This window comes from Sorex fumeus, unplaced genomic scaffold (assembly GCF_029834395.1).
Source record: "Sorex fumeus unplaced genomic scaffold, SorFum_2.1 ptg000098l, whole genome shotgun sequence".
NCBI lineage: Eukaryota > Metazoa > Chordata > Mammalia > Eulipotyphla > Soricidae > Sorex > Sorex fumeus.
In genome coordinates, this window is record NW_026606155.1 from 43692626 (window position 1) to 43814521 (window position 121896).

General features: G+C 42.1%; 2 protein-coding genes across 2 annotated transcripts; one reads left to right on the forward strand and one right to left on the reverse strand.

The window, feature by feature from the left end:
- Positions 1-30345: 30345 nt before the first annotated feature.
- On the forward strand, positions 30346-103925 carry NID2 (nidogen 2). The gene is made up of 21 exons (XM_056133609.1): positions 30346-30611; positions 31215-31523; positions 42556-42785; positions 49552-49853; positions 59071-59220; positions 59573-59818; positions 63312-63512; positions 65149-65379; positions 71661-71804; positions 73863-73991; positions 76118-76261; positions 84294-84413; positions 85172-85390; positions 88601-88822; positions 95399-95556; positions 98580-98709; positions 99373-99544; positions 100356-100513; positions 101778-101901; positions 102918-103030; positions 103311-103925. Exons 1-21 carry the CDS (start codon positions 30381-30383, stop codon positions 103328-103330), a joined length of 3753 nt encoding a protein of 1250 aa, XP_055989584.1. The 5' UTR covers positions 30346-30380; the 3' UTR covers positions 103331-103925.
- Positions 103926-104037: 112 nt separating this feature from the next.
- On the reverse strand, positions 104038-121314 carry RTRAF (RNA transcription, translation and transport factor). Its single transcript, XM_056133608.1, has 8 exons — positions 121153-121314; positions 117557-117681; positions 116964-117063; positions 111610-111696; positions 110819-110907; positions 107842-107910; positions 105077-105125; positions 104038-104371 (listed from the first exon to the last, which is right to left on the reverse strand). The coding sequence occupies exons 1-8, from the start codon at positions 121211-121213 to the stop codon at positions 104217-104219; spliced, it is 735 nt and encodes a 244-aa protein (XP_055989583.1). The 5' UTR covers positions 121214-121314; the 3' UTR covers positions 104038-104216.
- Between the last annotated feature and the right edge of the window lie 582 nt (positions 121315-121896).

Here is a 121896-nt window from a genome sequence, read left to right on the forward strand (position 1 = left end):
TTTTTTTTTAAAGTGCCATATCAACGCTCATTCAGGGTTAGGAGAATGAGACCCATTATTGTTACTGGTATTTGGCATATATATTGGTTATGCTGCGGGGAGTTTGCCAGACTCTGCCGTGTGGGCAGGTTACATTCAGTAGCCTACCAGTTTGTCCAAAGTAAGAATGAGATAATAAGATGTCATTATCTCATTCTCATATAAAACCCGGGAGCTGGGTTTTATAGTCTCTGGGTCTTGGCCGTTGATGTGATTACATGGCGCCAGGGGCCCAGTTGGTGGGTGTGACCCCAGCCTACTGGAATATGGAGGATCTGGGTGGAGGATGCTCAGCCCCGATCCGAGCAGGCTTGGAGATCTCAGCCCTGGGACCCGCATGCTTTTGTTCCTCTGCCAGTACCTTCATGCGTGTGGAGAGTGGTCTCAGCATGGTGGTGGCTGGTTCTGGAGGTCTTCAGCTGCCAGAGCCCTGGTTGGGGCGGGGAAGGAAACTCAACCTGCTCCCCTCCAAGGGGCCCCAGCAAGGACAGGTAGGCGTGGGGGCAGGAGACTCTGTCTTTTTCATAGTAGTTGAGAAATATTTATCTGGAGTGGTTCCATTTAAAAACCTTAGATATTTCCCACAGATAGTGGCACAACTCTGTGATGGGAGGATGTGGGTCATGATGTCTTTGTGGATCTGTGAAGAGATGCAGTGTGGGCAGTAGCCATGCACAAGACACTTAAGCTGTGTGTGGACTGGAACCACATGTCTGTGGGCCAAGGGCACCATTTCACTCTTATGGTTAGACCATGAGCACAACTGGTCTTAAGACCTTGGGTCAGGGACCAGATTTTACACTTGGGCCACTTGGGGTCTCAAATTAAGGGATAATACACTGGTGTACATTGCTTAGAGGCTGTTAGAAACAAACAAACAAACAAACAAACAAACAAAAAGCAAGAAGTCTCAGGAAATAGCTTAGAAGTCTTGGGAAATAGCTCAAAATCAGATTCTGTAACAATGATAGACTTGTCTACTTAGTTTTGGTGAAGGTGGTAGGCACAAATAGTAGTGCTTAGGGGACTATGAGGTAACAGGGAGTAAACCCAGGGCCCCAGAGTGAAAAACTCCTTGAACTATTGTTTTGGTTCTAGGGTTGTCCACATTCTTAGAAAATTCCAAGAAGAGGACTAGTGAAATAGCTCAACGGACTGAGGGCATGCTTTGCATGCAAGAGACCTGGACTTGATCCCTGGCACCACATGGTCTCGCAAGTTGTGCTAGAATAATTCCTGTGCACAGAGCTGGAAATCCCTAAGTGGCAAGGGGTGCATTGCCCCGCCCCCCTCCCCGCAAAAAAAAAAAAGTAGCACTGCATTGTAGCAGTGTCCTCCTGTTGTTGTTGTTCATCAATTTGCTCGACTGGGCCCAGTAACGTTTCCATTGTGAGACTTGTTACTGTGTGCAAGCGAGATACTCTCAGTAGCTTTTCCGGCCTCTCTGAGAGGAGCAAAGGAATTGAACCCGGATTGGCTGTGTGCAAGGCAAACGCCCTACCCACTGTGCTATCGCTCCAGCCCAAAAAACTAAGAAAAGAAAATGATGAAGGAAGGAATAGAAAGGAAGGGGAGGGAAAGAAATCCAAGATGCATCCACTCTAATATTCTGCCATCCTTGTGGCAAATTGAATTACAAGATTTTTTTTGGGGGGGGGGGTGAGGGCTGCAATAAATGAGTTTCTATTTCTACCACTTTCTTTCCTTGTCCCATGCCTCTCAAAGAAGATGCTAGCTGATTGAAGTTGATAATTTGTTCCTTCTTTCCTGTTTCATAATTGACTTTGTTTGGGCAGGCCAATTCTAAGATTTCATGATAGGGAATCGATGATTGTATAAGGGGTGGGATGTGGTGAGGGCAGGGCAGGACAAGTTGGAAATTTTACTTGGGAATTAGGAATTGAGAAACCATAAATTATAGAGTGTGATGATTGCTTTCTGGTGGCATTTTATTCTGGTAGGTTTGTTCATTTTTATAATTTCATTAAAATATAGTGAACATACACAGTAACAACAAAATCTTCAATGGAGACCTTACTGGGCCCGCTCAAGCAGATCGATGAACAACGGCAGGGCCTTTACCTTTACCTTATAGTGAACATACAATAAGCTACACAAGATTAGAGAATACTATATGCTGTTTGTTTATTTAACTTTTTAATTTGGGATTTTTTGTTTGTTTGTTTTTTAAGCCACACCTGGCAGTGCTTTGTTCTGCTCTGAGTTCTGTGCTTATGGGTTACTTCCAGTGGATACTTGGGGTACCATGTGATGGTGAAAATCAAAGTGAGTTCTACTGCATACAAGGCAAATTCCACTGACATCTGCAATCTGAAAAGCTTTGTTATATGCAGACATCAATGAAATCATTGCCCCAGTCAAGATGATGAATTTACAGGTGGAGTTTTAAGAAAACTTGCTGTGAACCATGTGTTGTTTTTGTTTTAAGACTCACAAGAGATTGCATTATTTTGAAATCATTTTGTTTCCTAGACAATATTGTTTAACTCAAACTCTAGGTCACTGCTTCAGAAGGGTTACATATAACACAGACTCTAAATGGCTGTTCCTTTGATATACTTTAATTGAAAATATAACTTTGAAATGTAATTTTGTGTCTAGCTATGATTTAGGAGAGGGAATGGGCATAACATGGCACAACCATGCTAGCTGAACCTCAGCTGGAGCCCAAGGCAAAATTTCTCCTTTCTAGGAGGATGATGGATTATGTACCTTTTTGAAAGTTCCCTTCTTGTAGCTGAGTATTGGGTCACAGAGAGTTTGAATCACACAGAGGATTAGTTTTGGATCACAGAGAGTTGAGAGTTGTCATATTTAGAAAAATCTTGGAGTGGGGATATTCAGTGTTGCTAATTAAAACCAGATCCAAGTGCCTTGGTAATCAGTGGAACTAAGGGTAAGATAATAGTCCTCTTACTGGAACTAAGGGGTTCTATCAGGACAGTTGTCTGGACAGAACCAATTTCAGAAACAATTTAAGGACTACTCTAATTTATGAATGAGAAGTCAAGACCCCATACCTTGGAAGATATGTGTCTTTTTTAATCAGACAGAAAACTTATAGGACCCAGAAGTGCTGGGTAGTCCACATCATTCACAGTGATTCCTGGGGACCTATGCAATGCTAGGATTAAACTCAGGACCTCAAACAGATGACTGGATAAATACGGTACATCTACACAATGGAATACTACACCGTCATTAGGAAACATGAAATAATGAAATTTTCTTATAGATGGATGGAAATGGAGAGTATCATGTTGAATGAAATAAGTCAGAAGAAGTAGGACAGATATAGAATGACTGCATTCATTTGTATGATATAAAAATATATATCTAGGGGCTAGAGTGATAGCACAGAGGGTAGGGCATTTGCCTTGCATGCGACCCAACCCGGGTTCAATTCCCAGCATCCCATATGGTCCCCCAAGTATGACCAAAGTAATTCCTAAGTGCATGAACCAGGATTAATCCCTGTGCATCGCTGGGTGTGACCCAAAAAGAATATATATATATATATATATATATATATATATATATACATAAAGGTAAAGGCCTTCCCGTTGTTCATCGATTTGCTCGAGCGGGCCCAGTAACGTCTCCATTGGAGACTTTGTTGTTACTGTGTTTGGCATATCGAATACATCACAGGGAGCTTGCCAGGCTCTGCCGTGCGGGCGAGATACTCTCGGTAGCTTACCAGGCTCTCGGAGAGGGGCGGAGGAATCGAACTCGGGTCGGCCATGTTGGCTGCGTGCAAGGCAAATGCCCTACCGCTGTGCTATCACTCCATATATATATATATATATATATATATATATATTTTATGAGACTAATATCCAAGACCAGGGAAAATAGGGGCCAGGAGGACTGGCCTATGACTGGAAGCATGCCACAAGAGTGTCGGGGGGCGAGGGGCGGGGGGGCAAACAAAGGGCATTTAGGATAGAGAAGGGAGTAGTATGACAATAATAGTTGGAAATGATCATTTTGGATGGGAACTGAAAGTAAGTAAAGGGATATATCTGATAACATTTTGGCATAAGTTTTGCAAACTGTAAGACCCAAAAGGAGAGAGAGAGAGAGAGAGAGAGAGAGAGAGAGAGAGAGAGAGAGAGAGAGAGAGAGACAGAGAGGAGAAAAGTGCCTGCCATAGAAGCAGGTGGCAGAGAGTTGTGGTGGGAGGAGAGTGATAACTGGGGACATTGGTGGTGGAAAATGTACACTGGTAAATAGATGGGTGTTGGAACATTACATGATTGAAACCCAATCATGAACAATTTGTCAATGGTGCATCTCACTGTGATTCAATAAAAAAAAATAAAGTAACTCAGGGCCTTAAGCATGTTAGCCATATGCTTTATAACTTTAAACCTGGGACTCTAACTTTTTTAAAGAAGCTAATATTAACTACCCACCAAAGTTGTAGAAAAAAGTAAAACATAATTCCCTAAGAACTTCTGATTTTAAGCAGTGCAACTTTGTGTTTTATTTCCAAAATAAATGCTTTGTAAACTATAGCCCTGAGCCAGATAAATCACTTCAATTGTCTTAATGTATAAAGATTCTTTCAACAGCAAGTGGCAGACTCAACTGGTCCAAACAATTTAAGATTCATTTTCTCACATAACAAGGTCACAGGTGAAGTCTGGAAGTTTAGTTAGAATATAATCATTCAATATTCAGCATGTTTTCTTCTTTTTTTGGGGGGGGGTGTTGGGGTGAGCATGCCTGGCAATGCTCAGGGTTACTCCTGGCTCTGTCCTCAGGGATCACTCTTGGAAAGGATTGGGGAACCATATGGAATGACAGGGATTAAACCTGGGTCAGCCTCATGCAAGACAATCACCTTACCCACTGTACTATCTCTCTGGCACCGGCACCAAGAATTCAGCATCTTGACCTGAGAATACTGCTCAGTGGTATACAATTATACAATTATGGATATAATCTAATTGAGTCTTGGTAACATACTAAAGCTAGGGATTTTTTCAAGGTTCTTTTTTATATCATTCTTTATGGTAAAATTTATTAGCAAGATTCTAACAACAATCAAGTTCATTGCAGTAAAACTGTATTCTTTCATAGAGAATATACTTCAACTCAGTAATAGCAGGTATTTAACAATAAAACTCAAGTTCTGGAGAATGAGGCGCAACCAGCTCTTTTTGCAGTGCTACAAAGGGAAATCTGGACAGTTACATCACTGTCATCAATCCTGACCTTGGAGACTTCATGTCAAGATATAAATTCTGTATGCATGTGATTTTTTTGGAGGCTCAGTGTTAAGGTCATTCAACTTAGTCCTAAACCAGAAGTAAAACAAAACAGAATAAAACAAAACAAAAACCATAGTCAATAGCAGTTCAAAAAATTTTAGTCACTCCTGTCTTCGGAGGTAAACTGAAAGCATATTAGATGTCAATATATTTGTATCAGGTCTCACATGTCCAAGTCCTGGTGTGAGGACAAATACAGTAAAGTGTTGAAGAAGGTAGGTGGGTGTAGTGGATTTTGAAGGGTGGGAGTCAATGAGGAACCAGAGAGACAGTACAGGAATTAAGCACTTGCCTTGGATGAGGTTGACCCTGGTTTGCATCCCAGCTCCACATATTGTCAGTCCCCTGAACACTTCCAGGAATGATCCCTAAGGGCAGAGCCAGGAGTAAGCCCTGAACACTACCAAGTGTAGTGCAGCCCCCAAACAAAACTGAAAATAGAGGAGAAAGTCTTCACATTTAAATTTGCCTATCTTCTCCAGGAACTTGAACAAATCACACTATCAAATCTTTACTGCTTGATCTCTAATGCACATATTCTACCTACCCGAAGGAAAGGGGCAGGTTGAGGAACTTGAAGTGCTCATTAATTTCTGAACCTCAGTGATCTGAATTCCTTCTCTTCAGAATGAGAGTAGTTAGTGATAGAATCTTTGATGCATCTAGTTGTTAGTGTTGCTGTGGAGTGTGATAAATGCTTTGTATCACATAGGAAATTTTTGACAAGCTGTGAAGCTATCACCAGTGAGCTTGAAATAGTCTAAGAGAGGAGCTGGAGAGAGTAGAGTGAGTCAGGGGCTTGCTTTACATGCAGCAGACCTGGCACCACATATGATATCTCAACCACAGGTAGGAGTTATCCCTGAGCACAGAGCTAGGAGTAATCCCTGAGCACTGCCAGGTAGTGCCCTAAAATAAAAAATATAAGAAGAAATGTGCTTAGATATTAGGTAAGTTTCCACCACAGAAGAGAATTTTGATTTTTTTTAAATTTTATTTTATTGAATCACCGCGATAGTACAGCGGTAGGGCGTTTGCCTTACAAGCGGCCAACATGGCTAACCTGAGTTCGATTCCTCCGCCCCTCTCAGAGAGCCTGGCAAGCCACCCGTGACGTATTTGATATGCCAAACACAGTAACAAGTCTCATGATGGAGACGTTACTGGGCCCGCTCGAGCAAATCGATGAACAACGGGAGGACCGGGACTGTGACCGTGAATCACCGTGAGATACAGTTACAAGCTTTCATGTTTGAGTTACAATTATACAATGTTCAAACACTCATCCTTCTACCAGTGCACATTCCCCACCACCAATCTTCCCAGTATACCCCATCTTTCCCACCCTCCCCCTGCCTCCATGGCAGACAATTTCCCCGTACTCTCTCTCTACTTTTGGGCATTATGGTTTGTAACATTATGGTTTGCCATCACTTTTGTTCCTCTATCCACTTTCAGCACACATCTCCCATCCCCACTGATCCTTCCAATCATCACTTTCTTAATGATCCCTTCATTATTCCAGCTGCCTTCTCCCCCCACTCATGATGCAGGCTTCAAACTATGGAGCAATCTTCCTGGTCCTTGGGTGTCAGTCTCATGTTATGTTATTTTATACTCCACAAATGAGTGCAGTTCAGAAGAGAAATTTGAGTTACGATCTGAAGGATGGATGGTATCAATAGGAGTAAGGAGTAAGTATAAGAAGTAAGGGTGGAAAAGGAAGGGGAGACTGATGCAATCTGAGAAATGGTGTGCAGAGACCCTGGGAAGGGCAAGGGCACAGGGTATCCAAGGCCCTGAAGGAATACCAGAGTGGCTGACAGCAGAGAGCAAACAGCAATGGCAGAATGGCCTGAGATAAGATGGGGAAGGTATTGGGAAAGACTCTTAGCCTCTCTAGAGAAATGCAAATTTTCTGAGCAGGGGACTAAGGTGATAAGATTTGCACTTGGTGTGGATTTACTTGTTCTTGATGTTCCAGGACTCAGCTCCTAAGGCTTTTTGGAGAAATGATAGGAGGGTGAGGATGATGCTTCAAAGGGGCTGGGATCAGTGAGAATAGCTCAGCCTGGTCTCTGTAACATGCAGATGGATAAGAGGGATAGCCAGGCTGTTAGAACTATCTAGTTCCTATGAACCGACCCAGGCCTGGAAACCTGACTTCTGTTTGCATGGGAGAATGCTGGAGGACTCGAAGGGCCTTTGCACAGGGAGACCCTAATGGGTACAGCCTCTGCAAGGGGGAGGTGGGCACCTATAGGAAAGAGAAGGGCAGGGTATCCTGTGTGGGATGCTAGTTCGAGGTCAGTGCTAAGGGGTGAGCTTCAAAAGACCAATTCGGCGGAGATGAGATTTAAGGTCTCAGAGGTGGAAAGTTGCTGCCACTATGTGGATTCAGAAAATTGCATTTGGAAAGAGAGAAAACTATCTGAGTCCTAGTCACAGAGTTGATAAGCTGGTAAACTTGAAAAGGGATTTCTTGGAGCCCAGGAAGTGGAATCAAGTGCTGTTTAGAGATCTTGAAGCTCTTGAAGTCTTACAGAATAGCTTCCCCCTGCTGTTGTGCCAGGGAAGTTGTGTAAGAATAAAGATGCTATGGAGATGGAGAGATAGTACATTGCCTTGCACATGGCTAACACTGGTTTGATCCTCTGCATCCGATATGGTCCCCAGAACCTCACCAGAAGTGATCTCTGAGTGCAGAGCCAGAAGTAAGCTCTGAGGGTTGCCAGGTGTGACTCAAAATCAAAATCAAAAAGCCTAAAAATATAGAACCATGGGCAGGTCATTTGCCTTGCACATGGCCAACCTGGGTTTGATCCTCAGCAGCACATATGATCCACCGAGCCCTGCCAACACAACCAGATGTGGCCTAGACATCAAACAAAAATAAACATGTTTCTGTCCACAGAAATTCTTGATTATGACCCTGCTCTGGGGTACACCATGTCCACTGTGTGCTCCTGCTGTCCCTCAGCAGGAGGCTGCAGATGGAGAGGTAAGGAGGAAGTGAGAATACTGTGTCAGGAGGGCACATCCTTCCACATCCTTCCTTCTGCTGTTCACGGGTGTGGCTCCCAGTCTCATCCAGTTTGTTTCCCCTGCATTCCCTGACAGTAGGGGTACCCTTTACCCCATTGCCCCCTGTACTACCAGGAGCAATTGCAGTGTGCTCTGCCAAGGTCACCAACAGGAGAGTGACCAGCTTCTTCCTAATGAGGGCACTGAGGCAAAGAGAGTAGAAAGATAATTGACTGTATGTTTGCCTGGGCACTCTTACTGTAGACCAGGGGTGCCACATAGTTCCTTCATGCAAAGCTTGGAAGCACAGATTATTGGAGGAGGACTCCACATTTCACTGCTTATGGCTTGTTCTTGGCTCTGTACACATCAATTATTTCTGGTGGTGTTTGTGGAGCTATGTGAGATGCCAGGGATTGAACCAGGGTCAGCCACGTGCAAGGCACAGATCTTTCTATTTTACATATTTCTTTCTTTAGATTCTGTGTGTGAGTATTTAGGAGACTGTTAAATTCCAAGTTTCTAGCTTCTTTTGGGAGGTGAAATGAGATGAGAGGGCCAAGAGATGGTTCTGTGGTTAGAGTTCCTGTCTAGCACATACGGTGCTCCTGAGTTGTGTTTCCCATGTCTCCAGTGTGCTGAGTATCATCCTGGCTGCTCTGTTTACAATTGCCCAAAGCAGCAAGCAATTTCCTGCCACACTGCAACTGAGTGTGTGCAAGCAGGCGCGAGCACATGTGGGAGTTCCACAAATAAAATGTGCACCCCCCAGTGAGTCATGTAGCATATATGAGCACCAGGAATAAGCAATTATGTGTGTACAATTGGTCATTTCCACAGCAGCAGAGGAAGGGAAACAGGGACATCCTCAGAGGCTGCAGAAGAAGATTCCATGGCTGTACTATATCAGAAGTGCCTCTCTGAGGGAGACTTCTCTGAAGCAAGGTGTAGATTCAAAGATGGTTGAACATACCCTGGCTTTCAGCCCAATACTGGTGAAAAATGCTCTGCAGAGACTCTGAGTGCTTGGATTTTAAAACTTCTCTTTGTTTGGATATTCAGATTTGTTTAGATATTTTCTCAAACAGAAACAAAAGAAACGCTTGAGTAGAATTTTTTTCCACGAAAAAAATTCTTTCTCTCCATACACTGACAAGTTCAATTGAAAATCACTATCATGTCTTTATGAGGAGTCCAGCAGGACTGAGAATGTGCCTTAATGGTCCAGCATTTGCCTCACATATGTCCAGGCCTGATTCCTTGCCCTGCCAAAATAATTTAAAAATATAAATAAAAAGGAAACAGTGGCCAGGGAGAAAGCTCAAAGGGCTAAGTGAATGCTTTGCCTAAGAGGGGCATGGGGTTTAATACCCAGGGTTGGATCCCTGATACTGAGAACTGCCAAGAGCAAATCACCAAGCACCGAGCTGGGAGTGGTCTCTAGTACCACCACTGGGAGTGGCCAAGAAATATTAAAAAATAAAATAATAAAAGAATGAAAATACACAGGACCAAGAAGATTTTAAAAACATTCCAGAGTGGAACCAGAGAGAGTATAGCAGATGAGGCACTTGCCTTGTGCACAACTGACCCAGAACTACATATGGTCCCCTAAGCACTGTTAGGAGTGACCCCTGGACACAGAGACAGGAGTAAACCCTGAGCATGGCCAGGTGTGGCTCAACATCAAAAAGTATGCCAGACCTTTTTTTCTAAATTGGAATTAATTTTACCGGTTATTATAACACTATGTTTTGCAAAGTTGTTCATGATGTATTTATTAGCAGGCATTCAATATTCCAACACCAATGTTATCATCAGTGTGACCCTTCCTCCACTATTGTTCCCATTTTCCCAACTATACCCCAAGTCTGTCCCCTTAGCAAGCACAAAATCATTTTATATTGGTTGTTACAGCTAAATGGCTAATGCAACTATCAAGAGATACTTTAGAAAAAGAAAAATTGTGAAAATTGTTATATCTCATTATGGGAACATTAAATCCTTGACTCCAGACTATTTTTAACAATGATAACAATCACTATCATTTACTATTTGATGTAAGTCTGGTTTCCAAAGGGCCATATCTCCATCTTCAGGGTGAAAAACCAGAAACAGATGGCTCATTGAACTTGCCTAGGGCATATTGGCAAGTGCCGGAGTATTCGCTCATTTCACTTAGATTTGTTTGGCTTCTAAGTCTAGTTTCTATCAGTGTATATTGGTCAAACTTCTACAACTGACTCTGGGGTAGGGGAGGGGAGCCCTGCTTTATAGTGTCAGCCAGTATCCTGCAGTTTCCCACCATAGCAGATTTCAAACTACCAACCTGACCTCACTGATAGAACCAGGAAGAAGTGTACCAAATTGATATTATAGTATTGACATCTAACATGCCACAGTTTACCAGTATGTCTTATTATCATCACATTCATTTTGAAACCGGGAGCAAATGTGTGTCACTACCTTGCACCATTTAGTGCCCAAGTCTAGGTCTCTCTATTCTTCCTATTCCCTCACATATATTCATGTAGGAGGCCTTCTGGAACACTTTACTAAGTACTGCCTCTGGCCAGTCATTTCCCTACTGGCTTCACATGCATTTTCTCACTTGATTTTCTCTGCAATTCTTTGGAGAGACTGTTCTTGTTTTCCTGGTATAACACAATGAGGAAACAGACTCAGAGAGTCTAAGTAATTTTGTGCAGGTCACATATCTTGCAAGCAAGTGAGGTGTGGTCAGACTAATCTAAGTAATTTTGTGCAGGTCACATATCTTGCAAGCAAGTGAGGTGTGGTCAGACTAAAGCTAAACTTAAATCTATAAGCCCCATAGTTATGAACTTTGGGGAACTAGGAAAGATTTATTAGGGAGAGAAGTAATGTTAGTTAAATATGTTTTATCTATGTAATGCAAAATAAAGGTGGTTGTATATATCTGGGTGATAGATAGGAAACATCAGGATGAGGAGAACGATTTTGTCTGTTATGAATTTTCGCAGTCTAGATAATCTGGGAAAAGCAATTATGGCACAGTATAAAAAATGTGGAGGAATAAAAGGGCCTGGTTGAAACCACCTTAACCAATGGATCTCTAAATGATCCCTGCTGTGATATTTAGAGATCCTGGCCATTCCTAGCTTTCATTCGCTTCTATAAAGTATGATATTAATTATCCAATTGTATATATTAATTTGGGAAAATTAATAAATTAATAAAGGAAAATTCCTGTTGGTCACAGTGTTTGTGATTTTCAGGTGAAATGTGAAAACCTAAGGATTATATCAATTATTGAACATTTTAGGGTTTGATAAAGTGATATTTTAAAAAAATTCTCCAAAAGCTTTAAAAAGTATGTTCAGAATAAACATCTTTTCATGGAGATCTACTTCCAGCTTTCACCCAAGGGGTCACTCCTGGTGGTGCTCCAGTTGTGGTGTTGGGGATCAAACCCAGGGCCTCCCACATGCAAAAGATGTGCTTAGTCCAATGAGTTGTTTCTGCAGCTCCAAAATTTTTGAATTTGTGAATGAATATCTAGAATAAGACTCCTACAGCTAGACTCCTACAGCTAGACCAGGACTGGAGCAATAGCACAGCAGGTAGGGCATTTGCCTTGCATGCGGCTGACCTGGCCAACCCAAGTTCGATTCCTCCGCCCCTCTTGGAGAGGCCGGCAAGTTACTGAGAGTATCTCACCCTCATGGCAAAGCCTGGCAAGCTACCCGTGTGACGTATTCAATATGCCAAACATAGTAACACATGTCACAGTGGAGACGTTACTGGGCCCGCTCAAGCAAAGCAATGAACACCAGGAGGACAGTGACAGCTAGACCAGTTGTTTTATTCTGTTTCTTACTTGATTTGTTGTTCTTGTTGATTTTCATGTTAGGCTAGAAAATGACCTGAAATCTAGATTGACTCAACTGTTATATTAGGTTCCTTTTTAGGACTTTCATTCTAAATTCACTCATGGAAATAATAGGTGCCTTTAAACACAGGATTATGAGAGCTAATCTTAATCTTCATCATTCATACGTGGAGATCACAGGCAGTATCGAGAGGATCAGAGAGATAGCTCAGTATGCTTTGCATGATGGAGCCCTGGATTCAATTCCTGGCACTGAATGGTCCTCTGGGCACAATCAGAGCAACTCCTAAGCACAGAGCTGCAAGAAGGCTCTAAGCACCTCCAGGTGCTCAAACAAGACCCTCTAATAAACAACCCTTTCCCCAGCCCCCTCCCACCTCACCCCCAAGATTTAATGCATAAGGAATTCAATCCTTTAAGTAAGAATCCAATCCTCTACATTCTCTTTTGACCAGAAGGAATGTTGAGAAAGAAAAAAGCTCTGTTTCCCCTGGGAAGGATGTGATAAAGACAGAGACTTGCAAAAGATCTTAAGTAGTACAACTTGTGTAAGAATTCTTTGGGTGCAGTTAGGATAAACAATAGGTACTTGGCATAAACAGAGATCTAAGCAGCTGCAAGAGATTTGCTTAGAAAACCAAAAGATTACAGAGAGAGAGTGAGAGAGAAAGAGAGGGAGAATGGGAGAGGAGAGGAGAGGAGAGGGGAGGGGAGGGGAGGGGAGGGGAGGGGAGGGGAGGGGAGGGGAGGGGAGGGGAGGAGAGGAGAGGAGAGGAGAGGAGAGGAGAGGAGAGGAGAGGAGAGGAGAGGAGAGGAGAGGAGAGGAGAGGAGAGGAGAGGAGAGGGAGAGGGAGCACTCAAATGGTCACTAGTCACTAAGGTCTCCAAGAGTTCCTTCTAGCCCACTTCTGCATAGCCTTCTAGGATTAAATATAAGCTTGTTTGTGGCTAAAATGACCAAAAGAATCCACTACTTAAGAACTACCAGAACTACAATCAATATTGCCCTTTATTTATCCAAAATTTAATCAAGCATGTGGGGTGAGGGTAACTAAGGTTAAGTCACAAGAAATCATTTTTTTACATTCTTTTGACAATATTTTTATTCTCTATGAAGTGTTCTCCAGCATTTCCATAACTTCACACCAGCACCACTCTGGACTGGTGGTTGAAGAATGCTGAATTATGACATAATCAATATAGGGATATGGTGTTAATTTAACCCCCCATGAGAATATTAAAAGTCGATAGGAGTATTGAATTACTTTTAAATGATAAAATTAAAAGTCTGTACCAGACTTACTTGGTTTATTATGAAAAATACTGGCAAATAGTGCTGTGTAATTAATTTATTTGTAGTCTTTCCCTTCCTTATGCTATAGCATTTATCTATATACCAAGTTTCTTAAGACAGATATGTGAAAGAAACTGGACCATGTTTCATATTCTTATATAATCTAAGTATTCATATCTGTCTAAAATAATTCTCATTGCTGCAACATAATTCTTAATTCAAAGCTGGGAAATGTTTAATGTTTAACTTTATCAAAAAAAGTTAATGTAAAGTTTACGTAAAAGTTTACACAAAGTTTACATAAAAGTTGACTTAAAGTTTACAACTTTAAATCTTACTACAATACATTACAGATACAACTACTATTGCATTGAAACATAGCAGAAATGTTTATGATTTGCATGCATGAGATCTGGATTCCATCCTTCACACTGCAACAAGAGCAACAAAAAGAAATTGCCAGTGATGAGGGTGGAGGGGTATGAGCGTAACAAGCTGAGCACATACTTTGTATGCAAGAACCCAGGTTCATTTTCTGGTGTTGCATGGTCCCCTGAGTACCACCTGGAGTGACCCGCATAATGTGCCGGGTAACATTAGCCCCTGAACACCACTGAGTGAGGCCCAAAATACAAAAAGAAACAGTGTTAATTGTTCAAGGGCCAGGAATGTGGTTCAGTGGAATAGCACTTGCTTGCATGTATGAGATCTTGGGTTCAATCCATGGTATTGAAGTGAAAAAAAAGAGAAAGAAAAAACGGAAGAAAAATAAAATCAGAAAGAAAGAAATTGCTCATACTTGACTTTTTGACCTAAAAAATAGAAAATTTCTATTTTATTAGAAAATGACAATTGAACATTATAAAATTCACTGTCACTGTCATCCCATTGTTCGTCGATTTGCTAGAGCGGGCCCAGTAATGTCTCCATTGTGACACTTGTTACTGTGTTTGGCATATCGAATACGTCACTGGTAGCTTGCCAGGCTTGCCATGTACGCGATATACTCTCGGTAGCTTGCTGGGCCCTCAAGGGGTGAAGGAATCGAACTTGGGTTAGTCATGTTGGCCGCTTGTAAGGCAAATGCCCTTCCCGCTGTGCTATCTCTCCAGCCCATCATAAAATTGAATACATTATATGACAGACTATTCAATACTGTTGTGATAAGAGAAAGTTTTCAAATAGTATGTACTAAATGTGGCATACTATCAAAATATGCACACTGTAAATAATAGTTATATTGTCATGCATAAGAAAGTTATAGAGCAAAATAAACTACACTGACAAAAGAAGCAGTAGAGGGTAAAATTATCAAATAAAAATTGTATCCAACATATAATATATTTATAACCTTTGAATATTTGTCACTGTCACTGTCCTCCCATTGTTCATCGATTTGCTCGGGTGGGCCCAGTAACGTCTCCATCATGAGACTTGTTGTTACTGTGTTTGGCATATCGAATATATATATCGCACAGCGGGTAGGGCGTTTGCCTTGCACTTGGCTGACCCAGCTGACCTGGGTTTAATTCCTCCACCCCTCTCTGAGAGCCCGGCAATCTATCAAGAGTATCTCGCCCGCACGGCAAAGTCTGGCAAGCTCCCCTTGATGTATTCGATATGCCAAACACAGTAACAACAAGTCTCACAATGGAGATGTTACTGGGCCCGCTCGAGCAAATCGATGAACAACGGGAGGACAGTGGTATGGTGCTTGAATGTTTGTAATAAACATGTATTATATTTGAAATAAGACAGACCATCTAAAATTTTATACAAATTTCAGGTATAGAAAATACGTTTAATACTATTAATAGAGAGGTACAAATTAAATTTTCTTTCAGCTACTATTACACATCTAATATAAAAGTTAATGTAAAAAGTAGTGACAATATCAGATGTTGGAGAGAATGTAGAAAAATCAGGTCCTTCCCCAAATGGCCAATGCAGTCCCCCAGGTTTTATACAGCCTTGTGTGCAACTGGGGAACCCTTGTAGCTTTGAGTGCAATAGGAGGACCCTTTCTGTTTATCACTTAAAGAAGGTCAGTTTCCAAAGGGTTGCTGAGTAATTTTTTTTCTGAAAATGGAAAAAGGCTAACTAAGTTTGGGAACCTCTGATCTAGACTTTGTTGGTGGGAATGTAAATGCTCCAACCATACTGGAAAGCAGTTTTGGTAGAGTTTTATAAAATTAAACACATGCATAGCATATGCCAAGTCTAAGAAAAATAGAGAAAAACTTGTGTTCATACAAATACCTAAGCAGCTTTCCAGCTGTTTTATTGATTTATCAACATCTGGAACCAACTTAAGTTTCTTTAACTACTGAATGAATAAACTGTGCAACACCCTTAGAAATCTCAGCAACAGTAAAAAGAAATAATGAATATATGCAACAATAGACAATAGAGATGAACTTCTGACACCATGTTGATAGAAAGATTGGAGCTCAAAAAAGGTATATGCTTCCATTTATGTGACATTCTGGAAGACACACAAATGTAGGATTGAAGAAGAGATTTGTGGCATCCAGGAATTAAAGGTGGAGTTTAAAAAAGGGAACTAATAAAACTACAAAATATTTTAGGGTGATGAAACTGTTCTGAAATTTGAAAGTAGTGGAAGTTACACAATTCTAGGCATTTGACCACTCATATAGAATTGTACATTAAAGAATGTGAATTTCACTGCAGGTGATTTTTTTTAGTGGTACTATGTTTTTTATTTATTTATTTTTAATAGTGAGACATATGAGGTACAGTTGTAAACTTACAAATTTTTGTGCTTGGGTTTCAATTATACAATGATCAAATGCCCATTCCTCCACAGTGCCCATTTCCCACCACCACTGATCCCAGTATCCCTCCCATCCCCCCATCCCCCCCATCCCACCCTGCTTCTGTGGCAGGGCATTCCCTTTTGTTCTCTCTTATTGGGTGTTGTGGTTTGCAAAAGAGGCAATGGGTGACAATCATGTTTGGTCTATAGTCTACTTTCAGCATGTTTTTTCCATACTGCAGGTGATCTTTAAAAATCTTTTTAAAATAAACATGCTATTGAAACAAAGGCTCTAGTGTTTTATTTTTTAAGAAATATTAGGACAGAGCAGAGAAATAGTAGTACAGAAAGTGAAATACTTGCTTTGTATATAGCTAAACCAGTTTGATCACCAGCATGTTGAATGGTCCTCTGATGGTCCTCTGAGCATTGCCAGGGGTCACTTCTGCCATAGAAATCTCAGGGTCCAGATGGTTATTCAGTGCAAAGTTGTGAGTTCAAACATAAGGACTGTTTCTGAGTTTCTGAGCTCAATCCCCAGTACCCAGAATGCAGAGATGAGCCCAGTTATTCTACAGTCTGGAGTGTCTGGTGGAGGAAAAGAAATGTAAATTCTCTCTCCAAATCTTGATTTATTCTGTAAATTTTCTTGGTATAATTAAAAAAAAATATGTGTAATTGACTATTATAGTTACCATGTGTAAATTAACTCTGATATTCTTTATGGGGGATTGTCAGCTGTGCTCAGGGATTATTCCTGGTGGAGTTTGGCTTGGAGGACCATATGTGGTGCTGGGAAATGATCCTGGGTCAGCTGCCTGTAAGGCAAGCACCTTTCCTGCTCTACAATCTCTCCAGGCCCATACTGTAATATTCTTGTCATATGAGAAATAACATTGGGAGTTCAGAACCATAGCTTGCAAATTCTTTGTAAACACAAGTCATATGAGGTGTAGGTCAACACTCTGTGATTCAGGAGTGGACTCCATAGGCCATGGATATGTCCATTAGGACTTTAACCCCAGGTCACTTCCCTTTCACACCTGAGGATGTCTTTCCCACCCATCAATTGGTCAGATGCAAGCAAAGATTCACTCGTGCTTCTCTAAATTTTCAATGCTCCTTCTTTCTTCTATTAAAACCTTGAGCAAAGAAGGTACTTGAGGTTCTCTCTGACGGCTCAGGACTCCAAACTGCCTGTGTCTGGGGCAGAGAAGTATTACCATGGGCAGGAAGTCTAGAGAACACTGAGTTTGGCCCCAAAATAACATCAAAAACAGCAAGCAAGCAAACAAACAAAAAACTGCCTTTATCTACTTTGGCTTCAAAATGTGAAATACTAACTCTTAAGTGGACAGCATGAGAATAATCTCTCCAGCAATTAGCCAGTACTTGGCAAAATGAAAGCACTATTTCCAATCATAATTTTTCCTTAATTTCTTTAAGGAAGGGCAAAGATTGGGAAGATGGGGATTAGCCTAGTTGTTGCAGTGCCTTCCTACAGGTCTGTGGCAGAAAGCACACAGTGCTGGGCTGCTCCAGGAGGTGCTGAAAACAGAACCTGGGCCTCCCTCATGGAAAGCATGAGCTTGGCCTGCTGAACTCTCTCCAGCCCTGAGGCTGTGAGATTGATCCCCAGCACTGTGCCATGTGCCTTTTGTGATCCCAGAATGCAACAAGTGTCAACGGATGGTGCGACCCCTGGCAAGCATGCAACCAAGCGTGTGTGCGACCCCTAGTGATAAATGCAAGAACAACGACAACAATGGAAAGGAAGAGGGAAAATAAAATTAATATGCTAGGAAAGATCATTTATGACCCACTGTAACTTTCTTTTACCCCAACATTATTTCTCTATTACCCAGCTGCATAAGAAGTAATTCACAGCAAAGAATCCCATTATATTAGAAAAGACTTTTTATTCCGATTTGAATTGTTAAATGCATAGGTGAGTGGCATAGAAGTATTAGTTTTGGATTAGAAAGATCAGACATTGAATTCTGGCGCTGCCATTTAAATGTCATTTTCTGCAAGTTACTTGACTTATTGAAGCTCAGATTCTCTTTATATAATGGAATTATCCGTAGGATGGCAGTAAAACGTGAGATAATGCTAGGCAATATTTTTTACACACTGAACTTAATGTTAATTGCCTACAGTTGTCACTTATAATTCACAGTATTCTTCAGAGCATGACATAACATTTACCACTACTCAAAGGCTTTCCCTAAATTGAACTTTTTTTCCCCTTGCCTTCTCCCCTCTGTCATTGCCTTGTCTCCGTTGAGGTGGTGGTGGCTGCTCCATTGTGGTGCTGCCCTGAAGCTCTGGGAGTTCCTGGACAGCAGAGTTGGTGGGCTAGGTGCAGGTTGGTGGCATCAGAGATTGAACTAGGGGCTTCATGCTTTCAGGGCATTCCCTTTGAGCCAGCTAGCAATCTATCACCTGGGGCGACCTGAGTTCTCTCCTTATCCTCTGTTTAGCATCACTTAGTTTTTGAGTTGTTCTGTGTAGTGTTACATGTTTGTAATATAGTGTAGTTTATGTAGCTGCTCCCCATTTGATGTACAGTTGTGTTTTTCTTTTTGGGGAATGATGATGTTATCACGGTAGAGTCTGGCAAACTCCCCGTGTTGTACCCAATATGCCAAATACCAGTAACAATGATGGGTTTCATTCTCCTAAAGAGCCTTGAATATAGCACTTTCTTAAAAATCTCAGGGCTAGGATGAAGGAGACGTTACTGGGGCCTGCTCGAGGCAGTCGACGGATAACAGGATGGTCGTGAATAATTTAAAACTTGAATAAAAGGAGGGGGAGGGAGAAAGAGGAAACAACAGCACTGCAAGTTCTGCTGGCCAGGGGCCAGAGGCTAAGTTTTCCTTAGTCACGTCCATTTTCCAGCTCAGTCTAGAAATGAGACTGGCCCCAATCACATGGTTTGTTAATGAGTCAAGCTTCACAAATTTGGGTTCGTAAATAGAAGGGACTGAAATGGGTTTTTCTATGTCAACATGTCTTTAAGGTACACCCTAAGCAATGGTTATGTTGACCTGGAGGTTCTAAAGACAGTGACCAAATAATAGCAGATTCAAGAGTTAAAAATAGATACACTTTCCTCACAAAGAAGTGCCCTCCCTTCCAAAGTCCTCCCCAATCATTTAATTTTTATTATTTTTTGCAATAGAACATCTTTTCCCTCCTGTCAGAAAGTAGTCATAGTAATCTAGTTTGCTGCTTATTTGATTCTATTAGTCTGTTTCCTATGGCTACTTCAAGCAGAAAATCTTTTCGACCTAAATTAGTTAATACTCACACGTATAAGACAAATAAAGAAGAGTGTATTAAGTCTTAACTATTATTTCCGAGACACAGCAGCAAATCCCCGGAGACAGCAGCTCGCCAGAGATCTCTCCGGACCCAATGCTGAGTCAATTTCACCAGGGGTCCTCGGATGGTGTTCCCTCTCTGCCCACTCTAGATGAACCCCTGGTGGTCATAAACTTTCAGAAGAAAAACCCAGGTAACTGGGAACAGACTCTGAAGACACCAGGCCACATGGCCGCGTAGATGGTTGTCCCTTCCAGTCTCCCCCCCCACTCCGGGGTCCTGGCTGTCCCGTCCACAGACTGCCTCCCCATCATATTTAAGCACCACCAAGCTTGAGCCAGAGACTCACAAATGAATCCCAAAGTGGATTAGCTCTCTACAGAGATGTCTTTGACCCCAATCATTGCATATTTAGAATTCCAGGAGCATGTGGCCACAAAAGTGCACAACCTCTCATGATATTCATCATAAGCAATAGAAAATATATGATCTAGAATCTGCTTGTGGCAGGCAGGCTTGAATGGTGGTGGGGAAATTCGAAATAATGGTGGTGGAAAGTGTAATGGTGGTGGGATTGGTGTTGATATATTGAATGTAATCAATTAATGTGAAAAACCTCATGAAAACAAAATTTAAAAAAGTAAATAGAAGTATTACTTCCAAGAGACAGTAGCTATGAAGCTCAAGAAAGTACGTCCCCAGTTACATTGTATATCAGGACATTTGTACTCACACACCACTGAATTGAAGCAACAGAAGATCTGTAGGCTTGGTATTCCCATGTTCCCTTGTTCAGCACTTCTAGTTGTAATTCTGCTATAGGTCGCTTCTAGTCTTTCATCTATCAGCAGTACCCAAAGCAGGCTAACAACATCCTCTGTAGTTCCCTTGCTCCCTTTCCATCCATATGTCAGGATGTGAAGTCCTATGTGGGAGAGAACAGGACATTAAGCAGCCATGAACACTGTGTCCTCTGGGCAAGAAGTTTAGGTGAATCTGACTTTTAAAAAACAAACAGACAACAAAACAGTCATCCTGAATGTTAGGGCTAGGGAAGCCTTTGAGCAAGGAAGAAACAGACTCAGTTATTTGGGAGTTTCCTAAGCAGCAGTTGAACTCTGATAGGTTGACATATAAAGACTGAAATTGGGATAGATTAGAGCATCATTTCTCAACTGGGGAGGAGTCATATGAAAATGACCCTGCTGAAAATAAGAATACATCCAAGGGTGAAAATTGTGTAAATGGGAGGCCATGGCATGAAACTATGGGGACAACCAGTAGGACACAGGACACAGAAAGGAAACAAAGTTGGAAGGAACTACAATGAGAAAAAAATTGAGAAACACCGAATAAGTATGTTATTAAATGGTAAGAAAGAAGCCAAGAACCACTACTTGAGCAATGAATGGCAGGGAGGCTGCAAAGGAGGTAAGGAATTAAGTCAGTAGAACAATGACTTCCATCACGTATTGTAGAAACACATCAATCTGTAAAGAAGACAAATACATGTTGTTTTGATCTCAATTTTGTGGTATATATACTTATCAAGAAATTAGATTTTGATGAGGGAAAAGAGAATTTGTATAAACTGAGGTTTACAACTTGCTAGCATAAGTTATTTGTATAGTATCTGTAAAACAGTTGATTTTCAACCTAGGTTGTTTCAAATTACCTTGAAAACTTAAAAAAAAATGACTAATACTTGAATCCAAGCCTAGAAGTTCTGATTCCATTGGTCTTTGTGAGCTACAGTGATGTCCCAGGTGACTCTGATGTGCTTCATTGCCAAGAACCACAAATGTAGAACATCTGACTTGGAGTAAAGTCATGTGCCATAAACTCTCAGCAACGTAAGGTAGCTGAAAAATTAAATTCCCAAATAAACTGACCTGCTGCTCTATTGGCTCTGACTGCTGGCTAACACCTGCACTCTGATCATGGCACACCTCCTGTCTAGGATCAGTTTCACACAGCTATTTCTGAGGTCTGTTCTGGCTTTACGGTTTCTGAAACCATGCCATCAGCATAGAAGGGTCCCTTTTCCACTTTCCTCTGACAGTGGAAAGGCACTAGCTATTTCACTGCACTACACTTACTAGGTTATATTTCCATGGTTTAAAATGAAAAAGGCAGCCAAGAGACATAGCCCACTTTGCATCCTTTAGAATTTGAGAGCTTGTTCTTAACTCAGGCTCATCAAAATATGAAGACACATGTGTGGTATCCACAGTGAGCTTTCTGATACTTGGGGATCTGTCAATGGAATCAGAGACATTTTGGGGGCCTTCATGTCTTTGTCTTTTCCTCATTTGTTTGTTATTTTTGTTTTAACCTCATGTTTATGCTCAGAGGATTTTGGGATTATTTGGGAATCATTCTGGAGGGCTTGTGAACGTTGTCTCTGTTAACAGATGAATGCAGCACAACTCTATTTATGTTTGATGTTGCCCCTGGGAATGTCAGGTCAAGTTCAACTGCTACTGGCAGTTGTATCCGGCTTAAATTCTCAGAATCTCATTTTTCTTTTTATAAAGTTGTTGTAAAGATTATAAATAGCTTATGTCTACTGCATAATAAATGCTCAATAAATTAAATTTATTATCATTTCAAATCTAGATTACAAACTCTTTAAGGATCTGGGGTCATGTGTTTCTACCAAGTTTAGATATTAATAATTATCTAAGCATGCATAAGGTGGTTCTCAGTAAAGGCCTAACTTTATATATGACTGAGAAAATTATAAATAATTGCCTTCAGTAGACTTACTTAATTAGAGGTTCAGTCTATGATTTCCCATTGAGAAAATAATTGGTCTTCTGGTGAGAAAGATATTCACAGTTTTAGTTCTTAGAAGCCTAATTCTTAGAGTCAAACTGTTTGGGTTTAAAAGATGGTTTCAAGTCTTATTTGGTCAAGTTGCATAATCTTTCTTAGCTCATTTTACTTATCTATACAGAGAACATGTTCAATGGGTAATTAATATAATGCAAATACCATATTTAAATAAAACTGGTTCATAATAAGGTTTGATTAAGGCTTGTTGTTGTAGATATTATTATTAGCTTTATTAACACCATTCTGACTCATGTACCAACTTTTAGAGGAAGTGACAGTGGCCAGCAGGTCACTGCAAAAAAAAATGAGTTGACTCAAGTAGGTAAAAAAGCATAGGATTCTATGAAAAAAGCAAAGAGGAAGCCAAGGATAACAGCCTTTTAAAACATAGCCAGTCTCTACCCAGTGGAGACAGCATGCTCTGAGGTAGCTCTTAGGCAGTCACTTAACTCATTAGAAGCCAACCAGACATTATTTATTCAACACTGCGTTGGATGGGATGGTATGGGAGTCATAAAGGAGGAATAGAGTAGAACCTATGAGAAACCTGAGTCTGGATGAGGCATGAAGTCATGTGAAGAAGATGGATGCTGATATTGTATAGTTGACTACTAACTTGTATGGCTTGCAATAGCAGTTACAAAAGAAGAAAGAGTATTACTGGTTTATAACATTCTTTTTAGAATAATGCCATTAGCAATAATACCTTCAAATATAGCAGTAACAATATGTTGAGTCTAGACCACAGATATACACTAACAGAATACACAGGCTACTGGGAAAATTTAGAAGCTGAAACTTAGGGAGGCCACAAATATGCTGCGTCTGAATTGTGTACTAACAGGAATAAGAGGTCATGAGGAGAGGAGAATGGTGTTCCAGACAAGGGACAGCATAAACAGAAGCACACTGGGGTCAAGCTGCTTGTGTGGCTGAAGAACTATAAACAGTTGAGCATTGCAAAAAGGGATAAATAGGACAGGGTAGGAGATGACAGAAGTCAAGTCACCAGAACCTTTCTAAGTTTAATAGACAGCTTAAAGTTCATTGTAAAAGTCAGAAAGATTTACCATCAAAGTGTCTAAAACATGTGAGTCAGATTTGTGTTTCAGATCCACATTAAAAATTTATTAAACTACCGGTTAGGATTGAGTAAGGCTTTGTGGAACAGTCTTTGGGTCATTAGGAGTCTGTTTTGTACCATAACAACTTATCTAGAGGTCATGAGTTACTCATGGGCTCAGTCACTCATCTCCTCTTTTTGCTCTACCATCCTTTTGTTCTAATAGTTGTTCGCTCATTGTCAGAAGGTGGTTTTCAATAGAAAGTATCAAACAATGGCAAACACTTGGACTTGTATTATAAAACTCAGATTAGAATAAGTGGGAGAAATTGAAAGGTAAATTAAGGTGTCATAGAAATAGAGGTGGAGGGTCTTGAACACATTGGTATTGGGCTGCAGTAGCTTTTTACACCAATTCCATATATGTTTAACACTATTGTAATCATGTTACCTAAAATAGAATAACAACTTGTCCAAGCTCAAAAATTACATTCATGCTTGGCCGAGATTAATACCAGGAATTTTGCTCCATTGCTTAGAGGCCAGCCATACATGCTAGGGGAAAAGGGAGTTCAGATAGAGAAGGGAGCACCAAATAAAGGGTGTTGGGAGGATCCTCCCAGGATAGGAGAAGCATGCTGAAAGTAGACTATAGACCAAACATGATTGCCACTCAATGCCTCTTTTGCAAACCACAGCACCCAAAAGGAGAGAGAGAACAAAAGGAAATGCCCTGCCACAGAGGCAGGGTGGGATGAGGGGGATGGGGGGTGGGAGGGATACTGGGATCCATGGTGGTGGGAAATGGGCACTGGTGAAGGGATGGGTATTTGATAATTGTATAATTGAAACCCAAGCACAAAAATTTGTAAGTCTACAACTGTACCTCATGGTGTCTCACTAATAAAAATTAAAAAATTTTTAAAAATTACATTCATGCTTAAAGTAGCAGTAATGGGGAAAGAAGCTATTATTCCCTTTAACAAATGTCCTCCATATACTCTTTCAGCCCCAAAGTCCTCCCAGAAACCTCCAGACTTTCAGCAAACTTCTGGTGGTTGGGTAGAATTAATATAGATATATAATTCTAACTGCAAAAGAAGCAGATATAGCAATCACCTTAATTTCCAGTAAATTTGTACAAGGGAGAAGAAAGCTGGGAATAAGTATTGGGTCGCTAACCTGTAATCTCTGCCACAATGATGGCAACCTGAAACAAGTCAATATTAAAAAAGGAAGGAGTGAATATTGTTGCCATTCAATGAAATTAACAACTCAGAAATTCTGATTCCTTTCTCCAATTCTCTTAGATGTGAGTTTGAGGTATCACCCCAGTAGGAATATTTATCAGGAAATGAGATATAAAGTAAAAACTCAAGTGAAGGGTTACGGCTTTGGGGTATATTTTGTGGTTGTTAAAACTCTAATGGCCTCTAAATATACTTCAAGCACTGCTGAGAATGTCTGAGTAGTACACAGCTTTCCTTAGGCCTAACAATTTCAATTAAGCATGCTCTTTTGCATAACTCTATTTTTTCTACATGTTACTACATCCACCCAGGAATTTAATGGATTGTAAAGTTATGCAAAGAATCACTGTGTGGAATGAAAACCAGGACATTTTCTGCCAAGCCCACCTCCAGTGCAAATATACACACACCAGTCATTACTATTCATAGGACTTGTTCTGGAATACCAATTCTATATTTGCCATACTAGAGGAAGTGTGCTTTCACTCTCTTGATTAAAATAACAGGAAGTGGCATCAGTACTGAATTCTTGGTATTTATACCAAAAGTTAAGACATAGGAAAACAACTGGGGAGAGTCTTATGGAGGTCTATTGGTCTATTGGTAAGGCATGTTAATCTATCCATGCTATGAGGTAGAAAATCTTGTCCCTAAACAAACCTATTTTTCAAGAGATGCTCAGATTTCCTGCGAATACTCAATGTAAGAGGGCTAAGAACTGCAGAAGACCTTTAGAACTTCCAGCTTCAATGGGGCCTCTGCCTCTTGAGCCAGTCTGGCAGGCCATGGAAGTTCTACACTGGAGTAGTGGCTATGAGAGAACTATTTCTTTATTTACTCTGCCCAGTGAAATAACTGCGACAGATTTTTGTTTTTCCTCTTCCCCCCACCCCAGACATAAAGTGACATTTTAAAGAAGAAACCATTCTTTTGGTGCCATAGAGTCTTTTAAAAATAAAATTAAAAAAATAAAATTAGAGTAAGAGCTCAAAGAAAGGTCTGCTCAAGCACAGCTACCAGAGTGTCATGTTTTAAGGAGAATCGGCTATTCTACATAGAAAGGAGCCAGTATGGTCATTTTGGATCTGGTTATTTCTTTGTACTCAGATAGTATCTGATTCATAATAGTGGCATCCTCTTGAGTTAAGGATTTCTCTGCCTTAAACAAACAAACAAACAAAAACAGCTCTTAAAAACATGCTACATTGCAACATTGCTCATTTTTTTTCATATATATGTTTTGTTTTCCCCACATGATCAAGAGCTTAAGTTACAGATCACATCTAGCATTCTTTTAATCCTTGCAAAGTTGGATCTGTTATGGCAAACTTGAAGGAAAGGGTTATTGAATGAATGAATGACAAACTTTAGTCGGTGAGTCGCTAGTAGTCTGCTAAAGAGGATTACAAACTCAGGTGCGATTAGCAGGAACTGTGGTATAAGGGAAAGAATGTTCCATTTGAACCAACTGACATGCATGGTCCCTAGCCCCAGCTTGGCTTGCTCAGCTTTAACCATTTAACAAACACTTCTTTAAAGTTTTTCCAGCAAACCAGATAGTAGTACTATAGCCCTGTATAAAACAAATCTCCTGTTTTTAAGGTGGAATTGTGGTGAAATGCAAACTGGGGGTAGGGATTATGGAGATAACCTCATGGCAAGCGCAGCACACATGATCATGGGAGGAAATTTTAAACCCAAACTGTGGTTCAGGATGATCTCACTTATCTGTGATATATAGAATAACTGGACAAGGAAATGTAATAAAGGGGGATGCCGAGATCACTCTTGACCTGAGTCTAAACAGAGAGAAGGACAAAGAAAACAAATTGAAGGGGGAGGGAAGAAGACGAGAAATAGAAGTAATGGGCTAAGACGGTCACGGTCCAGTCACGGTCCGGTCACGGTCCTGCCGTTGTTCATCGATTTGCTCTAGCGGGCCCAGTAACGTCTCCGTCATGAGACTCGTTGTTACTGTGTCTGGTATATCGAATACGTCACGGGTAGCTTGCCAGGCTCTGCTGTGTGGGCGAGATACTCTTGGTAGCTGGCCGGGCTCTCCAAGAGGGGCGGAGGAATTGAACTTGGGTCGGCCATGTTGGCCGCTTGTAAGGCAAACGCCCTATCGCTGTGCTATCGCTCCAGCTCAATAGGGGTCAGGAACCTCGGGTGCACTGGTGATTTGGGAGACCTGTATAGCTCTATATCTAAAGCATAGACTCAACAACATGAAACATGAGAACCAAGCTACAACCACTGAACTTTAAATGTGACTGTCAAGTTGGGGGAGTTCAGGGGGGAGGTGGGAAGGAACATGGGAACACTGGCAGAGGGAAGTTGACACTGGTGGTGGGATTGGTGCTGGAATACCTAAATGCCTAAAATTCAACTATCAATAACTATCTTTAATTAAATAAAAAAATTTTTTTTTCAAAAATAAAAACTTTATTTTCTTCTGTATATTTTATTTTTTTTTAAATTTTTATTAGTGACAAACCAAGAGGTCCGGTTGTAGACTTACAAATTTTTGTGCTTGGGTTTCAATTATACAATGATTAAGTACCCTTCCCTCCACCAGTGCCCATTTTCCACCACCACGGATCCCAGTACCCCTCCCACCCCCCATCCCCCCCATCCCCCCCTGCCTCTGTGGCAGGGCATTCCTTTTTGTTCTCTCTCTCCTTTTGGGTGCTGTGGTTTTCAAAAGAGGCATTGAGTGGCAATCATGTTCGGTCTATAGTCTACTTTCAGCATGCATCTCCCATCCTAGGTGGGTCCTCCCAACACCCTTTATTTGGTGCTATCTTCTCTATCTGAGCTGCCTTTTCCCCTCGCATGTGTGACTGGCCTCCAAACAATGGAGCAAACCTCCTGGTACTTATCTCAGCTATTCTTGGGTGTTAGTCTCCTATTTTGTTACTTTATGTTCCCCAGATGAATACAATCTTTCTATATCTTTCCCTCTCTTTCTGACTCATTTCGCTTAGCATGATGCTTTCCATGTAGTACCACTTGTATGTAAATTCCATGACTTCATCTTTTCTAACAGCTACATAGTACTCCATTGTGTAGATGTACCAAAGTTTCTTTAACCAGTCATCTGTTCTCAGGCATTCAGGTTTTTTCCAGATTCTGGCTACAAAAATAAAAACTTTTAAGTTTCCAGAAAAACTTTCTGATGAAGAAAGGTTTTGATTCAAGTATCAAAAAATGAGTCAGGGCTGGCTAGATGACACTGGGGTAAACAGTACAGACAGAGGGGCTGGCATGGGAAAACTGTGCCAAACCATCATATAGAATGCTGCACTAGAGAAGTCAAGTCTCAGCTGAAGGACGGCATTGGCCAGAGCTGAAGTTATAGGAATAGAGCTACTTTGTGAACGGCTTTGTAGTGGTATGGGCTTTAGTGCTTCAGGGGAGCAGTTTAGAAACCAGACAGACCTGAGTTCAAGTACCAGCTCTGGTACATACCAGTCTTGAAACAATAACTTGATTTTTTTAAATCCCTCTGACCTTTTGTTTCCTTAGCACAGTTTCTAGCTGTGCTTTTATGTATATATGGCTGCATAATGAATGCTCCCTAGCTGCAACAGTTTCTTTTTTTTTTAATTTTTATTAGTGAAACACCATGAGGTACAGTTGTAGACTTAGAAATTTTTGTGCTTGTATTTCAATTACACAATGATCAAATACCCATCCCTCCACCAGTGCCCATTTTCCACCACCACGGGTCCCAGTATCCCTCCCACCCCCCATCGCCCCCATCCCACCCTGCCTCTGTGTAACAGTTTCTAACAACCCACACTTCATAAATCCTCACTGTTCCTATGGGCAAGTAATATGAGAAGATGAGATAGAACTCTTAGAAAACCTAGTATCAGCCAGGGGCTAAGGGGTCATCTCAAGATGACTGGGAAGGAGCCACTTTCCAGCTCACTTACAGGGACTGGGGTAGAAATTCAGTTCTGCACCAGCTGTTGGCTACTGGCCAAAGGTTGCCCTCAGTTCCCTGCCTTGTGGGCCTCCCCCGCAGACTGCATAGATTGTTTCATCAAAGTCACAGGGGCTGCCAAGACAGATGCAGCCTTTCACTGAGCCCATAGAAGTCACATGGTGGAATTGTCAAGGGGGGGCGAGCACCCGGATATGATGATCCTTGGGGACCATCATGGGGCCTGTCTGGCCCACTTAGCTATAGCTAATACTAACCATGAATATAGCAATGGTTATTATTAATGGCCATAAAAGCACAAGGAGGGCTTGGGGGATCTATAGTGAGTCAGTGAAGGAGAAACACTAAAGAGTGACTTTGGGAAAGACAGACCACCTTACTATCCTTGAGCCTTTGTTTCTTCCTCAGGAAAACAGAAATATTTGTCCTCCAAAAAAGTAAGAAGTGTTGTAGCACCAAACACACAACTCTCCATAGTCTAAAGAAGCTAACTGCCTTGGAACAATATCCCATTCATTCATTGTGGACTTTTCGATTCTCAGTCCGAGCATATGAGAGATTCTAGGGGGTTGACAGAGCCCCCACCCCAGTCTACATGGATTTGTTTAACTGGAATAAACACTCTCCTTTAAGGCTCAGGATTTATTTTTTCTTTTAAAGTAACTTTGCTTCCATGGACCACGTGAACTAGGGAGGTGTCCCTCTAGAGAGAAAACAGTCCTCCTGGAAAATTTCGAGCTTTTGATCACAAAAGGAAAATAAAACCTCACCCAGGCCTCTCGCCTTCACAGAGCCATGGTGATGGTGGGTGAGGTCCCCCACAGCCCCGGAGGCTGATTTCCAGGTTTGACAGTCACTCGGGGTTCCCCCACTCGTCTGCATCCGAGGTGTCCAAGCTGGGTGCCCCAACCCATGACCTCAAGTCGAATCCATCACTCACACTCCCCTGTCACGATCTTCCCTCGAGCGGTTTCCAGAGGGGGGAGAGTGAACACACACACACTTCGCACAAAGGCGTGCTTCTCAGTACGGAGTCTCCGGGTGGAGCCAAGTGGCAGAGCCGACTGCGACAATGCCTCTTTGCTTCTCCTCTCTAGGAGCAAGTCGCGGGGGTGCACATTACACCCCACCCTAGTCTAACGAGCCAGCAGCTGCACCCGCCGCCGCGAAGTCCCCTCCTGTGGCCACTGAGATCATCTCCTGCGGCGCCGCCTCCGAGCGACTTTGCAGAGCGTTTGGTCCTTTGGGAACGGAGGGGGCGGGGCTGGTCGAGACCTCAAAACTGCCCGGACGGGAGGGCGGCGGAGGTGAGTCCTTCAGCTCCCAGACTCAGGAGCACGGGAGAAGGAGAAGCTACAGCCGCGGGCTTTTACCTCCCCAGCCCCGTCACTCCCGGGACTGCAGCCCCAAAGACCTTTAACAAGAACCAGATGCGGCCGCCGAGGTCTAACTTTCTCAGAGCCGCCGATTGGTCCCCGGCAGAGAGCGGCAGCCAATCAGAGCTCTCGGGGAACCGGGAATCCCGCCCCTGCCTGGCGCCCGCGGGGATCCAGGTTGCGGGCTGGCTGAGCGCTCAGAGCTGGCCGGCGGGCCGGGCGGGGACGCGCGCTGCTGTCTGGCAGTCCACGAGCCGAGCGAGCATGCGGGGGTACCGGGCGGCCAGGCTCCCGGCTGTGCGGTGGCTGCTGCGGGCGCTGCCGCTGCTGCTGCTGCGGCTGTCGTCCAAAGCGGCAGCGGTGCCCATAGTGGAGCTTTTCCCCCATGGGGAATCGCTGGGGGACCAGCTACTGCCGGAAGGCGACGACGAAAGCGCAGGGGTGACTTTGACGCATCCTCTGCACTTCTATGAAGCCCAGTTTAGTAAACTCTACGTAAGTTCGTCCCCCTCCTGGTGTGGGACTCTGCAGACTTTTCTCCACTTCTGTAGAGGTCAGCGTGGAGTGGATCACACCGAACGGCTCTGCCTATGGAGGGGGAGGAAATGGGCTGCTGACTCCGCGGTCCCCGAGCGCCCCTGGGCGTGGGACCCGGCTTTGCAGCAAAGCTGCTTTTCCTTTACTTCCAAGGAGGAAGAGCAAGAGTTGTTCGTCCTAAGCAGGAAAGAAAGCGGGAAAGTTGAGGAGAGAGAAGGCGGTGCGCGCCTGCAAAGCTAGGGGTTCCTTCCTTGAACCTGGTTTATTTTTGTCCAGCCTTGTGCTACAAGTGAGGTGTGAGTTTTAGGCTCCTGAAGCGATTGCCCACCGGCGTGCGCGAGGGGTGGCGGGTGGAACACTGGAGAAATTGCTCCGGTAGTCCTGAGCGAGGCTAGGGAACGCCTAGTCAAATGGACCGAGCGCTTCTTGACCTGGGCAGTTGGTATCTTTTCTTTTCCAACACGTCAGGGTGGGAAGAACGTCTGGGAGGAACAGTTTTGAGTTTTTTAGCAGCTTTTGCGACGGTCTTTTTCCCTCCCTTTGCTCCCTTTCCTCCCCTAGGTGGGCACCAATGGCATCATCTCTACCCAAGATTTCCCCAGGGAGACCCAGTATGTGGACGATTCTTTCCCCACCGACTTCCCTGCCATAGCCCCATTCCTGGCCGATCTGGACACCAGCGGGGGACGGGGGAAGATTCTGTACCGCGAGGACATGTCCCCAGCTATCCTGGACCTGGCCGCCAAGTTCGTACACTCCAGTTTCCCTCACAACGCCATGCAGTTCACTCCCATCCACACTTTCCTGGTCACCTGGAAGCAAGTGGGCGCCTACCAGGAAGTCAAGCCCGGGATGACCAAGTCGACAGCTGTGAGTGAATCTCCGATGCTTGCTAAACTAATGGCAGGTTGGGCTGGGCTTAGGGCTGGAACCCAGACACTGGCTTAGAACTCCTTCTGATGTCTTCTTTGGTGGCGCTAAGGCTAAAGTGGTGCCCAGTGCTGCTTTTTGAAGTGAAGAGGGCTGTTGACTCCAGGCTTTCTGAGTGGGTGGTTATTAGTCTAGCAAGGAGAACTATTTTGGGGATTTGAGCCCCTGCCGCAGCCCAACCCTGGTACAGAGGCAAGAAGCGCTTAGAACACAAGGCCATTTACCGTTTGGAGGTTTGTTTTTAGAATCACCCCTTATGCAAGAATTATTTCTAATGATATGTCCATTGAAGGAAAAACATCAGAAAATATAGGCAATTTGACAGAGAGTAACCGCTTATTTTCCTGCCATGCAGAGGTAACTACTCTTAAACAGTTTCATGTGTCTCCTTCAGTTTTGCTCCGTATCTATAGTTGTCACTGATGGTTAGAGTGAATTCGTTCTGCACATACTGCTTTGTAACCTCCTCCCCTGTCCTCACTAAGTCCCACTAAATAGTATATTGGAATGTTTCATTGTCATTGAATATATTTCTGTGACATCATTTATAATGTCTGTATACTATTCCATCCAATGGGTTTACTGTTGTTCCTCGTGATCATTAAGATTTTTTCAGTTTTCAGCACTATAAATAATTTTGTGAATCACATTTTTAAAGTGAAATCTTCGCACATTTTTTAAACTGACAATCCAGAAAGTGGACTTGGTATACCAAAGAGAATGCCTTTTTTATAAGGCTCTTGCTAGATCTTGTAGAATTATTCTCTAAGTACCAGGTTCTTCTGTCTCTCTCTGTGTCCTAGTCTTCTCCTGTCTCTTTCTGTCTTTCTGAGGTTACGTGGCCCACCCACCACAGTATTCTGGGCTTACTTCTGGCTCTGTGCCCAGAGATCCTGTATAGTGCTGCGAATTGAACTGGCATTGATCACAGGCAAAGTAGTACCTTAACCCCTGTGTTGTCTCTCTGGCCCCAGGTATCAAGTATTTTTTTTGCAGGGGAGGCCTGAGGGAGCTCCTGGACAGTGCTCAGGCCAATCCTGGGTATACTTTACCAATATCTAACAATTGAGCTATCTCCACAGCCTGTGCTCAAGGTGCTACATGTGGTGCCAGAATTGAGCCTAGTTTGGCCGTAAGCATGGCAAGCACCTTATTTGCTGGAGTAGTTCTCTGGTTTTGAATAATTTTTTTTTGCGATTTTTATACATTTTATTTTCATAAAGTAGTTCACAATAGTTCATTACAGATAATATTCAAACACCCACCCCACCAGCGAGCATCTTCCCACCACAATAAGAGGGAAGTGTGTGAAGGCTGTTGTATTTCATTATGGAGGCCATTAAGTCTGTACATAAGAGAATACAAGCAAGTATGTTAAAAACTAAATAAGATAGCACAGCGGGTAGGGCGTTCGCCTTACACGCGGCCAACATGGCCGACCCGAGTTCGATTCCTCCGCCCCTCTCAGAGAGCCCGGCAAGCTACCGAGAGTATTCGATATGCCAGACACAGTAACAACAAAGTCTCCAATGGAGACGTTACTGGGCCCGCTCGAGCAAATCGACGATCAACGGGAGGGCCTTTACCTAAATGTGTTCTACTTTAGGAGCATCAGTGGGCTAGAGTATGAGAGGTCTTGCGGCTGCAAATGCGGTCGCATACTACAGGAAATACTGCACCATTCTGTTCCGGGAGCTTTATTTTATAGTCTTTGGATCTTGGCCGTTGATGAGATTACATGGCACCAGGGGCAGTTTGTGGGTGAGACTGCCACGCTACTGGAAAACTGGGGAGCTGGTGGAGGAGGCCCAGTCCTGGCTCTGAATGTTTTTTTTTCCTTTTTTGGGTCACACCCAGCAATGCTCAGGGGTTATTCCTGGCTCTGCACTCAGGAATTTCTCCTGGCAGTGCTCAGGGGGACCGTATGGGATGCTGGGAATCAAACCTGGGTTGGCCATGTGCAAGGCAAATGCTCTACCTGCTGTGCTATCACTCCAGTCCCTATGAATAATTTTTTAATGCATGGGTTTGACATTTCAGATATTCAATTCAGCAACATAATTTAATGCAAGTAGTATATTATCTTCTTTATAAATGTAGAGGGTTGGGAAAAGATATTCAAGGTCCATTATATTGTATTCATTCATGTATAAGTTAAAAATGTATTTAAAATTAAACATCATACCTATATTATATCAATGATACATGTGGCATCTAAATACTTAGAAAACATAGAAAATTAGAAAAGAAACATTATTTTGAGTTCCACTAGTCAGTCATGGAAATCTCAACTGCTATTTTCTTTTTCCCCCCTAAATATATTCCTTACATGTTGTATGTTTAGTGCACCTATAAACATAATTGGATTTTATCCCCTTTTTTTGTGAACTATATGTTAGGATTAGCAGAGGTACCATGGAATAACCAAATTTTCTCCCCAGGATCTTTTAGTTGTAGGGACATTAGTTATTATAAGTATGATAAGTGTAGTAGCTTCTTGGCTTAAGAAAACTGACTCTCCCTTTTTCAGGGCTTGGTCTGAGGAGGTTTTGGTAAGGAAGCTTTTTGGTAAGGAGGCTTTTGGTAAGGAATAGCCCCCGTGTGCTATAGGGTGTTTTGTTGGGGGCATTGTGTGTAGGTACATGAATTTAGAAAGGTCATGTAGGTGCAGATGGGATTACTGGAATTCAGACTTGAGTCTTTGGCAGGGGGTGGCCCAAAGGATTTCTAAGCAGGAGATTGATTTTTGCTATTGTTTAGAGAGTGCTTTTTGACTATATTGAGAAGGTTAAAGCTTAAGAAAAATTTGACCACCTAGCTATTATGTGTTTTTACTCAAGTCTCTTGTTTATATTTATCATAGGGTAATATAACAGTTATAATTTAACAGGATTCCACAATTATCAGTATTTTTCATTACTTGTAATGAAAAATAGAAATTAGATGGAATACAGTTCTGTTCAGTGAGACAAAGGCAGGTTTAGAATACAAATTATTTTTTAAAAATATCTTAGCAGTTCTTGTTGTTACCTAGAGTTTCACAAAGGACTCATTTCCTTGGCACAAGTGATTTAGGTCGGTACAACAATTGCATCTTTTGTTTTTGCTTTTTGGCTCACACCTGATGATGCTCAGGGGTTACTCCTGTCTCTGTACTCAGGAATTATTCCTGGACCATATGGGATGCTGGGAATTGAACCCAGGTTGGCCATATGCAAGGCAAATGCCCTATCCACTGTGTTATTGCTCCAGCCCCAACAATTGCATCCTTTACACAGATTTTTAGTAACTACAGGATTAGAGGTTTTGGTTTGTTATGTTGTTGTCTTTTGACTCTGTGTGATCTTTGTATCCGAAAAGTCCTTGAAATCACATTTAATGGAATTATGGACTTGGTATGGAATCTGCTGCCAACGACACCGTTAATGTCTTATTATTGCCAGATTAAATATTCCAATACTCATAAGAGAAGTCAGCCACTCTTACTTTTCAACACAGAAATGAGACAACAGTAGGTTAAGTAAGATGAATGAGTGATGAACAATTGAAGAGAAATTCTTGGGTGATGAAATCATATAGGAGCTTTAAGATTCTGTATCTATCAAGGACATTTGAAACCCAAAATAATAATATAGGACTTTGTTGTTTTTCTCAGTTTCATCTACAGCATGGAAATAATGCTGCTCTTTCTCAACTTCCAAATTAGTTGGAAAGACTTTGATAGGAGAGCAATATTTTGAAAGATGTGACTTTGGCAATAATGGCCCTGCCACAGTCCAAATTTCCTCATCTATAAAATGAGGTAGCAGTGACCCAGGGCCCTCTGCCAACAGGTTTTCTCAGGGACCCATGAGGTGTTGGGGACTGAATTAGGGTTGGTCACATGTAAAGCAGTACTTAATCCTGTACTATCTCTACTGCTCTAAAGTGACATTTTTAAGCATGCAGTATACTCTCTTAGACCAGGGTTTCTTAAGCTATTTTCATTCATGACCCCTTTCCACAGGAAAAATTTTTAGTGCTCCTCTTTTATGTAGAAAAGAGGTATACATATCAACCATTTACTGATAATAAATTAAAAAATTGCCATAATTTTTATACATCCCACATTCAGTTGCATGATCCCCATATCTGGTTCTTCTCTCTCTCTGTCTCTGTCTCTGTCTCTGTCTCTCTCTCTCTCTCTCTGAGATGGGGAGTGAGGGACATACCTGGCAAGGCTCAGGACCACTCCTCGTGCCTGAGGGACCACCTGTAATATCATGAATTGATCCTGTGTCTGCTTCATGTGAGATAAGCACCTTAACCTGCTGTATCATGTCTCCTGCCTGCTTGTTTCATTTCTTTACATTATAAGGTCCCCAACCCAAGGGACCCAGTCCCGGCAGCTGACCTCCACTGCCCAACCACCGCCACACTCCAGGCTGCTTTCCGGACACATTATAAGACATCTCATACCTATTTATGCTTCTCAGAGAACTCGACAAGCTACCAAGAGCATCCCACCTACATGGGCAGAGCCTGGCAAGCTACCCGTGGCATACTTGATATGCCAAATACAGTAACAACAATAGATCTCATTCCCTTGACCCTGAAAGAGCCTCCAGTCATTGGGAAAAGATGAGTAAGAAGAGGCTGATAAAATCTCAGGGCTGGGAGGAATAGAGATGTTACTGGCGCCTGCTCGAATAAATTGAAGATCATTCGGATAACAGTGATACAGTGATACAGTGATGTTATAAGGTGAGGGGAGGAGGTAGGTTCCTGGCACAGACCCTTTAAATACAAGGGTCACTGAATTGTGATTTTTATCTGAGATTTTTATTGTTGAAAGAAGTGTGGGAAGATTTGTAGATTTTTCTCTTTTACTTTACTAATCAGAATCATTCTTCAGACATTGACATATGTTGAGTTGACTTCAGAATATGTGTAAAGTAGAAATAAGATGTGGATTCTGTTTAGAAATAGGATGTTCTTCTAATTACCCACATTGACGTTTCTTCTGAATATTTTGAAAGGGACCTATGATTTGAGTTCTTGTTTTAATAATTCTCTAGAGAAAGATTTTGGCAAACAGAAATCTGCTTTGCTTGAAAGACAGCATGAATTCAGCATGGCTTTCTCAAGGCTTGGCATTACTAAACTTATGTTGCAAAGTTACTGGAAACTCAAAGATATCAGAGGAATGGCATCTTACCATTTAAAGCAGTCTAACTTGTCTTTTCTCTTTGTGGATATTCTTTTTTAGTGTGACTAGATGGTGCACATGATATTGCAAGGTGCATGTTCATCTAAAAACATCTGAACAAATTGTGTTTATTCAGTCAATCAGTTTTATACTCCTTGAAATGTAATTTCACAGAGCAAAGAAGTCATAGCATTAACCTTTGAGGCCAGAGAGATAATATGACAGGTAGGGTGCTTGCTTGGCATGTAACCAACCTGGTTTGATCCCCAGAACTCTACAGGGTCCCCCAATCCCCACCAGGAGTGATCCCTGAGCACAAAGCTAGGAGTAAGCCCTGATTGCCTTCAGGTGTGGCCTGAAAACCATACTAATATTAATACTAATAATAATAGTAATATAAAAAATAGCCTTCAAAAACCTTACTGACAGGATTCCCTCCCCAGCATCCCATATTGTCACCAAGAGTGATTCCAGGAGTAAACACTGAGTACACCTGGGTGTGGCCCCCAGATCAACTATCCATTGAACCAACCAAGAAACAAACAAACCAAAACCAAAACAATCTGTACAGACAGGAGATATAAAAAGGACTAGTGATTATTTAAGTTGGGGGGCTGGGGTGGTGGTAGAGAAATTTTATTTTGTTTTTGCTTAGTTGAGGAGTTGGGCATAGAGACAAGTGAACTTCACAGACATGCATGATTTCGGGCATGTTTTATTCACTGGAATTCAAGTTGAACTGAAAAAAACAGACTTTAGGAATGAGGCAACAGGAGAAATTGTTCTGAATGAGGGTGTGTCCTGAGCTCAAGAAATGGATAAAGGGAGTGAGAGGAGTGGAAGGCCCATGACAGGCCTCAGTGTGGGGACAGAAGCTTCTGATTTGTTTCAAAGGTATGTGTCACTGGTGGAGGGGGTTGAATTCACAAAGAATAGGAATGGCCAAACAAGACACTGGTATGACCTTTTGTCATTGAGAGCTAAGGTTCAGAAAAGGAGAAGTCTTTGGTCTGTGTGAAGAATTTATTTTGGTGTTTTGTTTTGTTTTGCTTAGTTTTTTGCCACACTCAGCAGTGCTCAGGGCTTCCTACTTCTGGCTCTGTGATGAGGGATTACTTCTGGATGGGTTCAGGGGATCCTCTGGGGAACTAGGGATCCAAACTTGGGTCAGATGCATGCTTACCTGGTGTACTGTCTCTTCAGCTCATCTAAAAGAATGTGACCCCAATCTGAGATGTAACAATGAAGACAGAATAGAGACATATATGGAATTAGTGAAAGAAATGCTGATGTTTTGCTAATAACTTTCAAAAAGGATATAATATTAGGGATGCAATAGCATTGAGCTATTATATCTTTTGTTTGGATTTAGGGCAGAAAAATGAAGTCAAGGAAAATCAGGGCTGTGACAATGTTTATGGGAAATGGAGATTAAAAAAATTTTATTGCAGTACTGTGATTTATAATATTCATAATGATGGTTTGTGCATATATCAATCCAACATCACTTGTACCACCGGAATGTGGGAAATGGAGATTTTCCCAAAGACTAGGGTTTGTGCTCATTCCAAACACTGGAGCCTGCAGTCTATCACACTGTAGCTGTCGAGAATTCGCGTCCCTGAGGGAAACAGAGGAACCCTTTGTGCCCTTCTGGGAGTTTCTCTACCTTTTAGTCTTTTATTGTGATTTGTGTGGGAAAACTCCTTTGGAATAGAAATCATATAGCTATATTTGGTTTGATTTGGTTTGGGGGGCCATACCTAGAAGGTCTCAGGAGTTATTCCTGACACTGTGCTCAGGAGTGATCCCGATGGCAAGCAGGGAACTACATGTAGTACTGAGAATTTGAAGGAATGTCATCCATTGACCACGCGTAAGGCAAGAGTCTTAACCCCTGTACTCTCTCCCATCCACAGTTCTCATTTTTGTTGTTTTGTTACTTGCCAGATGGCTGATACTGATTTTAAGAAGGGGGCCATGTTTTGTACCCATGAGCCTGACTCAGTGGGTGCCCTGATTGATGACATGCTGGAAAGGGATGCCAGAATCCTGCTGTGTCTCTGCTGAGGGCTCTGGCTTTTCTCTTTCTGATAAGAGGTTAGCAGAGGCGTCAGCTCCATGCCCCTGGCCCTGATGCTCTCTGTGCTGGCTCTCTTCCTGCAGAGGCCCCTCTTTTCTGGGATCCTGGGGGCTGGAGGTTTGAGCTGTGGCCCTTTTATAGGGTTCGGCATTTCCTCTCAGGGTTTCCCTCCAGACAGCTGGCGGGGGTGGGGGGCGGGTGGGGAGAGGGATGGGCCATTTTTGCAAAGGCTGTCTTGAAGACTGCAAATTCCTTTCTGGCCTGGAAGACAGTCAGAATGTACTTTGCCAGGAGGAGCCCTCCAGTGCTCTTTGGCGATTCAATGTAGAATTTTGTAGAACCAAGAAAGAATTTTTAAGTGATGATTTGGTATGTGGACTGTTTTGGAATACCCAAACTTTCTTGGCTGGTACTTTGGAATCATAAAATCTATTTTAAAACTATTGTGGGCCAGAGAGATAGTACAGGGTGTTTCCCTTGCATGCAACTTACTTGCACTTCCATCCCTAGCTCTGCCTGGTGCCCTGAGCTCCTCTAGGAGTACCTCAGGTACAGAGCTAAGAGAGCCCTTGAGCACCACTGGGTATAACCCCCAAGTTCCAAATATAATTATTCTAGATAGCTGGGAGGATGTCTCAATGGTTGCTAAAAGTGCCTGCCTTGCAAGTTGTATGGTCATGAGTTGGGTCTCTGCTGCCACCCCCATGTGCTGAGCTTGATCCTGGTGATTCTGCTGTCTGGGTCTCCACATATGTGCACCACAGTCATCTATGGGCAACCTTAGTCGTCACATAAGATTAACATAGAAGGGCACCTGGCTTGCATGCATCTGACTTGGGTTTGATTCCATGCACCTGTCAGGAGGGACTGAGCAGAGCCAGGAGTCAGCTCTGAAGCACCACCAGGTATGATCCCCAAACAAAGCAAAACAAAACAAAAAAGATTACCAAAGAGAAAGAAAGAGGGAAAATGATTCTTCCCTTCCGCTTGCCTATTGCAGTGGAGCCGAGTTGACGAAATGATAGCCACTTGATTGTGACAAGTGCTTTCCTCAAGGATGGTATATAAGAGGTATTGAGTGCATTTTGAAATGAATCTGTAGCTACAGAGAGAGTACAGCGGCTAGGGCACCTTTCCTTGCACACAGCTAACCCTAGTTCCACACCAGTATGAATATCCTGCACCACATATGGTCCCCTGACCACGTCCAGGAGTAATGCCAGAGCACAGAGCCAGAAGTAAGCCCTGAACACAACCAGGTGTGCCACATCAAACAAGAAAAATAAAGAATTTGTAGACTGGGTTGAGATGATGAATGAAGTAAAGTGCTAAATACCCATCCTCCTGGTAAATGGCCGCTTACCCTCACAACTCTATTTGCTTCCTCCCTCACTTCCTGACAATTCCTTCATAGTCTATAGGCCTCCTTATCTTATAGATTTTCCTTTAATTTATAGTTTGGATTTTCTCCTATCTTACCTTTACTGTGGGCCTTAGGTGCCAGCTTTGAAAGCTCTGCTTGTAAGAACAGGTTCTTTCTCCCTCAGTAACTGTTCTTTCACTGATTCAGTGGTCCACATTGTGACAGAAGTAAAACTCCAAGACTGTTAAGTCAACATGAATGGCTAACGTAGTCTCTGTTACCCAGAGACACGAGGCAGAACAGCCTTTGTTTACATTTGGCAAAAGTGATGGCTCCCTGGTTTTGAGACATTCTAGAAAACATTCCTGACTTTTGTATCTGGGAAAGTTCAGCTTTGTGGGTGAAACACTCAACAACTCCAACACTGACAGATATCTGAGGCCCTTTCCTGTGTGTGTGTGTGTGTGCATGTGTGTTTGTGTGTGTGTTTGTAAAGAAAATAAGCAAAGGAGAGAGAATTTATATATTAGAAAACTAAAAGAAGAGCGTAGAGTATTTTGGATGCTTTCCCTGAAAAATATTTGAACACCTGAATTCTTTGTCTTGTAAGCAAGAGCCCAAAAGTATGCTTTGGAATTAAATAGTGAAAGGATGATTTCACACTAGAAGGGATTTGAACTGTCCTAGGAAAGATCTTGGACAAAATTCAATGCAGGGCACAATCCTCTTGCTTGCTATTTTATTTTGTGAAATGCAGTGCTCTTTTCTGGGCTTATTTTGTCTGGCAACATGAAGAAATCATGCAACCTATTGGCAAATAAAGTTTCTAAGAGTCATGTTATTTAGGAAGTGCTAGAATGTCTCAAATACCACCCAAGTTACCCACTCAATTAGTCAAGGAGGGGGATTTGGAGAGGGGTGAGTGGGATTTAGTGAGAGAGGGGTTCTTAGAGTCCTAAATATTTACAACATCTTTTCAAGATAATTGAACACTGTTAATAGATCATGGAAGGGGGGCTACAAATAGCTGGATGAAGGGCAAGACAAATTAATAGTGTCTTGATGGTAAGATGTGTGTAAATTGAACTTGAAGGAATGGATTCTGGGAGGCCTTGGGTGTGGAGGCTGTCGTGTCTCTCTGGTCTGCTCTGGCTCCTGTTGTGTTTATTCACATTCACAGGCTTCCTCTGCAGAGCCTCCCCAGTCCAGCCCTGAGGTCTCACACACACATCCTTCTTTGTGGCCTCTGTCCCGTGCTAAATTCTCACTCACCATCCCATATGTGGCCACTCCCCTGTCCTCAGTCCCGAGGCTTTCCAGGCAAAGTCTCCTGTTCTTGGTCTCTTGGTTTCATCAGCACTGAGCATTGTTATCTAGAGCCTCCATGACACTTGGTTGTTTGAATTTAGGTACAAAGGCAATGACAAACCCCGGTGTTTGTACACACTGAAACCAGGCAAAATGAGGAGCATGCAAATGAGAAATACCCACACAGGCATTGTGGAGGGTCAGAAGCAGAAACAAATCTGCATGGAATCAGAAGACACCCACAGCCAATCACAGGCCTTGGCACAGTGACAGGTTTTCTAGGAGGATTGCAGGAAACAGAGGAGCTGGCAGTGACATCCAAGCTCTAGCACCATGGGGAATGTGAAAGCATCTAAGGATGGTGCCAGGGACTTGTACTCCAGAGGAGGGTTGGGAGCAGCTTGAATGGCATGCTAAGGGTAGGATGGCCTAGGGGTGCTGGATAGGGACCCTGGAGCTGCCTGGCTGGACACCAGCCACCAACCGTTGGCAGAGCTGTTACTCCTGCATGTGTATTCCCTCTCTTGGGAGATGAAGGCAGGGCATTGGTTGGTGCTGGTGCCAGAGTGTGGCTGTCCTCACCTCCAGAAGGGGACTTCTGATGAAACTCTGTCTCACATCATACCTGCCGCAATGCTGAATGAATTAGTGACTGACCCAGATGAGTGCCAGGGCAGGAATCTCAGGCCAAGACTGTGAAGACACAACTTAGCTTTGCTACTTACACTCACCCCCCACAGAGAGATCTGAAAAAGTGAAGTCTGAATCCTTACCAATGTAATTTGTCATGTTTTTTTCACCTGTGTTGCTTAAGCTGTGGTCATTTATTACACTGATAAGAGATGATCGTCCTAAGATAGCGTATGGAATAAAAATTTGAAAGAGACATGTGAAAGAGTATTGTGTATAAAAAATTTGGAAAAATCCGAAGAGAGGGAAAATCCTCCCTCCCTTTTTTAAACAGTGCCGAGTTTGCATTTTTTTTCTCTTTTGTTTTCACTAAGCCTGTCTCCTCTTTCTCTTTTTACAGCTGAATACTTTCCAGGCAGTCTTGGTGTCTAATGAAACCGATTCCTACGCCTTCTTTCTTTATCCTATCAATGGCGTTCAGTTCTTTGGAACACACTCCAAGGAAGCTTACGGTGCCCAGCTCATGCTTACTGCTCGGGTGGGCTTCTGCCGAGGGGAGCTTGACGAGAAGACCGATGGACCCTACCTCAGCTTGACTAGCACAAAACAGACTCTGCAAATTCTCTCCCAGTAAGTATATACAAGTCTTAGCCCTTTGCTGTTTGAACATAAGCACACTGAGGTGTTCCCCAAACTTGAGAGGCTTACAAGGTCATTGAGTGATAACTCAGTGGCTTTCAAGGGGGGCATCAGGTCAAAACTAGAGGCTAAGGGTGGGAGAAACTGATGGAAAGGCCCTGGCCTTGCATGCAGCAGACCTGGGTTTAAATTCTAATACTAAATACTAATTCTAAATACTATCTAAGGTGCCACGAGCACCATCAGGGGTCATTCCTGAGCACAGAGCCAGGAAAAGCCCCACTGCACTGCTGGGTGTGCCCCCAGAGCTCCCTAATCAAACAAAATCCAGGGTTAGATTTGACTCTGGGAGGAGAAAATTTCCCAAACTTCATAAGGTATTTAATCTTCTGCCCTGGTGGGCAGACATAAACAGGACTGTATGTGTACACACACTTAACTACTGAGACTTGCTATGGAAAACTTTGCTCTTGAAGCCACATAAAAATATCCAGTAATAGAACGTCCCAGAGGGAAGTTTTTCCAGGTTAATCATTTCACAGAAGGAGACATTGTTTTTTATAGATAGGTGTTGAAAGTTAAAACAGATCAGTAGTTATTTATTTTCTGATGTATCATGGTTTACAATAGTAGCACAGTAGCACTGTCCTCCCATTGTTCATCGATTTGCTTGACTGGGCACCAGTAACGTCTCCACTGTGAGACTTGTTGTTACTCTTTTTGGCATATTGAATATGTCATGGGTAGCTTACCAGGCTTTGCCGTGTGGGCGAAATACTCTCAGTAGCTTGCCGGGCTCTCCAAGAGGAGTGTAGGAATCGAACCCGGGTCGGCCACGTGCAAGGCAAATGCCCTATCTGCTATGCTATCGTTCCGGCCCATTTACAGTAGTGTTAATATTAAGTTTTTTAGGCTTACCAGGCTACTGCACTCCACCAGATTTTAGATTTTCAGATGGCTCAGGATTTTTCTATGCCTTCATCATCTGAAATCCTGATGATTGGTTTTGCAAAGAAGCTGGAACTGAGCACCACCCTTAGTCCTAGTGTCAGTAATAAGCCTTTTAGCACTTTGTCTAATGAAGTAGTATGGATTAATTTCAGGGATTTTAGAAAGTATCTTTGCATTTATTTTTTTGTGAATAAGGCTTGAGAGTCCACACAGAGCACTTTGGTTGCTTAGTCTCCCTTACCTACTTCTAGGTGTCATTGCATTATTTCTGAGGAGAGAGCATTTATTTGCTTGCCAAAATACCAACGTTAGTTTTTATGAAGTACACATAGCTTACTATTGACTAAACTAAAAAGGATTATAGTTTAACTTTTTTTGCCCATTTCCTAGATTAATCTGATAGCAGCAATAGCAATAACAATAACCGACAATAACACACAAGTGACGGGGAGAAGAAATGAAGTGAAAGGGGAGAGGGTGGAGAAAGAAGAGTAGGAGATACATATTCTTATAATTTTAGTGGAAAATGTCCTTGCCATTGAAATGAATGTGATAAGGGCCTATACAACTGACTGAAGACGTCCTATTTTTTTTTTTTTGCTTTCTGGGTCATACCCGGTGATACACAGGGGCTACTCCTGGCTCTGAGCTCAGGAATTACCCATGGCAGTGCTCAGGGGACCATATGGGATGCTGGGAATCAAGCCTGGGTCGGTCGCATGCAAGGCAGATTCCCTACCCACTGTGCTATTGCTCCAGCCTCGACATCCTATTCTTATAATTCAATAATAAGTATAAATTACTAATATGTTTGATAAATTTATTAATATCTTACAGTTATTAACTCAGATATCTCAGTTAATATTTGAAATTAAAATATTTTCAACTAAAATTGAAAAATAGAAAAAAATTGGAGTGATAATACAGTGGGTAGGGTGCTTGCCTTGCACAGCTGACCCACCTTTGATTCCTGGCACTACATTTGGCCCCCTGAGCCTGCCAGGAGTGATCCCGGAGCACAGAGCCAGGAGTATGCCCTGAGCAGCACCGTTATGGCCCCCAAACAAAAAGTATATATTGAAATATAAATAGCATATTTGTTTTGGGTGTACACAGATTTGGGGCTGGAGCAATAGCACAGCGGGTAGGGTATTTGCCTTGCACATGGCCAACCTAGGTTCGATTCCTCCATCCCTCTTGGAGAGCCTGACAAGCTACCAAGAGTATCCCGCCCACATGGCAGAGCCTGGCAAGCTTCCTGTGGCATATTCGATATGCCATAAACAGTAACAACAAGTCTCACAATGGAGACGTTACTGGTGCCCACTCAAGCAAATCGATGAACAATGGGATGACAGTGCTACAGTAAACAGACTGATTCAACATTTATATGTGTTGTGAAATGATCATCACTACTCCTGACAACATGTGTTGTTATATTGTAGTCCATTGCATAACTGGCAACATTTGATGCCAAAATTTTATTTCACAAAATAGTGGGGTGTGACTATTATATGAAGCTTTTTATGAAGCCAATTTTTGGGGGGGTAGGAAGCATATAGCAATTATGTGATGGTGACGATTATGTGAATGGTGGTATAGAGTGAAAACATTTTTTTTGATAAGAACTTTCAACATCTATGCTCCTAGAAAATTTCAAGTTCACAGTACAGAATTTCAACCTATGGTCACCATGCTGTATATTACAGCCTTCCAAAGTTAGCACCTTTCCATCTCTCCTCACCCAATCCCATCTTTGGCACCCACCTCTCTGTTCACTAGCTATGAGCTAGTATCCTTTTGTAGATTTCACATATAAATGATATCATACAGTATTTACTTTTCTTTAGCTGGCTTATCACATCATATAATGTCCTCAAGGAGCATTCATGTTGCTGCAAATGGCAAGCTTTTCTCTTTTTTTTAAATGGTTGAATACTGTTCCACGGTTCACATGTATATATTACATCTTTGTTATCCAGTAGTCCATCAGAGAAGACTCCTATTGCTTCTAGATCTTGACAACTGTAAATAACTGCGTGCACCAAGACCACAAATGTCAACATTATTGCAAAAAACATGACCTTAACTATATTAAATTTTAAAAATAATAATGCTGCCATGAGCACAGGGATTCACATATATTTTTGAGTTAGTATTTTCTTCTCCCATCCCTTACCTTTATTGTTTGTGGTATTGTGTAGTTACCAGTTACCACGCATGCTTGGTTGTGGTACCTACTGGCGAGGTAGAGGGGTATCACATAATTTAGCTGCAATGCTTGATAATGTCCACTAGGGGTCACACTTTTAGTTGTGCCCTTGCGCATCTGCTCACAGATGTTGCTCTTCTGGCGGTTTAAAAAAAAAGTTGGTGCTCATCAGAAATCATGCACTTTAATTGCAGTACCTGTATGCACCTGGCGGTGATACACTGGAGGTGTATGGCAGTACTAAGACTGCCAAAGATCAGAGTCGCCATTACTGTTCTTTACAAATGATTGAATTCTTCGTCACCCAGGATTGAATTCTTGGTCTCACACCAGCAAGGCAGGAGCTATTTGCCATTGAGCCCCTGTATACTAGTATTTTTATTTTCTTTAGATAAAGATCCAGAAGTAGAATTGCTGAGTCCTATGCTAGGTCTGTTTTGAGTTTTTTTGAGTGCCCTCCTTACTGTATTCTATAATGACTACACCAAATTACCTCCCCATCAACTCTGTAGGAAGTTCTTCTCTCCACATGTTCTCCAATGTTGTTTTTTGTCTTTCTCTCCATGTACTGTCCGTGTTGTTTCTTGTCTTTCTGACAGTAGCTGTACCAAGAGGGGTGAGTTCATTGTGGTTTTGATTGGTGTTTTTTTGATGATTAGTGAACATTAGATGATGTGTTGAGCACCTTTCCAATGTATCTGTTGACCACCTGTATATCTTCTTTAGAAGTATGCTTATTCATATTGTCTCCATTTTTCAGTTAGACACTCTTTTCTATTGAGTCATAAACCTTTTTTGTTAATCTATTTTAAGTCTTAGTCCTTTATCAGATATGTGCTTTGTAAATATTTTTTCCTGTTCCATAGGTTGTCTTCATTGACAAAATGGTCAATTTTATTGACCATTTCTTTTTTTTATTGAATCACTGTGAGATACAGTTACAAAGCTTTCACATTTGAGTTTCAGTCATACAGTGATTGAACATCCATCCCTCCACCAGTGCACATTCTCCACCACCAATGTCCCAGTATACCCCCCCTTTGCCAGCCCTCCCCCTGCCTCTATAGCAGACAATTTCCCCCATTCTTTCTCTCTACTTTTGGTATTACAAATTGACCATTTCTTTAGCTGTATAAAAATTATTTTGTTTGATATTGCCCACTTATTTAATTTTGCATTTTTTGCATGTGTTCTGAATTCAAATGTAAAGAATCATGCCAAATCAGCTTGCTTACGACCCATGTTTTCTTGTAGGAGTTTATGGCTTCAGGTCATATGCTCAAGTCTCTTTTTAAATTAATTTTTGTTTATTTATTTATTGGCCATACATGGATACTCCTCCCTGCTCAGTCTTCAAAGGTGACTGGAGTGGTGCTCAGGGGACCATGTGGTGTTAGGAATCAAATACAGGGAATCCTCCATGCAAAATACGTGCTTCAGTCCTTTGCCAAATTTTGCCAAATATTTAAAATATTTAATTCATTTAAGTTTAAATTTTGTGTAAGGTGTGAGGTAATGATCTGGTTTCAATTTTGTGTGTGTGGCTAATCAGTATTCTGTTTCATTTATTAAAAAGAATTCTTTCCCTATTTATATTCTTGGCTTCCTTGTTGTAAATTTATTAAGTACATATGTATTTATTTTAGCGTTGTCTCTTCTCTGATGACTTATGTGTCTATTTCTAGGTTTACCATATTTTTCTGATTACAGTAGCTTTATAATACAGTTTGAAATCAGGCAGCATGAGTAGTACAACTTGGTTTATCTTTCTCAGGATTGTTTTGGCTATTTAGGGTCTTTTGTGGGTTCCATATAAATTTGCCTCATTGAGTGGCTTTTTTGTTTTGTGACCACATGCACAGAGTTTCTTAAGTCTTACTCCTGGCTTTGCACTCAGAGGTCACTCCTGGTGGATTTGGATAAACTTATGGATCCTCACGAATGAACCCAAGTTAGCAGTGTGTAAGGCAAGCACCCTACCCACTGCACTGTCACTCTGGTCCCCAGTTCTCTTTTAAGGAGAACTTAAATCATGTGAGACTCCAAGTCTGGTAATCTGACACAAATCATAGAACATAAAGTGATATATTTAAACTAGCCAAGGGGCCAAAGACATAGTGCAGCAGGTAGAGAGCTTGCCTTGCTCATGTTTGACCTGTGTTTGATCCCTGGCACGTATGGGCCCCTGATGTGAGACCTGTGTTTTATCCCTGCACCACATATGGGCACCAGGAGTAAACCCTGAACATCACTGGGTGTGGCCCAAAAAACAAACAAAAAACTAGTAGAGTCTTGTTTTTCTAGTTTTTTCTTATTTTAGATATTTTATATGTAGCTGTTCTCTTAAAAATTATGGCACATTGGAATATTTTGAAGATTGAATGGAATTCATGTTCTTTTCTAATGGAGAAAACAAGTGAGCTCTCTGATTCCAGATGTTCCTAAATACCACTCACTGCTTTGCTTTTTTTTAGACAAGCAGCTATATTTTTTTTATTTTTACATGGAATCACCATTTCCTGTGAATTAAATAATTCATATGACTAAAGAGCAAAAAGTCTCTAATATTATTAAACCTGGCTTAAGTCTTATGCTGACAATAGTGAATTGTTTTGTTTTGTGTTTGTTTGTTTGATGTTATATAATGTAGATGTTTTGAGCTTGGGTTTTGTTGTTATTACTGCATTCAGATTCAAGCTCTGCCTTTCTAGTTGTGTACCCTTAAGGTTAGTGATAAAGACATTATAATGGAGGGGCTTGGGTACTTGGTGGTGGTGAGGAGCAGTGACTACATCAAAACCATAAACATGTACACTATTTTAGCATGTGACCTAAGTGACAATAATGATGATGATGGTTAGAAAAAAAATTAGATCTTCTCTTTCAAATTTGGCATGGTGACTGTCCTGTCTTGCAAATTGTATTGAAGAACTGTAATTACTCATTGAAGGGGTTATCAGAAGGGCACCAGGTCATTATTATTTAAGTATAAGATGCCCCACCCCCAATTCAAGCATACATTTTTCTGGAGTGTATTTAAAGATTTTAGATAAAGTGGAAATGTAGAGCTGATACTGACTTGCTGGACTGGTCTAATGTTTTGTGGGTGCGTAAGATGTGAACTCTGTACATAAGATGCATATTTGGTGGGATTGGTATTAGAAGACTGTATGCTTGAAACTTTACTCTGATTAACTCTGTGAATCATGGTACCTTATAAAAAAATAAATGAAAAGTAAAAGAAAGAGGTAGTATACAACAACATTTTGGTATAGCCCTTCTGGCAACTGTGTAAGTCTAGTTTTATTTGGTTTTCTATACCGGTGAACATTTAGTTTGGGGGTTATGGGTTCCAGTGCACTCAGTTGTGCCCAGGGGCCACTCCTGGCTCTGTACTCAGTGGTTGCTCCTGATGGTGTTCTGAGGACCATCCAGTACTGAAGACTGAAATTATGGCTGACCTTGTGCAAGGCAAGAAGCCCCTTAACTTCTGCCCTATCTCCAGCCCCAGTAATTTTTCTGTTGTAGAGTAAATTTCTTCACTTCGGAGGGGAATGGACACTGGTTACAATCTACGGTTTCCTTTTTATTTAGATATAGCAACCTCGAGGTCGATGGAGTATGGGCTTTTCATATTGGCAGCACATCCCCCATGTATAATATCGAGCCAGCAATATATGGGGGCGAATTCGCCAAAGCCTACCCTGCAGCTCCCCAGGAGAATTCCTCCAGCCAAGAAGCCTCCCTGGAAAGTGACAAGAATGGAGACCATCTGGCTTATCCTGAGAAAGAGGATCAGATGGCGCACCCCTCGACTCATCCAGAGGTATCATCCTTTACCCAAGACAGAACCCGGACTTCCTTCCATTCTGAAGATCATTTAACACTGGAAAAAGGTAGGATTGGCTCCCCAACATACTTATCTGATGCCCATCCCCCCACCCCTGCCCCACATACTGCATCCCACACCTAGTTACCTGCCATTCTACTCTAAATCAGAATCTGCCATCTTGAACATTAAACTCAAGAGTGATCCCAGAAAATAAATGCCTCTGATTCCAAAGGCCCAGTTGAGTCTTCTGAACAGCCAAGGACCCATGGCTCAGGTTCATAGAACCCTCCCCAGCAACCCTCACCACTTTATGCTAAAAGCAGACGGCTCTAGGCCTACCCAGATAAAGGGGCACTGTTTTTGGACACAGAGGTGTCCATCCCAGCAGACAGAAGAATCTTCCAAACTACCCCATATCAAACTCCCATCCACCATGGTGTGGTCAGGGACTTCTATGAAGGGCAGAAGACAACACTCAGGGTAAATGGGTTAGAAGCTGTGTGCATGAAAACCTAAGATTTTGTGTTTTTCAGAGAGTGGAGATTTTTTTTCTCTCAGGCAAGTAAGCGAAATATTTAGCCAAGAAAAGACTGGAACTGATTTTTAAAGCCCATGTTTTAAGAGATAGAGCATCTTTTGTTTGCCAAATAAATCTTGGCAGGCAAATTTTGTTTGGAATCCCTTGGCCGTTAATAACGTTCCTTTGAAAATGGACCTCATAAAGTGAGAGGCGAAGAACAGAGTTGTTCGTGCCAGACACGCTCTCAAGTGTAATGAAATATTTCGGTTTGAAAGTTCAGCAAAGGTAAAATGGTTTGAGGCGTCACATGCATTCTAGTGCAGGAGAGCTGAAGCTTTGAGTTTGAGGAGGCCAGTTGGGCCACTTCAACAAGAATTCCAGATTATTCCTTAATGCCAGGACAGCCCTTGAGCTCCCCTGGGTTAGACAGATCAGTGGTGTGGGGGAGAGGATGATCCATGGGGAAAGAAAACTTCTAACCACCTGTGTCTCGTCATCGCTGGTTCACGGCTGTGCAGCTGTGGTATTCACCTCCCTGGAGTCTTGTCCTCATTTCATGATTCACTGACCAAAGGGAGAGGCCAGGAGAGCAGTGCTGAGAGGAAGTAGCGGTTAATCAGTATAGACTCAGAACCCCTGTCCCCTTCTCTTCCGTAGCGGAGACTTGCCACTTTAGATCTTCCTGTCCAGGGGCACACAGATGTGAATGAGAAACTGAGCACACATTTCTTCCATTTGTTTCCGGGACTGCTTCTCTGACTGGTACTAGGAGGAGAGGAGTCAGGGGTGAAAATGTTCCTCAGGCCTTCCCTTCCTCCTTTTCTCCAGCTCCCATCCCCTGTGCGGTTGAAAACATGTTGACTGGGCAACGAAGGTCTTGTAGGTTCTTCTGCTGACTGACAAGAACTTATTTAATGCTGATTACATAAGCAGGGAAGAGGCTGTTTTGTTCCTCTCTGGCAGTGTGTCATGGTTAGAGAGAGAGGTTGGTGTCAAACTTGGATTTGAATCCTAAGCCACCATACTAGCCCAGTAACCCCAGACAACTTATGTAACCTCCAAACCTTCAGTTTCCTCCACATTTCTCAAGAGGATTAAATGAGATCATCCATGTAACTAACATCTACGCTAGATGGTTCTTTATAAATGATTGCCTCTGCTAACTATAAAAGGTTTAGTATAGTGGCAATGGGGCTGGGAGAGGGTAGAGAGTGAAGGCTTGTTAAAGGAATGTACCCTAATCAGTGCTTAGGGACCAGTTTTCTGTAAAAGAGAGAATGAAAATCATATTGGAAGACTCTAGACCCTTCTAACAATTTTGTGAATTTTCAGCATAAGTTTCTGGTATCCAACTAAAATGTAAAAGCAAGAATTTTTAGACTCAAAAAGTCTAAAACAGTTTGAGGTGAAGATGGACTCCTGAGTGGACTGTGTTCATTGGGGGAGGGGGGGGCGTGGCAATTTCCTGCCCTGGAAAGAGCATAGAATATTGCAGAGCATCCAGAGATTGTGTTCATGAGGAGTTAAGAAGGTCCTGTGTCACCTCCTTTGCCATCATGTGTGCTGGGAGCTGCAGGGCAGGAGGTGAATGAAACACCATGGAGAACAAAGCTAGCAGTCCTTGCCCAGCTCTGATATCTGTCAGCTGCTGGAATGCATTATTCCTGTCATTTGAAGATGCTGTCAAAAGACAGATCCCCCCAACACACAAAAGATGTTACTAGAAGGTTATTCATCTTAAGGGGGATTTCAGCCATCCCACAAGTAAAGAAAAAGTAGAAAAGGAAAATAGAGGAGCTTCTCTTTCTAATTCAGGCTTTAAGAAATCTATATGGTACAGAGAAACCGTACAGTTGTTAAAGACTTGGTTTTATTTTGGTAATGAACTTTGAATCTTTTGTTTGTTTTGTTGTTTGGGGATGCTCCCAGGTGGTACTCAGGAGGCCTGAGGGCCTATTGGCAATTCTCCAATAACCCAGCTGATGGTTCCATGCTAAAGTCAGAGGATGTGGTGCTGCTGGGACCATGTGGTACTAGGGATTAGCTGCATTTAAGATCAGTACCTTCACCCCTGTACTATCTCTCTTGGCCACAAACTGAATATTTTGGTTTGTTTTGTTTTCTGAATTATACTCATCAGTGTTGAACACTCTCTCTCTCTCTCTCTCTCTCTCTCTCTCTCTCTCTCTCTCTCTCTCTCTCCTCTCTTATATCAGAGATTGGGTCCAGGTCAGTGAGCATACAAGGTCCTAACTCTTGTACTATCTCTCTATCCCAAATTTGAATTTTTGAAGTAAAACCTTGGTAGCCAGAGATTTTATCAGGCCAAAGTGAATGCCCGCTGAGATGGCTGGTGAGCATAGCAGAGGCTCAACATAGTACATACTACCTGTCTGCCCATGAGCCATGCTGCCTGGTTTTTCTGCTGAGACAGTAGATTGTGGTGTTAGGCAGATAGAAGCTTGATTCCCAGCTCTGCTATGTTGTATGGGGAAAGGCCTATGCTCATTTTACCCCTGTTTTCTTCATTAACTAGCTATGAGAATTAAACTATATAGCCTGGGTATAGGGACCACCAAGCACAGTTCAGTTTAGTTTCCCCTTTAAACTTCACAGTAATCTTACTTAGGCAAGAAATTAAGATTTAGTCTAAAGCACCCCAACATCTCTCCTCCTTTTTAAAATATCCCCTTGGGGAGTCTTTTTTAGAGATCCTTATTTTTGTTCAGGTGATTATCTTTTTTGCTCAGGTCTACCCCAGTCAAGAATGTCATAATCTCCTGTCCCCGAGTATTTTATTGCTTTATTCTGCTTCCACAGGCTACAGGATCCGTTGTGAAATGTCTGAAGGCTCTCATTTCTCTAGGGAGTACCAGTGGTTTTGTTGTCAGTTTTCATGGAAAATATTGCCCGAGTACCAAGTGCCTTTCTGTGTCCTGGCACTAGTGGGAATTTTTACTCCCATTTTTGAGTGCCCACTAAAACTCAGAGGGGGAACTTTACTTCCAAATCTGTCATCTGGGTTAGTCCTTAAAATCGAACCGGAGGTACATGCTGTCATCATTCTTACCTTACAGAGAAGGAATCTGAACCTTGGACATCCTGAGTGGCATCTCTGACTACCGAGACAGTGAGGGAGCCCTTGAGAGGAAGAGAGGAAAATGACAGTTATGCATTTGTATCACAGCAGTCTGATTTGTCTCAGATGTGCACTCAGATTGCAACTAGGTGACACCCTGCATTGGTGCAGTTAGATGGGACAACTGTGCATTATTGAGGTCAGGTAGCACAGGTGTGCATCACTGTATTCAGGTGTGTTCCTGTGGTTTGGTAGCACAGGTGTGTGCAGTCAGGTGGGACAGATGTGTGATACTCCAGACAGTAGCACAGGTATGGATTTGGACTAGGGATCCTAGAAGGAGCCTCGTTTACCATTGACAGGGAGGAAACTATTGTGGCAGTTTCCTGGAAGGCAGAACATGTGTTTTTGTTCATCCTGTTTTGTATTTTCACATACACTGTGAGTTTTTATACAACACCACAAGATATAATGAGAATAAAGGGTAGAAAGAGGGTAAAGGGTGGAAATAAAGGTTTGAGGTGGTGGGCCTGCGGGTGGATGCTCACCTCCCCAGACTCTTCCGGACGAAGGGAAAAGGATAGGTGATGAGCAGATTCCCTGATGTCATCCAATTTCTCCCTTTACAGTGTAGTAATAGTCATCATTTTGGCCATAGTACCAGTCATCAGAGTTCCATCATCCAAGTCTCCTTTCAGACCTCAAAGTCTCCAAAGTCTCAGTTCTCCTTGTCTTCAGAGTCTCATTGTCGACCTTCTTATCCTCAACATCTAGTCTTCAGCATCTGGTCTTCACTCTTAAGTCTTTTCTCAGTGTCTTCTCTATCCCAAGTCTTTGTCTTCCCCTTCAGTCTCCTGCCTCTATCTTCCTCAGTCTCTGTCTCTCTCTGTCTCCTGGTTTCTAGTCTGCTGCCATGATTTTCCTTTTATCCATCGTCTTTTTCTTTTTAGTCTCTTGCCTCTGTCTTCTGTCCTACTCCATCCTCTTCAGACTCCTCCGGTCTTCAGTCTCTTTCTCCCTCTGCAGCTCTCTCTCTATGCTGTGAGTTGTCTTCTCCCAGTTTTTAGTCTCTCCCAACAACCCTTTACAGCACATTATATAGGAATCATGCAGTGTGGGGTGTTTTTTGCACAAATCAACAAAGAGAGGTGAAGGCCACTTCTCAAGGACAAAATCTCATCTAGAAAGATTACTCAAGTTTACTAGGAGATCCGCCCAAGGGCAGGATTCCGTCTAGGCTGTATTGCTTTCTCCTCAGCTAGTAATCCACTTAAACAGTCATAGTTAATTTATTTCTTATAGTATTTGTAGACTGGAGTGATAGCACAGCGGGTAGGGCATTTGCCTTGCATGTGGCTGACTCTTTTGTCTCTCTCGGAGAGCCCAGCAAGCTACTGAGAGTATCCCACCGCAGGAAGAGCCTGGCAAGATCCCTCTGGCGTATTTGATATGCCAAAAACTGTAACAAGTTTCACAATGGAGACATTACTGGTGCCCACTTGAGCAAATCAATGAATAACGGGAGGACAGTGCTACAGTGCTACAGTGCTAATATTTCTAGAAATGCCATTTTGTATGAGCACAGTAAGAGATATATTAAGCTTAAAGTTTGGTTCTTCTTGGGGACATCTCATTGTATATTCCAGACCACAGTCCTCAGGCCAGGTCAGTCTTCCTAACTCCAGCAGGGTCCTTATTCAGTTACCTCTTTTTTGGGTTTGCCCATGAGTTTGTCCATGACTGGGCTCTTAACTTATAGATAAGTATCATGGAGCTTTGCCTGGCCCATTTCAATGCCAGGGTAGCTCACAGCTTGCTTTGGGTCCATCTGTCCCTTGTTGGGACCCTACTCTTGGAGAAACTAAGGACAACTGAGGCTTAAGTCAAGTAAAATAAGGATGCCCAGGAGTAATTGTTATTCTGGAGTCTATTTACTCCCATGTTACATAGTATAGCATCAGTTGTCATCAAAGTACATTGCTAAACAGACCATACAAATGATATGGAAGAAAGAGAAAAGCAGCATAGGATTATTAGTTGTGCCTCAGTTGCACTGTTAGCTCAATAAAACTTAAGCTCCCTGCGGGAGCAGCAAAGACAATCCAGTGTTATCCAACAATACACTTGTTTAAAAACCATCACTAGACCAGTTTGCCAGTAACTTATTCAGCCCATTATAATTATCATTTTGGGTTCATGGTCTCTCATGGGATCTAAGGCAAGGTTTTGTTAGAAAAATGCAATCTGGAATGTAGTCAACTCACACTTTAGTCCATTTGTGTTGTAAGTTGCTGGCTGCATTGCTGTAGTTTTTTGTTATTCCTATAAACTAACACTTAGTTTAGTTAGATCAGCTTAATTCTCCTATCTGTAGTCACCTACCCCCAACTTTCTCTCTATTCCACCAATCCATATTTGGAATAGGCAATGGAACAAACAAAGAATCAAATCAAACACAGAGGGCATTACAGGACACACCCATGCTTTTAGAGAGAGCAGCATTAGAGTTTGGTTTTATTTTGTATCTGAATTTCCTGAAAATAACTGCTTTCTACACCTGCAGTAGATTTTTCACTTTGGTGCTGAAAAGTACATTGGGGAAAACATATGCTTGGCAATGGAAGCATGAGACGGGGTGGGCGGGGAAGTGAGGGGAAAAGGAGGGTATCTGCCTGATTTCAGGGCCGAGGACACTGGGGAGACATAGCACATTTCTGTGGTTTCCCAAGAGCTTCCTGAGCTGCTGAGTCATGATCATGGTTGTGTTCTTAGAACTTGGGACCCTCTGTGCCCCCCCCAAGTCCTTGTGTTCAGGGGAATGAGTCTGATGGTGTCGAAGCCACAAGCATCCATACAAGCATGTTGGTCCCTCCACAGACACTGTCACTCTTAGTTGGGACCATCTGTGCTGGAGGAACCCAAGAATTAATAAGTTACATAGATAGAGTCATTTCTTTGTTCAAATGGGTTCCCCTACCTCTATGAACCCAATGTAGCAAAATTCAGCTTTCCTCACAGCTCCTCACCTTTACTTAAAAATATGTGTGTATATGTAAATAATATTACATTCTGTATTTTTCTACCAGGAGTTTTCTGTTATGATACTATTTTTAAAATTTGGATTTACTATTTTTAAAATTTGGATTATGGGCTGGAGAGATAGCACAGGGATAAGGCCTTTGCCTTGTATGCAGCCAATCCACTTTCAAACCCTGGTAGTCCATAATGATCCCCTAGGCCCCACCAGGAATGATCTCTAAGCACAGAGCCAGGAGTAAGCCCTGAGAACCCTTGAGAATGATCCTAAAAACTGAAAAGATAAATAAAACTCTTTAAAAGATGAAATTAAAATTTAGATTATATCTAATACTCTGCCTTGTCAAATTGTCATTTCTCAAGCAAATCATCCAGGCCTCTTCCCAATCTTGTCACATGCTTTGTCCTTCCTCTGTTCCCAAATATTCCACCTGACCTTCGTGATCTGTCTCGCCAGACCCAAGGCTTGCTGCTTTCTCAAGCTCTATGAAGAGCCGTCAAATCATGTGGAAAGGCTCGTACTGCTGCCACCACTCATTTCTTGCCAGCGCTTTCTCTGGTGTGCTGGGAAATCTGTCTGGATGATCTTGGCTTTCTTCTGCCATTTAACCTGGTTTAGATAGCATGACTCCAGCCTGACTCGCTGAAGTCTTTGTAGCTCAGCCCCAAATATAGGATCAGATCTGTAACTAGCTTTGGTGATGTTTGCACATAGCTTGCACTATAGAGTCATAAGGTGCACCCCTCCAGACTCTGGAGCCAGACTTCAGGATTTAAATCTCAGCCTTGCCACCTATTGCCTGTCTGGCTTCAGGAAAGCCACTTTAATCTGTGTCTCGCCTGGCTTATCTGTGAAATCGTGATTTAAAAAAAACCCACAGTTCCTGCTCTTAAGCAAAGAGTTTGTGGAATAGTATCTGGCAAATATTAAACACTATTCAAATGTTAACTTGGTTCTAATTGACTTCCTGATACTAGTCTTTGTGCTGGCTGTATTGTTGGGACATTACTTCTCCTGACCTCACCGTTGGACTTTCTGTTTTCTCTTCTCCCAGGCATACTGGGAAAATATTGATCTTTCAGTATCTTCTCCCACCATTATTCTGCTTCCTGACTTTCAGACTGAGATCTAGAACACAATTCATTTTTCCTGCTGGGAAGGAAGGACTCTGTCATTCTCAGAGGCTGCCACTTCTGAGCATGTAGCCCTGGAGGGCTGGACCACCCCTGCTTTGTTCACAGGAATGTTCCCCACCAGTCCCTTACCCCCCTGCCCCCTCCCCAGCCAAGGAGGTGAAGGCAGAGGTGCATGTGGCCCCTCACTCTCCTGCGACTGTGGCATCATCCTCAGTGTAAGGAAGAAAACTCTCATCAATCAGCACTCCTGGTTGTACCTCACCCCCTTGGTCAATTCTTTACATCATCTGTTCTTCCTTGGTTCCTTGTAGCACACATGACCCACTTTTTCTTTTCTTATTTTTTAGTTTCGTTAATTTTTAGTGTTTGGGCCACACCCAATGATGTTCAGGACTTATTCCTGGCTCTTTGCTCAGGAGCTATTCCCGGCAGTGCTTAGAGAACCACATGGGGTGCTGGGGATGGAACCTGGGCTAGCTGTATCCAACACAAGTACCCTATCCACTCTACAAAGGCTCTGGTCTTCTCTTTTTTTACGGGGAAGACTAGGTAGGAGAGGGAAGTAGAAAATACCCACTGGAGCCCTGAGGTTATCTGGCAACCACTGTGGCATCCCAGTAGCATTGTACCTCAGCCAACCTCTCTTCTAGGGCTAGATTCCTGCCTGGGCCTTGCCCTTTGTAAGAATCCCTACAATGGCAAAGAATATTTTAATCACTAGCTTCCCTTCTCCCTCCCTTCCCTCTCTACTTCTCTTTATAGACTTTTTATGTTCTTTATGGGATTTTTTAGGAGGAAAAAATTTTTTCTGGGTAGTAAGACAAACTTTGCTTAAAGTTCTGGATCACCTAAAAGGAGACAAATGCTTAGGCTCTGGTTAGTCTCTGGTCTTGTTAGGAGGTCATTAATAAGAGGTTGAACCTGCAAAATTGCTGAAATTTGGTCCTTTTTGGTGGTGGTGGAGCGATAGCACAGCGGGTAGGGCGTTTGCCTTACAAGCGGCCAACATGGCCGACCCGAGTTCGATTCCTCCGCCCCTCTCGGAGAGCCCGGCAAGCTACCGAGAGTATTCGATATGCCAGACACAGTAACAACAAAGTCTCCAATGGAGATGTTACTGGGCCCGCTCGAGCAAATCGACGATCAACGGGAGGGCCTTTACCTTACCTTACCTTTGGTGGTGGTGAGGTGTTGTACAATATAAACATATGGTTACCAGTTGGGCTTTGTGTTTCTGCAGCCAAATCATTGTGGCCCCATTTCCTCCTATTTCCCCAGCTTTGCAGTGAGACAAGAAGGGAGCTGTCAGTAAGATCTCATGCCAGGAGGAAAAACAAGTTGATTCCCCTGGATTAAATGTTATTCCTATCGCTTAAATATCAAAAACTCATTTGTTGACTACAACCTAGACTGATTGCAGTGGGCAGACTCAGTGTCTGAGATAACACTTGGCAGCCATCAGGCTGAACTCACTCAGCCCTTCTCATGCGATTCTGCTTTTCTTTCCAGCTACCACCTTCAGTGCTTCCAGCAAGGAAACCTGTGAACAGAACCACATGCAGTGCTCACAACATGCCTTCTGTACAAACTATCCCACTGGTTTCTGCTGCCACTGTCACTCCAAGTACTATGGAAACGGGATACACTGTCTGCCCGAAGGTGAGGGAAACGGATGCAACTGGCATGGCTTCATACACCCATCTCTGCTTCCAGCTGCTGTTGCTGTGACATCAGCTTCTGGTTGTTGTGACTCCACTGTCTGAAGGAAAGCATTGTCAGCTTACAGATGCTCAGTACCTCGAACAGGAACACCTGCGATCTGGTTTCCCTTCTGGTTTCCCTTCCTCCTCCTGAGAATCAAGTGGGCAGGGGAGGGGGCAGATGGGAGACGCAAAAGGGAAGACGTGTCTGTTGCATGGAGGGTTAACGGGTCAGTCAGGAAATCACAGAGCTGTGAGCCCCTTCTCAGCCAGAACAGTGGGCCAGGCTGACTGGATTTACTATCTTACAGGGGCACCAAACCGAGTCATTGGAAAAGTGAGCGGCCACCTCCGCGTGGGCCAGGACTCCATGGACTTCTCTGACTTGGACCTGCATAGTTACATGGTGGGCAATGACGGCAGAGCATACACATCCATCAGCTCCTTCCCAGTGCCCGCTGCCAGGGCCTTACTACCTCTCATCCCCATCGGGGGCCTATTTGGCTGGCTCTTTGCTTTAGAAAAACCAGGCTGGGAGAATGGCTTCCGACTCACAGGTGAGTTGAGTTTCCGAGAGAGTGGGTGGATAGTCACCTTTACTGAGATGGCATTACTCCTTGTGGATGAGTGTTGAGGTTTGTTTAATTTGGGGTTTTGTGCTCACTCAGTGGTGCTCAGGGCTTACTTTTTGCTCTGTGCTTAGGGATCACTCACTGCTGGTGATACTCAGGGTATCATATGCTGTTTTGGGGACAGAACTGGATTCACTAGAATCAAGGCAAGAGCCTTACACCCCACTGTGGTCTCTCACCCATGTGCTAGATTTTTAGTTAATGAAGAAGATTTACTTCTTACAATGATCCAGGGGTGCACATATGTGGTTTTCTGTCTGGAGGTAGTTGGGGGTGATTTGGCCTTGAAGAACTGCTTTTATTGATTGACTGATTGATTGATTTGTTTTGATGTCATACTCATTGGTATCCAGGAACTATTTCTGGCTCTGTGCTCAGGAGTTGCTCCTGGTGGTGCTCAAGCATCCCTAAACAGTGCTGGGGATTGAACCTGGTCCTCCTGCGTGCAAAGCATGCACATAACTGCTTTTAGAAGACAGTGGTTGGGAGTTGGAACTATAGTACAGTGGATAGGGCGCTTGCCTTGCACACAGCTGACCCGGGTTCGATCCCCAACATCCCATATAGTCCCCTGAGCACCAACAGGAGTAATTCCTGAATTCAGAGCCAGGAGTAATACCTGAGCATTGCCGGGTGTGGCCCAAAAAGCAAAAAAAAAAAGTGATTTCTTTCAGGTAAATTATATGAGGTCTGAGTAATACAATGACTCTTTTTGAAGGATTTGTGTCCTTGCCTTTGCTGCAACTTATTTGTTAGCTTTGTTTAATTGACTCATCAATCACAAGTCTATCAAATAGAGATTGATGCATCTAGACAATCAGAAGGCTTTTGAAGATGATTCTACCAGAGGGGCAGGCAGGGAGGTGGGGGGCTTTCCTCTTCTCCCACCCCCACATCTATGACCTGTTATAGTATCATTGTCTCTCACTACTGCACACTAGAGCCAACTCAGTCTGTCACCCTGAACAAACCTAAAAATCCTGGAGCATGGAAGCCAGAGCAGTAGTACAGCAGGTAGAGCACTTGCCTTGCATGTGGCCAACCTGAGCTTGACATGCAGTCCCTGTGCCCTTCCTAGAGTGATCCCTGGGCATAGCTCTGGGAGTGAACCCTGAGCACAGCTGGGTGTGGCAGAAAAAAATACATAAAAATTAAAAATCTTGACTCCATAAAACAAAAACTCCTGAAATGTGGTTTCACCTTCTCAGAAATTGCCCTGATGTCTTTATCACGGCTGCAGTCTGGCCCTCAACCAAGTTATTAAAAAGATTGGAGAGATGATGGAAGTTGGTTTTTTTTATTATTCCCCATTGTGTGTGTTGAGGGGGTGTCGGGTTATACCCAGCTGTACTCAGGGTTTACTCCTGACTCTGTGCTCAAGGGATCATGTGTGGTGACAGGAATAAAGTCCAAATTATCTGCATACAAGACAAGTACCTTACCTAATATACCATCTCCAACCCCGGAACTTTGGGAGTTTTTAAGTTCTCCAGATTAATTCATCTAAGGAACGTGTGGAGTCCTGCTGACATAAATCATTTTGTTGGCTTGAGCCTATATGCAGATCAGCTGGGACCTTGCAAAAACACAAACTCTGATTCAGGAGGGCCAGGTGGACTCTGTGATCTGTTTCTCTGAACAGTCTTTGAGATGCTCATGCTAGTCCACCAGTGAATAGCATGGAGACTTCTCATATCCTCCCATTACCACCTAAAAGATGTTTCCTAGTGGAACTATTTTTATTGCACACAATGAAGTGTTTCCAGAACCTCCAGCCACAGAATTCAGTAGTTTCTTGTTAGTGCCCAAGTTAGTGTGTGTTAACATGTTAGTGCAATTGTGTTATGCTACATCCAAGTGTGAGCCATTTGTGCCACATGCCAGCGTCAATGTGTTGATCAAGGCTTGAGTAAAAACTTGAGTCAAATAGTAGATTAATGAAACATAGTACTTTTGGTTTGAATTTTAGATTTTCAATGAATAATTTGAGTAAGTTAGCTTAGGCATGCCCAAATATCACATGGAGCATTCGTATACTAAAAGTTTTTTTTTTAAATCTAAAATTCAAATTTCAGTTGGTTGGGGGAGGGGGTCTTAGTTTCATTTGTTTCTGATAAATCTAGTAGTCTTAGAAAGGTCAAGTTTGTTGCCAGGCATTGATTTTTAAGAAAATTTTAAAAATAGTGACAGACGATGCTTCACTTCATGCATTTATGCAGTCTGAGTATCTAAATACTTAAATCTCCAATAACACTATTTACATTTCATTTGTTTAGTTATGATATTGTCTATAATTTTGGAAAAGTTTATTGTTTGTGAACAGATGACAGAAATACATTTGGAAATTTGGGCTAGAATATAGCTCAGAAGAACATTTGTCTTGCATGTTTGAGGTGTTAGATTTGATCTTGACAGCACCAAGGACATTTGGAGAAGGGTGGGTTTTGGAGGCCACACCCAGCACTGATCGGGGGTACTCTTAACTCTTTGCTCTGGGGACACTCCCAGTGGTACCAATGGACTATACAGTGTTGGGAATCAAATCTGGGTGAGCCACATGCAAGGCAAATGCCTTAACTTTGTATTCTTTCTCCAACCCCAACCCCAAATATTACTTTGGTTTTTTTTTTAATGTAGCTTACAAACCACCTGTGAATTTACTTCTAATCAGTCTTAGACATTCATGATCCTATTTTCAGAAAGTTTTTATTACTCTGGATTTCAGGGTTTTGTTTGTTTTTATTTTTCACATGTAAAATGCTAACTTAATGAAAACCAAAAATTTAAATGGAGTTAGGATCACAAATATAAGGTAGAAAAAAAGGTAAAATTATCATGAAGGAGAACTTATTTGGCATATTTCTGGAAGGCCAGTATGTTGGTGAGCAAAGAGAAAATGGGAGAATGGAATGAAAGGAAGTAAGAGGTGATATAACATAGGCATCATTAAGTATTTTCACTAAGAAAGGCTGCTTCTGTGGTGCTCATATCACTCTTGCAGAACAACTCTAAACTGTACAAAATATAAAGTCTTAAACTACACCGACCAGAAGCCATTGGAGTGATCAGAGATGCAGGCCAATTTGAGAAGGATGTCAAGAGTTGGCACAGTGCGACTTTCCATTTAGTTTCTGGCCAAGGGCAGGACACATTTAGAACAGAGTGGTTAAACCTTCAGTTGAACAGTTTATTTCACACAGAAAACAAATTTCTCCCAAGAGAAATGGCATGACACGAGAATAAAGAAACCATACTCTAATAGAAGGAAGAAAAGGAAGTCCTAAGTGTTGGATTTCAGTTCAACTCCTTGAATGCCAACATTGATAGAAATTGGGAGAAGGTTGCAATAATACTGGAAATTATTACTGGGAGAAGCTAAGCCTTTCTTATCCCCATGTTGAAATTTCTCCCCCTGCAGGTGCAACCTTTATCCAGGATATGGAAATTACTTTCAACCCAGGAGGGGAGAGGGTTCACATCACTCAAAGAGCAGAGACGTTTGACTCTGAGAACAATATGTATGTTAATACCCACATCCAAGGCCAGCTACCTTCCATTCTGGAAAAATCCACTGTCGACATAGAGCCCTACAAGGAGCTTTACCATTACTCAGACTCAGGTATGTGTGACCAATTTTCACATCTGTAACTTTCGGGAATAAAGCATCTCTCTCAAGGTATTTGTAAAGACGCAGTGAGTTACTACATGGAATGCTCTTAGAACAATGTGTAACATGTGTAATGAGCTCAACATCATTGTTGCTATTGCTGTTAACTATTAAATATATCCTTAGAAGATTGACAATTTCTTTACATAAGAAGCTTGGAGTGATAGCAGAGCGGGTAGGGTGTTTGCCTTACACGCTGCCAACTGGGCTGACTTGGGTTCAATTCTTCCGCCCCTCTCGGAGAGCCCGGCAAGCTACCGGGAGTATCTTGCTCAAACAGCAAAGCCTGGGAAGCTCCCCATGACGTATTCGATATGCCAAACACAGTAACAGCAAGTCTCACAATGGAGACATTACTGGGCCGCTTGAGCAAATCGATGAACAACGGAAGGACAGTGCTACAGTGCTCTAGTGCTACTATCATCAGTATCAGCCTTGTTTGGAAGGGGTTGTCAGGGATGGGAGAATTATATCATTTTTAATCATCCTGCTTTCTGAAACAGGGAAAAGTATTAGAGTCTTTACTTGTAACCTAATTTTAGCCTTCTTTAAAATCACAGATCAATCTGTTTCACAGCATTGCAACTCAGATGCTGGATTTGGCAATAATGCAGGAAGCCAGGCAAACTAAATCTTAAAATAGGGGGGAAGTTGAGAGTCTGAGAGCCTCTTTCCTCATGTATAGGGGAAGCTCTCTTCTGTCTCCTTGGAATGACTAATGTGGTCAGTGTGATGTGTTCTGTGAAATGTGCCTGAAGGAAATGCGTGCCTCAATCCCATGTGCCTTTCTGCAGCTCCAGGCTTTGGTTTGAGTTGCATGATAATACCTTCTGGCCTTTGCTTTTCTATATTTTGAGAACCAAAAGCCAGAGCAGAGATGGGGGAGAGTGGGCCAGTGAGGACTTGGACTTGTGTAGAAGAGTTTAGGACCAGATTGTGGGTCTGTGCTCCCCATGAAGGGGGAGAAAAGTGGGCCTTTACTTTCCCAGGAAACCTCTAGACTTAACTCAAGCAGAAGGTGTCACATTGGTGTCAGGCAGAGGACAAACTGGACAAAAATCAGGTATAGAGTCAGAAGGACTTGAGCCCAGTCCTACCCCTACCACACGCAGCCTTGTGTCTCTGGCCATACCTTCACTCTGGAAGGCTCTGTACTCTAAACAGCAGGGCCGCCCTCTTGGCTGCTGTGGGAAAGGGCTCAGGAACTTCCCCCCAGCACCGAGAGGGGGTGACTCTGCTAACAGTGGCAGCATTGATTGTACCCCCTTCCTTCAACACTAGTTTTCAGTCCATTCAGATTTTTTTCTTGCTTTTTGTGGTTAACACCCAGCGATGCTCAGGGGTTACTCCTGGCTCTACACTAAGGAGTCACTCCTGGTGGTGCTTGGGGAACCATATGGGATGACAGGGATTGAACCCAGGTCGGCCGTGTGCAAGGCAAACGTGCTACCCGCTATACTGTCGCTCTCTGGCCCCACCATTCAGGTTCTTGAAATGGTTTTGTCTGTGTCTTGTATATAAATTCAGGAATATTCCAAGGGAACATGTTCCAATTCAGTGAAAAACTGAAAAAGTCTATCTGTTGCAGCTGTGACCTCCACAAGTACCAGAAACTACACTCTCAGAGGTGGCGCTGTCAGGGAGAGCAGGTCCTACCAAGTCCACCAGAACATCACTTACCAGACGTGCAAACATGCCCCCAGGCACGGGGCCCTCCACCTCACCCAGCAGCTCACCGTGGACCGGGTCTTCGTCTCATACCTTGAAGGCGAAAATATGCTTACGTATGCTGTGAGCAATCATATAGGCCCTGTTGAAGGTATGGTTTCCCTTTCCATTTAATTTGTTTTGATTTGGTTTTTGGACTAGACCTGGTTGTACTCAGGGGCTACTCCTGGCTCTGCGCTTGGGAGTTGCTCCTGAAAGTGTTTGTGTGGAGACAGGAATCAAACCTGAGCCTCCTACATGCAGACCATGTGTACTTTGAGTTATCTCTCTGACTTTTTTTATGTTTTAAACTTGAAAATTAAAAAAAATCATTAGCTTACAATGGGCATCCCCTCACCTTTCCCTTCTCATTGTTGTGGTCATGCTATCCAGGGATTATACACTTGTGGTGTTCACTGGGGGTCAAAGAGGCAATATCAGGGATCAGACTTAGCAGTGTCAGGGGTCAAACTGAGGGTATCACCCAAGGCAGGTGTTCTACCATTGAGTCTAAGCTAGGAACTCGACTTTTTTACTGTTGTTGGACAAAAATTCCATCTAACCTTCTTTATGCCTTTTAGTCGTCTCAGAATGATTCACAGAGGTTCCTTGGGTGGGTGGGTGGGGGGGGGGGGGGTCTGAGTGCCGGTCTCTGTGTTAGGGGCAGATAGAAATGTGGGTGCTATCCTGGGTGGAGGTAGAGGCAAGAACAGAGATAGATCTTTCAGAAACCATCCTGCCAAGATCAGGAATGGTGTAGGTAAGGAGAGGCTGGTTTGTAGCAACTCTCCACTGTATGTGCCAGTCTGTAGGGTGGATTTAAGAGGAACAATGTTGCTGAAAAGTATTCCTTGCAACTATGGGGAAGGCAGATTATAAGAAGCCATGCCAAGGCTAGGTGGAGAGGTTCCTGCAGGAGTCACAATTTAGCTGAAATTTGAATACTGAGGATTTCACCAAAGGAAGGTGGGCAGAAGTGCCTAGAAAAAGCACAACAAAACAGAACTGAATGTAGGAAAACCACAGGCATAAATATATACAGAAAGACTGGGTGCTTTCTCTCTGAAATTAGATATGGATGTCTACTTTCCACTTCTACTTAACACTGTCCTAGAATTTCTGGCCAAGCAATGAAGCTAGACTACTAAAATATATTGGAAGGGATTAAGCAAAATTATCTTTATTATCACATGAGATGGCCTTGTGTTTAGAAAATTTAGAAATTTATTAGAACGCTATTAAGAGCTAAAAAATTTGCCAAGATTGTAAGATGATATCAGTATACCAAAAAAGTATTTTTATATAGTAGCAATGAACAAACTGAAAAAAAAAATCCATTTCAAAACTAAAATGTTTAGGAATACATATGTAAGAAGTATGATTCTTTTACTTCAAAACACCTTTTTTTAAAAAAGAAAGACTTAAATAAATGGGGCAGAATTTGTTCATGGTTCAGAAGACTTAATATTATTTTCTTGTTAATACTTCCTAAATTGGTCCTTAGGAAGATCACACAGTTATCTTGGCTAGTTTTTTCCCCCCTAAGTGAAAAAAAAGTGTAAGTGTAATTTAAGAAGCCTAGATATAATCTTGGAAATATTATTATTTCAACATAATCTTGAAAAGGAACAAAGTTAAGATGTGCATATTTTCCTGATTTCAAGACTTAGCATAATTAAGGCATAGGAGAGAATTAAAGATCAATGGAATGGAAGCAATAGTACAGTGGGTAGGGCATTTGTCTTGCACGAGCTGACCCGGTTCCACCCCCAGAATCCTACATGTAAGGTTTGCTTGGATCAAATGATGATTGCTAACTGGTTGATGAGATAGCAACATTCCTGGAATCAGTTATCACTCTGCTCCAGCACGGAAGACAGGACTTAAGGCCTACCTGGAGCCAGGAAGCTGTCAGGCTATATTCCAGGCTTCCTCACATCAACCCTCTACAGACAACAGAAGACCAGACCAAATGCACTGTCCCACTAATCTCTGTTTTTTTTTCCTGCCCAAGACAACTTAAAATCCTGCTTAGTCTTTCCCAGGGTGTTGCTCTACTCCAGCTTTGCCAGGGTCCTGTAGGTCCACTCAGAAGCACACCCCAATAAACTTTTCCTATTCCTTCATTTTACTTGTCTCTGTCCCCTCTGTGCGCTGGATGAGGTATCTGACCCATCACTATATGGTCCCCTGAACAATGCCAGAAGTAATTCCTGAGGTCAGAGCCAGGGGTAACCCCTGAGCACTGCTGGGTGTGGCCCAATAAGGCAATAGATAGATAGATAGATAGATAGATATAGACATCACTGGGACAGAAGTGAGAATTCAGAAATAAGCACCCACAGTATAGTTTATCTGTTTTTTGGTAGAAGTTCCAAATCAATTCATTGAGGAGAATGACTAGCTTTTTTAATAAAATTGGATGTCTACGTGTGAAAGAATGAAGATGGATTTTCTACCTCAAACATGGGACTGGAGTGATAGTATAGTGGGTAGATTACTTGTTTTGCAGGAGGCTGACCCCAGGTTTGATCCCTAGTGCCTTGTATGCCACCCCCCCCCCCCCCAAGCTCTTCCAGGAGTAAGCCCTGAGAGCAGAGCCAGGGTAACCTCTGAGTATTGCTGGGTGTGACCCAGAAACCAAAACCAAAACAAAAAATAACAAAAGTGGACTTCTGGGTCAAAGACCTTTGCACATTTCATTTTATAATTTTTTGGTAATTTTAAATATTTTTATATACAAAACTTTAGAAATAGCTTAAATTTTAGAAAAGCATAGGAGTAGGTATTGGTTACCTTGAATTTGGCAATGACTTCTTAGATATAACCTTAAAAGCATAAGGAATTTAAAAAAAAAGAGAAAAGGATTTCATAAAAATTCAAAACTTGTGCTTCAGAGAACCTTACTAATAAAGTAAACATACAACCCACAGAATGGAAGGAAGTATTTAACAAGAGACTAGTGTTTAGGACATATGAAGATCTATTACAACTCAATAACAAAGAAAGCCTAATGAAAATATAGGCAAGAAATTTGTATCACTCAGTAATCAGAGCAGATGAGCACATGAAAAATGAGTGAGTTCATGGGTGCAGATGGCTGTGTCAGCCTCCTTGGATCCAGTTTTTGCAAGTGTCATGTTAGCAATAGGTAACCAGATGAAGGAGACTAGACTCTGGATTGCATGGGTGGCATGACCTGCAAATCCTAAATTCACTGACTGGTTGTAGGAACTTGGTTGCACGTCAAGCACAGAGTGACCGAAAATGGAATTACAAGGTCATGAGTTCATAGCACAAAGATATCAGTTGATTTGAGAGAAATGTGTATATCAGAAGGGGGAAAAACTTATTATTGCAGATTTCTTAAGAAGCAATTTCAACAATTACCAGGGTCTTTTACTTTCAAATGCCCATGTTGGCTATCACTTGTGCATCATGTAAGACCAGCAATAGCTAAAAGGTCTTCCAGAGACATGGGATCACATGTTGAATTTGGAGTTGTTTGGGGAAAAAGAAAAAAATTCTCCGTATATTTTTCTAAGTCTTACCTACCAAGGGATTACAGAAAATCAGAAAAAAAAAACAAGTGGGCCATTTCAAGTTGTTATTTGTCTTTGGGATTTTATGATTTTTCCATTCCACCCAGGTCAAATAACAATTCCTAATAGGAGCAAAGGACATTTTCTCCCTGAGGCCAACTGCTTTTCTTTAAGGCCAACCACTATACTTTGCATGAATTAACTCATTTAACCTCTTAACACTTCTTAAAGGAAGTGGGTGATTTTTTTTTTAATTGAGTCACAAAATGGAAATGTTACTGGGCCTGCTCGAGCAAATCGATGAACAATGGGAAGACAGTGTTCAAGACAGTTATTGAGTCACAGTGAGATACAGTTACAAAGCTTTCATGTTTGAGTTTCAATCATACAATGATCAAACACCCATCCCTCCACCAGTGAACGTTCTCCACCACCAATGTCCCCAGTATACCCACCCCCCTTTCCAACCCTCCCCTTGCCTCCTCCATGGCAGACAATTTCCCCCATACTCTCTTTCTACTTTGGGGCATTATGGTCTGCAATACAGACACTGAGAGATTATCACATTTGGTCTTTTATCTTTCAGCACACATCTCCCATCCCAAACGATTCCTCCAACCATCATTATCTTAGTGATCCCTTCTCTATTCCAACTGCCTTCTCCCCCAGCTCATGAGACAGGCTTCCAACTATAGGGCAATATTTCTGGCCCTTGTATCTACTGTTCTTAGGTGTTAGTCTCATATTATGTTGTTTTATATTCCACAAATGAGTGCAGTGGAAGGGGGTGATTTGTACTAGGCTTATTACCCAGAACCTGTAATATAGACCTGTAGATGCAAATGAACGCGATCCCAGCTAGAAAGGGGCAAGCTGGGATTCATCTTAACACCATTCAGCTCCAGAACCCTTGCCCCTTACGGCTCCTCCTAGGACTCTACCCACCTCAGCACTGCCTCATTATGTAGACTAAATTCTGAAAGTAGAAATGCATGGGATTTTTTGTTTCACTCCTTGTGTTTGAGACTACTTCATCCACCTCTTCTTAACACAGCAGTAATATTCATTATGCCTGAAGAAGAAAAAAATGGGAGGGGTGGGGAGAAGAAAAACAACAAAAAATATGATCTTTTTCTTTCCCTCTGTGAAGCTGTATCTTACTAAGTCTTTCCCTTTTTCCAGAGGGAGCTATTGTGGGGTTGGAATGTGGAGTAACAGCCCAGCTGCACCTTCCCTGGGGTGAGGAGGAGGCCTTGCTGTTTGGTCTGCCCTGTGAGAGATCCTAGCCGGCTTTGCCCACCCCTCGCCCCCACTAACTTCCCATTTTTCCTCAAACAGTGGAGTGTCAAGTGTAGTTTTGCTGTTTTTATTTGGTGGGGAGGGGGGAGGGTCCCAGAACAGGATGCAGGAATATTTCCCATCCTTTCAGTCACTTGAGGTAACGTGGGGAGCTGGTCACCGAGCAAAGCTGAGCAGGCTGTTCCTTTAAGGAGAACCACTCTTCCCTTCTTCATTAAATGAGTAAATTAGTTCCAGATTCTCTGTCAGAGAGTCAGGCTGCTAAAAGAGGGTGAGGGTTAGGGTTATGAAAAAAGATATGGGGCGTCTCTAGTTACTATAAAAGGGTTTGAAAAGCTAACAAGCTATAGACAATGAATAGCCAAATAATTTTAGAAATATAATTTTTAAATAGCATTGGGTACCAGGAGATAGTATAGCATTTAGGGTGCGTGCCTAGCATGTGCCCGAACTTTGTTCTATATCCATCATCACATGGACCCCCAAACATCACTGGTTGTAGCCCTGAAGGCTCCTAAGCACAGCTGGAGTGGCCCAGGAAAACCCTGGTATCCTGGATCAGAGCAGCACCACATCTGCAGGCCCTAGCATTAAATCACTGGCTTAGTAGTCACGAATTGCTATGGGGGCCTCTGGGCCTCAATAGCACTGTTTGGGAGCTTCACACACACACACACACACACACACACACACACACACACACACACACACACCACACATAGATAAGTGATATTTGTTTTGAAATCAGATACCACAAACGAACCCCAATCCAAGGTCCCAAAGGACACCAACCTTGATTTTCTGTTTGTTGTCTTTGTCACAAAACTGTATTCATTTTTGAGTGTGTGTGGAACTGGGCATTGAACCCAGGTACTCACACGTGCAAACAAAGTGCTGTACTGCTGAGTCACATCCCAACCCTTAAAACTCTAATTTTTGAACAAGGAGCTTCTGACTTCATAGAGCTCTGCAAATTATACAGCCCATTCAGAATTAGAAAGTCAATGAGAATCAAGTATGAATATTTTTCCCTCAATTTCAGGTGGGTAGTATATTGTGCCGAAACTGATAAGTCACCTTTTAGTGTGTTGCTTCCTTTCTCCCTTCTTTATTATTATTTTTTTCATCTAATGCTTAGCAGAGTGGTGAGCTCCTGGCCACAACCTCTATGCTGAAAAGTTGATGCCAGAAAGCACCGTTTCATTATCTCTGGGAAACTACTAATAGGAGTTACACTCCACCTCACAGGCTTATTCTGGGAATCAGAGATTATGGAAAATTTAAAAAGTACTTTTCAATTTAGGATGTTCTAATTTGGATATGTTTAACCCCTTGTATACAAACCTGCTGTAAATAAAAAAAAGTACATTGTTTGTAGAAAAGAGGAAACCATTGGGCCAATGAGTTGTGATGCCATAACCCAGTCTGACTTCGGGTGTTGGTAATTTAGTTCAGCCACTTGATACCCTGATGAGTATCCAGTCATTCCCAAGCACTCTGATCTTTGCCACCCACTCTAAAGCCACCCAATGTATTTCCTCTCCCCACACAGGTGACTATGATGGAACTGCAGTGAATCCGTGCTTTGATGGGAGACACACTTGTGACACAAATGCTCGGTGCCAGCCGGCATCAGGTGTGCTTTACACCTGCGAGTGCATACCTGGGTTCCATGGGAATGGATGGACGTGTCTGGGTAAGATGCCTTTATTTTGCTAAAACCATCCAGCATTGTTTTGGAGATCTCCATAAATGAGCTCAGCAGCTATTCTAGCTGCTGTTTTTTTTTTTTTAAAAAGTTATTTAAAAGCAAAAAGCACATTTGGGTTAGATTTGAGAGGACTTTTTTTAAGGTGGGTCTTGGGGCCTGGGACTCTGAAAAGAAAATGTCTTACTGTATTTGGGGCTGGAGTGGTAGTATAGCAGGTAGGATGCTTGCTTGCCTTGCATGTGGCCAACTCAGGTTTGATTCCCAATACCACATATGGTTCCCAGAGCCCTGCCAGGACAGATTCATGAGTGCAGAGGCATCACACACTAAAATGTTTACTGCAGTTTTGGGATATTTCAAATTTATAAAATTTGTCATTTTAAACCTCTTTCTAACATCATCTTTAGATTTAGACATTGTGTTTTCTCTTTCACCTGTATTTCAAAAAGTCACAGTAGACATCAGTGGTGGGAAATGATCACTGGTAAAGGGATGGGTGTTAGATCATTGGACAATTAAAACCCAATCATGAACAACTTTGTAACTATGTATCTCCCGGTGATTCTATTAAAAAATTGACTCAAGAAATAGACCCAAAAAGCCAGAGTAGGGACTGGAGCAATAGCACAGCGGGTAGGGCTGCACACAGCCTACCTAGGTTCGATTCCCATTCCCAGCATCCCATATGGTCCCCCGAGCACCGCAAGAAGTAATTCCTGAGTGCATGAACCAGGAGTAACTCCTGTGCATCGCTGGGTGTGACCCCCCCCCCCAAAAAAAGAAACAAAAAGCCAGAGTAGTAAATTTGTTTACATTTTGGAAGAAATATGATTGTCACTTTCCTTCCAAATGTGCCATTATTTGCAAATTCTCAGAGGATTCTTAGAATGTGTATTCAAAATACACCTACCTGTGGCTTTTTCATGAATGGCTTGAAATAACTGTTTCTTATTATAACCTGCAACATGCATCCATATATGGTGCTTAAAAAAATTCTGCATTTCAGTTTTTGTTTGTTTGTTTGTTTTGGCCACATCCAGCTGTGGTCAGGACTTCTGGTTCTGTGCTCAAGAATCAATCCTGCTAGGTTTGGGTAACCATATGGAATGCCAGGGATTGAACCCGGGTAGGCTGCGTGCAAGGCAAGTGCCCAATCCATTGTGCTATTGCCTCAGTCCCAAACCCCTCTTTTTTTTTATTTTTTTATTATTTTTTTATTTATTTTTTCTTTTTTTATTAGTGAAAAACCATGAGGTACAGTTATAGGCTTACAAATTTTGTGCTTGGGTTTCAGTTATACAATGATCAAGTGCCCATCCCTCCACCAGTGCCCGTCATCCATCCCCATGGGTCCCAGCATCCTCCCCCCACCCTCATCGCCCCCCCCCCCCCCGTCCCATCCTGCCTCTGTGGCGGGGTATTCCCCCTTGTTCTCTCTCTCTTCTTTTGGGTACTGTGTTTTGCAAGAGAGGCTTTGAGTGGCAATCATGTTTGGTCTATCGACTACTTTTAGCATGCTTCTCCCACCCTGGGAGGACCCTCACAACACCCTTCATTTGGTACTCTCTTCTCTATCTGAGTTTCCTTTTCACCTAGAGCCTGTGGCTGGCCTTCCATTCATGGAGCAAAATTCCTGGTACTAATCTCAGCCATTCCTGGGTGTTACTCTCCCTTTTTGTTGCTTTATATTCCCCAGATGAATGCAATCTTTCTGTGTCTATCCCGCTCTTTCTGACTCATTTCGCTTAACATGATACTTTCCATGTAGTACCACTTGTATGTAAATTTCATAACTTCATCTTTTCTAACAGCTACATAGTACTCCATTGTGTAAATGTACCAAAGTTTCTTTAACCAGTCATCTGTTCTTGGGCACTCAGGCCCAAACCCCTCTTTTTTATGTTGTTTGTTTTTGGTCATTTCCATTTCTGATTCATCTAAATTCATTTGTTTTGTTGCAAGTATCATGCTGCTGAGAAAAATCTTGTGATCTGAGACCTGTGACTTGAACTTGATTTGAGTTTTGTTCCTGTTTCTTCTTAGATATCAATGAATGTTCATCCGACTTACACAACTGTGGCCCCAACTCTATTTGCATCAACCTGGTAGGAAGCTACAGGTGTGACTGTGTCAGCGGTTACCAGCTTGCAGATGACTTACACACTTGCACCTGTGAGTGCCCAAATCCTTTCTCTTCTTGGTCAAAATGATGCTGAACCTTGTTCTTTGATTCTTTGTTTCCACTTTTTCATATAGAATTTCTGCTGTGTTAAAAGGAAAAGGAGAGAGAGAGAGAGAGAGAGAGAGAGAGAGAGAGAGAGAGAGAGAGAGAGAGAGAGAGAGAGAGAGCGCAAGAAGGAAAGTGCCTCCCATAGAGGGAGACTGGGGGTGGAGGAATGGGGTGTTGTGGGGGATGGTATTAGGAAAACAGGGAAAATTGGTGGTAGGAAATGTACACCGGTGGAGGGATGGGTGCTGAGTGCTGAAACCCAATTATGAACAGCTTTGTAATGGTCTATCTCACAAATCATGACCACGATAATCCTGTTGTTTGTCAATTGCCTCGAGCAGGCACCAGTAACATCTCCTTCATCCTAGAGCTGAGATGTTAAAAAGGGCCATATTCAAGGTTCTTTCGGGGTTAGGAGAATGAGACCCATCATTGTTACTGGTATTTGGCATATTGGGTACACCACGGGAGTTTGTCAGACTCTGCCATGTGGGCAGGTTACATTTGGTAGCCTGCCAGGTTGTCCAAAGTAAGAATGAGATAATAAGATGTCCGGGAGCTGGATTTTATGTCTTCGGCTGCCAGAGCACTGCTCGGGGCGGGGAGGGAAACTCAACCCGCCCCCCTCCAAGGGGCCCCGGCATGGACAGCCAGGCGCGGGGGCAGGAGACTCTGCGCTGTTCTCTTCCAGGAGCTGGGATAATAAATCTCACAAATATGCAATTAAAAAAAAACTTTTTAAAATTTTGTGGGCATGTGGAGCTTATGCCCAATTCAATCAGTTTAATCAATGGCTGAAATAATAGCAATACTCCTACTTTAAATAGAGAAAAAAAAAGTTCTGCTGTGTTGTTTTCTAGGTACAACAATAATTCATATTGAAATAATTCTAAATCTTTGCAGCCCTCTTTTCTGTTTGCTTTGTTTTGTGGCTGTTGTCTTTCCCCAAATAGATGGTTTGGGTATGGAGTTATTGAAGTATGTTTATTTCAATTGGGGATGCCCATAATTTTGGACTAGTTATGCAACAGTACGACAGACTTCTAGTACATATAATCAGCTCTAGGGAGAGGTCAAATAATTACCAAATGAGCAGGAAATGGTTTAACTCAGATTAACAAAGCTGCTCTCCCAGTGGATCCTTAGAGGATCTACATCTGTAATAGTCTTTCCAGGATTCCCAAGATTATACTTTTTATTTGCTTGCTTGTTATTAGTCACCATGAAATTACAAAGTTTTTTATGATTTGGTTTCAGGCATGCATTGTTTCAGCACCAATCGCTTCATCAGTGCCCACTTCCCTCCACCAGTTTACCCCCTCACCCCCTTTGCTCCAACCCATGGGTTGCCTCTTCCAGTGGCACTTTTTAAAAATAAATGATTTTGTATGTGGTTTATTGTACTCTTGCCGATAGGGTTTCATACATAACACTTCACCACCTCTCATCACCATCTCCTCCTGTTTGATCTTCCCTCCACTGCAGTCTACCCCCACATTCCCCCTTGTCTATCTCCCAGACCCCTCAGGTGGTATCTTTCATAGTGACTATCTGTTTCCATTGTTGATTCCCAAAATTATTCTTGGATCTAAAAATAAATCCAAAAGAACTAGAATTCTAAACTCATCCCAATGGAAAGGCTATATGACAATAGAGAAAAAAATGTGTTTAATTCAGTGGAATGAGAAAGTAGAAATGATTCGTGTGTGTGTGTGTGTGTGTGTGTGTGTGTGTGTGTGTGTGTGTACCATTGTTCTGAGGAGTTAGAAATTCTAACCAGGGACTTTTTTGATGACCGATATTTGTGCATTGTATTTTAACCGAAAGCCTTAACCAGTACTTCTTAGACATAATATGTACAAAATCTCCCTTTGCAAGAAACTACTAATCTTTTCAAAGTGATTCTAATTCATGATCTCAGAGTTAGGGCCTGAGAACTGGCATTCCTTCTAGGAGAGAGGCCTCACCTAGGCTGGAGCTGGGGGCATGCAGCTTCCTCTGTGAGAAGACTGGCTCACACATTGGCAGGCTGAGCTCCCATATATCCTTGCCCTCTTGTCTTTTTCAGTGATTGAACAAGTTACCAACCCCTGTGAGGATGGCAGTCATACCTGTGCTCCCGCGGATCAGGCCCAGTGCATCTACCATGGTGGACGCTCATTCAGCTGTGCCTGCCTCCCTGGCTATGTGGGCAATGGGCACCAGTGTACTGGTGAGTACCAAGGGCAGCACGACCACTCCAGAAGGTCTTCTTAAGTAAACATCTCTGCATGGCAAGGACCACTCTCAGGAGGGATCTCCCTCCCCTATGACACGCCCCCACCTCCAAACCTTGGAAAGGCCAGATGTGGAGAGAAAGGGTGCGCTCTAAGTCCCAAAGGAGGCCCAGGTGACGTCCCCTGGTTGGGTTTTGAGTTTATACAGTGTCCTGGGAGGAGGTGTGTCTGAAACAGCAGGGGGGGTAAGGATGGGGTGTGGACTCAGCCAGCCTGTGAGCTCTTCCTTGGAGCTACTATCCTTCAGTTCCTGCTGAAGGAACTTTAGGAAAAGCCTGTGTTCCATCAGGAAATCTTCTTTTCATCTCTTTGGTTGGTTAATGGCATCCAGTCATGCCTAACTTTTAGTTGCTACTCTTTAGCAACTGGTTGAGTGGTATTTTAAACAGTCTTTAGACACAATTACAATCCTCCTCCTTTTTTTTCTTCTTCCTCCACCTCTTCTTTCTCCTCCTCCTTCTCCTCCTCCTCCATCTTCCTCTTCTTCTTATTCCTCCTTCTTATACCTGGCCAACAATTCAAATTTAACTTGGTTAGAAATAAGTGAGGTAGTTTCTTAAGAATTAAGCCTAATTCTCTGGGTGTCAGTGTTCAAGAAACTGGAATTAGTTTAAAATAGTTCAGTAAACTTCAATAAACAAGGATTATTTTAATTGTTCGATAAACTGGGATTATTTTAAAATAGAAAGTATTAAGTCACTTAATCACTTAAAATAGTTCCGTAAACTTCAATAAACAAGGATTATTTTAATTGTTTGATAAACTGGGATTATTTTAAAATAGAAAGTATTAAGTATATTTACATAATCCACTAAAAACTTTCTGAGCGGTCATGTTTTTTGGAATTAAAATTCAATTTCATACATTTCTCCTGGTACAAAAGACACATATACTGTCCTGGTTAAAAGCCATTTATTTTACCATACATTATGGTAAAATAAATACTGGAAATAAGAGAAAGGGGTGAGGAAAGGGTCTCTTTGGGGAAAAAAAATGAAAAAAAAACCAAGTTCTTCCTTCCCAATCTGCTTCTTGCACCTGCAGTTGTACTCCTGGGCCCACGTAGGTGATTTTCTAAGGACAACCTATAACGGTGGGAGCGTTATAGCATTTAAATGGTATGTGGTCCCTTCACCCCATTCACATATTCACACACACACACACACACACACACACACACACACACACACTGTTGCATTTTTATCTTTCTCTCCCGTCATTTCTTTTTGCCTTTGCTTTCAGCAGAATAAGCTGACTGGGCCAACAGACTAAAGCCTTCAATCATTGGCAGAATAAATGAGGAAAGAAAATTCATTTGTCCACTCTTCCCAGACATAATGTTGATTTATTGGCTGCTTGCTTGTTTGTTTTGTGGGGGCTATTTCTGACTCTCTGCTTGAGGGTCACTTTTGGTGGTACTCAGGGAACCATGTGTTACCAGAAATTGAACCTGGGCCTCTGGCATGCTATGTTCTCACAGTACTCAGTATGTTAAGTCCTGTGGCATTTATTTGGCATTTCCTGAACCTGGCTCTTGAATATTTTGACTTCAGCTAAACAGAAGGTTTACAGCAGGTAAACAGAAGGTTTACAATAGGTAGAGCATTTGTCATGCATACAGCCAACCTGAGTTCAATCTCAGGATCCCATATAGTCCCCCTCAGTCCCACCAAGAGTAATCCTTAGCACAGAGCCAGGACTAAGCCCTGAATACTCCTGAATGTGGCCCCAAAACTAAAATAAAAATAAAGCTTCTGTAGAGTTTTCTTGAAAACACAATTTATATTGAAATAACCCGAAGTTCTAAGGTTCAGTTTAGCTGTATTTATTGTTTTTTATTTTGTGCCTAAAAACGCCACCAACTGTAGGCTAAGTTGAAATGTTTGTGAACTGAGAATGGGATAGTTTTGTGTTTCCGTCACTGTCCCACTGGACCAGCCAAGGAGCCCCATGTGATGATGCTCTTCACAGATGGAGAAGTGCTGGACTATGTGGAGGCTGGGCCGAGTACATAAGCTCCTCGTATTTCTCTTAAGCCCCACAGTGGGAATACTAGTTTTCCCAAACTGTGGAACTTAAACAGTTTGATTTAACATTTGGTTGGCTCCAAAAAATGAGAATATATGAATAAAAAAATAGAAGTTCATATTTAAACATCTGGATTCTGTGTCAGCAGAAATGCTGGGGTTTTCTTAGCAAAGGCATTTTTTGTTTGTTTGTTTATTTATTTTTTTTTGTTTTGGGTCACTGGACAATGCTCAGGGGTTACTTCTGGCTCTGTACTGAAGAATTATTCTTAGTGGTATCAGGACTATATCAGATGTCGAGATTGAACCCAGATTGGCTGTATACAGGACAAGTGCTGTACCCACTATAATATTTCTCCAGCCCCCTGAGAAAAGAATTTCTTTGGCTACTCCTGGTGGTACCCTACTTCTTGTTTCATTATTTGGTACTGTGGTGGTGGGGGGGTTCTTGGGGGGGATATTAGTCCTGAAGGTGCTCAGAGAACCATGTGGTGCTTGAGAATCAAACTCAGGCTTTCTAATGCAAAAATACAAACCTTGGGCTATCTCCCTCACCCCAGAGAAGTTGAACAAAGAAGTTGACATTAAGCACAGCCTAAATGTCATGAGTGCTTGTCATGAGAATGCTAAAGAGGTTACATGCATGCCCTTAGTCCTTTCTAAAATTATTTGATCTTCCTTCTTGGAATTCAACTTGTTCTGTGAGGCTTGTTACCTACCGGGGTCCTATTGGGATGCTGAAATTAGATACTTTTTCATATTGAGAACTTTGGAGAACGGTCATTTTTGTTTTTATTATCATTTTTCTCTTGTTGATTGCTGCCATTTTTTCCCTTTGACTTTTTTTGGGGCAAGTGGTTCTTAGAGATGATTCCTGGCTCTGCACTCAGGGATCATTCTTAGTGAGGCTCAGGGGACCCAATGGAGTGCCAGGGATTGAACCCAGGTTGGCAGCATGTAAGGCAAGCACCCTATCAGCTGTACTATCGCTCTGCCCCCGATTTCTGCCATTTATCAGGTGTCCTAATTTCAGTCTCATATTTGGGATTCTCTTTTCTCTGTAGAGCTCCACAAATTAAAACATACCCAAAGCCATCAGTTGCTTCTCCAGTGTACTAGATATCTACTGCTTGTATAACAAGTATCCCCAAATGTAGCAGTTCAAAACCATACTGGTTCATTAACTATAAAGTAGGGGCCCTGGAATATTTTGTCTGAGTCCTCTGTTTTAGGAACGTTAAAGGGTTCTGGAGTTAGAAGTTCTGGCTGAAGCCCTTAGCAGGGAAAGAATCTCACATGGTTATTGGCAGGACTCAATTTTGTGGAGTTCTTTTTGTTTGTTGTTTTTGTTTTGGGGACATACCCAGCTGTGTTTAGGGCTTACTTCTGGTTCTGCACTCGGGGATCACTCATTGCAGGCTTAAAGTACCATATTGGTCCCGGAGATCAAACCAGGCTGGCTGTGTGCAAGACTAGTGCCCTACTTGCTATACTATCACTTCAGCCGAGGACTCAGTTCCTTGGAGATTGTTGAATTGAGATCCTCACATATTTGCTGGCTGTTACATAGAAATGACCATCTTTACACGTGGCTCTGCAATAAGGTAGACTACCAGCCTACTACATCAAAGCCAGCAGCAGTAGCCAGATAGTATAGTGTCTAAGGCACTTGTCTTGCATGTAGCTGACCTGTGTTCAAAACTTGGCCCCCTGAATACTGTCAGGAGTGATCCCAGAACACAGAGGGAGAGGGAGCAGAGACCCCTCACTAGTACAATGGAGGGTATAATCATAATATGACATCCCTTCAGTATTGTTTTGGTATATTGATTAAAAGTGAGTCCGTTTATAAGAAAGTGACTACAAACGAATAGCATTTGAGAGGCTCTGTCCTACCATCCAGAAAGAGTAGCAGAAAATAGACACTTTTCTAAAGACCTGTGCCAGCCATAAATCAGAGTAAACTAATTATTACAGACCCTTGCAGAGTAAGTGTATATGTGTGTATGTGTGTGTATGTGTGTGTATGTTTGTGTGTTTGTGTGTGTAAAGGCATGCCATCATGTGTGTGTCCCCATGACCATAGAGAGGCCCTCCCGTTGATCGTCGATTTGCTCGAGTGGTCTCCATTGGAGACTTTGTTGTTACTGTGTCTGGCATATCGAATACTCTCGGTAGCTTGCCGGGCTCTCCGAGAGGGGCGGAGGAATCGAACTCGGGTCGGCCATGTTGGCCGCGTGTAAGGCGAATGCCCTACCCGCTGTGCTATCACTCCAGACCATAGAGAAAAACAAAGAAATAAAGAAAATTAAAACTAGAAAAAGAAGATAAAGGCTGTATTTTGTGGGAAATGATTATTCATCTATCTTTTAAAACTCTTTGAGATTAGCGGTTGAAGGTGAGGTTTTTCTCTAGCAAGTTGGTTTAAAAAAAAAACCCACACACACAAATCCAACCACATGTTGTGAACCATGAAGAGGACCCAAAGAGCCTGACATACAACATGCTCCAAGATTGGTCCTGGCACCAAACCTGTACCAAGTACCACAGGATGTTGCTGGTGGCCCCAGTTACCTCTGGGGAGGCCCCTTCAAAACAAAACAAAATGAAAATGCTGAATAGCTTCCCTGGAGAGACCACGCTGGGCTTTGGCTCTCAGTCTCGTCTGAGTGACTGCGGGAATTGCTTTCATCCAAGTAGAGTTCAGTCTCTTCCAGCTTCCCCCTCTCTGAACTGAGTCCAAACCTGCCATGGTGGGGAGCTGGAGAGCTGCCAAGCATGTTTGTCTTCACAGACTGTGGCAACTTTGTCAGGTGCAAACACAGTGTGCCTTGAGTTGGAACCTTCCTGGGGAGAAGTGAGTGTGAGGTGAGGCAATTCCCTGGAGCTGTCGTTGTTCAGAAGAGACCTGAAGGAGGGGTTTGCATTATTCTCACTCAGGTTTTCTGTTCCAAGAATGTTGAGATTGGGTAAGATACAGAAAATTTGATGCGGTGACAGGAGTAGAGGAGAACAGGCTTGAAGGCAGAACAGACACGGCCCAACCAGTGGGGTGCTTGACCATATGGGTGGACATTGAACACTTGGGCACCAAAGCCTTTACTGGAGTCTGGGGAGGGGTGGGGGAAAGTTAGGGTCCAGTGGTTGGGTTTATTAGGAAGGAATTTGAGCTAATTTTGGGGGTTGGGCTCAGAGTTAGGGCAGAGAGAAGAATGCTGAAACACCAAAGCAGGAACACAGAACTCAGGGTTTGAAACACCTGACCCAGACAGATTTTTTTCCCAGCTTAATTGCTGATTGAATGGTGACTCAGGCAGAACTAGAGTCATCTTTTATTCTCTGGCTAGTCACAGGTTCACTCTACTGTGCCTTGTAGGCGTTTGTCTTGCCTTCAGCCTCTGAATTCCTCCACGGAGAAAGCGACGCCTCTTCCTCAATGGGAGCAGGAAAGCATCTTCCTCTCCCTAGGATTGAAATCGTTGATATTTTTCTCTGACTCCTGACATCTTGTGATCTAGGCAAGTTCTCCTTCACACCATCCCAAATTTCCCCTGTTCTCTTGGTGTCTTCACCCATTGAGTAGTGAGGCACTGTTCTGTGGGCAGGTGCTAGGGACACTGCACCTCAGGAACTTAACTTCCACTTCTGGAAGGACAGGTTTCTCCTGGTCATACTTTGAGTCTCTTGGCGCTTCTTCTTTTTCTACTTTTTTTTGGGGGGGTGTCTTACCCAGGAATTGAGTCTTAGGGGTTATTCCTTGTTTTGCACTCAGGAATTAATTACTCCTGTGATTCCTTGAGGGATCATATGGGATGCTGGGGATCAAAGCCGGGTCAGCCACATGCAAGTCAAAGGCCATTCCCACTATTCTTTGGCTCCAGCCCCTCGTTGCTTCTAATTGTTCATTCCTAGCAGCTATCTCCCCAGGGCTGTGGGGTCAATGTGGAAGACACTGCTTTTGGGACTGATCAGAATTCCTAAATCACAAGCTTTCAGACTATAAATCACGTGGCAGCTGTGGGGGGAATCCCCTCTTAGTTCTAAAATAATCACAAGAAACTTGTTCTTGAGCTCTAGAAATAGGCCCTGTCCGAGACTCAGGAATTCCTGCTTCCTGTTATTTCCTGGGTTCCTGTTCCCATTAGAAGTGCATCCAGCATTTTTAGTATTGTGAACAGCTTTGATTTCCTGCATTTGACTAAAACTGTTCATTTTCACAGCATGGGCTTTGTAGCCAGTGTTACAAGCCCTTACAAGACTGGGAGTTCCCATCATCAGCTATGCCCAGCTGGGCATTTGAGTTGTTCTTTTGAAAAGATGGAATTAGCCTTTAGGCTAATGTAATATGGTAGTATAGAACCCACACAAGATTGGAGATAAGGTGTTTATGTGTGTGTGTGTGTGTGTGTGTGTGTGTGTATCTGTTCCCTTAATATATACACACACACATTTGGGTATATATTAAGGGAACGGATTGATACTGCCCAAAGGAACTGATTGATACTGCCCAAACTCCCCTGAGACAGAGGAGATGCAGATGCTAGTTTGCTGATTATAGTGTCAGAGGTTCTCCTACAGATTGAACAAAATATCTGTTTCCTTACCAGCCTCCTTGATCACTGCAGAGTGGCTTACTGACAGCCTGGTCACTGCATGGTGGTAGAATAGCCCCAGAAGAGAATGGGAGGCTGGGCAAGGTGACACCTCTCTCACATCAAGCTCAGGCCAGAAAGCCTTCTGGTTTCCAGGTTGTGAGTCTACACAGCATTTTGATATGATTTGATATGATTTGATTTGATATGATTCATCCTTCTGAGCTCCTTCGCTCATCCTATTTTCCCCCTATTCAGACACTGCAGCAAGTAATGTGACCTTGTTTTAGTTTCAGTTGAATCTTTGTTGTTGTTGTTGGTTTGGGGGCCACTATGACCCATCAGCGCTCAGGGTTTACTCCTGGTGTGGCCTGGGGAACATGTTGTGGGATCAAACCAGGGTCAGCCATAGCCAAGGCAAGTGCTGTACCCCCTGTATCTCTTGGGCTCTTAAATGAATGTTAATCAGACCTACACCCTTTTCCCTCACCCCCTCCACACACCTTTCCCAGCCTTGCCCTGACTCTGAAAATAGTCTGGGCATCTTTAGTTTGACTTTCAGATATTTCTGGGGGGTAAGGGTGGGAAAAGGGTGTCTTGTTATTATCAGCATGTACTGTTTTCAGTAAATAGAATTAAATTGATTTTGTTTGAAGTTTCAGGATGTTGCATTTTGAGAAATATCATGTAAATGAATCTTTGTAGAAAATGCAGGAGCCTGAAGTGTTTATTCAGATAATCTTGAAAAAAAAGTGATTTTTCTTTTTTAAAACATTCGATAACAATTGTGTTGTAATTTTAAATTTATTCTAAAATGAAAGATAAAGAAAATTAATGACTAGTTGGTTGTTTTAGATATTAGAAGTCTGATTTATGCCAGGTGGAATGTGCCTAAGTGAAAAATTATTCTGCACCTCACCATGCTTCTTCACATCTGTAAATCAATGTCCTGGGAAGATGATGCCAAGAAAAGAAAGGAAAAAACTATTTTTTGATGAATTTATGATTATTGTAGTGTTGCTGATGGGAAATGGTTTATAGTCTAAAAATTGGTTCAATGTTAATAACTTCCTGGAATTCACTGTAGATGAAATGAAGCATACTGCAGAAATTTCTTTTCCACCCTGTGGGCACTTGTTTGAGTTTCACTCTGAACACTCTTCATCTAGTGTGTTAGCTCATGTCTTTCAATGTTTCACTGGTAAGTTTGCCTTTGGGAGTGAGCATTTTTCTGTATGACTGAAGGTCTCCGGAAGTTGGTCCCTTGCAAATGTCTGTATATGAAAGCCATGGAAGGGCAGGCCATGTGACCTCATGCTCCCCCCATCTTTTCTTCCCAACCTCTGCAGATGTTGATGAATGCTCAGAGAACACATGCCACCCCTCAGCTAACTGCTTTAACATCCCTGGCTCCTTCTCCTGTTACTGCCAGCCTGGATACAATGGGGATGGCTTTCACTGCACAAAGAGTAAGTATTGAAAGGCTTGGAAGTATTGGACACTATGCCTCAGTCAGTATTTTTCTGCATTCCAGCTTACTCTGGATTAATCCATGTCTGAGGCTTTAGATAGTAGGTTTTCCAGGCCTTGATTTTTTTCCTTATATACCTTTTGCTACTTAGTAGACTTCTTATCAGTATCCTGGGAGGCCATGAGGATAGTCCATCCAATGTCTTACGTAGTGGCAGTTCTGGTTCCCTATCCACTGACCTGCTTTGCCATGGTTAAGGATGCAGGATTGAGGTAAATCCTGTCAAACAGGAGCCTGTGAGGCAGGGAGTCCACGCTAGCAGCGTGGAGGCTGCTCTGGGAAAATGTGGCCTTCAGGTCAGGGAGTGGGGCGATGATGCTGAAAGCCATCCTCATATGGAAAATGCACCTCAGTGGATGAGTTAGGAGATTTTGCCATATTCCATGTTTTCTCTGGTCTCTTGGAATGTTTGCTGCTGCATGCTGTTCCATTTTATCCAGACATCTTTGGGCCCCAAGAGCTAAAAGAGGACTACTTGACATTGTAGTCAACAAGGAGCTTCCAGGGTGAGATGGGACAGAGCCAGAACCAGAACCCAGGACGCAGATTCCAATACCTTGCTCTCTCTGCTATGTTATGCTGTCTTCTGATTCTTGGAAAAAATAAACAAAGAAACCAAACCTCAGACAGGAGACTTTGACTGTGCCTGGTCAAAATGGATAACAGCCTTTTATTCCTCCTCTTCCCTGGTTCCAGAACTGAAACCCTGTGAACAGCAGTATGTCGACGCCCTGGCTCAGGCCGCCGACCCTCAGAGCCGGATCAACATTCCGCATTGCGATGATCAGGGCAACTACATGCCCCTACAGTGTCACAGCAGCACCGGCTTCTGCTGGTGTGTGGAACCTGATGGCAAAGGGGTCCCTGATACCTTGACTCCACCAGGCTCCATCCCCCCTGAGTGCGGGCCACCAGGTAAGCCACCATGGGAAATATGGGTACCAACTTGGGCCTGGGGCACAATCAGCAGAGTGGCATCGTGGAATAGGATGTAACTGCTAAACCCAGGCCACAAGGTGAGTGACCACCCTTCTCTAAGGACTACCCCAATGCTTAGTGCACTAGGTATATACATCATGCTAGAGATACAAACATGTGCCATATAGGGCTGCTGTTATATACTGCACTCATTTCTCAGACCCCTGCTGGAGACTGACATTGAGGTCCAGACTGAAGGTTCAGCCTCAGACTACTGGAAGTTTAGAGAGATCTTTGAGATAGAGGATCTTGTCACTTTTTGCAGGCAAAAAGGCTTCCCATATATCTTTCTGCCAGTTAAATTCTGTCTTCTAAATTGCAAGAAACAAGCTGAAGGCCAGGTTAGTATCAGTACAGAAATAAATAAAAGCAAGTGGGTGCATGCTTATTTCCTTTAGGCTAAAATCCCACTCCCCTAATGCCAGCTTGAATTTCCCCTGGCCCAGTCACCTCTGGGAGTGGCACTGGAACCGACTGGCATGACCCTGTAGCCTGATGCAGAACAAGCTCACGACCATCTGACACTTATCCTGTGTGGGCTATCGTTTCCAAGTTGCTCACAGCTGATGAAAATCACAGGTGATCTGTGTAGGTGTTTGCCGCTCCTGAATCTTTCAGAGATAGGAAGAGCTTCTCCCAGCAACCCCATACAGAACTTTATTATGAATAACGTAGAATTTAGACAAAATAATTCCTGTATCAATGGACCAAAGTTACTCCAAAGATCCTTTTTTTTAACTATTGAAAATGGGTCCAAAAATATGTCTTGGCCTTTAATGTAGGAGAGTACAAAGAACTGGAGAATTCTCAGTAGTTTTGATCCTTTTGGCAATATTGTTTGGCTAGGACTGTAATATCTCTAAGATTGACCTAGATGGACACCCTTGTTCCCACAGTCACACTCTTCATTCCTATGTCCCACATGTTAGGAAAAATTTGCAGATCCAAAACAAAAATAAGAAATCTGTTTCATGCCCACTCTTCCAAAAAGTCTAATTAGTGTTTCTAACTATAGCTGGGTCTTGAATGAATCAGATGGTTGGGAGGTAGCCGAAGAGACTGGTTCAGAATTCCATGAACATTATTAACACAAGCATATGTTAAGGATAGTGATTCAAAATGGAGCCAAGAGAGTGTGAAGCTAATGTGTGAAAGAGGGACATGTTCTTTCGTGCAGACTTTCCCACGGCGAACTTGTCCCTTGGCACTGATTTGGCCTTGGCTGTCATTTCTAACCAGTCTCATCTGCATTCGGGGGGTTGGCTTTGGGGGGCGGGGAGGACATTCTGTGCCCTAGACCTCAAAATACTTCAAACTTCTCCTGCCTATGAGAAACCCAAGTTGGGGAGAGAAGTAGGAGGGAGAGCGAAGCCTAGCCAGAGGCCAGGTGGAGGTCCCACCTCCCAGTGGCACTCTGGATGTGCTGTGTCTGCATTCCAGGAGCTGTGCCTCCTTGGGTGGGCCCTTCCCACCAGAATGAATCCAGAGTTTGGAATGTGGATGCAGTTGGGAACTTCCTCACATAATCTTACCTTGTGGTGGAAGGCTTGGGTTGGAGGAAGTGCCATTTCCCTCTCCCTCTCTGGTTCTCTGTGACATATGAAGGTCCTGTGTGATTTTAGGATTGAACCTTGTTAAGCTATGTGGAAGGCAGGCATCACTGCTGCTGTGCTCTCTCTCAGGTTTCCTCCCCAAGGTCTTAAAAAGAGCTTTCCTTCTCCTGGGTCAAGTTGTAAAGGTACACTGAAGGGCTTCCTTCCATCTGCTTCCCCAAACCAAATTAACCTTGTGATTGAGCTAATAGGGTTTGTACACTAAGAATTTTATTCCCCAGCTTCCCCCTTTCTTAGAGGAACTGCAGCTGCTGAAGCCCAGCTATAATATTTCTACCTTAGCGGTTCTTCAAAGCCACTGGATGGTTTGACCCAAAAAAGAATGACATGGTATGACTGTTTTAAAGGAATTCTTATGGTTGTTGGTTCAATTGACAGCAGGGGGCTCAAGTAACATTTAGGGGTAGATAAGGCAAGAAGTGAAGATATTCAAAACATATTTTGACCTTAGATGTCAGAAAAGAAAAAACTGATGTGACCTTCTGACACCTCAGATGGGGACAGGGAAAGAGAAGAGGATGACTGGGCCTGAGCAATGGAAAGATGCAAGGGCCATTTACTGATGTGGAGAAGACCAGGGATGCTTGGAGAGGGCTCAGTTTTTTTTTTCTCCTCTGTGATTTCCATTAAACATCTGAATGGTGGTATAAAGTAGATACTTGGCTGTTAACAGTCTCTGAATTGACCAAGGAAAAAGAAAGAAGTACCTTCTATTTAAGGTTTTATCACTGGGATATTCTAGCCTGCAGTGGAGCCCTCTGGAGACAGGAGGGATACACGTTCAGTAGCCTGGGAGAAGCAGACTGCACTGGGAGATAGCTTCTCTTGCAGAGCAGTTTCTCGGCTCAATTCACTGGAGTTTAAGCTGGGTGGTAAGCCATGACAAAAGGGAGGGAAGAATACTGGAAAAAAGGGACTGAGCAACATGATGGGAAGTTGGCACTTGAAGAAAATGGTGCAGCTTTGAGATGACCTCAAGAACAGTGGTCAAGACTTCTAGGAATTGAGTCTGTCCAGTTTAAGCTGTTTGCCCCCATTTTGACTGTGCTCATGTATACCAAGTTTTACTCAATGGGCAAATAGTGAGGGACACACAGAAGGGTGGTCAGTCACATTAAGACATAAAACCTCCCTGTATCAGAATAGCCCTCCCACTATGGGCTTTAAGCATCATGAAAGCCACTGAGTCCTCAAAAGAACTGTGGGGTATAGGTGAAATGGTTGTATTATAAGAGACTCTCCTGGCTTGACTGGCTTGGGTCCTCTCCTGAGGGTGAGGGAACTATACCTGTTGTCTTACCTTGTTCTTTTCTGAATGACTGGGCCTTTTTGATGAATCCTCCTGGCCTTAAAACACACGATTCCCATGTAGAACCTCAAGCACTTCTCTGCTGGGGTCATGTCCAGGCAATTGGCTGAGGCGTACATCATGGCCACTAGGCAGAAGGCCAACCACTCAATATGGGGATCCTGAGCTGTGAGCTGCACTCTGTCCTTGGCTCATGATCAAAGGCTTTTGTCTCCATCTGCTCAGAGGCCATCCAAAGACCACCAACTTTGTGTCAGCGCTGGCGGGCACAGCTGTTGGAAGTCTACAAGGGCCAGCCTAAGGATGACCAGTACCTGCCTCAGTGTGACGACGAGGGTGAGTTCATTCCAGTGCAGTGCCAGGGCAACAGTGACTTCTGCTGGTGTGTCAACAAAGAAGGCAAAGACGTGTCACGCCCCTATGTCTCACCACAGGGCACCCTTAAATGTAAGCACCTATATAGCCCTCACTCACTTCAGCTGCTTCTAAGGTGTTTCTGCCACTGTGGGTGAAATTGGAGAAGTGGTCAAGGGATCAAAGAAGTCACTGATATGGTGACGATTAAAATCTGGTCCACATCAGCTCAAGATCTCAATTTAATATTTGGTTTGGTAAGTTACTGTGGTGAGAGCATCTGGAATTTAGTTCTGTATGCAATCACACCCCCTCCCAACACAGGGTTAAAGGGGATACTTCATCCAGTGTTCCCGCTAAAAGCTGTTTAAATATTGGTTGTTTTTTCTTTTCATTTTTTAAAAGACAAATTCTTTGTTCTCAGAATAATTTTTAAAATGATTTTTAAAAGAAATTTTTATTTAATCAGTATGAAATTACAAAGTTATTCATGATTGGGTTTCAGGCATATAATGGGTTTCAACAGCGATCCCTTCACCAATGTCCACTTCCTTCCACCAGCGCACAACCTCACCTTTGCTTCCCTCTCATCATTCTGCTTATGTGAGAGCATAATATGTGAGAGCTTTTTAATTTTTTTTCTTGAGGTTCTTGCACTATGGTTTAAAGTGCTGTACTGTTGCTGATAGGGTTTCATACACCACATGTTACCACCTTTTACCACCATATCCTCCTCCCAGATGAATGTTTCCCTCCATCATAGGTGTTGCCCCCTCCGTGACCTATACTCCATCACCCTCAAGTGGCATGTTTCCTACTGAATACCAGTTCTCATGTTTTTTTTTGTCTTGGACATTCATTATTTCATCATTAAGTCCTGCATGTGAGAGATCATTCTCTGTTGGTCTGTCTGACTAACTTCATTAAGCATGATACTCTCTAGGTCCCTTCATATAGTAGCAAATTTCATGACTTTATCTTTTCTTATAACCAATTAATACTACATTGTGTATATGTACCATAGTTTACTTATCTAGTCATCTATTCTTAGACACTGAGGTTGTTATGAAATTGCTATTTTGGATGGTGTTGCAAGGAACATAGGGGTGTAAATTTCTTTTCTCCATTTTGTTTTTGGGCACTTAGGGTATATTCCAAGAACTGGAGTTGCTTGGTCAAATGGAAGCTCAATTCCTGGAATTTTTTGGAATGTTCATACTCTTTTCCATAAAGGTTGGACCAGTCTACTGTCTCACTGGCAGTGAATGAAAGTCTCTTTTCCCCTGTGTCCATGCCAGCATGGGTTGTTCTTGTTCTTTTGATGTGTGCCAGTCTCCGGTGTGAGATGATATCTCATTTTATTGTTTTGATTCTCATCTTCCTGATGATTGCTTATACAGAGCTTTTTTCATGTACCTTTTGGCCATTTGTATGTCTTCCTTGAGGAATTTTTTTGTTCCTTCTTCCCATTTTTTTTTGGAGGGGGGGTCACACCCGGCGATGCTCAGGGGTTACTCCTGGCTCTGCACTCAGGAATTACTCCTGGTGGTGCTCAGGGGGCCATATGGGATGCTGGGAATCAAACCCAGGTTGTCCGCGTGCAAGGCGAACACCCTACCTGCTAGCTATTGCTCCAGCCCCTTCTTTCCATTTTTTTGATGGAGTTAGAAATTTTTTCTTGTAAAGGTCTACCATAAAGGTCTTGTAAAGGTCTGCCTTATATATCTCTGATAATTAACTCCCTAGCAGATGAGTGTTGGGTATATAATTTCTCCATTCTGTGGACTGTCTTTGTATCCTGGTTGTTTCCTTCAAGGTGCAGACGCTTCTTAATCTAATGTAGATTCATTTGTTTATCTGCTTCTATTTGCTTGATCAGTGGTGTTTCATCCTTGAAGATGCCTTTAGCTTCAATGTCATAGAGAGTCCTACCTGTATTTTCCCCTATGTGCCTTATGGGTCAGGTCTTTAATCCATTTTGATTTTACTCTTGTACATGGCATTAGAAAAAGGTCTGAGTTTAATTTTTCATGTAAAAAATAAGTTTTCCCAGCACCACTTGTTGAAACCACTTTCCTTACTCCACTTCATATTTTTTGTTCTGTTATTGAAGAATAACTAATCAAATGCTTGAGGGTCTGTTTCAGGATATTCAATTCTATTCGATTTATTTGAGAGTCTGTCTTTATTACAGTACAATGATGTTTTAATTACTACCTCTTTGTAGTATAGTTTGAAGTTGGGGAAAGTAATATCTCCTATCTTCTTTTTCACAAGGATTGCTTTAGCTATTGGTGGTGGTTGTGCTTGGGGAGAGGAGGAGGTGGGGGGGTATTGTTCCATATGAATTTCAGGAGTGTCTGGTCTATTTGAAAAATGTTATGAGTATCCTTATAGGAACTGCATTGAATCTATACAATGATTGGGGAATTATTGCCATTTTGATGATATTAAGTCTCCCAATCAATCAGTGGGGATGTGTCTCTATTCCTCAGGTCCCTTTTTATCTCTTGAAGTAATATTTTTAATTTTTCTTTGTATAAATCTTTCAACTCCTTAGTTAAGCTAATTTGTGAAGCACAACTGTAAATGGGTTTGTTTTTTAAACAGCTCTTTCATATCTTTCATTCTTTGCTTCTGGGAAAGCCATGGACTTTTGCATAATAATTTTTTAGACTGACACTTTACTATACATATCTATTGTTTCTAGGAGCTTTTCATACAATCTTTAGAATGTTCTAAATATAGTACGAAGTCATCTGTAAATACTAAGAGCTTACTCCCTTTCATACCTGGTGCCCTTGATATCTTTTCTTAACTAACTGCTATGGTGAGTACTTCCAGTATTATACTGAATAGAAGTGGCAAGAGTGGGCAACCTTGTCTTGTGTGTGATATTAGAGGGAAGGCTTTTAGTATCTTCCCATTGAGTATGTTTGCTGTGGATTTGCAATTGGCTTTGACTACCATGAAGAAAATTTCTTCAATACCCATTTTGTTGAGTTTTTGTTTTTTAATCACGAATGGGTGTTGTATTTTATCAATTGCTTTTTCTATGTCTGTTGATGCTCATATGATTTTTATTTTTCATTTTATTGACACCATGTATTACATTGATTGACTTGTGTATGTTGAACCATACTTGCATCCCTGAATGAATCCCACTTGGTCATGGTGTATAATATTTTTAATGAGATGTTATATTCTATTTGCTAGTATTTTGTTGAGGGTCTCTGCATCTGTGTTCATCAAGGATATCAGCCTGTATCTCTCTCTCTCTCTCTCTCTCTCTCTCTCTCTCTCTCTCTCTCCCTCTAGCTCTCTCTCTCACTCTGTGTGTGTGTGTGTGTGTGTGTGTGTGTGTGTCTGTGTGTGTCTGTGTGATGTCTCTGTCCACTTTTGGTCTCAGGGTGATGTTTGCTTGGTAGCAACTGTTTGGGAGTGCTTCTATTTCTTCAGTTTCCTGGAAGAGACTGAAAAAGACTGGCAATAGATTTTCTTTAAAGACTTGAAAGAACTCCCTAGTGAATTCCTCTGGATCTGTGATTTTGCTCTGAATTGACTTTTGATTAGTCTATCAAAAATCAAAATTACCATTTTGATTTCTTCAAAACTGATAGGTCTAGTCAGGTTATACATATCTTCTTGGTTCAGGCTTGGAACGTTGTAAGAGTCCAAGTATGTATCCATTTCCTCTAGGTTTTCTCATTTTGTGGCATAAAGATTCTCAAAGTAATCTTTGTTGATCTTTTGAATTTCTGTGGAATCTGTTGTGACATCCCTCCTTTCCTTTCTAATTTGGCTTGACAGAATACTTTCCTTCTTTGTGAGCCTTGCTAGTGGTTAATCAATCTTGTTAATTTTTTTAAAGAGCCAACTCTTGGTTTCATTGATCTTTTGGATTTTTTTATTCCAGTTCATTAATTTCTGATCTAAGTTTTATCATAATCTTCCTCTTGCCTGCTTTGGGTTCCTTTAGTTGGTCTTTTCCCAATTTCTTCAGTTGTGTATCCAAGGTATTCATATGGGCCCTTCTTTCCTGATCAATGCTTGTGTAGCTTTCCTCTTACACAACTTCTCCTATGTCCTACAAGTTATGGTAGGTAGTGCCCTCATTCTCATTTGTTTCTGCCCTCATTTTCATTTGTTAATTTCCTCTTTGATTTCCTAACTCATGGGCTGTTTTGTAACAGCTATTTAATTTCCAGATGTTTGAGTTCTATCTCCAATTCTGTTTGTGATTATGTTCTATTTTCAATGCATCAGTGCCTAAGAAGATAGCTGATGTGCTTTCTATCCTCTTGACTTTGTGCAGATATATTTTATACCCCAGAAATGAAGTCCTCTGTTTTTGAGAATTCCCCATGTGCATTGGAGAAGCATGCGCAAGTATGCTTCCTTACTAAGCTATATTTTAGTTGATTGATCAAGAGGTGACAAAGCAGTGTTGAAGTTATCAGCTACTATTGTATTGCTAACTTTATGTATCTTCAAGTCTGCTAGCAGTTGTTTTAAGTATTTTGATCATCCCCTTATTAGGTATACGTATGTTTAGGGGTATGAGTTCTTCTTGATGTACATATCCCTTGATCATTAAGAAATGACCTTCACTGTTTCTTCTCTTTTTGAGTCTAAAGTCTATGCTGACTGACACTAGAATGGTCACCTTGGCCTTTTTGTGGGGGTTGTTTGATTGAAGGCAAGCAGCAGAGTGTTGGGTTCAATTTTCTAATCCACCCTGTCACTCTTATGTCTCTTAATTGGTGCATTTAGCCCCCCTGCCATTTATATTATTGCCATAGTTTTTTTTTTTTATTAGTGAAACACCATGAGGTACAGTTGTAGGCTTACAAGTTGTTGTGCTTGGGTTTCAGTTATACAATGATCGAGTACCCATCCCACCACCAGTGCCCATTCTCCACCCCCACCATTACCAGTATCCCTCCCACCCCCCCATCCCCCATCCCACCCTGCCTCTATGGCAGGGAACTCCCTTTTGTTCTATCTCTGGTTTTGGGTGCTGTGGTCTGCAGAAGAGACATTGGGTGGCAATCATGTTTGGTCCATACACTACTTTCAGCAGGCATCTCCCATCCTGGGCAGATCTTCCCAGCACCCTTTATTTGGTGCTCCCTTCTCTATCCGAGCTGCCCTTACCCCTAGAGTGTGCAGCTGTCCTCTAAGCCATGCCATAGAGTTTTGTGCCATCTTTTTGCAAGAGTTTGGCATGTTGGGGAATTCGTCTTGGCTTAAAGTAGTCCCTTGTAAAGACAGTTTTGAATATGTGAAGTTTCTAGGTTGTTGTTTATTTGTGAAGTTGTGTATCATTCCTTTAAATCTGAATGAGAATATGACTGAGTAAAGTATTCTTGGTGTGGTTTTGATCTCATTGAGTTTGGTTTTTTTTTTTTTTTTTTTTTTTTTTTTTTTTTTTTTTACTATATCCCACCACTGTGTACAGACCTGGGAGGTTTTGTTTGGTAAATCTGCTATAAATCTTAGGGACATTCCTTTATATATAATTTCCTTCTTTCATCTTGCTGCTTTCAGTATTCTATGGCTATCTGTGGTTTTTGTCATTCTGATTAGGGTGTGTCTTGGAGTATTTTTATTTGGTTCTCTTTTAGCTTCAGGCCTCCTGATTTTGGTGCATGTATTCTTCAGCTCTGGGAATGTCTCAGCAATGATGTCTTTGACATTTGCTTCTTCATCGGGGTTGCCTTCTTGGTCCTTAGGAACTCCAGTGATTCTTATGTTGTTCCTCTTGAATTCATCCCAAAATTCTCTTATCAGCTGTTCATTTATTTTGAGGCTTTTTTCTGTTGTTGTTTGGAGATTTTCTGCACCTCGTGTTGGAGCTGTTTGTCCTCAGATACTGTTACTTTGCTGCTGAGGTCTTCCAGTGAGGTTTTTATTTTACCTACAAAACTCTTTATTTCTATCATTTCTGCCCTCATATCTGCTTGTGTTTTATTAGTTGCCCTTTCCGTTGTTTCTTTGAGCTCCTTAAACATCCTCAGCATTTCTTCTCTAAGTTCCTTATCAGAGAGGTTATATGGCTTGTTATTACAGGTTGAGTCTTCAGGGCTCCCATTGTCACTCACCAAATGTCGTGAGGTTCTGGGCTGCTATTCCATTGTGACTTCTGCAGCCTGGAGGTTTTTTTCATGTGGTGTTGTGTGACGTGAGTTAGGATCTTTGTATGCTCAGAATGAGGTATGAAGAGGTAAAGAAATATGCAGTCATAGAGTGGTCTTTTACTTCATAGGGTGGGCCAGAGTCCTGCTGGGTGGCAGGGGAGGGGGGAAACGTTGTGAAATGGTGATCCAGAGTGAAAAAGAGGGTTCTGACACTGGTGCCTCAGTTTCTTGGGACCGGGGCTGGGCGAAGCCAAGCAGGGTTGCTAGCAGCCTTTCATTTCGCCTCACTTCATTGAGACTAATGTTTTATTGTCTTCCTTCCTTGTAGCTGGCTGTCATTTACATCACTAATCCTCAAAACATAACATGTAGAAATGAGAATTTTTTTTTAGAAACATCTCGAGCATATCTGCGTAGTGTGAAAAACGTTTGATGTTCAGCAAAAGTCTCGCATATGGTGAAGTAATTTTTCTTCCTCTTTTTTCCCTCCCTCTCCCCCCCATACCCACCTTCCACTGTCCCACGGCAGGTGACCTCATGCCTGCTCCGGAGGAGCAGCAGCCCACCACTGAGCCTGAGATCAAACCTCCCTTCTTGCTCTATGCCCATGGAACACAGATTGGCTACATGCCCCTCAGCGGCACCCATTTTCAGAGGGACAAAGCCAAGCCCCTGCTGTCACTGCAGGTAGAGTGGATTTCTCCTGGAAGGGATGGGGCTTTGGGGGGCGTTCAGAAGGTACTTTGATCTTTTCTCACTAAACGAGGGTCCTGAGGTGGAGGAAGGTCTTGAAGGGTTTTCACATCTCACTGACCAATGCTCCACTCCCCAGGACTGGAGAGACAGTATAGGGGGTACGACACTTGCCTTTCATATGGCCAGTCCTGTTCCATTCCTCGCGTGACATGGTCCCCTAAGTGTGGAGCCAGGAGTAGACTCAAGTACTGCAAGCAAGTTGTGGCCCTCCTCACCCATAAGGCCACATTTGATCCATGGGATTTCTGGCTTGTAATTGAAAATGGGATCTCAGAATTTCAGAGATATGGAGGCAGTATGATAATCCAAGGGAAAATAGACAGAAATCTTAATGTAACTCTCCCAGGTTCTCCATTGACAGACAGATTCATAATCCCTTAAGTCAAAACAATAAAGGATTGGCTGCAGGCAGTAGTTTCCTTATCAGCTGAGGTGGGAATCTATGAATGGAGGTCTCACATCACAGCCCCCATGCACCCATGCTGGCTCTCCTGATCAGCCTCTTTTCTTCTCCGACTCCTTCTCAAATAAAAATTTGGGACTAGTGTGATGGCAAGGGAGGAGTGGTCTGAGCCTGCCATAAAGAATGCTGACTACTGGAGCCAGCAGCTGAGATCTCTTTCACTACTTCATTTTGGAGGAGGAATTTCATCTTGGAAATGGAGAAAAGAGAAGGAAGTTCCCCAGAAAGACACTGACACTTAGAATAATTGTGTACTTTAGTTTAATATCATTCTAGTCTGTTGTGGGGCGGGAGGGTGGGGACACCCAATACTGACCTATCCTTGGTGACATGACATTTATTCAAAGGCTTTTTAAGTTGTTTTGCTTAGTTTCTGAGAAGCTGTAGATGATGGTGAGAACTTACTGTCCTGTGAACTAACTCTTCATCAAGCTCCCAAGTTTATAGAAACAGAGAACAAAAGCTATGTTTTAACATACTCTAGCATGCTGTTTTGCTCTAGAAGAGGCAGAAATGAATAAAGTATCACCTCAAACTAACCATCTGCTGTCAAGTCTGACAGTGTCATTGCACTTCTAAAACTGCAAGAGTAGGTGGGCTTTGTTATAGTGACAGAACTGAGAGAGAAAATGGAATATAGGCTTAGGGACAGAGTGGAAATTTACTTTAAAAAATGGCACTTTTTTTTTCTTTAAGTAAAGGTAAAGTAAAGGCCCTCCCATTGATCATCGATTTGCTCGAGCAGGCCCAGTAACGTCTCCATTGGAGATTTTGTTGTTACTGTGTTTGGCATATCGAATACGTCACGGGGAGCTTGCCAGGCTCTGCCGTGCGGGCGAGATACTCTCGGTAGCTTGCCGGGCTCTCCGAGAGGGGCGGAGGAATCGAACTCGGGTCAGCCATGTTGGCTGCGTGCAAGGCAAACGCCCTACCGCCGTGCTATCGCTCCAAAACACTAAAGATATTTCATAGATTAATGGGTTCCACAACTCCTTGGTTAATGGATGCCCAGCTGATGATGCAATCCTGCTTCCACATTTGGCTGTGCTCAGGGATCTCTGGGGGGGGGGGGGTGATCATATGGCATGCCAGGGATTGAACCTGGGGTTGAAGCAAGGAAAGTGTCTTGCCTGCTGTTCTATCTCTCCAGCCCCCTAAGACAGTTTTTAATATTCAAATAAAAATGTATTTGACCTTCATATGGCCCCATATAAACAGTCCCTTTCTCACAGAAGCCAAGTCCGCTTGGTCAAGTGTTATGCTGACTCCTCTTCTAAAATCCTAAGTCAAGACAGCCCTGGGAGGCTGCATTAGGCAAGAAGGAGCTGGCATGACTTCAGGGATAGCAGACGGCCGTAGATGTTGGCCTTCACACATCTGCTGGACTCAGAGCAGGCATCTATCTGAGTTGGAAATCACTTGAAACAATTACTGTGCTTGGGAAGGGATTATGACAGACTCAGCCTTCCTAAGGACTCTTTTATTGTTCCTAAGGAAGGGAGTGCTTCCTCTGCTCGAGACATTGTCATTCTCCCCCTCCCCCCAGTACCTTAAACTTATCTGATTACAGACTTTATTTACATGCTAGAATCACCGCACGTTTGCTCTGTAGAGACTGTGGCATGAGTAATGGCAGGAATGGAAAGATTCCGCCATAGTCACAGGGTGAGAGCAGGTTTTGCTGTAAAATGCTCGTAAAATGTAGAAAGGACTTTCAAAAAGTGCTAATAGCTTTTGAAAGGAGTCAGTTTTGGCCTAGTGAACTATTAAGAGCTGACTCTGCAGAGGTCCAGTGTTTAGCCTCCAATCACTGAAGGGGCTGATTTTTTTTTTTTTCATGAAATCTGTTTTTCTACCGCCAGTAATAATACTGGTGCCAGAGAAACAGTACAGTGGACAGGGCCTTAGCCTTGCATGCAGCCAACCTGGGCTTGATTCCTATCACTCCACAGTCCCCAAGCATCACCATAAGTGTCCCTGAGTGCACAGTCAGGAATAAACTCTTGAGCACCACTGGGTATGGCCCTAAAAAAAAAAAAAAGGTAAGGTAAAGGTAAAGGCCCTCCTGTTGATCGTCGATTTGCTCGAGCGGGTCCAGTAACATCTCCATTGGAGACTTTGTTGTTACTGTGTCTGGCATATCGAATACTCTCGGTAGCTTGCCGGGCTCTACTGATTAAGGGTTTAATGTATAGCAAGTATTGATTAGGGTCCTTTATGAGCATTTATAGTATTGATTTTCATAACATCTATATTAAGTAGGTGTTATCTTCATTTGCAAATGTGGAAATTTGGCACAGAAAGGAGTTAAGTACTCAAGTTAAACTTCCTAGTAAAGAGCCTACCCTAGTTTTGACCCAGGTTGTCACTCTCCTTATCTAACCATGCTACCCAGCTGTGCCTGAGAATCCAGCAGGGCTGCTTGTAGCAGTCAGCTGAGCACACACTGAGGAAAGTCCTAACTTCCGTTTCTCTATTCTGGTCCATGAAGGGCTCCATCGCTGTGGGGATTGACTATGACTGCCGAGAGAAGATGGTGTACTGGACAGACGTTTCTGCACGTACCATTAACCGCATTAAACTGGAACCAGGGGCAGAACGTGAGGTTGTTATTGATTCAGGTCAGCACCTTTGCCCAAGAGGCACTTCTGAGTTTCACTTTTTAACTGAACCCAAGCTATTTTCCCTCTTTATGCCATGTGTCTCCTATTTGCGAAGTTTTGTGCTGTAATGTACAAGAGACCAGCCCTTCTGTAAGTAACATACATAAGGAATGAGGTTGTTTATAATAGGGCCTTTCTCAGGAGAAACAGGGCTCTCGTGAGAAAAGGCTCAGTTAAGAAATCACGAGTGGCCACAGCTGGGGCTAGAGTGTTAGCACAGTGGATAGGGTGTTTGCCTTGCACGTGCCCTCCAGGTTCAATTCCCAGCATCCCATATGGTCCCCCAAGCACCGCCAGGAGTAATTCCTGAGTGCATGAGCTAGGAGTAACCCCTGTGCATCGCCGGGTGTGACCCAAAAAGGGGGGGAAAAAAAGAGTGGCCACAGCTTATGCAACCTCTCCTGGCACTGTGGATGCTGGTGCCATTAAGTGGGTGAGCTTGTGAATCTAGATAAAACTTGGGGTGGCAGAAGAGCTAACAATTGTCTGCCATTCTCTGTTAACTTAATTCTTGCAACTTCGAGATTCTTAGTTTTTTTTTAACTTTTCAAACACAGAACATCCTTTGGTTTGGGTTTACCTTTATGCTGTAACTGCTTCAGTTCTGCCTTTGCTTCTCAGGTGTGATCAGCCCTGAAGGACTTGCCCTTGATGTATACCACAGAAGGATGTACTACACGGATAGTGTCTTGGATAAGATAGAGACTGCCCGGCTGGATGGCTCCGAGCGTAAGATCCTCTTTCACAAGAACCTAGTGAATCCTCGGGCCATCACTCTGGATCCGATTCAAGGGTTAGTGGGGCTTTCCTAACCGACCCATTCCTTGTGAAGACAGACGAACTTGATGTCCTTGTCCTTGGAATTTAAATGTAGTTGGGAAGGAGCAGGCAAGAGAGAAAACTCTTTGTTTCACTCTTTGTTCACAAGTTTACTAAAGACTCATAGGTGTCAGGCAGTGTTGTATGCAAAGGCAACCTCTTATTCAACCTGCTAGGATGAATGAAAACGGCAAACTAATAAGTAAACAAAATCATTAATGGGTGTGAAGTGATAGTAGAGAATGCAGAAAGACTCTATCTAGGGACTAGGGTCTACTTGAATTCAGATGATTAGGCAGGGCATGTCTGAGGTAATGAACTGGAATTAAATAGGTCTCCTTCAGCACATTGGGGAAGTTACAGTATTGAAGTCTCAGAAGGGCTGACCTCCCTCAACACTTAAAGCAAGCAAACAAAAGACACTTTTTTTCTCTGCATTCATTTTCTTTCCTTTCAAAAAAAATTGTAGATCACATTAGTAGTGCTGGGGATTGCTCAGTTGAACTAGGGTTAGCTGCAGATAAGGTAAGCACCTTAACCCATTATAGATAAGGCAAGCACCTGAACTAATTCTCAGATCCCTACCCTCATTTTCAATGTAGCAAAAATGTTCTCTGTCCGTATTGTTATGGTTACCAACTGGGGCATATAAATTGGTCAGTGTTTTCTCATTTTTAGCAGGGTTTGACTCAGATATTTAGTGAAAAGCATCTAAGTTGGTTCTGAACCTTGAGTTCAACACACTGAAGAAGGTAGATCTTTTTCTATTCTATTTATCTCCACAGCAACTTGTACTGGACAGACTGGAACCGAGAAGCTCCTAAAATTGAGATGTCTACTTTAGATGGAAAAGATAGAAGAATTCTGGTGAATCAATATCTTGCACTACCCAATGCTTTAACCTTTGACCATGTCAACAGACAGCTCTGCTGGGCGGATGCAGGTAACATTACTAATGCAATACAAACACAGAATATTTTATTACAGTAGGCCTGATCACTATTTTTCAACAAAACCAAATCTCATATATACCCTTTGGCTTGAATAAAATTGCAGCTGCACAGCCCATGTGTTCTGTAAACTTTTAAAGAATACTTCAGAGAGGAGGTTGTGTGTCCAACTCATTAAGTATAACTTGCCTCTCCCCTGACATGAAAACTCAATAGATTCTAAGTTAAAGAAATATATGCGCTGTTGGAACTAATACAATGGGATAACAGGGCATTTCCCCCCCAATATTACTTTAGTAGCCAGTGTGCTACTATGCTGAAAGAGTTCTTAGGGAAATGATGTTAGGATGGTATTGGGTTGCTAAGATATAGCTTATCTACTTCTATGATGATTTTTTTATTATTATTATTCTTAGCAAAATGGGACTCCTATATCTCTAGTTGTGTAAGAATATGAAAAAGGCCATTTTAGAGATTATTATCTAAAAGGAACTATTATACAGATGGGTCTCTAATAGTTGTCCAAAACAGTTCTGTGTACCTTTAAGTAATAGTTTTTTAAAAAGTATTCAAATTTAAAAGAGTTCTATGAAAAATGTGGAATTTGGAAATTCTTCACTGAAGCTGTTACAAAATTTTCGAGACTGCTTTCCTTATAATGAAAAATATGAGTTATAATTTTGCTTTTCACTGCTACCTAGAAAATAAAAGGGTTTTGTGGGCTCCCAGGGGCTACTTTCAGTGTTTGGAAGACCCTGCGGGACATCAAGTTCAGCTCTGCATTGATGCATGCATGTACACTAGGCCGTTGAGCTATATCCCTGGCCCTATTGGTTTTTTGTTTTATTTTTAATTAAGGATTTTAGTTCAACAGTATCTTGGCGATTCTATATTCCTTACAAGGGTCAAGTATTTATCCAGATATAATGTTTACAACAACTTGAAACTATACCAATTATGTGTAACAAATTTTCTAGGGCTCAACTTTGAGAGAAACTTAGTTAGATGTCTGTAAATCCAATCCTTATAAAATGTTTATTCTCTTAAAGATTAAAATACTATTAAATAAACTGAAGACTGGTAATAGAACAGGAAATTTGTTTTAATTTTTACAATGCCAAAGGGAATAAAATACTGTTAGTTCCTATTCTACCTTTGTTTCCTTTGAGATCTACCTACAGTCATTTTATTTGGCAGCTATATTTTTATATTTTCATGGTATCAAAAAATTTCATTTTTCTTCGGATGTTTTCAAAGGAACCATTACTCTAGAATGTGCACAGCCTGATGGATCTGGACGAAGAATCATCAATAACAACCTCAACTACCCTTTCAGCATCGTCAGCTATGAAGATCACTTCTACCTCACGGACTGGAGGAGGTGAGGAGCATAACAATACACAAGCAGGAAAGGCATGCTCCTGGGGGACCCCCTTGTTCTACCCAGTATCATTATGGGACTTCCTTAAGTCCTACTGAAGTTTCATGATTATTAGTAGGTAACACCTTTCATGCATCACTTTTAAAATTGTACTATTATAATGTTCCCCCACCCCTGCAACCTCATCTACCACCCACCCCACCCCACCCCACCCCAAAGTAAACAGAATTGCTCATGTGGAGCTTAAAGATGGCAAAAGGCTATGGTACTCAAATTGTCCAAAAGGATAAATGCATCTGCATAGAATCTAAGAATAAAGGACTTCCCACTTAGATGGTACAGTGAGATGTATCATTAGGTATAGGATTAAAGAAAACCCAAAACATTGACATTGTGGACATACTATTTACCACCTGGGAGAATAAAAAGCACTGCAATTAAAACTAGTTCTCCCAAACACTGGAAAAAAAAAGTCTAAGGCCTTCTACCTCGTTTCTAGGAATTGCTCTGGCAAGAGACCCCAGACATCAGTATCTTACTTACTTGGATTTCGGGCCACACCTGGCTGTGTTCAAGGCACCATACGTGTACAAGGGATCGAACATGCAAAGCAAATGCCCTTCCAGCTGTACTCTCTCTCCACCCCAAAGTATCAGTATTTTAATAGGTCCTTAAGCAATCTCTATGTGCAGTGGGGGTTGAGAACACTGATTTGTTCCAGGTTTCTCAGATTATAGCATGGCATCAGAATCAACCCGAGGGCTAGTAAAAAGGCACTCCCTTTCAAAATCTGATTTACTATGCCCCAAGACTTAGCATTTCCACCAAGTTTCTAAGTATTCTAGTCTAAGGACCATTTTGAGAACCACTGATACAATCTGAATCTAAGTAAGCCAAAACTCATTTGAGTAAATTAATTTAAAAAAATGTATTCTAGCAGGCTGGCTGAAATTCTTCCTGTGTTGAAACTGACTTTTTCTTATCCAACTTCAAATCTCATGAATTCTTTATTACAGGGACGGTATCATAGCAATAAATAGAACCAGTGGCCGATTTAGTGAGGAGTATCTCCCAGAGCAGCGAACTCATCTCTACGAGATAACTCTTGTCCAACCCTTCTGCCCAGCAGGTAAATTGGCATGCTACAGCGATTCCTTTGGATGAGTAGAATAAGGAGACCATATGTAGTAACTGTCCTGGCCCCAGACAACAGCTGGTGCCACTGACATTGGCATTTGTCACTCCCATTTTGAGCTGAAAAAGTTAATAATCAGTAAATTCTGAATTTACCTAACTAGACACAAAAAGTTAACCCATTAGTGTATTTTCTCTTTAAAGGACTGGCTTATTACAACTTGGTTATATATTCACCTACTTTTTTCTCCCTCCATCTTCCCTTCACAGGACAGAAGTAGATATGGCATTGTAAAGGACTTGAAGTTTGTACCCTAAAGAACATTATAAACAGGTGAACTGAAAAAGGGAAGCAGCCATTTGAAGTTCCTGGACATAGAAGATGGATTCATTTTTAGTGCAAAAAGACTAAGTATATTTTGTGAAAAGTTTATACCTCAATCTTTACTACTGTATTTTTTAAAACAAATGTTATCACAAGTTTTAAAAAGGTAACAATTATTGCACTTATATTTAAAACGTAAAATTCATTCAACCAAGAACCAAGTAGAATATGTTAAGACCCTAAATCTGGCTTTTGCTGTGGATTCTTTCTGGTCAAAACATTAAAGCATGTATAATCAGTACTGATATGCAATCCTAAAAATCATAGTGACAAAGGGAAGAACCATCTTATTTACTATCTCCCAACAAAGTTCTAAGATTTTTCTTTTACCTCTGCATCAGTGCATTTGTATTTATATTAAAAGGTGCTAGAATATTTCAATTTATTTTTTTCTGATCTCTTAAGTCTCTTTTATAGCATTACCCACAGACAGTATATTTACAAATACCAAAGGTGTAACAGTTCTCAAATTTTAGAGTACTCCAATAAAATATTTTACATTTTCCTAAGTGATCTTTATTATTGCCTTTATGATAGCGTTGCGCAGGAGGTGACATACCTTTAACCACAAAAGAGGAAGAAGATTACACATATAGATGTGCAACACATAATCAAAAAAAAATTTCACTTTTTCCAACTTTATTAAATAAAAAGTAATGATGGCAAATCTCTAGAACACTGTCAATTTTCTGGGCTTCCACCCTTGAAAATGTGACATTTGATTTCCAAATACATGCCATAGTGTACACGGTTCCAATGGTACTAAGGAGGTGAGAAGCTAAAATCCTAAAAATGTTCATCTTCCAACTTTGCCCAGTCTGTGGTCTGTCTTTGGATCAGCAATAATGGCCTGGACAGCTACTATGGCTTCATTAATTTTTGTCTGTAGCTCTCTGAGCTCTTCTATATGCAGCAATCGCAGAATTTGAGCAGCTTCATTAAGAACTGCATCTGTTTTATAAGAAACACTGTATTAATGATTTCTATATTCAAAACCATTTAGTCACTTATTTTCAAAAAATATTTACAAAGTCCCTAAAATAGAACTAATCCAATCCCCTAGTCTCAGGTAACTCAGCAGAAACACCCATAAACCACCCCTGGCTGGTGCCAGATAATCTCGTCATGGCCGCCATCCAGATCTCATGTCCCTCTCTCCCGGGAGCATAACATAACGTGCACCAGAACCACGCCGCTGGACCCTGCACCAGTCTGATTCTCTCGGGGTACCCCAGGGAAGAGGAGAAGGGGGTGGATGAGACCTCTGAGACATCCTCCCCGCCCCAAGGGACCCAGTCCCAGCAACTGAAAATCTCCAGAATTCGACCTCCGCCATGCTCACAGGTGCTCTCCACACGCTCGGGCTGAGCCTCACTCATGAGTGAACCTTTTTCTGGACCTCTCGACACTTCACAGGACACACACTATCCATACTCTAAGAGTACTGCACCACATTTGATGGGACTCAAACTAGGAGGCAAACAACCTTAGAGGGAAATATCGTATTATTTTGTTTCTGCCTTGGGACAGGGATTGGGATTTGGGATGGAAACACCAGAAAATATGGTGGTGAGATTGGTGTTTGAATATTTGTAATCAAATATTGTGAGCTACTTTATTTAAAAAATTAAAAAAAAACTAATTAAAATCACTTACCTCCTGTGTCAAAACCAAGAATATGCTTGTCTAATGCAACAGGCAGTCCCTGTGGGATATTAAAAAGATGGCAAAATTATTCTATTGAAGGAAAACAATTTTCAAATTTTTTTCTCGTGAAGCGCTACTGTTATACTGTCTTGGTAACTTTTTTAGCTATAGTGAAAAGGGACTGAACTTTTTTCTTAAACTAATTTATAACTAAGCTTACTATAATCAATTAGGAAAGAATGGCTCTATACCCAATAGTTCTATAACCTACCCAGTCCTTAGACAATGCATAAAATATAAACCAGTAGTCTTGAACTGCTGGTTGACAGACCAGTGCCACTCCACAGGCTGATGGAGCGCCTTTTCTCAGCAGTGCTGTTACAACTGCTAAGAAAGGAGGAGGATTCAGTAGGATATTCTCATCCCATTTTAGCTATAGTGAACAGGGCAAGTACTTACTACTTTAAGACCACTTTCTTCAAACTAGTTTGTTTCTGAATACATATTTATTTCTGATATATAATTCTTTCAGTCAGAATTTTTAGCAGATTATCTAAATATTTTTAAAAATTATTTCCAAATAACTTTAAAGAAAATTAATCTAAACCATTTAACCAGTCAGTGCCTATGCAGAGACCTTTAGGGATGATAACTATGATAAAGCCAAACCATACGGAATTTATAACTACCCAATAAAAATGACAACAGGCAGTCTACTACTATAGTGTATTATTTTCTCACTACCATGAGAAACACTATAACTAGGAGACAGCTCAGTGCAAAAAGCACCTTCCTAACAAGCACAAGGCTGCAAGTTTACGCCCTGTGCATTGCCACCCACATGCAATGTGATCCTGGGGTCTCTGCTCAGAACCACAACAGAAAATGCTCTCCACAGCTTTGTGTGACCACCACAACCAGATGTGTAGGGGAAAGAGGGAGAAAGAGAGAGAAAAACACTGTACTTTCAACTTTATAAACAAAACTCACTATTCAATTCTTAACATACTAATCTTTTTTTCTTTTTGGTGGAGTTGTAGAGGGGAAATCAGGATACTGGGGACCCACACTCAGTGATGCTCAGAAATCACTATTAGCAATGCTTGGGGACCATATGCAATGCCAGAAATCAAACTAGGTCAACTATGTATAGCAACCACCTTTGCCACTATACTGTATCTCTGACCCTAATTAATAAAAATATACTTCAACTCAATCTTCCTTAAAATAACTATTAAATATATAAACAACTGAGTGTGAAAACAGAGTGAGCAAAATAGAAGAAAAATGCACTGTACTATATTACTGGCATCAGAGGCTCTATCTTCCCTTTGTTTGCCAATAGACCACCAAGGAATAACTAACTCTGACAAAGAATGGCTACAAACAAGAACATTCAACTGAAACAATATTCTCCAATATAGCTTTTGAGATAAAACAAAAATTTAATTGGAGGACTGAAAACTAATTTTTACTTCACATACAAAGATCTAGCTATGTACCCCAAACAAAAGACATAATTTTGCTGAATGAATTATTTTATTATGCTAGAACAATTTACTCTAGTGTGGGTGAAACAAGCTGATATTTAACTCAATTTTCAACAGTCTAATTTATATATAATAAGCCAAAATGAGCTTTTTTAAAAAAGTGTCTTTCAGTAAGAGCTACAGTGGCCTCACTAAGGTTAGAGGACAAGACACTGCAGACATGGAGGGGAGATCAGAACAAGGGTTGTGCCAGAGACCTTCATGGTATCTTTACAGCAGAAGGACGCATCAATAGGCACCTATAGCAACTGCTACTAACTCAAAAATATTCTCTGCACTATTCCAAGGTCAATGAGACTTTAGGGTCATAATCTAAAAATATCCCAGAATTAAGAATGAGAGCTATAGTTGTACAGTTTCCTCAGTTCACAAAGCAGAACTGAAAAATGAGTTTGAATCTTTTATTTGGTGAGGCAGTGGGGGCACACCCAGTGGTGCTCAATGCTTTCTTGGCTTTACACTCAGGGTCACTCCTAGCAGTGCTCAGGGAACCAAACGGGAAGCCAGGGATCAAACCTGGGTCACCTATGTGCAAGGCAAATGCCCTACTGCTGTACTATCATTCTAGCTCCAGCTATACCCTAAAACTGTTAGTTTTAACCCCATCCTCTTCACCTGGCCAATCAACCAGCAGTTATATATATATATATATATATATATATATATATATATAGATCCTCCATACCTGGCCCCACCATACACTAGAGGTACACTCTCAAAATCAGACTGCCTGAGCTCAACTACTGATCAACTCGGAGATTTCTCTGAAGAAAGAAAAGCCTGGGAACAGGATTTAGGCTAAAAAAAAGAAAAACAGTAACAGAAAGAATGTCCTTTGTTTCTAGAAATTATTCAAAACAATCCAGTATAAAATAAACTGGGAACATGCAAATGGCATATACTGGTAGACTGGGGTGACTTTCTTGAAAGTTCAGATAAAGTTTATTTCTCACCCAAAAATGACAAAGCAATTGATAGAATATGCAAAGACCAAATCGACTCCACAAAAGTATTCTTGAGGTCAAGATGTAGCCAAGCCGTAGCAAGCATGTTTAAGCACAAGGGCATGGGTTTGATCCCCTGAACAACAATGAAACAAAAACAACTTTCTTCCCACTGAATTTTTCTAACGAAGTATGGTAATATTAAGTAGATAAAGTGCAGAATTTAAACTCTTATCAATACCACCAGAATAAGCCTTAATAATTTAGATATAATACATACCTCTTTTGTTTGATTTGCTTTAGCAACTGCATCCTGTGTCAGGCGCTCCTGGACCAAAATGCGAATTGCCTAAGAAACCAAAAACAGTGTTTTTATTTTTTGTTGGCTGCTGTTCTCTTTTCTTCTAAGTCTACAGAATAACAGCTCCAGTTTGATGGACCTGAAAAACAATTTCCCCATCAAAAAACAAAACAAACAAGAAAAAACCACTACTTCAAACTTTTCACTTTAACTTGGAATGATACAATTGTTTTCAATTTGCAAAACACATTGTGTATGCTTAAAAATATTTTTAAATACTGTATCACTGTCATCCTGTTGTTCATAGATTGCCTGGAGCAGGCCCTAGGCCCTAGTAACGCCTCCTTCATCCTAGCCCTGAGATTTTAAAAAGTGCCACATTCGAGGGTCTTTCAGGGTCAGGAGAATTTTTAAATACATATATATAAATATATATGTAGTAAAAGCATATCTTCTTTCTATCCATCCCTGTAGAAAGTCAATGTTGCCAGGTTCTTGTGTATACTTACAAGATCTCTATTACAACATATACTGAAGCATGCAGACTTTTTGACAAAAAGAGTAGCGTGCCATACAGTCCTTAATTCTTTCCATTACAATAAAAATTGCCTCTTATAGTCTAGTTCTCCCTCTCGGAGAACCCAGCAAGCTATCAAGAGTATCCTACCTGCAAGGCAGAGCCTGGCAAGCTACCTGTGGCGTATTCAAAATGCCAAAACCAGTAACAACAATGGGTCTCATTCCCTTGACCCTGAAAGAGCCTCCAATGCGGCATGGCTGGTAAGGATGAGTAAAGAGAGGCTGCTAAAATCTCAGGACTAGGACGAATGGAGACATTATTGGCGCCCACTTGAGAAACTAGATGAACAATGGAATGACAGTAATACAGTAATAATAAAAATGGGTCAGGAGCACATGTCTAAGATGCACATCAGCTCTCCATGACCTCCTGAGAACTGCTGGGTATGTGACCCTAATGCCCCACCTCACTCCAGCACAACTAGATGAAAACACAAAATGAAACAAAATTTTAGTTAGTAGATGACAATTACAATGGGCAGGCGTGAAATTGTGAAAAATGATTCTTTTCAATAATACAAAACCAAATACTATATCTGAAAAGAATTAAGCCAATCTGAACATACTGAACAGTCCATATGACAAAATTAATACACTGATTCTTAAATCTGTCAAACCTATGAAGATAATTTTAAGGGGATCAGGTATTATTTGAATGCTTCTAACATAAGCCAAAGATCAAAGTACGACTGAAACTACATATAAGTTTTGGATACATTCAAATTTATAATTTTTCACACTGAGTTTCAAATATGTGAGGAATGAACTGCAAATATGCTATGCCAATGTGTCTGCTTCTCCCCTCAGTTTATGATTAAAACTGACATGACCAGTGCATACTGTTCCAAAGCAATTTATATAATAGCCTGTGCTAGGAACAAGCTTCAAAAAAGCTAAATTTCACTTAAAATAATTGTTTTGGAATCCAATCTGAGTTGAGAAAACCTGAGCTAACATTCAAATTCAGGAGAAAGTTAAAACCTAGGAATAAGAAGAGTCTCCTTGTGAACTACCATTTAATACAATTCTAAAATAGCTTGAAAGACTGTTTTGGGGGTATGGGGGGTAGAACGGAGGAGGGGAGAGAGGGTTTGGAGCACATTCAGCAGTGCTCAGGACTTACTCCTAGCTCTGCATTCAGAGATCACGCCTGGCAGAGCTTGGGGCACTGAAGGGCCAAGGGCTCAAACTCAGATTTCCTGGGGCAAGACAAGTACCTCACTCAGTATAGTATCTCTGCCTCGAGCCTCTGGTATCTTAAGTGTCATGCTGACACCCCAACCCCTCACAAATATAATTTTCTCTTAGAATTGAGACACCTCTGCCCAGAAGACAGCTCAAAGGGCTGGAACACAAGCTTTTCATACAGGAGACCCTGAGTTCAATCCCTGGTACCATGTGCTGCCTCAAACATCACCAGGAGCAATCCATAAGCACTGCGACAAGAGTAGCTTGTGTACCACCAGGCACTGACCAAAACAAAAAAAAACATAAGAGATCTCATTCTGGGGCCAGAGCCATAGTACAACTGGTAGGTGTTTGCCTTGCACTCAGCCAACCGGGGTTTGATCCCCGGCATCCCATATGGTCCCCCATGCACTGCCAGGAGTAACAGGAGTAATTTGTGAGTGCAGAGCCTTGAGTAAACCCTGAGCATGGCCAGGTGTGGAACACCTCCCCTCCCCCAACAACTCCTCAAACAAAAAGCCCATAAAATATAAAAAAATCTCATTCAGACCACCGGGTTTCCTGAAGTAAAGGTATGAAGTGGTATATCTGGAGAAGGGGCTTTTCATACCTCAGAGATTCTAACCTATATACTTTTGACTAAATTCATCATACGGAGGCATTTTTAAAATAGATACTAATGAATTCAGATAAAATCTTTTAAAAATACAATGGAAGCAGAGTGATAAAGGAAAAGACTCAATGACAAGGTCAAAGTACTAAATTAAAATCCTGGCTCTATCATTTTCAAGTGATAACTTGTCCCAATTTTTTGATAGTATATAAATTTATCTCTGGGATTGGAGTATGGCTGAGATAATCTATGCAAGAAATTTATCAGTGCTAAGAAACATAGTAAACTTTACGCACTATGACTTATTAGACAATTTAAAAAGTGAAATCATGCGATTTGCTCCTTTATAACCAATATTCCTTCATGAATATAAAAAACTGGGTCTGAACAAAAGCTCAAAGGGCTGAAAAACACATGCTAGGCAGGGAGGATGTCTAGGTTCAATCCCTAGCATTTACATAGCTCCCTGAGAAACATCAGAAGTCATCCCTGAATGCTGAGTTCCTGTAGCAATTCTGAGTATTACTGGGTGCAACCGAAAAACAAAAACAAAATGAATAAGAATATGATGCTGACCTTAAGCATTACCAGGTAATCATCATGACGCTGAATCTGAAGTAGATTTGCCAAAGCCATAACACCAGCCTTAAAATCAGGATTAGTTACTATAAAAGATAAAAACAGAAAGTTTCAGCTCTGCAAAAACTATATGTATATACATTTATACACACACACACTTGCAAATATGTAGACTCTAATATTTTTAGTCCTCCAGTAAAAACATCAGTTTTTAACTTGCATTGCTTGCATTTTAAAAATAATTTACTTCTTACAGTTTAGGAAACATGGTTACAACAGTGTTACCATTTATAGTAGTCAAGTTAAGTACTCTACCACCACCAAAGTGCCAAGGTCCTCCAGTACTTCTTTTGATACCTCTAGTACAGAATGTTTAAAAGTTAAGTTTTTAATCAATCTGGGAAGATCAATATGCGTACATTAACTCACATTAGGTTTGTTTTGTAACTTTTATTTTTGGAAGGCTTATTTATGCAGCACTTTTAATTAACATATTCCCCCAAAGCTATTAATATATAGCATTCTACAATGGATGGTTTTCCCAAAATCTTTTCCTGAAGCAGCAGTTCTACAATGCCCAAGCAGCTTATTAATTTTTAAAGATAACTCACAAATTATAGGTTACAATATACCAAAGAATATTTAACATTCTGTTATAATTAGAACCTTCATACTTTCAAAAGGGAGAATACGTTCTGAAATCTGGTAAACCCAGATTTAATTCTAAAATAAAAAAAAGCATTTAAGAAACAATGAATTTGATTAATTTACATGCATTAAAAACTCACCATCCAAATTGATCAATGGTTCTGCATTTTTAGCTGAATTGTCAGCATTTCTTGTATTATCAGGAACTGAGTCTTTGTATTTTTCCGCTGTAAAAATAAGTTAAAAATACTATATATAACTGCCCGAGTTCGATTCCTCCGCCCCTCTCGGAGAGCCCGGCAAGCTACCGAGAGTATTCGATATGCCAGACACAGTAACAACAAAGTCTCCAATGGAGACGTTACTGGGCCCGCTCGAGCAAATCGACGATCAACGGGAGGGCCTTTACCTTTACCTTTACCTTTATATATAACTGCAACTTACAGTAAAACAAAAGATTACTTATTAAATTTAAGCAGGAGACAACTGCCCCAATCAAAACTAATTACTTACTAAACTTTTGCATAAGACAACTGCCCCAAACAAAATGTACTTTTACTATTGAAAAAACTTAGCAGCCTAAACATAATACATGAGTAATATCCAAAGACAGTAGAAACAAGGGCCAGGAAGACTGGTCAATGAGACAAAGAGACCACTATGACTATGATAGTTGGGAATGATGGACAGAACTGAGTACTGAAAGGAGGTAAAGTGATATGCATGACACACTTTCAGTAACAGTATTGCAAGTAAGAGGGGAGGAAGGGCATGCTTCCAGGAATGCTGCTTTAGCAGGTTTGGTAAGGGAAACTGGGGATACTGGTGAAGGAAAATGTACAATGATGAAAGTAAGGTGTTGGTACATTGCAGACTGAAACTCAATCACGAACAACTTTGTAATTGTTTATCTCATTGCACCGCACTGCACTGCACTGCACTGCACTGCACTGCACTGCACTGTCCTGCCCTAGTTCATCAATTTGCTTGAGTGGGTCCAGTAATGTTTCCATTGTGAGACTTGTTACTGTTTTTGGCATATGGAATACCTCACAGGTAGCTTGCCAGGCTTTGCCACATGGGCGAGGTCCTCTCAGTAGCATGCCAGACTCTCCAAGAGGGGTAGAGGAATCAAACTCGGGTCGGCTGTCAGCCGCATGCAAACCAAACTCCCTACCCATGGTGACTGAATTAAAAAAAAAAATCAGCAGGTGATTAATCAGTGATTATACAGTTAAGCTAAAATGATTATTGGACTACATGACTAAAGAATCTCTTTGCTACATTCCTAAAATACATTTATTCCAACTACTACCTTACATGGGCTGGAGCAATAGCACAGCGGTTACGGCGTTTGCCTTGCACACAGTCAACGTGGCCGACCCGAGTTCAATTCCTCCGGCCCTCTCGGAGAGCCGGGCAAGCTACCGAGAGTATCTCGCCTGCATGGCAAAGCCTGGCACGGCAAGCTACCAAGAGTATCTCGCCCGCACGGCAAAGCCTGGCAAGATACCCGTGATGTATTCAATATGCCTAACACAGTAACAAGTCTCACAATGGAGATGTTACTGGGCCCGCTCGAGCAAATCAATGAACAATGGGAGGGGAGTGCTACTATGCTATTGCCTTACACTAAATTTTAGGAGAAAAGTCTGCTTTTACAGTCTACTATGAAAAGTGGTAGGGGTAGAAAAATGGGAAGGCAAGTTAAATTAAATACAAACTCACTAACCAATTCAACCCAAATATTTAAATGCAAATCCCAAAACCCTGCTTTCTCCAAAAAAAAAAAAAAATCAACAATTCAAATATACTAACATATATATATACCTAAACTAGGCTAGAGCAATAGCACAGCAAATATGGCGTTTGCCTTGCACGTGGCCGACCCAGTCGACCCAAGTTTGATTCCTCTTCCCCTCTTCGAGAGCCTGGCAAGCTACAGAGAGTATCTCACATGCAAGGCAAAGCCTGACAAGCTACCTGTGAGGTATTCGAAATGCCAAATACAGTAACAACAAGTCTCACAATGTTACTGGGCCCGCTTGAGCAAATCGATGAACAATGGGAGGACAGTGACAGTGATATATACCTAAACTATTTTACAGAGATGTGAAATGCTAAATTCCAAAAGCAGCTTTTACTATTTTCACTTAAAAGTACTTTAATATTTTATAAGTCCTCACAAAAATATTTCATAAACTTAACATCCCAAATGACATTTTTAGCTACTGTCTGTACAATACAGAAATAAAGAGGGAAAGCAAAAACATTAAGATAGGACAGAATCAGTTTAAAGAACCTTCTACTAGTCACATGTGAAACAGCATAAACAAAATACACAACAAAAAAGATTATAATCCAATGAGTATGAGAGTCTGAAGCTATAGTGACTTAAACATACATTATAAGAGTGGAGAGAGAATCAAGGGGTTGCCTGTAAGCTTTGCATGAGGAGACTTAGGTTTGAGGTCTGGCAACAAATGGATCTACCCCCATCCCCACCTGCCAACCATAAGCACAGCCAGGAGTAGCCTCAAAACAGAAACAAAAATAAACAAAAACATACATTGGAGAAGTGGAAGTTCCTCATGCTAATGTGAAGAAATGATGGTATTAGAAAAACACCTTTTGGCACCAGATGCTTAGGGGAAAATCTTAAGAGCAAAAAAGCATTATTGGTATCACCTTAAAATCTCCCCATTGCATCATACTTCTTGTAAAGGAGAAATAATAATCTTGTAAGTGGAGAAATTAATTCAGGTAAGCATAATATAACCAGCAACAGGATGAAAATATCACTAGCATACACTTCCTGAAATGATGCACTTATAAGAATCCTAGAATCTATGTTATTTCTAACACAAGTACAAAATTCCTGAATGTACTCATGAGTCAAAAACAAATCAAAACTGAGGAGATGCTACAAAACAAATGACAGGGTCATGAAACACAGACTAAGTTCCAGGTTACTGGAGACAAAGAAATATAACAACTGAATGCAATACAAGATCCAGGATTGCTTTGCCCTGTTTCCCCACTTTTTGCTACAAAGAACTCACTGAAACAACTGGTGATTACAATAATACTGAATTAAAGTTTATTTTCTGGTTTTGATAATTCCAAGTTGGCTATTATTTAAGTTTGGGGGGACGATACATATCTAACAGTCAGAAGCTACTCCCATCTCAGTGCTCTGGGAATGACGCAGAGCCAGGGATTAAACGTAGGCTTTCTGCATGCAAAGCATGCACCCCAGACATTTGTGCTACTACTTGCCCTACACTTGGCTCATGAACTGCCAGACAGCAGAGCGCGTCCCCGCCCGGCCCGCCGGCCAGCGGTAGGGCGTTTGCCTTGCACACAGCCAACATGGCTGACCCGAGTTCGATTCCTCCGCCCCTCTTGGAGAGCCCGGCAAGCTACTGAGAGTATTCGATATGCCAGACACAGTAACAACAAAGTCTCCAATGGAGACGTTACTGGGCCCGCTCGAGCAAATCGATGATCAACGGGAGGGCCTTTACTTTACTTTTACTTGCCCTACATAAATTTTTGGTTTTATTTACTTTCCTCCTTGTTTTAGGGGGCAAAGGGAGGACACTTACACCCAGTAGTGTTCAAGGGTGCTGAAAACCAAACCTGGGTCAGCCATACAAGTGCACAACCCAGTGCTCAGGCCTCTTCATCATTTTTTTAAGAAATGTACAGTAAAGTGTTCATAGGTGGGTGGGCCAGAGAGGCAGATTAGTGGACTGGAGAATATACTTTGCATGTAAATGTCCTAGCCGCTTTGCTATCACTCCAGCACAGTGTTTGCCTTGCACAATGCCAACCTGGGTTCGATTCTTTCTTCCTCTTGGAGAGCCCGGCAAGCTACCGAGAGTATCTCGCCCGCACTAGAGTATCCCACCCGCATGGCAGAGCCTGGCAAGCTCCCCGTGGTATATTCAATATACCAAAAACAGTAACAAGTCTCACAATGGAGACGTTACTGGTGCCGGCTCCAGCAAATCGATGAACAATGGGAGGGCAGTGCTACAGTGCTACTTTGCTTGTAGAAAGCGCAGGCACGGTATGCCAAGCATTAAATAGTCTGTTGAACACTACCAGAAATGATCCCTGAGTGCAGAGCTAGAAGTGGTCCCTGGCACCTCCAGGTGTGGCCCACAACTGTCCCCTGCCAAATTATTTGAGAATATAATTTTTAATTTCTATTTTAGTTTGGGTCCACTGCTTAGAGCAGTATTTGGTCTAGTGGTTTGGATAAGTACAGAACCTCACCTCTTTACCAGATGAGTTCAGGAGCTGTAAGCTTTGGCCCTATGTTACCTCCAGACTGTCTCGTTTCACCTCCCCCCCTCCATTCCTCTTCCTCCCTGGCATTTTTGTGTCTGGAATCAATGGTTTGCCCACTGTTTTGATACGTTCCACTCCCTAGAGCAACTGACTTTTTTCTGTAAATATATGTGAGGGTGAGGTTAAGTGAAGTAAAACATCAACATTTGCAGCCTGGGTATATGACAACTCTTTATAGCATTATTTAACTTCTCCATAAATTTGAAATTATGTCAAGAAAATTTTTTAAAGTCAGATTTTAATCACTTCAATGGGTAAGAAAGCAAGAGGTTTAAAAAAAGTCAAAGCACAAATTTTAAAAATTCATAATGGCTCATCAAGTAAGAATAAAAATATAGTGGACCAGAAAGATAGCACAGTGGATAGGGAGCTTCATTGCATGTGGCCCAGTAGGAGTTCTATCCCTGGCACCACTATGAGCCCTGCCAAAAGTTATCTCTGAGCACAGAGCCAGGAGTAAGACCTGAGTAACATAGGTTTGGTCCAAAACAAACAAAAAGAATAAAAATGTCAAATTAAGAGCAACATATTAAAGTATAACCACAAAAGAACAATGATGCCTCTGACTAGAAAGCGACAGTTTTACTACTTACGCCCTTCAAAAGTCTATTGTGATTTAAGTTTTCTAGTTCAGACTTAGTATTTTTGATAGCATTAGAATTTATAATCATTAACATAATTAATTATAATTCAAATATAATTTCAACTACTGTTTCAAATAAAATTCAGTTACCAGTTTTCAATATGGAAAACTATATTTCAGAAACAAACTCAGTCTATCATTTGTTCAGAAAGATCACCTATTACTGAGAAATAATTGTACTTGATTAAGAGATATAAGGGATACATAATCACATGGCAATTATTATTCCTGTACCTAAGCAATCAAAGTTGAAGCAGTACACAAATGGGGTAAAGGGAAGGAGGAAGGGAATGTGGAACAATGACAGAGGGTTGCAAACAAACAAAAACACATTTTAAAATAGATGCTGAAAAAGGAGATGAGAAACATATAAAACTCACAAGAATAACCCGGAAATGAAATTGGAAATACATACTGGTACGTTCCCTACAGTTATACTCTCCTCCTTCCTTCCCTTGTCTCTTTAAAATAAACATTCCCCACAAAACATACCATTATCTCCATACTCAAGTCTAACCGCTAAGCCAAGAAGCCAGTCAATTGCTTCCTGTCGATCTTGAATCTTGAAAGGACAGTTAACGTCTCGGAGATACTGTAAGGGGGAAAAAAAATTCAGTCTCATTATTACTATAAAGTCAAGAAAATCAAAAAATCGTCAAGTTAAAGAGACGTGAAATAAATTTTAATCACAACACTTTTATTACTAAATTTGTTATGAAATTATGAGTCCAATGGGGGGGACAACATTGAAGCATACCATCTTATAAAAAAGGCGTTTCAATCAGGCTTTTTAAAAATTATGTTATGTCCAGGGTCTAGCTGGGGATTCTGAACTTCCTAATCTTGTACATGAGAAGACTGAAGACTGGAGAAGTTAATACTGTCACTGATTATGCACTTAGATCTGGGACCAAAGTAATTTTTGGGCCAGGGATATGCTCAGGGTGCTAAAATTTATGGCTCACACAGAGACCCCTCCCCCCCCCCCCCCCCCCGGCCCCATATGATCCCCCAAGGCATCATCAGGTATTAACAAAGTCCAAAGTCATTTCAAGTTATTTTTTCTTCACTTTTTAACACTTTACCTTTTCAAAGAACTTGGGCCACTCGCTGCTGTGGATGTTTCTTAAATTACCTCTGTCTTCAATCTTGTAGTGTCTGATCTTCTGGTCTTCAAGCCAAACAATAAAGTTTCTAAATTCTGTTTCATCTGCATCAAAAATATTATATAAATCACTAAAAGCATTAGAAAAACACTTTCTCTTTCACAAACTGTTTCATGGAATTTATCAAAATAATTAATTGAACTGTTCTAAGTAGGAGTTCAGGGCAGACTGAATTGACAAACTAAAAATGTTCTGTTCAAAAATGAAAAGAAAGGGCTGGAGAGATAGTACAGCAGGCAAGGTCCTTGCCTTGCATGGGGCCAACCTGAGTTTGATCCCCAGCACAACAGATGGTCCCCTGAACATACCTAGGAGTGACTCCTGAATACAGACCCAGGAATAAGTCCTGAGCACTGCTGGGTATAACTCCAAATTAAAAAAAAAAAAAGACAGTATAACTGAAACCCAAGCACGAAAATTTGTAAGTCTACAACTGTACCTCATGGTGTTTCACTACTACTACTACTACTACGACTACTACTACTACTACTACTAATAAACCCAAAACAACAAGCCAACTAAATGTAAAAAAGATAAAGACATAAAACCAAGGCATAAGGAATTCATACAACAGAAGATAAAAATCCAGTCCAGTCCAATTTAAACAACAGGCTAAAAAGGTAAGTATAGCAGATAAAGACACTTGCCTTACATACAGCTAACCTGTGCTTGATATTTGCCTTACATATAGCTAACCTGTGCTTGATCCCTGAGAACAGAGCCTGGGGTAAACCCTGAGTGTGGCACCAAAAAAAAAAAAGGGGGCAAATTTTATTTATTTAGATTTTATTTCCTTTATATCTGTAGGTGAAGTCATTTGATTTTTTTTTTTTTGCTCTGCAGTGTAGGTGGCTGCTCCCAGGACAGTACGCTGAGAACCTTTGAGGTGCCAAGGATGAGGGCCACATCCAGCGATGCTTAGGGTTACTCCTGGTTCTGTACTCAGGAATTACTCCTGGCGGTGCTCAGAAGACATTAAGGGATGCCACAGATCAAACCTGGGTCAGCTGGGTAGAAGGCAAATGCTGTCACCACTGTACTAAAGGCAGATTTTAATATTCTTCAAAGTGGACGCACAGATGACCCATAGGAAAACTGTTACCACAGCAGAAGGGAACTCAGATGACGAGATACCTCCTTACGACTGTGAGAATGGCCACACTGAAAGCAGCAATCAGAGCATTGAGAGAGAGCTTAAAGAGCTGGAACGCATGCTCTGCATGCAGAACTTGAGATCCTTGGCACCTCAAAGGTTCCCAGCACACTGTGCTAGGAGCAGTCACCTACACTGCAGAGCAAAAAAAATTAAATGATTTCACCTACATATATAATATAAGGAAATAAACTTGAACAAAGACAAATCAGCAAGACACTATTAATTAAACTCAGGCCACCTGAGAAATGGGAAGGAGAAAGGGGGAAAAGTAAAGAAATCTGTACGTATCAATAAGGTAAGTACTTCAAACATGTTAAACATAATAAAAAAGCATTATGTGCAAAGAATTAGCATACACTCAATTGTTAACAAGCTGATATCTAAAACTTTAGAGAGGAAAAAAAACCCTTTTCCCCATATGCCTCCGGTTACAACTGGTCGAGTGCTATAATTCAGAGGCAAAAGTCAGTCGAGCAAAATGAAAAATGGAAAAAAAAAGAAATTTTGTTCATATGCTAGCCTGAATTCAAATTCTAGGTCCAGATGTTTAATGATAGTAGGAACTTGAATTTTCTGTGCTTCAGAGTCTGTTACAAAATGGGAATAAGCAATAAGGCTTTAAAGATAGATAAAATAAATAAACAATGTGTTATTTCTACTGCTTTGGGATGAGGGATATAGGACCATGTTAACTTCAAAGCTAAGTTAGGCCAGGAAGCTAGCTCACCACAGTAGAGGGCTTTGCCTGCAGGTACTCTGGGTATGATAACCAGCACAGAAGGGTCCTCAGAGCACCTCTGTAAGCTACCAGGTGGGGAGCACTCAGCTGAGAGTAGTACCAGAGCAGAGTAAGTTGGGGCCCAATGTGTCTTGTCCCCCACTTAAAGCTAAAGTAACAGTAAAAAAAAACTGGATAACAAAACAGATGCTACTATTTGGTGTTACTACATTTTATGTGCACTAAAGAGAAAGTGGAGGAGTTTTATCAGTACTCCTTTCTGCAGTAACATACCACTTTAGAAATGAGAAAATTTGGACTCAAAGATCCCAGATTCTGATCTCAGCTCTGGTGCCCCTGGTCCATTTTTTGTTAAACAAACAGCAAAACAGAAAAACCAAGAGTCTATAAACGAATACGTTTCTGCAGGCCATCAAGACACTTGGAACTGCACAGAAATCTTCTATTTGAAATTCAAGCCTTAAAACACCTTGGGGTTATTTTAAAACTTAAAGGGAGGCTGGGGTGCGGCTCTGCAAATGTGACCCCTTTTAAAGGTATTGGTGACCAGGTCTAACAGACCTAGAACCAGGGAAGAAATACATTGTAGTGGTGGGTAACATTGATCGGCAACTTTAACTTTCTTTGAAATGTACTAAATCAGAGCTGTCTGGAGAAGGCAGTAGAGGGTAAGCACACTTACTTGCCTGCACAGGGTAGACCTAGGTTCAATCCCCAGCACCATGATGGTCCCTGAGCACCACCAGGAGAGACCCCCGAAGCCCTGAGGCCAGCATGACTGGGTGGGTGTCAACCCCCAACAAAAATTCACACACACACCCCTACTCCCCAATGAAAGTTCATTCATTCACACACACACACACACCCTCAACAAAAAATTCACACACACCCCAATAAAAATTCACTACACACACCCCTACTACCCAACAAAAATTCACACACACACCTACCCCCCAACAAAAAGTCACACACACACACACACACACACACACACACACACACCAAAACAAAAGAAAATGTTAATGCTGGGATCTGAGAAAGTACAGAGGGGAGAGGGCGCTTGCCCCGCACAAGGCTAACCAGGACCGGTTGGTTCCTCGGCATCCCATATGGTTCCCTGAGCATCACAGGAGCGATCCCCCAGCACGGTGTTAGGGAGAGGCCCTGAGCTCAGCTAAATGTGCGACACCTCCCCCCCGCCCCACCCCCCGCCAAGAAACGAAACCAAAATATCAATGCTGCACAATTCCCAACGCCTCTGTATTTGCAGTTCCACGGGACCCACACCCGCCATTCACTTCTGATTACCGCTCCCTTTGCGAAAGAGGTGGTGCTGAAGGGCGAGTGAGGGCGCCAACACCTTCCTTCCAAAGTGCTCAGAGCGGGTGGCTGAGGGGGAGGCTGGAGTTCAGCAAGTCGCAAGCACCACAAAGAAGTGCGTGCCGCCCAGGCTCGCCCGACAGCAGCGGCTACTTGACGGCCCGGGAAAGGATCCGGGGAGCCCCGACCGAGACAAGGCCTCAGAGGGTCCGGCTGAGGGAGTCCGGGTCGGGACGCTACCAAGAGCAGCCGCCGGCGGCTGAAGGAAATGCGGCCGGTCCGGGGCCGCCGCTGCCTCACCTTTGCAGTTGAAGCCCGCAGGGTTGTGATAGTCGAGAGCTGTCAGCTTGCGTCGGAACATGGCCCCGCTTCTCGCTCTGGTCCCCCGGCTTTCGGCCCGGAGAGTCGAGGCGAGCAGGAGAGGGCTGCGAAGGCACCGGCGGACGCGCGGAGAAAGAGGGCGGGCGGGCGCCGGGACGTCCGCAAATGACGGCGGTCTGCGCCAATCGCGGCCTAGGAACGGCGGATGCCGGCGACTTTCCACCAATCACAGCCCCGGCGGGGGAGGTGGGGCCACAGCGCGGCACGTCGACGCTCAAATAAACTTTATTGTCCGCTTCCTAGTTGTACATTTGACAGAAAGTGACTGAGAAGCCCCTTTCCTGCGACTTTCGAGCCCGGGTCTTCGTTTTTGTCGCACTTATGGGTACTGCACACTGCAAATAGTTGGTGTAGGATTTCTCCTATTGGCCTTATTAGATTACAGAACTTCAGTTTAGTCTTTTAAATTCATTCATTCATTCATTGTGTGCCTGCCGCCTACATTATAGGTGTTACTCTAAGAAAACCCCAATACAGACCCTTTTTGCAAATTCCTTCAGGACTAGTTGAGCGTGATTGTGATATACACGCAAACATACAACCAGACTGTATGTTTGTTCCACCAGACATAAAACCTCTAAAATCAGAAGGGTGGTGTGTGGGGGGGAGGGATAGGGAGGGAGGTGGAGAGGGGGATGGGACTCATTTTTCATTCCTTGTCAT

Coding starts and splice junctions, on each gene's coding strand:
- NID2 (XM_056133609.1), top strand. CDS start 30,381: ATGCGGGGGTACCGGGCGGCCAGGCTCCCGGCTGTGCGGTGGCTGCTG. Junction 99,545..100,355: donor ACTCTGGATCCGATTCAAGG/GTTAGTGGGGCT, acceptor TTATCTCCACAG/CAACTTGTACTGGACAGACT. Junction 100,514..101,777: donor GCTCTGCTGGGCGGATGCAG/GTAACATTACTA, acceptor ATGTTTTCAAAG/GAACCATTACTCTAGAATGT.
- RTRAF (XM_056133608.1), bottom strand. CDS start 121,213: ATGTTCCGACGCAAGCTGACAGCTCTCGACTATCACAACCCTGCGGGC. Junction 107,911..110,818: donor ATTACCTGGTAATGCTTAAG/GTCAGCATCATA, acceptor TTGGTTTCTTAG/GCAATTCGCATTTTGGTCCA. Junction 105,126..107,841: donor AAGCAAATCAAACAAAAGAG/GTATGTATTATA, acceptor AATATCCCACAG/GGACTGCCTGTTGCATTAGA.